At 39.4% G+C, this 112,104-nt stretch overlaps 5 protein-coding genes across 6 annotated transcripts; 1 reads left to right on the plus strand and 4 right to left on the minus strand.

Moving 5' to 3' along the window:
- Positions 1 to 1,535: 1,535 nt before the first annotated feature.
- mrpl11 (mitochondrial ribosomal protein L11) lies at positions 1,536 to 54,456 on the minus strand. The gene is made up of 7 exons (XM_042493193.1): positions 54,369 to 54,456; positions 53,044 to 53,143; positions 40,725 to 40,903; positions 15,080 to 15,175; positions 5,978 to 6,071; positions 5,438 to 5,597; positions 1,536 to 1,765 (listed from the first exon to the last, which is right to left on the minus strand). The coding sequence occupies exons 3-7, from the start codon at positions 40,845 to 40,847 to the stop codon at positions 1,651 to 1,653; spliced, it is 588 nt and encodes a 195-aa protein (XP_042349127.1). The 5' UTR covers positions 40,848 to 40,903; positions 53,044 to 53,143; positions 54,369 to 54,456; the 3' UTR covers positions 1,536 to 1,650.
- On the plus strand, positions 26,118 to 27,240 carry tmem265 (transmembrane protein 265). The gene has a single exon (XM_042493192.1). The coding sequence runs from the start codon at positions 26,118 to 26,120 to the stop codon at positions 27,180 to 27,182; it is 1,065 nt and encodes a 354-aa protein (XP_042349126.1). The 3' UTR covers positions 27,183 to 27,240.
- A 3,983-nt stretch (positions 54,457 to 58,439) lies between the features above and the next one.
- si:rp71-46j2.7 lies at positions 58,440 to 78,275 on the minus strand. 2 transcript variants are annotated; one of them, XM_042493583.1, is made up of 16 exons: positions 77,948 to 78,275; positions 77,357 to 77,465; positions 74,894 to 75,107; positions 74,478 to 74,620; positions 71,924 to 72,098; positions 71,722 to 71,777; positions 68,586 to 68,776; positions 68,375 to 68,485; positions 68,099 to 68,224; positions 64,705 to 64,803; positions 64,458 to 64,616; positions 62,202 to 62,838; positions 60,179 to 60,242; positions 59,043 to 59,221; positions 58,862 to 58,950; positions 58,440 to 58,759 (listed from the first exon to the last, which is right to left on the minus strand). In XM_042493583.1, the coding sequence occupies exons 1-16, from the start codon at positions 78,134 to 78,136 to the stop codon at positions 58,661 to 58,663; spliced, it is 2,640 nt and encodes an 879-aa protein (XP_042349517.1). In that variant the 5' UTR covers positions 78,137 to 78,275; the 3' UTR covers positions 58,440 to 58,660. The 2 variants fall into 2 exon arrangements, with proteins under 2 accessions (XP_042349517.1, XP_042349518.1); XM_042493584.1 differs by lacking the exons at positions 58,440 to 58,759; positions 58,862 to 58,950; positions 60,179 to 60,242 and having other exon boundaries at positions 59,098 to 59,221.
- A 5,975-nt stretch (positions 78,276 to 84,250) lies between these two features.
- Positions 84,251 to 86,716, minus strand: slc25a5 (solute carrier family 25 member 5). Its single transcript, XM_042493086.1, has 4 exons — positions 86,518 to 86,716; positions 84,983 to 85,469; positions 84,757 to 84,897; positions 84,251 to 84,666 (listed from the first exon to the last, which is right to left on the minus strand). The coding sequence occupies exons 1-4, from the start codon at positions 86,626 to 86,628 to the stop codon at positions 84,509 to 84,511; spliced, it is 897 nt and encodes a 298-aa protein (XP_042349020.1). The 5' UTR covers positions 86,629 to 86,716; the 3' UTR covers positions 84,251 to 84,508.
- Positions 86,717 to 88,063: 1,347 nt separating this feature from the next.
- Positions 88,064 to 97,304, minus strand: slc25a43 (solute carrier family 25 member 43). The gene is given in 6 exon segments (XM_042493939.1): positions 88,064 to 89,722; positions 91,357 to 91,491; positions 93,926 to 94,098; positions 94,261 to 94,502; positions 96,828 to 96,874; positions 96,876 to 97,304. Coding segments are annotated over 6 exon segments (1,035 nt in total). The 5' UTR covers positions 97,101 to 97,304; the 3' UTR covers positions 88,064 to 89,509.
- Between the last annotated feature and the right edge of the window lie 14,800 nt (positions 97,305 to 112,104).

The following is a 112,104-nucleotide window of genomic DNA, read 5'->3' on the forward strand; positions in this document are numbered from 1 at the left end:
CAGTGCTACGGGCAGACTTAACTCCGTTATAAAGCATTGTCAAGTGGTGTGCTGTTACCAATGAGGAGTAATTACAACAAAGGCAAGCACCACAGACAAGATAGACACTGCTATTGATGCTGTTCTAAATCTACATTTTTATTCAACATTGCACAAATCTTAAAAAAAACAAAAACAAAACACCACGTACCTGATATTTGGCCTTAGACTGAGGTGCTGGAACTGAATCGTTATCAACAGTGGAAAAAGCACATCCGAAAACTCAAATCTATGCAAAAATTGATGTTTATTATGTTACTTGTTTCCTGTTATGTGTTTTTTTTTTACATCAGTAGTATAAGGAGCTGGGAAAACATTGCTTGATTGGCCTTAATGCAGAACACTTGTGTCAATCACGGAGTCTTGAGTAGCAAGACATCAAGGGGATTGTAGTTCTTGGAAAGGTGAATACAACATTTTGTATTTTTGTTATTTTTGTGCATTGTCCTGCTTGGGGGCACTGCCGAAGGGGAGCGCTGTTGCCATGAATCGGTGTCTACAATAGTGTTTTGGTGGGTGGAGTGTGTCAAGCGACATCCACATTAATGGCACGACCCAAGATTTCCAGCAGAACATTGTACTGTAACGAGATGGTCAATATAATTTATTTAACCTATCAGTGGTTTTATTGAGGTGGCTGATCGTTGTACAAATGGGCATGTGACAATTATTTTAAGACAGATCAGAATAACTTTGAATAACAAATTTTTCTGATTCCAACATATTTCATGATTGAGCAAATTCTGAAAAAAATCACATATAAAATGATCTGATGTTCAGGCTGCCAGATGTGTTTCATTCAGGGCTGCAACTCATCATCTTTTTCAAATAAGCCAATTATTTTTTTGATTTATCAATAATTAAAAAAAAAAAAAATCATTTAAATGTCACAAAATAGTGAAAAATGCCACATTTCCAGACTGCTCGTTTTGTCTGACCAACAGTTCAGAACCAGGCTGTAATCAGTTAACATTTGGTATTTTTGGTGGATAAATGATTTAATTCCTTCTAAAAATGGTTGACATGTTAATTATTTTAGCATTGGTTTCTGTGTATATACATGATACAAAACTCCTGTGTGAAACAACACGTGTTTTTAATTATTTGGCTTTCTTGAAATCATCTAAGACAATCACCCTACTATAAGTCCATGTAATTTACTAATTTACATGATGATGCCTTTAGATCACAGATTGATGAGGTGTGTGAAATGTACCAGAAACCATCTGCACAACCTGACAAGAAGCCAAACCGCTTCGAGAAGTGTTAATAATAGATAATAACATCAAAGAGACTGAACGTACAAATCCTTCCAAGACAGAGCAATTACAGTTTCATTAGCTCGGCTCAGAGGAAATGAAACGCTCAGGGTCATAAATATTTTTGAAATTTAAGTGGATGATTTCTTTGCCAAAATGTAGCTGATGTTAAATCTTTTAGATAATTTCAAAATACTGAAACAAGACAATCTGCTGTAAGGAATTATCAGATTTGAATAAGGACACAGAGAACGACTGTTTATTCAGGTCTGACACACACTTAACATTGTTTCTGTATGAATAAAGCTTGTGCATAGAGTCAATACAAATAGGAAGAGAAGGTTGCAGGTCTTCATCTCCTTCTGCCCATCCCTGCATAAGCTGGGGCGGCTGCGGCTGCTAATGCATCAGCTTTCAACTTCTCTTCTCTCTGCTCCAAGAAGAGTTTATACTCATCGGCTGAGAGACTGAAGAGGAGGCAGGAGGGAAAAAAGAGGGGGAGAAAAAGAAAGAATACGGAAATTCAGTTACCCCAAAATCTGACTTACTGCTGCCGGGAAATCGAGCCTGATAAAAGGTTAAAAGACAAAACGTTAATTATGGCATTTGTTGCATTCCTACATCAATTTGTAGTAAAAAATTTTAATAAAACTGGACATACGTGGATGACGAACACCACAATCAACACTTTTCCACTGACGCTGGTGATATTTAATAGCAGACATTTCTACTTTTTATAGCTGAAAATCCTTCAGCGTTCTGCAACATTAACTTTAAACATAGTTTTTGTCCCCCAGATCAATGAGCAATGATCTTCTTTGTGAACTCACCACAGTGCTGCAGTGTTCAACAACCACCCAGGGAGAGATCCATTGTAAAAGAGGCAGAGATACCAATTTCTGCACTGACAATACTCTCAATAAATCATAATGCACTGCAGCCACAAGACATGTGGAGTTTTAAGTAAGGAGGAGAAAGGGATTCTGGGAAAAGTACAATACCATTAAGTGAAGTAGAAATGGACGCGGCAGGTCGAGGGAGAGAGACTGGGCAAGAATACTGAACTCAAACAGTTCATGCTGTGCACGTAACAAATGATAAATATCAGAAAGTTTGAAAGTAAACACAGGTGTATGTTAGGATGCAAAGCCCCTCATGGGTACACAAGTAAGTCTGGGGAGGGATGGAAGGAGATACATCTGTAAAATCTTAAGTAGTCTGATACAAAAGCAAGATGTGCAATATTTGTGCCGCTTGCAGCATTCAATCATCGTCCAAAGCCCATACAGTATATACCGTGTCTTGATACATTGCTTTATGTTAGAATATATAGAAAAGTCAACTTACTTCACAGTTTTATACTAACATGACATTATGCCACACCTGCAGCAATGCATGCCAATCACACTGTGATTTTTAAAATGTAAACCTGCTGAATCAACTTCAAAAAATGACACAAAAATAATTTTGCCTGATTTTAGAAGTTATTTTCATGAAGTTGTTTTACCATCAAACACAACTTATTTAATTTTTCTGTAGGTGTAAGCAGCTCGTCATTGCCTTTTATTGTTGTGTGAATTTCTTTATTTAACTGTTGAGTTTCTCGGCGTTGTAAATACTGTATATATTGTTTGTTTATGTCGTCCTCTGTGCTTATTTCCTTCATCTTCATCCTGCACGTTTTTGTACTTATTTATTAATATAGTTTATTTTGCACAGTTATCTTGCTATTTTGCTATCCCTTTGCTGCTGCAATGTTGGAAATTTCCCCACTGTGGGACTAATAAAGGATTATCTTATCTTATCTTATCTTATCTTATCTTATCTTATCTTAATTTCAATGTGGGAAAGTAATCTCCATCAGTAGTGCTCTATTTTCTAATTAAACATACAAAAAAATTGTACTTTACCAATGTGTTACTTTACCACTAAGCAAAACTAAATGAAACCTGCTCAGTGTATGGTTAATGCCTAACATACACTGGAAGCTTTTTAAAAGACTACAGTCTGACATCCTCGCACATCTAAAGAAAATGTGACATTTTAGTCGCACACTATAAGATTTTGACCGAGGATCTTGCAGGGTCACTATCTGCAAGGCTACAACTAGATTCCTTCATAGATTATTTGCCATCGTGCTCCTGGTGGAAAATATTAAACTAAACCCCCTTTGGGAAATATGACATCTTAACAATTCCTTATGTGTCAGCAAAAACATATAACTCACAAAACAAATGGTGCCATATGTCTACAGTATTATTCTTGATTCGGCATCAATATAATTCATAAAGATAAACTGTATTTGAAAACAAATTTAAACACTTTGGATTACGCAGCTTCACTTTAGCTGTGCTGTGGAAATAAGAGATGAACAATTTTAAAAAGTGATTTTTCTCTAAAAGCATCTAAAAAAGTGCTGGTTGGGGAATCAGATACACGCTGAAATTAAACATGGACTCTTGTTTACTCCAAAACTCCCATCCATGTTTACTGTCTACATGATTTGCTGCTTCCTGTTTGGTGCTAAAGAAAGCGCAGCTATTGGTTGTTGACAATGTTCACATAATTGAACTTCAGTGTTTGCATGTATTTGCATTGTTTTTGTGTAGTATGCATCTTAAACACTAACAAGAGCATTGTTGATTCACCTCTGTGGAAATTTTGGAGACTGGACTGCTTGTTATTGTCAAGTGCTCATGTGATTATTCACGTTATTTTGTATGAGGACAGTGGGGCTGCAAAACAATGAGTGCACTCTACAACACAGTATAATGTAATGTATTACTACTGCACCATAAAACCCTCAGCCACTGACAGACAGATTAATATTAAGTATCTTATTAAACCACGTGCCATCATTACAGCAGCAAGTTAAGAAGATACTGTATAATAATGATCAATAATGATGACGTATTAGTATGGAAACGTACTGCATCTGAACTGCAAAGATGAGTATAAAAATGAGCTGTGTAACGGATATATTCATGGACAAATTATGACACAATGGGTCCATAAATAGGCACCCCCCCATACCTCAAAACCTTTTCAACTCTGCTTCAGGGAAATTTCACCTGTAAAATGACCATTTGTAGATCAATTACTCATCACTTATAACTAAAATAAACCTAACTAAACATATTTTTAGTAAATAAACAACAGAAAAACTGTACCCAAACTTCTGTTTACAAACTCTCACACAACTTGTGCAGAATAAGTCTCATTTATCCGGTTGTATGTTCAGTGTTTCCCTAGTTTTGCTGTTGCTAAAAAAGGTGTTTGCTAACATCTACTCATGAAGAATTTCTGCCTTTTTTGGGTTTTCATTCACTGCGTAGGCATGTAAGAAAACCAAAGTTTTCCTTACAAATCCAAAGTAACACGGAACAAGTAAGTGATATATAAATGGCATATTTTGTGGATGAAATACTCCTTCAAGTTTGTTTTTTTTAACTTCAAGACTACTTCTGTTCTAAAATATTTTCTAATTTAATTGCTTACTGATGCCTGAATATGCACTGTAAACCTGTAATGTATAAGGAAAAAATATAAAGAAGATAACATTAATAGGACTCTATGGAATTAGAAGTTCTTCCCAGGGCTCACTCGGTTCCTCCTAAGGAGGTATGGTCCTGTTGTATTGCAGGAGGTCTGAGCTCGAATGGATCTGAGCTTTCCATAAAGACTCCTATAAAGGACTTAGAACAGGATTGGTAGCATAAACTGTGAAAACCTCTGACTGAGCCCTTTATTGTTGCTGCAGGGACATTTCACTGAACTGCGATTGATTACTGAAGCTACTGCAGGTGATCATGTTGTTGTGGCCACTTTAATCTTCTCTGACCTCTAGTGGCCATTAAGAGGAAAAGCAGCATCTACACACAGCACCACCTGCTGCTTCTATGCAACTCTGTAAGGATAAGTGTGAAGCCTAATTTTTCTGTGTTTACTTGTTTATTTAAAGAACTTGATATGAATAATAACCTACAGAATTGAAGAATAGAGAGTAGAATAGAGTAATAATCTACTTGGACCGACATATAAGCTCGGAAAAGGAGCAGCTGCTTTATTGTGTGTACACAGGTCAGGTTTAAGATGTATTTTAGGTGAAATGAAGTGCAGTGAACGCAGTCAGGACTTACTCATGGACAATCTTGATGCCCAGTGAACGAGCAGAGCCGACGATGCTTTTAACGATGTTCTCAAGAGAGGTGTTCCTTATTTTGAAGCACTCGTCCTTGGCTTTCACTTGGGCGATCTCATACACTGCCCTCACTGACACCATCCCCGCTGTCTCGTGGCCTGCACACACACACACAGACAAAATTTCAGAATGTGAATAAAGAAGAAAAATTAAATAAACATACATGAAAAACTTTGGCATAAAATAGTGTGCGTGTGTTAGGGACAGTGCAAGGGTGCTATTAGGAGTCAACAGCTGAAATGAGGTTGGAGAGAGCTTGGAGCATAAAAGGTGAAAATCTATAATTCTCTTTTCTTAACACAGCACCTTTACTACTTCCTTCCTCTGCTGCAGTTCCCCCGCATGTCATGAATATAACATCAATCACAGCGAAGCTCAACCCAGAGCCGAGGGAGAGACATGTGTCCGTTACAGGATGGGCTCAGTGGGCTAAGACTGGAGAGAGAGCAGATAACATCAGTGCAGCAGCACACCTCACCTGTCTTGGCAGCCCCTTTTGCGATGCCCGCTGCTTGCTTGAGGAAGTAAGACACTGTGGGCTGGCCGATCTTCAGGTCATAGGTCCTGTCAGGCTGGGGAGACAGAAGAATTAAAACTAAAGCGTGATCCAAGGTGGGACAGAAATAGGCAGGAGCCAGGATTCACAAGCCTATAAAATATGTTATTTTTTTTTCACGACATGGAAAATTGTTGTTTAAAACACCCACATAATCAATAAACACACAAAACCCCACAGAAGTTTTTGCAGTGTCTCAAAGAGGATGTTTTTTACATCACATTTTATAGCACTTTAGAGACAAAGAAAGTCAGAGTGTCTGCTAAAGGATAACGATTTTCATCCAATTATTCGTTTAATCTTCAGCCACTTTCTCCCACATTTATTGATTCATTATTTTATTCATTCAATTGACTGTTCACTTAGCCCCATCGCAGTAAGTTACTATAGATACACCTTCCAAACTTTCTGTTTTGCTCGGCATGTATGCTGTTTACAATGATGACAGTGGCTGATTTACCAATGAATAGTAATTTCCCGAACAATGGGTCCATGATTTCAGCCAGCAGTGGACAAAAACAGAATCCGACCAAACATCCCCTTCTATTCTTCAGTAATGGCATTGAATAATGGCCAAAAGGGTGTTTTAGAGAACAATATGATGTCACAGTTAAGATGACCTTTGACCTTTTGGATATAAAATTGAACTGCTTCATCATATTAGACATTTCTGTGAAATGTTGTCATAATTAGCAGTTGAATTCTTGAGTTATGGTCGAAAACAGGTTTTGTGAGGTCACAGTGACCTTGACCATAAACTTTCGACCACCAAAGACTAATCAGTTTATTTTGGAGTCCAAGTGGATGTTTGTGCCAAATTTGAGGAAACTCCCATAACTCCTTCTTAGGATAGAAAGTGACTATTGCAAGGCCATCGTGACCTTGACCTTTGAAAACCAAAATCTAATCAGTTCATTGCTAAATTCAAGTGCAATTTGAAGACATTTCCTCAGTGTGTTCTTAAGATGTCACGTTCACAAGAATTAGACAGATAAGGTCACAGTGACCTTGGCCATTGACTTATGACCACTAAAATCAAATCACTTCAAACTTGAGGCCAATTGGACATTTCTGCCAAATTTGATGAAATTCCCTGAAGGCATTCTTGAGAAACGACCACAGCTGTCGCCAGCGCAGAGGGATAAAGATGTAGGATCAAACTGTTATGTAATTTTTACATAACCCTGTTTTGCTGTAGCTTAAAGCAAATTTTGGGAAATGTAACACTGACCAGGGTTGTTACAATTACTAAAATACAATAATGATCAGGACAGAGCTGCTAAAGTTACCAAAAACTCTGATATCCAGGACTAACGTTCACTTTCACACAGTGAGAAAATATATCAGATGATCCTTACAGCTCTGCACTTATGTTCTTAATTTTGGAAAGATCAAAAAAAAAAAAAAAACAGAAAAGAAAACGCACAACCCTCCAAATTCTTTCGGTTATCGCTTTAACCAGCTTCATGCACACTGCAAGGCTGCTTTAAAGCAATACCCATACTGCCAGGAATATAACTCCTGTGGAGAAACTTCACATTCATCTGTTTTTAATTTTTTTAATTTAATGAACGTATTTCTTTGTGTTTTTGCCCATGAAGCCCAAAAAGTTAAATGTAAAAATCCTTCAAACCCACCATGTGTTCTGTGTAACTGTGGGATTTAAACTTCTCATACAGAGATTAATCCTCATTATTTCCAGAAACAATGCTGAGTCCTTGGTGTCCTAAATGGCAGCCACGACCCTGGACGAAGACACTCAGTCTCAGTTTATGACTCTTGATGATCACTTAATTTAATAAAACTGAGTAGAAACACAGACTTTGGTCGTTACGTTTTCCTGTGTTGCAGCTCTGTGTCTTATACTGGTTTCAAACATATTCTAATTGAAATATAATAACGGATGTATCAACATACCATGGCTTGGACCCACTATTCACGAGGATGGATTTTCCCAAAAAAAATTTAAAGCACATTGCTTTGTTGAACTGAAAAAAAGCCTTTATAACTGAGGCTACATGATTAAAGCTGAGACGAAATTGATAAAATAATGTAAGTGTGAGGCTTCTCTAGACTTTCCAAAGTGCATGGAATAATCTCTGATAGTGAACTGAGTCATTTCACGGTAGTTGTGTGACACTCAAAATAACTCATTCAACATTTTAACGTGGCATTCATAGACTGAAGCCGCAAGAAGGGAGAGGCTCGCAGTCACAGACACAACGGCAGCGAATCTGGTTAATTAAAAAAAAAACAACAACAACAAAAAAAAAAACATCCCACACAGATCATTCTGCTTTACTAAATACCAGAATTGGTGATTGCAGGCTTAAATTACTTCAGTGGGGAAAAGGCAAAGAAAGTCATAGGTTAGCTAAATGACCATAGTACAACTATCCAAATAGAAAAAAATGTTTAACAAGCAACCCCAATATATTCAGTTTTGTTCTCAACTGAGCCAGGGAGCATAAATAGAGATGGGAAAGGAGAATGATGCTGTAGTTCATTTTTTCTCAAAGCTAACAAAGATGAAGTGCAGCAATGAATTATGCACGCTTTGCTCATGATGTACTACTATTTTGAACAAAATACACATCTTGTTCTGACATCCTCTTCTTGTTGTGTTTACTTTGTTTTCAGTTTTTAAAATACAGAGTGAACAAAATTTTGAACATAATTTATAAAAATGCTGATCCCCTGTGCCATCACACTGAAGCCAACCATGCCAGTAAGTTCTGCCAGACATTGTGTCTTTTAAGGGATTTTTAAATGTTTACCACCAGGCCTGAAAAAATTCTAGGGGAAACACTGCAAGTATTTATCGGCACCAGCTCCAATTGCTCGTAATGGAAACACAAGTCAGTGAACGCGCTGATTTTAGACCCTTTACTGACAAGATGCAATTTTGGGCCGCCACTAAATTCTGTCCGTCTCCACCAAAGCAGCACTTAAACATCAACAGAAATTAATCTGTAACGAGTTTGAAAGAGACTGAATAGGTAGTAATCATCGTTTTTACAGGCTTCCGTCCATGCCTGTTTCTATTGTTTACTTCTGTTTTGGTTCCTCCGTGACATTGAAATGTTACACACCAAAAAAATTTCTCTACAGGCAATGGGAGTCTTTAGTCTTTAGTCTATACGTCTATAGTCGGAAGCACATGTAGATGCAGCAGCCAGTAGCTCTTCAAATGCTTGATACTTTTTTGCTATATTTTCCTTTTTTTACCCAAATTTTTCAACTCCATCGTCCCTTCTGCTGAAGCACGACTTTTCTTCGATAGAGAAGCACTTATCGGCATCGGGAAAAGTTGTGTGGAGTTTGGACTGAATGCAGCAGACCGCGAGAGGATCTCCACCAACGGCATACGCCAAGTGGCCAGTCAGACCAGAAAGGAGAAACGAAACCGAAAGCACCGGGCGAAGAGAGGGAGGAGAGCTGGTATCAGGGTATCACAAATAAATCTACCTTCTACCTTCTATTTTATGCTGGTTTTTGTTTGTTTTGGGTTTTTTTGTGGGTAACCTGGGTTTAAATAAATGTGTACAATCACTAATTTTGATAGACAAGGTATTTTACTGTCTATCTGCTGTTTCGTGTTGAGCAGGCACTGTACAGTGTGCATTTTAGAGCTTCTTTCCTGCTGCAGTTCCTGATGAGAAAAAAAGCAGTAAAAATTGTGTTGAATAAAACAAAACCAATTGCCTTTAAACAGCTGTAAAGCTCTGCAGAGCTGAGAAGAACTGCAGAGTTGGTTGATAATTCTGAAGATACGAAAAAGAAAAAAATATTATAAACTCTGATAATAAAGGACTTTAACATCGATGTGTCCTAACCTGTTTGCATGAGACATTTTGTCTACCCCTTGCGTGTTCAAATGTGTGCTGCTGCCCATCTGCTCTCCACCCTCTCCATCCTCCCCTCAGGACCAAAATAAAAATAATCTCTTCAGCCTCAATGAGTTATTCTGACCCTTTTCTTTTAATTCAGATTTACTTTCTGCGCAAAGACCTTTATTCACTAAAATCTGATAAACAGAACCAATCAATAAATCATCTGAGGAAAGTTTACTTTGGATCATCTGTTATCTGTCACATAAATAAATAAAAAACAAACATGGGGCAATAAACTGTGGGCTGAGCTGAGAAGATACCACAGAGCAGGTGATTTGTCATCAGAGTCGTGTTATCTAACTGTAGTGACCTTTCGACAAAGGGAACAGAATTTTTCTCTCTCGGTGGAAAAGCTTTTGGTTGCAAAGGTCCGGTGAACTGCTGTTGTTTCCTCCTCCTTTTCTAAAAAGATGAAACACAAACATTTACTGCAGTGGGCGCCTTCTGACAGGTGAAATTTAAAAAAAAATAAATCAAATCAGATAAATAAATAAAAAGATGGAGGAAAAAGGGGAGAGTAGGAATACACAGAAATGTTTAAGGTTAATGGCTCTTGAGTAAAAAATTTTGAACTTTCATATCTCTCTGTTTGATAAGACGCGATTAGCTTAGCATGGACATGTACCTAAAACGCAGATCTGATTTGTGTTTCCATTGCAGGCAGTAGACTGAAATGCACGCAGTGTTGTTAATGGATATTAATAGCCACGTCACTGCTCTGTCTAGCACTTGCAGCAGTATTTCTTGTTCCCTGGCAATTCAGAGAAACATGTGCACCACGCTGATCGATCACCGGGTTGCACACCATTTTCAGAACATAAAAGAGCAAGATGGAGGTTTAAAGTCTCCGTCGCAATCAGCGGGATATTAAAAAGTAGCAGGTTTGTACATTGAGTCCTTGTAGAGCAAGACTGACGATTCTCTCCAATCAATGAAGTGCAGTGTTACTAGTTCCACCTTTACGTATTAGATCAGTGTGCCTGGTACCTCAAATGTACAATGGACTGAACTGAACCAGACTTGTTGAAACAAGGCTTAAATCTGCCTTCCAGCACCTTTAAAACTCAGCTATTAACTGACTGTATTTTGGTTGCTTAAGCTATATACAAACAAATTGATACCTGGTAACCTGTGTGACAAGAGACACCACGATGCCACTGCACCAAGCATTTATTTGCCAAGAAACAGTTTCATATTGGTTGCTAATGTTAGCATTTAGTGACCAATTACAGTCTTGCATAGCTGCTAGCATGGCTGTAGCCACTTAGGACCTGATTCTGATGAAGTCTGTCCCAATCGGATAGTATTTTTTGCAGCTTGCTTTGTCGTATTTTAAAGGAGCAGTGTGTAAGATTTAGCATGATGAAGGGGCGTCTGGCAGTGAGGAGTGCAGATTTCAACCAGCTGAAACTTCTCCTGGTTATGATTCCTTCAGTGTTTATACAGGAGGTTTTTACAGGAGTCAAATTATCTTCAGAGCTTTCTTCCTCTCCAAAACAAAGGGGAAGAGGCTGATTAAAAACAATTTTAAAAAAAAACTGAATGAAGCAGTTTCATGATAAAAATCAGTGTTTCTCCAACCCTGTTCAGCTGTTCAAAGACGGGCCGTTAGCCCAGCACATGCTTATCTGTCCTCTCCTTTTTTCTCCCTTACAACTTAAGATCCAGAAGTTCAGGAGGTTTTTACTTGGAGCCAAATTAACCGCAGAGGTCTCTTCCTCTCCAAAATGCATGGACCAGGTAATTAAAACATGGTAAAAACATGGAATAAAAGTTTCATGTGAAAAAAAAGTGTTTTTCTGACGCTGCTTGTCACTTAGGGGCTGCTAGCTGTGGCAGCTGATGTGAGAACCTGTAACGCCCTCTCTAGAGCCAGTATTTGATTTGTCCGCTCTGGGCTACTGTAGAAACATTGCGGTGCAACAAGGCGATCACCGTGGATAAAGATACGGTCTGTAAGTACATATAAACGACTTATTATAAGGTAACAAAAAGACAATTCTAATTAAAGAAAACATTATTATTATAATATCAAATTCCATTGCTCTCAATATTTTCCTGTAAATCCTACATACTGGACCTTTAATTGTTGCTAGGCAACCACCAAATCAACTTTTCTTGGCTCAGCTATGCTGTGATGTTACCTCAGATTTCTATCTTAAAATCTGTATTAAAAACAGTGATGGTGAGAGGCTGGTCCCAAATACTACTTTAGGCACAGGCAAGCAGAGCGGGTACATGAAACCCTTAGAAAGAGGGGAAATCACCAGCTGGCCAAGGAACTTTGCCTGGATGATTATCTTTTCAAAGCTGATTTTAGGGTGAGTCAGGGACAGTTTGACAATCTGCTGTCAGTCGTTGGGCCTAATTACAGTTGTTAAAACATTGAGGGCACAATTTGTTCAGATATGTCTTGCAGCTTGCCTCTGGCGGTGTTGAAAGTGAGGTAACATCTTAACACAAACCATGAACTGTACGCTACCACTTGTTGTCATCGCCACCACAGAAGGCAATTCACCTGATTAAAAAAATGTTTAAAAAACAGCATTGAAGTTGGATGCTTTTCCTGTCTGAGCAGAAGTTTTTTAAACTTGGGGCTTTCAGTGTGCTTCATTAAAAAAGTGAAGCATGTAGAGAGGATAAATGCAAAAGCAGCAAGCAAAACGCTTCATCCTCATTTGAAACAACTACAAAATGTAGCCCCAGGCTGCTAAAACACACCCTGTCTAACTGAGATCTTAGCCCTGTTACTAGCAATGAAACAGCATAAAAATTATTAGGGGTCGACCGATATTGGTTTTTCAGGCCAGTTTTTCAGGGCCAATACTGATACCGATTATTAGTAGTTAATGAGACTAATATTTAGAGCCAATATGCAATTACAATAAAATGGTAAATCTTGGTAAACCATGCTGACAATTCATTTGTACTTCTTAATTAATTGTATGGATAATTCTTAAAATAAAATACAGATGTTGATAATTTAACATTATTGTAATTTTATTTTTAAAAATTATATCGTGATTATGGTAACAAAAATGATGACGTTATCAGTATTATCCCAGTATTGTTAAAATGTGCTAAAAAATCACAAATAATATTGGCAGCACTATGCACTTCTTTACATAAACATTAAAATAATGACTGTTGGATTTTGAATGATGGCTAATGTACTCCAGAGACCAGCATTTGTTTTTATTTATCTATGAAGAGCTTGTCAAAAAATTGCAATATTTGACACCAATTAATACACAATCACAGGAGACTGGTGAGTGCTGCAAGTTCCTAGAACGAACCCGAGTGCATTTTGATACTTCGCAGCGTACACATGGAACAAATTGCAGTGTAACCCTGAAGCTTGATACTTTTAATTTAATGGTTTTAATGGGTCTGTTCAGAAATCTACTCAAAATCCTGACTGATTTTAACTTGCTTTCATTATTGTATTATATTACTTTATCATTTCATAATGATTTAAAAAATATATATATATATATATACCAATATTTTATTTACTACAAGTGATATTGTGCATTTTGAATTGTTTCTTTTATCTCTTTATTTGTGTACTAAGGTCTCTCTTCAATTAGTTTTTTCAATGGTATTTATCTCAGGCGATCCTGGCCGGCTTTCCTGTCTTTAAGAGGCTGTACTGGGCTGAGTTTTAAAGCTGGAGTGATGATACTGGTGTCATATGAAGTTGGAGGACCTCAGGAATGGCACCAACCATGTCATGACAGCTTCTCTGAGCGGAGGCTTAATATTAATCCAAAATTGGCAAACTTCTGGCAAGGAAAAATGCTCATTTCATAGGGGTGCCTTGACCTCTGACCTCAAGTAATCTGAATGACGATAGGTTCGATGGGTACCTATGAGTCTCCCCTTTATAGACATACCCACTTTATGCTAGTCCTGTACAGCTTTGGGTAAAAACATGCAGGTTTTTGCCTGTAGTATAACTGTTATTTTCGCCCGTTGTATTTGAATATTTCTGCATACTGGGATCCCTAAACAGTCTTGAAATTGCTACCAGTTACGACCTGAGCACACAGGTACAGCTGTCTGCAGACACTTGACAGCATGCAAAACAACATTGACAAGCTAAACCCACATTGCATGCTGCATCTGCATCTGCGTCTGTGTCTGGGAGACTGTTGCTAACTCAGTTGATGCTCGACACTATGTACTGGAGTTTTTACCGTAAACCTGTCTCAGCAACTGTTACATGTTTGTGGATTAAATCAAATGAGATACATTGTGTTGATTAATGAGCTGCAGGTAGTTTGACCTTTTTTTTGACTTTGAGCAGAGCCAGACGGGCTGTTTCCGCTTGTTTCAAGTCTTTATGCTCCTTACTTTACACAGACATGAGAGTGGTGTCAATCTTCCTATCTCACTCTATGCAAAGAAATGAATAAGTGAATTTCCTCAAAATGTCAAACCTTTCCTTTAAAGTGGGATGAAAGGCACGGTGAGATGTGCTCAGAGCTTCTGACAGGCCTGAGGTGAAAGTTGAAAGCAGAGCGAAGAAACATTCATCTCAGAGGCTGAAACATGTTGCATGCGCACATTAAACATCACATGCAGTGCGGTGTGAACACAACAACCCCAAAAACTACCAGCAGATGGCACTGATGTTCAGCAGCGAGGCCGCTCATGTGATGGCAGAGCTGTTGCTGCATATTGCATGTCAAAATAAATTCACGGCTGTTAAAGGATTAGGCCTCCCCTCCTTCCATCACAAACCTCATTACTACACACATTCACTCAGCTGAGAGGACGCGCATTCCCAATCTGAAACAACACACAATGAGTTGGGAGGGGGGCGTGACGAGTTCAACAATACATGGTTGTGTAAAATAAAATCTACAAGCTCATAACACCTCTTTTCTGACTAATTCACGTTTCTTGTATGCACTTAATGCTTCTTGGCTCCGAGTTCCTCTGGGCATTTCTTCATTAATGAATGCAAATGGAAAGGCTTACTTCAGTGGTAGAGTATGAATAATGGAGGTGCTCTGGTAATGTTATGCAGCTAGTGGAATTAACCACAATCGTTGGAGGGAGGGGTGTTAAGTGTAAAGGGTCAAGGATGGGTTAGAGAGACCCACAACGAGCCTGGCAGACGCACCTTCACATTGATCTTGATTGGGAGAGGGATCCCCTCCTTCAGCTCCTTGGTTTGCTCATTGAAGTCCTTGCAGAACTGTCCGATGGGGATTCCTCTCTGGATGGGGAAAAGAGGGGAAATAAACATAGAAAAATGATACAGGGTTGCTTTAAAATGTATGAGAAGTCTGAGCGCGCAAACATTCAGCTGAACGTCACTGTGCTGCCAGAATACAGATGCCCGGGCTGCTGTCAGTCAATCAATCACAAAACTTCACAGACGTCTGAATGTTCGCACACATGAGCGGATCAGGGATTGGGCGTGTGACGGTTTATGTATATGACGAGCGGCGTAACATTTTGGTGGAGACATTTTCACACTTCATACTAGTTAAATTCACACTGAGATGCATCTGTGTGTGTGTGTGCAGCCCCTCTGTTGTTCCAGTGTTTGTGTGTCTGTCATTCGAGCTATGACTGAATGCATGTTGGTTCCCAGAGCCAGAGAAACCCAGTGATGAATGAGCCTCCCATTTTCCAGCTCCTGCAAGGCCAACCAGAGCGAGAGCAAAATGGATGGGTGACATTAAGTCAACACTCGGCCAACGCTCCTCCTTTGCACCATTCCTCTTTGGAGCTGAATTCAGAGGCAAAGACTAATAAAGAATCTAATTATTACTGCCGGAATTTATACTGACCTTCAGCCGCCATCCTTCCCAAAGGCAACACACTGATTGAAATGTTCATTTCAGAAATGAGGGGAAGGGAAAAAAAAAAAGCTTTTTTATTCAGTTTAATGGACTCGCGAGCTTCTATTGCTCCACGACAGAGCACAGCACAGCACAGCCTTCAGTTTCTAATAATGGATCTGATGAAAAGTCAGTCATCCTGAGACGTTCTCCAATGACAGCACGGGGAAGACATTTATTTGAACTTAACGGAGCAGAAAGTTCTCTGAACATCATCTCGACTAAAGGCTCCAAAGGCACCTGATGAATGCTAATCAGCTGCTTGATCTACGTGACCTCTGTCACTTCATTTGCGTCCAAAACTCTACTCATTACTCACCGGTGTTTCCATGCATCCGCTAACACAATAACAACAAAGTGATTGAAATTTCAACACATCACACAAGTTGCGGCAGGTTATTGTTTCAGAGCTGATGGGTGCTATTTGAATTACAATATGCTACTAATGAAATGAAACGCAGCTACGTCCCCAGAGCCCTCACTAGGCTCTACCTTCCCTCTCCTCCCATGCTTATTAATAGTAATCCCATGTCAACCTTCTATCCGTGCCCTTCCCTCCCTCTGTTTCCCATAAAACAACATAGCAGGCGTAAACAAATGAGGAGGCAACACTGAAGGAAAGTCTAATTAAATATGGATTAGTATAAAGGCTGTGATGTTGCTTATGAGTCAAAGCAAACCCTCGGGCTCTGCCTCACACATTCAGCTCCCATTCCCTCCCTTCTGTTCAGCCCGTGTCGGATAATGATCTCTCCCACCGACTCAGATGGCCCTTTTCATGGCACACAATGCCATGAAAGGGGCTCCCTGACCAGCCGGAGATAATGCCTGATACTTCTAAAATGTGCTTAAGCACGAACGGCGAGACATTATGCAGACAGAGGAGCTGTTCTAAAGATAGACAGAGGCAAAGACTTCACACGGCCTCCCTGACCAGATAGTCCTTCACTGCTGAAAAAGGGCTTAAACTAACATTTTTTAAAAAAACTAGAGAGTGGCAAATATGAGGACGTACCCACTTGGGGATAGCAGACAGTTTGCCCTGAGCTCAGCTCACAATAAAGTATGCACCAGAGACAGGTAATCATATTTTAATTAAGCTGTTCAATGAGAGTCCAAGCATCTCTTGCTCTGAAGATGGCAGGGTGAGGAAGTTTTATTTTGGCCTCGAGCTATTTAATAGTTTAACTGCAGTAATTACAGCGATTGAACCATGTTGGTAATTGCAACCACAGTCTTTAACTGTGGCAGAGGGCTGGTGTGCCATAAAAGCAAGGTTCAAGGTTGGCTCATCCAACTTCTCATGACATTTATCAGACAGAGAGAGCGAGAGAGCTGGAACAGTAACATTCACGCCCCGGCCAAATCTCTAACCCCGCTCACTGCATCTGAGCATCTAATCATCCTCGAGTCCGAGCTGCTGGATAAATCCTCTCTCCTCCACCATGACTGATTAGAGCCGGGCGCTCTCCAGTATAAAATGGCTGCAGCCCATCACCCGAGGCGAGGCCTTCCGCGGCGGCTGTGGGCGAGGACATTCAGCCGCACATCTTCAAAGCCTTCTGAGATCCTGGGCACCGGGATTAGACGCTAATCTACGAAGATATTTCTCGCCGTCAAATCCAGCGGCGACAGTGGTGAATAATTGCTATATGATCCATTCAAGATCAGCGCGGCCGAGTCTTATTACTCATAATTATGGGAGCAATTAGGCATTTGCAATTAAAATCTGGGAAGTGTCCATTTGATTTGACCCTTCCACCATATTCTCTGCAGTCTTTTTTGACACTCCTTCCGTGTTAATGTGATTGGCCTTTCAGCTTCACTAACTCTTTTTAACAAGATGTAGCACTGGTGTGGCAGGATGGTGTGCGTGTGTGTGTGTGTGTGTGTGTGTATGTGTGTGTGTGCGTGTGTGTGTAGAGGGGAGGGGAGGAGAGACAGGAATGGGAAAAGAGACGGCTGAGGTGTATTAAAGTTGTCAGAATGTGGCCAGTGATTGTCGTGGTCAATATTTGAACAATGAGAAGGGGTTTGTTTAACCGAGATGAACAAGGGGAAAGGAGACAAGTAAAGCGAAAAGGCTGCGGGAGGTCCTCATGAATATGGGTGAGTGTGTATGTTTATGTATGAATACTTCGGCCTCATTTTAATCTGACAAGACTATCAGTCGAAGAGTGGAGATGTGTGCATATTAAGCTGCGAGGGACTGCTGACGGCGAGGAAGTGTTCACTGTGTGTGGTCGCAGGTGTCTCTGCATCCGAGAGAAAAAAAGAAATGACGGAGAGGGAAGGGGAGTGCAGGAGGAGGAGATGAGAAAGAGAGGGTGAGTAGGTCAAGAGAAGTATTGTGCTTATGGAAGCGTGGCAAACATGGAGATAAAGGACACAGACGCAGAATAAGGCCTTGGGGCAGGAGGCAGGATTAATTGCCCCTGGCACACGAGGCCACCTGATAAATAGCCCCAGGGCGATCGACACGAGTGGAGGGCTGCGATACGGAGACGAAGGTGTTACAGTGGAGAGAGAGGCTGGTGGGAGGCGAGGTTAATTAAACTCTTCAGTGTGAAACACTCTCATTCATTACCTTCATTACCTTGTTCATTTAATCTGCTTCGCTGTTGGCATTTTATCACATTCAGCCCCATTGTAGCGTCATACAGCTGATTAGGTTTCATGTTGAACCCCTCAGCTGCAGAGAGGGTAACTGAGAGGCTGAACAGCAGGCCAGTTTAGGTCTAACACACACAGATGCACGCAGCAAAACAGCACAAAATAAATGGAGTTCACGCTGGACGTGCATTTTACTTGATTTTTCACCCTGGAATCACTGGATTAGTCTTAAAAGTGGAAAATGAAAACGATTTTCGCCCGCAGTCTCCAGTGAACTGTGCAGAGGCCAATATACAGACCTGCATAAAAAAGCTGGGGAGAGGCGCTCACATGAGTATGAGTGCAGAACTGACAGAGCACACCAAATTCAAAGAATCATCTTTATAACAGCCAAAACAAGCCAAAACTTCTTAGCAGTGCTTTTGCAGTCTGGATCTCAGCTTAAAATAGACGCAGCCTTTTACTTTTTTCACACCTGGCACTGGAAGAAGAATTTGCTGTTTGAGGGCATGGCGAAAGCACGAAAGCAAACAGGCGAGGTGTGGAACAAAATGGATTGCATCATGACAAAACATCCCATTTTCAACTCCATTAGGTCCCCCTCACAGTCTTGACAGTGTTGTGCCTTTTGCCACTTCACATGATTAATCACGTGTGGAGGCTGCAGCAGAAACACAGGAGCCTGAACTGCAGGCAGCAGCTGAGCCTCCACGCTGGAGATGTCTGAAAAATCACAATACACGCTGACAAGTGGAGGAGAGACACACAAAGGAAGAGTGTCAGGGGTTGGAATAGAGAAGAAACTACAACAACAACTGAAAGCAGCCGTTTGACAAAGCTCATGTTGTGTGTTTGTGAAGCACTCAGAGAGATAATAGTGAATTTTGCACACTAAAAGATGTTATTCAAAGGGGAACATCATTGATTTTACACATCAAAGTTTGTTTACGGGTCTCGAGGAGGACGACTGAATGTGTGAACAAGCTGTATAAAGCCTTTTGCGGCTCCAAAGAAGTGCCTCAAGTGATGTCACAGGCTAGCTGTTATTAGCATATCCCATCCATCTAACACTCAACTGTCTGGTTGAGTTGCATTGTGGGTAATGTAGGGGACAGGTGTTGACAATTTTACAAAAATGCATGGAATAAAACAGATGATATATCCTTCTCCTCCTTTTTCCACTGTGCATAATGAATGGGACAATGCTACAGGAGTGAATGTGGCACCTCGTACTACCACTTGGAAGAAAATGTGTATTTACCCAAAGGCAAAGAAACAAATATATAAAGTTTACAAAGCACAAACATCCAGACAATAAAGCCTAGGTGCTGGACAGGAGACTAGGCAAGAGAGGAAAACACAGAGTCAGCACACTAGACTATGTTCCCATAAATATTTAACTGAGTGACCACCAATGTGATGGTGTTTTATATATGATTTAAATATTTCCTCAGATACTGTCCCCTTCACTCATGTTTCAAAATACCATTTCCATTATATAATATTTACTACATCTTTGCAATGTTTTATATATTTATGTTTTGATTTCCAGCCTTTTTACACAATATGTGTTCTCACAAGCTGCTGTATCTTTTACTTGCGCAGCTAATTTTTAATTGATTAATACCCCCCCCCCATGTGAAAATATTCAGAGGCAGATATTACTGTCTTTAAGAGGCTGTGGCACACTCATTTTTTAAGCTAGTGGAAACTTGTTAAACAAGACCACCTAAGGCATCCACTGGTAGTAACCATGACAGCACAGTGTGTCGGAAAGGGAGCTAAATAACACTCCAAAATTGGAACAACTGATATGGCCATTTTCAAAGGAGTCCCTTAAGACTCCTAGATATATGAATGAAAATAAGTTCTAAGGATACCAACGAGTCTCCCCTAAACTTAAGAAGGCGTGTTCCCAGTAAATATTTTGTTCCTTAGAAATAATGTGACACTAAAGCTGTATATTTGTCATTTTAATGTAAAGGGCAAGCAGCAAATTTTGAGCCCTGTGGGGTAATGTTTTCCTAGTCCCGCTCCCACCCGCTCTCACTGAATTTCTGACAATTGCCACTCGCTACTGTAGAGTGCGTTATCTATTCCCACCCATTCCTGCAGGGTGTGTGTCGGCTCCCGCCCACAACATTCTGATCATACATGCCTTCACAATAAACCGATTTTCAATAGATTGAGTCTTCTTCCGTCCCGCAGGGAAACCATGTTACATATGACACAAAAATATGCACACCTATCAGTAACAGGTAGCAAAATGACATTCTTGTGCATAATTATATTCAGGATTACAGTTATCATGGTGTCTCTGGAATTCATTGTTATTATTATTATTATTATTAACAGTAACATTTCTGAGGAATTCCTTTCAAATGTCCAGCCTTGCCTTTCTTTTCATATGTATTGTAACATCCCGCTTTTATCTCTTTTTTCACTTTACACTTTACAACTCCATCCTTCATGTTTGTCTGCGGGACATGCACAGTTTTTTTGAATGTCCGCACCTGCCCGTGGCAAAGATAAAACGACACATTCCTGGGAGATTTGTGTTTGGTCCCATGGGACGTTCATGGAAACCAAATCCCAATGAAGTCCTCTACAGCCAATTTGAAAGAAAAATATCATTGATCTGCCTAAAATGAAACATGACACATTAAAACAACATTGTTGTGGAATTTAAGATGCTCACTGCACTGGTATTAGTATATGCATATCACATAACTAGGGAAATTTACTTTAAAAGAAGAAATCAAATAATATTAGAGTGTCATTTGCTAACTCTGCATATTGATAGTGTTCAGCTAGTCAATATATTTAAACAGAATATGCAAATTCCTTAAATTCAGTTGTGGCTTTTGGCTTTGGTGTACCACCCCAAGATTTTCAGTGGCGCCATCTGGCCACCCATATGAAACATTTGTGGAGGCTCCACTGAGGAGTGCAAAGCTAAATCATTACTCTTTCAGTTCATGCCTCACACGCTGAGATTATACTGTGAGGAAGAGCCATAAGAAAGAAGGTGAAGGGATTTGGTCCTCCATGTTTGCCATGTTTGTGGAGGTCAGCCTCGGGTCTGATGTGGAGCGTGAGTCAGTGTTGACGCCTTTAGCATTCTTGGACAGTCTGTAACCCCATGTGTCCTTCCAAACTTCCCCAATCATGTCTGAAGCAAAAAGTGATGACTGCACAGTGCTGTGGACAGCCTGCTGCCCGCCTGGCTGCCCCTCGCCCTCCTCTGCTATTCTCACTGTTTCCTTGCTGTCCTTTTCCCCGCCACACTCTTCCTCTCTCTCTCTCCTCCCTGAAAGTGAGCCAGTGTGCAGAATGACCTTCAACCACACCCACGGGGAACAAAAACAAAGAAGAGGGGATCGTAGCAGGATGGAGGAGAGGATGGGATAAACATGAGGAGAGGGGTGACAGTAAGGCAGCGAAGAGACAAAGATGGGTGGAGAAGAAAAAAAGAACACGCTGGAGTGAGGAAAATGGAAAATCTCTGTTCTCTTGGAAGCCAGCGGAGCGCAGAGCTGAATCTGACAAGAAAGATGACTCTCCATCCCCTTCCCCACCAGTCTGATTAAACCTCTCACTCTAAAATGAACCCGGCACCCTGAGAGCCACAGAAACGAGGGAGTTGAGGACTTGAGCCTTTGCTAAAGTGCAAACTGGAATGCCTTCAGACACACTTGAAGAAGCAGGACCTCGAGGAGGAGCTGGCGCCATGAAATTCCTTAAAATCGCATCTGACAAAGGAGCCAAAATTAAATTCTTAAACAAGGAAAGCAGCTCTTCTTTTTTAAAACAGTTTCATTTTGAAGCAGAAATTCCCAATCCCTCTGTTTAAGCGGCGGTAAGCCGACTGTAATGAGTTAATCTACAACAGAGGGATGATTTCCTTGTGTGACTAAGACAGTAAGTAGACAGAAGGAGGACTAATTAAAGTTGTAACATCTGCCTTCTGAGCTCTGAGTGTGTCTACAGGCTACAAGCATCTTTCGCTCCACTTCCTCCGCTCTAATTTCAGGCGAGGAAGGGTAAATAAGGTATCCGCCTGCTCCCAAACAATGCAACTAATCTTCTGCAAGTGGCATCATCATGATTACCATAAACCAATGAGTATACTGTAACCGGGTGCTCTCAAATATTCATAGCATCTTCCAGCCTAACTTCCACAGCTGCTGCTGCTGCTGGTGGAGCAGGAGAGGAGGAGAGACTGAGGAGGGTGGGAGGTCTGGAGCGGAGCACGTAACCTGCTTACAAATTAACACCACAACCAAAGTCGGACAGCGTGAGTGAGTTTCTCCTCGATCTGTCCTCCTCTCTTGTGAGCCATCTTCTCGGGATTGCGGGTTTACACTTTTACGATTCCGCCGCTGATGCTGCCGCTGCTGATGCTCCACTTCTGACCGACTTCCCCCCCCCCGGCTGCTCCGCACAGCCGGAGCCCGCCCGAGCGGCAGCAGCGAGCCCCTGCACGGCTCTCTGATCCCCGCTGCTGTGCGGAAAGATAAACCGACAACGGCACTGCAGGAGGTGACAGATCCAGATCGCGAGCCCTCTGCAATAACCGCGGAGACATCGGCCATGCCAGATCTGCACGGAGGGGGAGATCTTGATAAGTGTGAGCCGGTTTTTTTGTTGTGTGTTCAGACAAAGTCGCTTGGTGTGGCAGTGGCGATGACTTTCCCCCTCTAACAGCCTCCTTCTCCCGGTGCCTGGCTCTATTCAAACACTGTAAGAGGAAGACTTTATCACCGAGCCCGGCTCATCAGCGTCAATAAAAGAGACTTTATTGGTCACCGACTGCGCTTTCTACTTGGAAGAGAGCAAAACACGCTGCAAATCAAGCCAGAAAGGGATCGAGCCCAAGTGCAAGACGAATGGTTTGGGTAACTAAAGCTTCACTTTACTACCAGCGATGCACGCATAAACCCCACAGTACCTGCTGTTAATAGGGCAGTTATGAAACAGGTGTTGCAGAGAAGCGGTTTCATAGAGGTTGTTAAATTGCCAGAGGATGCAAGACGTCGCACTGCATGCTGGGGCAGCTAATGATATTTTCAAGAAATAAAACAAACTGTAAATAAAAACATGAATCCCCCCTCAGGGCAACACTTCCTCACAAATCAACAGATGTTTCAGTCATGTGGCTTTAAGTCTGGAGAGGGGATTATTCAGCAGTGCATTATCAGGGATTGCACACTGCCTGGCTCTCTATTAATTAATTAGTTTGCACATAATGGCAGAGATGTTGTCCCGATGCCCTTGGTGCTCCACCTGTGATAACTTGTGCAGCATCTAGTCTTTGGTGTGATCTGGATCTGTTTGTGCAGATAAACTGTGGGTGTAGACAAATTAATCTTTCTCTACATGATTTTCTGTCAACCTGGAAATCACCCAATATTAATAGAAAACAAATGCCAACCCCACCCCCTTTGCTTTATCTCTGTCAGTGCAAAGAATCTGGGAGCTTTTTTTGAGCGATTACGTAGACACATGGTGCAGATGGAGGGAAGTGCACTGGGGTCACACAAGCTTAGAGAAGTGGAGGAAAAAAATGGATTTCAGTACAAGAGAGAACGCAAAAATGAACAAATCTTTCACCTGCACACTATTACATGCCATTACTCATGCTTACAGCAAAATAGGTTGCCTCACCTTGTCAACAGCAGTGTCACTCCCCCAGACAGGAGAATGATGAATTTGGTCATTATTGATGAGCAGAGTGGACACACGGGCTGTCATCCCAGTCCCTCACTCTGAACTGAATAAATTACGTGCCGTTGACAGGGGAGTCAAAACACAAACACAGGCTGACAGGGAGATTTCCAGGGTGAAATTTAAAGCGCAGGTGGAATATCTTAAGAGGCACGACCTCCAGAAAAAGCCAGCTGCAACAGTAGCTGTGAAACTTCTCCATCCCCTCCCTCCCTTGTAGATTGGGTTTGCTCCCCGAGAAAGAAAAATTTAAATTTCAATATCCTCTCAATCTGCAGCTTGGTGAAATTCATTCAATTTTGGAGGGAATGGCAATCAAGTTGCAGTAAGCGGTGAGACAAAAGGCTTCACAGACAATCAGATATTACGAATGCTGGCATGATCCACGCCTGTCCTCCCACCATGCCTCCGAGCGGATTAATCAGCCGAGATAGTTCCTTTCCTCATCTCTTTGATTCATCTGTTTCAGAACAAACTCTAATGTCTGTGATATTTCAATAGCCGCGGTGATGAATACATTTGGATTCATCCAGGCCAAACTGGCGCATGAACTGCATGTCTTCATATTAAGTGGGTGGAAGTCACTTTCTATCTGCATTTGAGTCTTTTCCTCTTCATCACTTTCACCCCCTCTCCCCCTGAGCTTATTTATGAACTATTACCATCACGCAGTAACACTTTATTAGGCATGTAGACAGCCAAGAGGCCTATTAATCTTTCACTTGCAGTCGTATGCTCATTCTCCTCCACACACGCACACACACACACACACACACAGACAATTTCAAACCCTATTTTTTTTTACCCAGTGGAGTTCCTCATCCCTCTTCAATGATTCAGACAGCACCGAGGAGATGGCAGAGCTCCTGTTAGTCTTACAGTCAGGAAAGTGATGTGTCTTCCATCGGCAAGATATCAATACACACTTTTCACTGGCAGACTTTTCTCAGAGGCCGCAATCAAGCTGACAATCTCTCGCTCGATCACGCTGAACTGTTGCCATTACGGCACATCTGAGCTGGTAGTGATTTTATATTATAATGTCATCGATCCAGTTGAGGGGTTGACACCCCCGAGTGGTGCTGAGCAGATAAAAGACAGTCCACTGGTCTGTGCTGTGCTTTTCACCTAAATACGATAAAGAGACGTCGGTTCGATTACACTGTAAAGTCAATAATCATTTCTCAAGCTATGCCAATACTGAGGTTTATAATGTCCGCCACTGAGATATGAGCTGCAACAAAAGAAATGAACCCTTGTGTTCAGCCAAATTAGCATTGCCTGCATGCATTCACCAAGACATACACAGTGCGTACACAAAGACACCAGTCGAACGCATCTCCAAACAAATAGCAAGTTATCAATATTCATCTGAAACGAGAGGGGTATTTGTGATGATTAAAGACTGCAGCACAGTGTGAGGATAAACATGGCAGACTATAGAGGCAAAGAAAAGGCTTTGACAGGGCACCTAGCTGCGCTACAGCGCAATTAATTAATAATGAATACAACAAGTACAAAAAAAAGAACAGAGACAACAACAATTCACAGAAAAAAGTAATGGCAGAGAACTTGGGGAAAGTCTGAGAATCAAAAGGAAGCGATGTTAGGACCTTTATGGAAAATGAAGACTATTTAATTCAAAGAGCCGCAGTGTTAAAAAAAAAAAAAAAAAATACAATTTAACAGGCTTCTCAGCTTAGGCAGCCAGGGTAGATGTAGCTCTGGCCAAAGATGAAGGGCGCTCACTGCTTACTAGGCAGCCAATGTCTTTAACCATAGCAACAAGAATCGAACTATTTTACATTTGGTTTTGAATTAGAGCTGGGGAAAAACAAGCATGTTTTTATCCTGCAAATTTGTTGGTTTTACTGAGGACAGATGGCCGTGTGCGGAGCGATGTGAGCAGAGTTTAAATTCTGTCAATGTAACAGATTTAACTCTGTGCATGTGTGTTTGTCTCTTTCAGGCATGGTGCCCACGCCCCAGGTGTGCGTATCAACCCTGGTCACAGTGAGCACGATGGCAGTGGTCGACCTCTACCTGCTGGAGCAGAGCATGCTGGGAGCTCGTGGTCTTCCAGGGCCTGGCGTGTGGCAGTGTGCTGCAGTGTTGCTAGGTGATGTGGGCTTCCTGCTTGCACTGCGCTTCGTTTCAGCCGGCGTGGTTTCAGAGGCACGGTCGCCACGTCGTGGTTTTGCCAACGCCCTCTGGTTCCTGTTCCTGTCCCTGCTCCAGCTCAAGCTCTTCTTCGTCTGCCATAACTACAGGCAGGAGCGCCGGCCGCCTGACCCGCTGGCCAGGAAGACCCTGACGCTGCTGCTGTCCATCTGCCTGCCTTCCCTGTTTCTCATCCTGACGGGAGCCGACCACATGACGCCGCAGCGCAGGAAGCAGGAGGTGCGGGGCCGGCTCTTGTGGGTGGTGGTGGACCTGCTGGATGTGCTGGACCTGCAGGCGGGTCTGTGGGAGGCCCAAGGTGGAGCTGCAGCAGCGACTGCAGGAGTCGTTGAGCAGAAGTTGCCTATCTGGGCTGAGGGCCTGGTCTTCTTTTACTGCTACGCCCTCCTGCTGCTGCTACCCTGCGTGGCCCTCACAGAGCTAGGGGCCACTGGGCTGCCAGGACAGAGGGGGCCCCGTAAGGAGGCTTTGTACCCGTGGCTTAGCTTGGTCACTATCAATATCTTCACCCTGGCCCTGAGGGGCACAGGTATGCTGTGGTACAGGGACCCCCGTGTGTCCACCGTGTTCCTGGGGAAGAACCTGCTGGCTCTGGCTGTGAAGCTGAGCTCAGCCTGGGAGAGACACAAGCAGGAGCGCGCTGCTGCAGGAGCTGGGACTGTGGCTGGAGCAGAACCAGGAGACTCAACCCTGCCAAGCCAGAGCTCAGAGCAGGGAGAGGGCCAGGCCCAGGGGAAAGCTCCTCCCTCCCATTATCACACACTGTCCCGCTCCCAAAGCCACACTCTCTCCCACGTCAGCCTGGAGCCTTCAGAGACACCCTTGGGCCCCTCTTTCATCTCCCATGAACTCTAGAGAGTCACTTCGAACAAGCACGCATGCACAAAAACATGTGATAACACCCACACTTAAAAACTCGGACCAGTGGAGCCAGTATCACATCCAAACAGATAACTTGTATTGAATTTCAGTACAACAGTGATGGGTATAATGCAGAGCTGTGGAAATGCATTTGGCAAGCTTTGCTTTCTGCACATTTTGTTGTGCTAAGAATAACTCTAAATGCATTGCTGTGATTTGTGGGAGTGTATTTTTTTAAATTGAACACTGTGAACACATCTATCAGCCTGTAAAGAGTATTCACAAAATGTATGTTGAAGTCTAGTAGTGTTTATTCCCTCCTTTAATCTGGGCACAGCTTCCCAAACTGACACAGATTTGTTGAATTTGTTGCACTCAGACAGACACCTGTTTTAATTCTGATTTCTTGCTTCTCCATATACAGTATCTCAACTATGGTTTTATTTGTTAAACTTAAAGGTCCAGTATGCAGGATTTAGGGGACATATTGGCACAAATGGAATATAATATAAAAAGTATGTTTTCTCTAGTGCATAATTACCCGAAATAAGAATCATAGTGTTTTTGTTTCGCCGTATAAATGAACGCAGATGTGACAAACAAAACACTGGCTCTAGATAGGGGACTATCTATAGGGACTGCTTTACTCAATGTTTATGCCGGTTTAAATCAGTGACTGTCTGTTTTGGAGAGAAATAGACCTCCGTAGATAATTCATCTCCTGGTAAAAACCTCATGACTGTCTGGATCTTAAGTCATCAGACAATAAAGATGAGCACACATTAGCAGGTGCCAAATTATTGGCCCATCTCTGACATGCCACACAGCAGCAGGGAAACATGGATATTTAATGTGAAACTGCTTTATTCAGTATTTTTACCAGTTTTAATCATCTGGTCCGATGGTTTTGAAGAGGGAGAGACCTCTGTGGATAATAAGGCTTCTGGTAAAAACCTCATGAACAATAAACACTAAAGTGATTTCAACAAGAAGTTTCAACTGGCTGAAATATGCAATTCTCACTGCTAAATGCCACTAAGTCCCCCTAAAGGCTAATTTATGCTCAACGTTAGATATGTATACACATATGAAGCCTTCTGTCGGTACACTGTGTGCATTTTGTGTGTACTTGCGCACATTTTCTGAAAGTTTAAGGGTACTGACAAAACAGAGCAGTACCAAGGGAAGTGCGGGGGCAGTGTAGGGTCGCTTTAGCGAGATGCAGCCGTAGGAGATGACACCATTTAAAAATTGGCAATTCAAAATAGATCGATAGTATAATAATAGGAATTCTCTGTCCACGTGTCGCAATGTATTTAATGGCCTCACAGTCAAACGCCATCAATGTTAAAAGGTACATTATTGCAACCTGTCCACCGTTGCTTCATTTGTTATTGTCAGAAACACTGACTCCGCCCTCTAGTACCATCTATTGGCTGTATTTATTCCAACATGAAGGACGCATTGAATTTTGAGGGCAGTCATGTTTACATTTGAAACAGACATATCTATTTTTGTATGTCAAGGGAATATAATGACCCCTAAATCTTACACACTGGACCTTTAAGTTCAGGTCATTTGGTTTCAGAGAAAAATTACATCAACACTCCCCTACTATTAGATGCCAAAATACAGACTGTGACCTTTACTGTACCATTTTCCCCCTGTCACTTTACAGGGACCTTTCAAAGAGGGAAGTTTAATACAAGGAGGAGTGCTGATTTATTTTTTCCCGTCTGTACCACAGAGCCATGATTCAAAAGCCATCTGCCTGTAAAACTCACACTCTACACAGGGCTCCAGTATTTCAATGTGGAGTCAAACCCAGCAGATCCAAACAGTTTTGGCTTGTAGCCCTATAAATCAAAATCTATCCACGACCTCAAGTGATGTTCCCTTCTTGGATTTTTCTTATTTTGTAAGGATTTTAGAGGTCTGAAGAGATCAAATTACACTGTTTTTTTACCATTAAAAAGCAAAAGTTTGAGATGAAAATAAAATAATATGTGTAGGAGATGTTTTCTATCTTTTTATACTCTCATGGCCTCACAGATTTATCATGCAACTCAGTGGATCGTCCCTACGCCAACACAAGTGTCGTGGTTGCCAGATTTTCATTCAAACCAAAAGGGAAGACCGCCTGACATCACTTATTAGTTGTCTGGCAGGAAATATTAATCAGAGAAATCACTCACTGTGGTGTTTGGTTGGAGTGAAAACCTGCAGACTCATGGGGCTTATGGTCGACCATCCCTGCCAAACTGTGTTTTTGGTATAATGACATCTATTTGATTTAAACGCAGAATTTTAACCTCCGCTAGAAATGATTTTAGAGATGCATTCTGTGCCATCACGTTTATTTTAGGACCACTTCTGCTGTTAATGTTAAAACCACCCTGCAGCGATTTTAACACAACAAAATGTGCATAACTTAAGAATCCTACTACTTATGAAAGACAGTGTTTCCACAAATAAGATTTTTCCGAAGCAGGGCTTAACGATGGGCATTTTGCATCATCTTAATCCTGTTGCAGCTCAAACTACAGTACAGGTCTATTTTACTACATTGTTTACAAAAACAGGATACCAATGTAAGTAATCCCTTTACTGTTTTAGAACACATTTAAAATTCATGTTTTGCTGTTGTATGTACTCGTCTGTCCACCATTTTCAAAAAGAAGAAAAAAAAAAAAGTCCTGCTGCCTGTCCGGACCTCAGATCCCTTTTTTTTCACTTCAGATTAAAGAGTTAACTTTTTGATTTTCAGGATGAATTATGGATGGAGCCTTTCATTCACTGATGTGTTAACATGTGGATGTAGGAGTATTTAGGCATCGTGGGATTATTTGGGGTCAGAGCAGCAGGTGTAGAGGATGTTCAGTACAGTCAAGTGCCTTGTTTCCTCATGGAGCTCCGAGCCTCTGCGTCTTCTCGAGGCATCATGTGTACCGTGTGGAACTTGGACATATGCCATGTGTGTACTGTGAAGTTATTCCTCAGCTGTTGTCAACTACACCTCCAGGACAGAGTGCAAACTAATAAAGTGTTTCATACTCGCCGAGTGTTGACAGTTCATTGGCTATCATGTAGGAGCGCTATTGACAGCCTGTCACCCACATATAGGGGAAATACAGGAGGAGTCAGTCCAAATTATTCAAGTCCAAGAGGCCTGAGGGACAAATCACTACCTCATATTTTCAAAACCTTCACTGCAGGATTTTCCTCCCAAAAAAGGCCACTCCATGGACTCATACCGAGGTAATCCCTCTCAGTCATCACCGATGACCCGCTAGAAATGAGAGGCCGTGTATTTTTCTGCAGAGACTCTGCTCTGCTCTCTGCCTTTATTTTCTTCTCTGTCTTTGGGACATTTATGGGTGTGTACCCCCACAGCACTCAGGTGAGGTCAGGACTAAATAAAAAGGTAGCGACCATGTGCCAGACTGTTAGAAGCAGACATCCAAGAGACACAGTGCCATAAAAATGCAAATATAGTGAGAGGACACACCAAACAAGAGAAAATATGCAGCTGACTTTTGCTGGACAGTGTCTTAACAGCTACCTACCATCCAGCAGAGTAGAAATACTGCCAGTGTCTAGTCATAGTTACAACGTGTGCTCAGGGAGACAGTTCTTTCCACCGGCATTTAAATGCTGTTGTTATCCTCATACAAGATACATTATTATATTTGCTAAGGTTATGATTAAATAAAATTACCAAAATATTAGTCCGCTTTCTGCTGGCACTGGATATCAATATGACGATGATAGAAATCTGTTGGAGACTTATGTCAGACAGACATTAATTTGTGGTTGGGATGAAAATCGTGTTGACATTATTTTAAAGGTCTAATGATGTTAGAATTTTAAAGTGTGTGGATGTTAAAATTATGATATTTTGCATACGTTTGGTTTTTCTCCACACCTCAAGATTAAATGTCGTTTTTCTAACTTTACAACAAAACTTAAAACCAACCAAATATCAAAGTCATCTATTGTCAGTATCCTCCATGAAATTTGCAGTACTATTAGACATTGTCCTGAAATTTCATTTTGGTCACCCAACTTCACCAGCTAAATTCAACCAAATATAAATGTCTGACCATGTTGATGGCCAGCAGGGCCAGCAATTAACACTATGATGTAATGGACTATCATGTTTTCGTAAATTCCACGCACATTTCGCTACACTATGTCAGCGCAAACCTTATTCAACCCCATTAGCCTGCTTTGATGAAGTGCTACAACGTTATCACACATGGATTTGCAACCTGAAGAACTGCAGGTTCTTGGAGGCTAACAACTTTTTTTTCTTTTAAACAGCAGTTAAACAGTCTAACACTGTTTGGATAAACATTAGAACCTTTTTGTTTAGCCAGAAACAGTCCAGAAAGATAGATATATAGAGAGACTTTAGTATCCACCTCAGTGGAAATTTGTCTTTGGCTTCGCTCAAACACAGCAAAGTTACATACAAACGCATAAAACAAAACATCATTAAAAACACACAAATATACAAGATACAACAGTGCAAACAGGCAGGCAGGAGCAATAAATAATATAAATATCAATAAATAATAAAAGAGAGCACATCCTACAAAACAGTAGTTTCCCTGATACAGTTATTCTGTGTTGACTGCTTGAATGGCATGGGGAATAAAGGACTTCCTATAAACGTTACGACTGGCTTTTGGGACCCTAAAATCGACAGCCAGACAGCAGCAGCTCAAAATGTGAGTGTAATAGATATGAGGCATCTGCATTTCAGGGCTGTTTTTGATTAAACAAAAAGGGTTGTTTTCTTAAAAAAGGTATATATCTTTGCAGACACTTTCAATAATCTTGCCAGACACTTAAAATAATATTCTGAACCTGTCAGTGGCAAAAACAATCACTTAATTGACGGTGTTAACATGCCTTGAGTGGTTACATTGCAGCTCGGCTGCTGCTCTTGCTCAATGCTGGGCCAGATTTTAAAAACTGTTGTTTCTATTAGTCACATAAACACATAAAAGCATGTGACGTTTTGCGGGCATTCCCATAAATACCGACAGTATATTTTAAAGTCATCAGCTCACATTCTGCCCTCACAGAAAATTGCATGTTTTTATGTTTTCTCCTCATACTGGAACTGATGAAGTGAATGAATGCTCCCCCCCCTCAACACATTCAAGCGTGCTCTTTGCCTCATCTTGCGGCACGCTGACAAAAGGCCGTCATTTATCACAATTATGCTGGCGGCCCCATCAGCTTGGATCCTCTCACAGTAATCCTTGAATGTGCTGTCGTGGTGTCCGCCTTTAATGTTGAAAGAGAGATGGGGTGTGCCTGTCAAGAGTTGTAGTAAGTGTGTGTGATGTTTTCAGACTGAACTGGCTCTTTTCCTCACAGCGATTGTGAATGCGCCGGCTGGCCTCTCCTCTGAGCTTAAATGGACCTATTAATTGAAATTGAGGCTATTTGTCAAAATGCAAGCGCTCATTCTCAGTGCTTTATGCTTGATTTAGAGGCTATATTAACAGGATGTATTAAGACTAATGTACACACTCAGGCACACAAAGGAATTAATTCAAAGTTTCAGGGGAATTTCTCTCCGATTCAGACAGAACTGTTAAGGAAAAACCACAGAGGGATAACCAGAGTAGTAGACAGCATCCTGCTCTTGCCTACCCTCTTTCTTTCATCTCCTCCTGCCTCACTCACTCTACATTTCAAACATACGCATTCTGGATGCACTCCCTGTTGGGCAACTTCTCATATTTCTATTATAAAAGCAGCGACTGCATAGGCAGCAGCCTCGGCAAATGACTACCTCCTAGAATTTGTTACACCTGTTAAGCTCTAGATACAATGCTCAGCATTTTCCCTCAGCTCCCACCGACTCTCGTAGCCTGCACCTGAAGAAAAGTGCAATAGCCGCTCTCCTATTTTCTTTCTTCTTTTGCCGCCTTCTCCGCCGCTCTCCGTTCCTTTCCTCCATTCACCTGTGCTAATTTCACTCCAGCCTGTAATTATTCTCCTGTACCAAAGCTGTCAGTTTCCCTTTTTTGTCTCCCGTTTCTTCTTTTATTTCTCTCGTTTGTTTAAATTTGCCCTGCAGCCGACAGGCAGCCTACCTCTCTGCACTTCCCCTGTCAAGGGTGGTTAGTCAGAGCCGAAGAAAAAAAACAAGGAGGAGAGGCTGGCTAAGATTAAAGGGCCGGAGCCACTGCCTAAAGCACAGCGGCTGCCGACTGCTATTTATTTACCGTTACACACAGCGTGAGCCTGATGGAGCACGGGAGCCCAGAGAGACAAACGCACACAACACGCCGCCCCGACAACAATGACATCCCAAGCAGTCCAAAAGGAGGCACCTTTAGACAAACATATGGCTTTGTTTTGCTCCGCTGAGCACTTGGTTACAACCCATCTCACCTCATTACCTCTGACACGGCGACAGCTACAGTATGCCTACGAGCTCACACCCACCTCGTCTGGCAGAAAGAGCCACATTTAACAGACAGATGTCTAAATCATTCATCAGAGCACACACCATCAGCACCACAGCTTTCAGGGAGAACTTCAAAGTATATTCTACCAGAAAGAAATGATGCAAAAGAGTCTGAGACTCTTATGATATGCAACGCAATACTGGAGACAAACGCATACTAATACCGCTCTCAGGTGTTGGGGTTACATGAGGCTACAACAGGGAATAAGTACTGGTCAAATGAAATAAAAAACTAGGGTAAAAGAAATAAGCCTGGGACTACACATACAGATATTTTTGATGTATGTGTAGACCCACAGTGATTTTTTTCTCCACATTTTGGGCTCTAATCCACACACAGAGTTTGAAGTCGCTTAAATGATTTTTATTAAAACACCTTCTAAGGAGCACATTTATCAAAACCCCAGTTACTGTATCTGTGTGGACATGTAAAGCAGAGCGTTTGGAAAACAATGCCATCATCTCGTCATCACCATCTTCTTAATGCAATGAGCATACGCCAGAAACCCCAAAAATAGCTGACTACCAGTTTTTTCATGTTTTGTCAACACTACTTGGTCTGATGGCTACTTTACACTTAAACTGAGTATTTCTGCACCATTTCACGGATGAATGGAGGCGTCTGCTGCACCCAATGCTGTTTGCTCCACCCCAGCATCTGTGGTTTAAAGTCTGCCAAAAACGCAGTTTTAAATCAGACTCGATAAAAACAGCAGATCTTTAGAATCACAGTCAACAGTGATGAGATGAGATCTCAAGAAGGTGTTTTGACAGAGATTATATTAGCTCGTACACTTTACTCGCCATGTGTGACATTGGAAAACTGATGAAGATAGCCAACGCCAGCGAGTGTTCGAGGTTGTTTTTGCGTTCTATTGTGGGCGCAGATATGTTGTAAAACGAAGGTCATTTGGACAGTATTCTTCTTAACTAGTGGCGGTAAATATACATTTTTAAAAAAAACATCTTTCCATGTATAGAAAGGGCTCTAATCAATGAATCAGTCAGCTGGTCAACACAAAATCAATCACTAACTAATTTGAATGTGGCTTAATAGCTGAAAGTTATTTGTCAAACAGTTTCTGGTCCCAGCTGCTCAAATATGAGGGTACACTGGCTTTCAATAACTTATGTCTTTTTAAATAACAGGTGTTCAATAGATCTACGAACAAATCTTTAAACTTTTTAAACTAAACTGAGGAAAGTTAATCCCCATTGGCGCAGATCAAGTCAGTAGCTTTAAGCAGCGGAGCTCTATTTTCCAGTGCCTGAGAGCGCCACTGTCAGTTCTGCTGTGATTCACATTACTTCCTCTTTAAAAGTCTATTAAAAGACAGCGAAAGCCACGGAAACAATTATAAGCTGATAACTCTGCCGTTAATAATGGGCTGCTGAGCTATTAACCTTATGTACAGGCCTTGTACGAGCTAGTTTTGTACTGAACTGAACATGACAGCTTCAACTAGCAACATACTGAATGCATCGGCCATGTCAAAGGTGACGCTCTCACTTATTATGCGTTCCCGTACCCATGATGGTATCATTACAACACTGGAATTTCTAGCTGTGATGTTATACCATTAAAAAAAAAATATAAATATATATATTCTTATCATTTTTGGTACCACAGGGAAATTTTTTTAATGAAGACATAAAATACATATTTTTTTTAATTAAAAGATAAAACTCAGGGGAGTGTAACATGACAGTGACGAGTTTTCTTTTCTTGGTTATTTACAGAGAACAGCCGAATGAGTGTAGCAAACATTAACAATAAGAGAGAGCGAGAAAGTGAAGCTGGTATCAGAAGTATCAGTACTGCAGAAAAGTACTGAACCATTTCTAGTTTTCAGAATCTATATATATTGATAAATCTATATTTTGACAACACTGACCTACACAACTCTACTATTTAGTATGCAAGAAAAAGATTTTGTATGTCCCAATAATAGTATGTCAGATGCGGTACGTCCTTCTGCATCCCTTCTGCATACTGTGAAATGCATCACATTTCACAGTATGCAAGCCAGCACACTTTTATGGCTATTCTGGCCCACAATCCTCTGCACAACGATATGTCACATTGACTGAACAGACAGATAAAATCTCCCTGACACCTGACAGGAGCCACATGACTATAATCAATCAACCAATCAACCAATCAATCACAAATAATCCAGAATGTATGCTGTTAAAACTTAAAAGTTAAGACTACGACAAGGTAACAGCAGAGCTCTCCAGGTTGCCCACAATGTCTGGCGAGAGCAGCAAATGGCTTTTTGTTGCATCTCCAAGGTAACTAAGTAATAAAAGCTATATTCCAAATCTCAAACTCTTTCTTTTTACTTTAAATTCTGCACTACAGATTGCAAAGGATAAATGAACAAATAGGTCCAAGTTCAAGGCACAATGTTAAAATGAGGTAGGATGTCTCAATTGTGTACATTCTCCATGCCACAGAATGTACTTTGAAAGGGCAACTGCAGTATGCACTTCAATACACAGTATGTCATTTGTAACTCAGCCTTACTATAGTACATACTGAAGTTTGTTTGAACTGCGCTCTTTGACCCAAATTAAATAATTTGAATCAGCAAAGTGATTTACAAATATTTAGTGAATTAATAAAAGTAGTATTTCGATCTTTTACTTCAGTATAAAATATTATATCAGAGTAGAAATCATGAGTGGCTATTTTTTTAAATTTTCTGACAGTTCATAGTCTAAACTCAAAATACTAAAACTAACGGCCAGGGTGCTGGGGGGCTTGCTGACCATTTTCTCATTCATTATGTTAATAAACTGTTTCAAAATGGGTATTCTTTTTTGTATTTTAAATGTACATAAGGTATCAGAGTACACAGAAAAAGCATAAAATAGAGCTTGTTTAACATTAAAGTGTCAGAGGAGATTCCCTGAATGTCCTCAAACCTTTATAAACTGGCCCTGTGACCCCCGGGACAGGACATTAAGTATACCCGGCGGTTTAAACAATATATTGATCAATCCAAAACATAATCCATAGTGGTTAGCTGGAGTCCTAAACAGAGCCCCATTTGTCCTTAAAATGCACCTACAGTATGTCTAAGCTGAGTAAATGAAATTAAAAGCAAGAATGGGAAAAAACAAACTGTGCAGGTCAGTATTTCCCACAGAAATATAATCTATGTGTGGAGGTATCTGATGACTTATAGTACTTATGGTACACATGGTACTTTTGGAGAGAGTTATATTTTTATCTAAATTAATGAACAGTTAAGTTTCACTTTCACTGCACCTGCTGCTCCCACCCTGTGCCCAGAGTACGCTCTGCACTCCAGGAATATGGTGCTCGGAATAACCTCTGAATAACGGCATATATATATATATATATATATTCAAACAGCACTTCGAATGAACGATCCAGCTCCAAAAAAAGAAAATCAATGTGTGGCGGCAGATGCTGATATCATGGCACACAGCCACAAATAAATGAATGTGTGGGAGATCCCGGAGGCTAATCGAGAAAAAAATACAATAAAGTCGTTTCAAACAACAGCAAAATAAATCTAAATGTTGTTTAAAAGAAAAGTGAAAAACTTCAAGAGGGATTTTTTTTAACATGCTTCTAGCTGAAACAGAATATTGGACAGGGCTGTGAGGAACGGGTGTTGAAAGGTGAAATGGCCAAACAAACACAGGCAATAAAGATCACACTGAATACTTGTAGAAGTTGGTAAAGAAACCCCTGTTCCTGCTCTCGCCCGTTATCTCGAGCTGTCACATATTTCAGATTCTTCAAAATGATCAAATTCCAACCAGAGCATCTTTGGGAAAGGAAACTGTGTTTTCAGGAGAAAAACACCCAAAAATACCACAAACGCCCACTGAAGCTGACATATCAGCACTCATGTCACCGTGACAGGGTTTATATGATATGAGAGATACGGAGGATTGTTCAAAAATTTATGATCGCTATTGTTTGGAGTTTTATGTATGCCTGTTGGGAGCTGCCATTAAAAATATTCCCAACTGTCAAGCAATGCAATTCTGCTGTAATTTCTGCTATTTTGCACAGTGTTGCAGGTGTACAGCTCCTTTCTTTTATGCAAAATTAAGCAAAAAGGTAAAAAAGAAAAAGTAAATTTCTGGTGATATTTTTGAGCTCTGGAGTCAGGACGTGCTACAACTGAAAAACTCAATGACCTTTAGGGTTGAGTGCTGAGTGACAGTCAGAGCGAGTTTTTTAATTCTCAGATCAGGAGGATCAGAGGGAACTCAGAGGTCTCCAGTGTAGCTGAGGGGAAGGAAGATTTAGCTGAGCCTTAAATGTGATCAGTAAAAATCTTAAAATCAATTATACATCTAACTGGTAAACAGTGCAGAGACGGTAAAATTGGGTTATTACGCTCTCTTCACTTGGCAGCAGTTAAAATCCTGGCTGCTGTATTTTTCAGAAGGAATAAAAGATGGTAAAATGGGATGAGATTAAAGCGTAGATCCTCCTCTTTATTACTGGATAAAAAATGGATGTCTCCCAACTGTAGGAATCATTACTGTAACTGCTCACTGTATTATTGCTTTAAAAAAAAAAAAGCCAATATTAAACATCAGTCCAAAGATTGGGACCACTGTGTGTCTGCAAGACTCAGAGAACAAGATGTCTTTAACCTGTGTTAATACAAAAAAAAAAAACACTGAATTGATTTTTTGTTCTCTTGGGAGCAGTGGAAACAAGCTGTGAATGCAACACCTGACACATTATCACCTTTTAAGTTGATTAAGCAAACTTGAGAGTTTCCTGTTTAAACACCCTGCAGTTTAACAGCCACATTATCATTCATTTGGAGTCACTTGATGAATGTAAGCTCTGTATTCGCTCTGTTTAGTTCTTCACCAACTCCTGAGAAAAATATCTGACACTTTAGCCGCTAAATGCTGCACTACGCTAATCAGCTAGTCACTAACTCTGTCTGCTGTTTGGCGGTGAGAAAGTGGAACACAGTGGAGCATTTTTGCTTATATCAGCCACCCGTTGCAGCCAAATATTACTCTATGACAGTGGAGATACTGAGCCATGACAGTTGCAGGCCGGAAAAACCAAAACAATGAGTTTAATGCTGCAGAGCTGGGTGGCGGCTTTCTGTGAGTTTTTCACCACAAGTGACATCTTTCACATTCCACAGATAAGGGCTGCCCCTTGAAAGTTGGAGACTAAAAATATCAGTGGGAGACTGTCAGTCAACGGAGGTTGCTTCAAGACGATCAGTCTTTTTTTTCTGTGCAGTGTACTTGGTGTAAGAGTAGCCAAAAAAGCATGCTGGCTTACATGCTTCAAAATCCAATATAGTAGAACATCCTGGTATTTTTGGCATACTGCATCTAACATACTATGTTTTGGAACATACTAAATTTATTTTTTGCCATAGTATATAATATGTTAGTGTGGGTACTGGAAAGCACAGTAGCAGTACCTGCCATGTGACCGCAGTTCAAAAAGGCAGCAATGAGCTAGGCAGTGGGACGAACACATGCACTAACATACATGAGTGACTGAACCGGTTTACCACGACAAACCACAGAGAAGCTCAGATTACAACACACACAGAGGTTGTGTGACTTCATTCTCAGCTCAGGACGCCATTACTCCACTACATCTTTACATAGCAAATACTAGTTTGCTGCCATATTAATGCTCTGAATGTCACATACTGTACAGAACCTTGTTACAACTCTGCTGAAAGGCTACAACAAACATGGGAGACCAGACGAGTGTGCAAAAGTGGACAAGCATATTTACTACAGTATTTTCAACCACTATATCTGAGTCCCAGTCTGACAGTGAGTTTCAGTTCGAACAAAACCACAAAGTAATGACACTGTTACAGTCGACGTCAGATATGAGAACTTTTTTCCCATCGTGTAATTCCTTTCTGACATCTCAACATTTGCTTTTTCTCAACATTAATCACGTGTAGCTTTTGCTGCCAGTTTTGTCCACTTTTCCATTCTCCTCTCCGCTTGTCGTCATTAAGTCACAGAGATGGATTAACTGTGAGAATTGATCTGGTTTCGGAGCGTGCAACAGCATTCAGGGCTGATGAGCACTGTCCATTAAAGAGCTTCACTGGATCATTTGTATGTAGAGAATGAGCCATAGGGTTGCTTTCGCTCAATCTTGCAAAGGACAATCAAAGTTAAATAGCAGAATCACCATTAAAGCGGGAGCAGATTGCGATTTTATGGTGTAAAATAAAATATAACTTTTACTAGAAATGTTAAACCAATACACTTGTGTGATCAGAAACAAGCGTGAGGTTAATGAACAGAGCATCAGCACTGAGCAGACAAACAAGGATTATTTTATTTGTGGGCTGGAAAATAATTCACCCTCAGTTATTTTTATCCACTCACTCCAATCCATCTCCTTTCACTGCTCAATGCTTGAGGACTGCTGACTTATTTTATTATTGTACCAGCCAATACATAAATTCTTCTAGCAGGAATTGGCATCGGTGGTGAAAAAGTTGTCGTGGTGCATCCCTGAGCAATAAAAAACAAGACAACCTCAGCTGTCTCTCCGGAGCAATTGGAGCGGAGAGAAGTATACAAGAATTTAAGACAAAACCTTCACAGGTTCAATCCCATTTCATCGACTGGCTTGTAAAGAGTGAGGCTAATGTATATGGACAGCTGCTGTGGATGGAGGCGTTAGTGTCTTTGGCCTGGAAACTGTGAGAAAATAGTTGCAGACTGAAGCAGAGTGTGGCACCTACCTGCACAATGGAGCTGTGCGACCAGAATAAGAATGGGAATATGAATAGGGGCTATGAGAGAAGATGGAGGTGGTGGTGGGGATGTACGATGAGGTGACTGAGGAGAAAGAGACGACTATGTGATTGGCAAAGTGAAAATAGGAAAGGATCAGGCTGTCTCGCAGTTAATGAGAGCTGTGTGCCGAAGGTCAGCTGATAAAATGAAGCCCTGCTCCTGCAATTAAGTTAACACTCCTGATTACACGCAGCGAACAGATGGAACAAGAAGTGGTAAGTAAGTAATTTTACCTGTCCCAGGATGGGGCCTAGTGGGGGTCCAGGGGCTGCTTGTCCTGACCTCACTATAGCCCGGATTACAATGTTGGCATCCAGTTTCTTCACAGCCTTGGCTGCCTTTGAGATCTTTGACATCCTGGTTTGTCTCGAAAGCCTTAAATCTGCCTCCAAGTCAACTGAGAATCCATCCACTGAGAAGAGAGAAGAAAAACAAATTAGCCTTTCAAGAATACACAACTGCAACAAATCATTTACACGCTGAGCTCATTAAAACATCATACAGTCAAATCGATACTGATACCCACAGGCAAAACCTGCGCCTTTCCATTCTGCAGCGGGCGAGTAATTAAAAAAATCTTTGCCTTCGATCGGCTCAGCGAAAGCCACTTTCCTGGAGGTGTTCGCAGTGTGGATCAGCAGCCGGGCGCTCATGCTCACCACGTTGAAGAGCCTGAGAACTGGCAGGATTTACACTTCTCTCCAAAAAATCATGGGGTGCATGCCAAAATGGCTACATCACCTCACTTCTGCTTCAGATGTGTCACCACTAAAGTCCCTGCCCTGCAGCACAGCTCCCTCTGCATCAGTAGAGGTCAAGCATAGAGGGCAGAGGAGGGATAGTAACAATATTAATACACAGAGGAGGGGTGGAAGTGACATCCCTGCATGTGAACGCAAAGAGGGGTCGCCTTTTTCATCCCACCTTAAAATGCATTTGCCAAATTAGGAGTCAATTAGTGGAGTGGGGGAAATGGCCTGAACTCCCGGCCTTTCTCTGGGGAGGCGGAAACGCATAAAAGCGAGCCTGTAATCCTCTGTTGGAATAAAAGTGATACTGACACAGCTGTAAAAAAAAAAAAGAAAAAAAAAAAAAGAAAAAAAAGATCAATGACTGGAGCCAAGGGACAAATACGAGTTTTAAGGTTGAGCCTTGTGATTCAGGGGAACCCTGCATTCAATAAAAATAAGTACTTGAGGGGAGAGGAGAGGTCCAGCAATGATTCATTGTAGGCAACAGAGGGTATCCAATTAGATCAACAGAGGAGACAGTACCAAAAAGATATATGGGACCTCACGCTGCTTTAAAGCAACAAACGGGGAGAAAGTGCTCCAAAGAAAAGTTGTGATTCTATCTGGGTGGCTGATTAGCCAGCAGCCGTTAAAGTGCAACCACCATGAGGCAATATTTAGGGCATTAAGGCGCTACGCATACTGCAGAAAGACTCCCAAATAGAATCCATTTAGTTTGAATTCACTCAATAGCTGTCTTTACATCGTAAGTCTCATACACTGCTACATTTCAGAGGTCAATTTCACGCTACTCACCTAATGTGTGCAGGTACCTCATTGTAGAAAAAATCGTGTTGCAGCTCAGATCAATTTTGGAGCCGGTTAGAAAATGCAGAGACCAAGTGTGCATTAAATCTGAAGTGAGCAAACTCACTTCTGTTATCAAACAATGACAGAGAGACTCATAAATCCTTAACTGCCAAGCTGCAGAAAAATAACTAAACCAGCAGTTTGAGGGGGGCTACAATAAAAAAAAAAAAATCATCATCCAATAAAATGACACACTGTATGTCCGGAGAGACGAGGCTTAGCCAGAGTTTTGTGACTGGGAGAGAAAAAACAATTAGGGCCAGCATCAAATGTTGGGTTTAATTCCAATTTGGGGCAAAGGGAATAACGGTTGTGCGAGTGGGGAAATGACAACGTCATGCTTTAATGCACCGCAACTCCAATCTCTGTTGGAGTATGAATAATAAAACCGCAGTTCCCTCGCAAAATGAAATCACTCATCACAAGGCCAGGCAGTGAACGCTGGAGAAGAATTGACCTACATAAGGCAACACAACCGCATTGACAGTACGATTCACACAGCTGAATTTACATTAGATTCAAGGAATAAAGGAGTATTAACTGTGCGGCAGCAGCAAACATGGTTCAAGGCAGTACAATAAGCCTCAATCAGAGCCGGGTTAACGTTTTGCTGTGCATAATCAAATCAAAGCCGCAGTAATTTGAAAGGAACAGACACAATTTTGAGCTGCTCTTTAGGCTGAATATTACATTCCTACGGCAATTACTGGCAACGGCGTCGTCGATAACACAGAGTACACAGAAAGAGGCAATTTGTTTGGGCCGTGCAGAGTTGCGGTGAAAAAGCACTTTGTTAAAACATGCTTGATAAATGACGTGCCACAGAGCCAGCTTTTAAATTAACATCTAATAAAGGAGGGCGAGGTGAGCGATAATAGTGCGAAAAACATCACAAACGTTGCACCGTTCTCCAAATACTACAAATTGTTGTGGCACCCAGCAATGTCATTCCTGTTCCTGTCATTTCAAGTTTAATGTATTTCTTGTCCTTGCGATTATTCCATTAGGATCTGGCGTCAGCTCACGTTGTTTTGGTAAATAAATCACCACCAAAATCCAAGCTCTGAATCCGAGCTGTTTCTGCACCTATCAGTCTAGAAATCTCTCCTGCTGCCTGTCAGACAAACTGCCTGGGATGGAAACACAACGTCTTTGACAGAGGTAAACATGTCAATAAAACTGAGCACACAGGGGAGACGCCGGTGAAAAATCCCACCTGTCATTATTATGTGCATAAACCATTGAGAGAAGACTCCCCATGTAAAAAACTCATTACATCTTTTATCATCTATTCATTATAATGTCTCGGAAATTTCCTTGAGATTTTCACACAGCTGTAAACAGCAGCTACTGTGGTGTGTTTGAGCATAATTAAAACCAACTGCACTTCAAGGATAAAGCTGACTTTGATTAAAGAAATTAATCAGTTTGCTATTAAAAATGTGCCTTTAATTGCGCTGGTGGAGCCCACCGCTGTTTGTTGTTAAGGCTATTAGGCTCTCTTTAGTCTTCATTAACGAGACAAGCCACACAGTGACTGACATCAATGCAGCCTCTATATCTGCTATTTATTTACAGTTCAAGGTCACGGGTATTGATCTTCTGTAAAATGACAGTCTTGAGGAGTGGAAGAAAAGGTCTTTTGAAAAAATCTCTTTGGTGTTAAAGTCCCAGTCTGTCCTCTATATAAATTATACCGACACTGTATCAGCCTGGAGGAAATCATGTCTTCTTCTTCTCTTTATACCTTTCATATCTTTTATACTGCAGTCTGATGAAATAAAAGCTGAATACTAATTGATTTCTCAGCGGGATCGGGCTTTGTACCTGCAAACAACACGGAATCAAGTCCGGTTCAATAAGCACACACTTTATCTGTCTTCTCATCTTCGTACGTCTGCTAATTTAAAAGAGAATCAGTGAAGAAAACGAAGTCAAATATTTTCTAATAACACAGATGCTGCGCTGCCACATGAAAGAAAGAATCAAAGATTATTATCTTATCAAATTAACGCTCAGGCAAAGAATTATTTGAGCGTAAATGCAGCGTTAACCTGAAACTGAGTTCCGTAAAGGCTTTTTCACATTTTACTTCCATCTGAGCACCTTTATGTGGCTGGTTTATGTTTCCCTGCAGCTATTCTCTGTGTCCATCCTAAACCATCTTTGTAGGAGTGGGGGGACTCGTGCCCACCAGACTGGAGAGAGTACTGCTGACTTGTGCTTACCCAGGGTTTAATACCAACATGGGAACCTGTTACTTTTAATCATTTGGGGTCAGGATAAAAAAGGCACATTATGGGAATTTTGGATGTAAAGTTATCATGTATGTATAATTTTCACGCTTTTAGCACAGCTTACGGGACGGCGGCGCTGGTTAGTTGGTTCATTACTTCCGTCAAGACATGTTGTCAATATTTGAATGGATTCCCATAAACTCTAGTAGAGACATTCACTGTGCCAAAAGGATGAATCCTACTGACTTTGTGAATCCCCTGACTTTTCACACAGTGCCACCAATGACTGCATATAAAGATGCACGTCGTGTCTCTACTTCCTCTCACTGTAATAAACTGAAGCCAAAATTTCCTGCATATGGCAAGCTAAATGCCGGCTAAATACCTGCAGAGTTAATAACATAGTGGTAATTAGCAAATGTTAGTTTGCTAACATGCCTATCTATTGTGGTGGACATTACTGAAAACCTAAATATCAGCATTTTAGCCTTGTCAATGTGGCATGTTAGCATCATGACTGTCAACATGTTGAATGTCACAGAGATGCTGGTATGGCTGTAGACCTTTTGGTCTTATTTTAACTCTTTGACAGGGGAGAGCAAAATGACAATATATAAAATAAGATGATATGGTTACTGTCAGTAGGGCTGGTATCAGTACTCAATATCTTTAAAGTATTGACTAGGGGTTAACTGATATTGGTTTTTCAGAGCCGATACCAATTATTAGTACATAATAGGACCGATAATAGTAACTGATATGCATTTACCATAAAAATGAAATTTTTGTCAACATTTAGAATTTGGAATATAACAAACTCCAACACAAAACTTTGTTAAAATGCCTAAAACAGCAAGTCCCCAGCAACTTTTTTAAATTTTTTTTTTATAAAGTCAAGTAAAATTAAATACAAATAGCTCCTGGAGGTTTTACAAAGTAAAACCCATGCTGACACTTTCTTTGCACTTTTTATTTAATTAATTTTAGCAGCAATCATTCAAATAAAATGTTGATACAGATAATCTGCAATATGCCAAATATCAGCCCCAATAATCTGTAAACCCCTAGAATCGACCAAAGTAACCCAGTACCAAGTAGTCTCAAAATGCCTCCCGCTAAACAATACCTGCATATTTTTTTAAGTAGCGGTCTGATCTCAGACAGTTCTGACTCCCTGTTCTGTTGCTGACTCCTACGCTTCACCAGCAAATGGTCAGTTCAACATTTGCCTGGTTAGCACTTGTTAAAGCAGCAGCAGCAACTAACGTCCAACACTGAGCTGTTAAATTGCACCAATAAACTCATATCGACACTAAAATGGCTTGACTCTATCATTAAAAACCGTTAGCCCTGTGATGCAACAGTTAGCCCTGTGATGCTACAGTTAGCCCTGTGATGCAACGGTTAGCCCTGTGATGCAACAGTTAGCCCTGTGATGCAACGGTTAGCCCTGTAATGCAACGGTTAGCCCTGTGATGCTACAGTTAGCCCTGTCGCTGTGTGTGCAGGCAGATTCTCATCAACTGTCTCTGGCCCAGAGTTCACACTCCTGCTGCAGTGGCTACAACCCATAAAGTCTGTGGTGTGAGGTGAAGTCAAGCACTGAGTCTTGACAAACTGGCAGTTCAGTCTGTCGAGATGCTACTAAAACATTCAGAAGCATGGCTTTACCACACGTCTCTCCATTCACATTATGAGTAGCAAATGAAGTACTCTTTAGGTATCTGTATCACTTTAAGAGTACTGGTATCACACTTATTAACCATACCCAGCCCTAACCATATGGGATTTTGTCACTGTACTATTGTTCATTCATTTTTTTGGATGTATTAGGCCTTTGTGGGCAATGTTTCAAATTAAACATACAAATATAGACATTTTTTTTTTTAAATATATCTTATTATTTAGTAGTATTTCTGTCTTTATTTAAAGGTGGACAGTAACGAGATGACAGGAATTAAAGGGAGACAGAGTAGAAATGACACATCAAAAGTCCCTCTCCAAAACACTGCTGCAGTTGCAATATTCAGTATCTGTCCCAACCACAGCATGACGTGCTGTGATAGAAGATTTTATCCATATCACCCACGCCTATTTTTGAACTGGTGCAGCACTCATTTCTATTTTTTCAAATTTTATTTACCGCCTGCTGTGCCCCATGTGTTGCGATAACATTGTATTTACTGCTTTGCTGATAGTTCACAGCTCTAATTAGGATGATTTTTGATGATATATTAAAAAAATATACAAAACAAAGCTTCTATCCCAGGTCATGTTTAAAGAGTGTGATCCATTACTTGATATATATTTCTGGTCCTGAGGGTCTAATTTTGTGAAACTCTGATAAGAACTGAAGTATTCTTATTCTGGTCTCATCACTCAAAGGAGTCCATTCTGTTTCCATCTCTTTAAACATTTAAAACTTGTCGAAGCTCGTTTCCAAACAGAAACCATCATCAGGATTACAAGGAAATTACAAGGAAAAGGACAGAATTCATTCTTATCTTACCACGGCACTAAAACTCTTGACAACTGGTTTTATTCAACTCTTAGTGTGGCAGTCCTTCTAGTGATGGAAATCACCTTTACATATGATATAACTGGCATTTAGCCAAGAGATTAATTCACAATCAGACAGCAGCGCACCTTAGTCACGTGTGTGACTTCTGAGATGACCTATGTTATCACTACATGACCCTGCGGATAAAACACATTGTAGATAAACAGGAAAAAAGGCCCTGAAGACACGCTGAAGTCCCTGGATACTAATGGAAAAAAAAGCACAGGAATATTAAAATTATAATAGCAATTTCCTGTTTCTGCCCCTCTGTGCGGAAAAGTTTGAAAACCATTAGAGCTGCAATAAATGACTGGCGTCCTTGAATGCATAAGAGGACCAAATCTCTGTTAACAGCACAATAAACTCCGCAGGAAGGACCTTCGCTGGCAACAGGGGACTCTGGGATGCAGTATTTGTTTAGATGGCACCGTGTTATGAATTAGGAGCCGCAGATTAACTGTAATCGATGAGCCTAATGCAGTGACCAAACAGAACAAATGTACTGGGCTCTGATCGTTCAGCAAACCACATGGGACGCCCTCGATAAGATTAAGAGATAACGTCAGATATAAAGTTATAGAGAGCCAGTCATATGCCGATGCTGTTCCACCGCATTAGTATTCACCCCATCAAACTCCAGCCCTGGAGCTATTGATTGCTGAATGCCAAGTGCTAAAGGCCAGTCAAATAAAACGAAGAACTCAAGACGAGTCTGAATGATCCCACAAGACTGAAAAAGGGAACTTGCATGACCCGGTTTAACCGAGACCTGAACCTGCAGGTCCCGTCTCTCCAAGCTCTGCACTAATCCATTGCATTTCAGAAATAAACTACTCATCATTTCCACACTATCAGAAATAAACACATTTTACATCAAGTTGTCCAATGTAAAACCAGATTTAATTAGTTTCAAACTACAAAATAAGCAGTAAGTGGCAGGAACTGCTTTCCGTCAAATTCTCAGGGTGCAATTATCTTGGAAAAAAAAATATATTCTGATGGAGTTATTTCCAGTTTAAATTAATATGTTTTTTAGCCGATGGTCTTACTGTGCAGACAGACATTTAATTTGTGCCAAAATGTTAATCAAAACTGGAGGGTGAACATTTTCAGTGTTCAGCATGTTTTACCATCCAAAATATCATCGTACAATGCCGTGTTTCAATCTTCATATACTGGACACTCAGTTACCTTCTGTCTGCCATTTGGATGGTTTAATATAATGTAATATTTATAATATTCATATTTTTTGTCTGTGTTTTAAACATAAACATATAAACTAATAGAACTGTTGTAATACAATCTGTTAAATTTGCTCATGAAAGAATCGTGACCAAAATAGGGAAGGGGAATATCTTGATATTATGAGACTGATATTGTCTTAGATTCTGGATATCCTGATACATAAATTTACATGCACCTTATTATTATTATTATATTATTATTATACTTTATTCACCTATATACTGTATATACACAAATATTTAAATTATCTTTATTTTGATTTCTATTTTTTCTCTCCTTCTTACTTTCATCTTTACCTTATTGCTTGTCATGCTGCTCTGTGTGCCTTGAATTGCCCCCTGGGGACAAATAAAGTTTTTTGAATTGAATTGAATTGAATTAAATATCATAAAAATATAAATAAATCATGTGATTGTATTTTCCATCTTTGCTGAGCAACAGTTTTGTGATAAAGGAAATAAAAGCCCGTCCCATATAGACATCTGTTCCAAATATAAACCTCTTGAGTTCAGTGATTTCAAATAACACCCTGGGGTATTAACTGAAGTTTTGTAGTATTTTAACACTCTACGTCTACCAGAGAGGAAAAGATATTGACAAGTTCAGTATTGTCAACCTGTCTAAGTATCCCGGCGTGCTTAAATGATCCCACTGAACGTGAAACATTTTGATATTTACAACTATTTGATCAAATAACCAGCTAGATCATTATATAACCTCAAGCCAGGCTTTGCATAGCTAAATTATCTTTAACCTCCACAGTTTGTCTGGTCAAATTAGCAAATTGCTTGCCGAGTGTCAGGATCCCACAGTTTTCCCATTCTTCCTGCTGATGCCACATTTCTGTATCCACTTTTATCTTCTTAAAAACTCTGTTTTTTGGTCCAGCAGAAACTTAGTTTGAGGTTCGCCCTGTTGGTAGTTCCCATCACACTGCAGCTTTTAGGCACTTTTCTCTTATGTGCTAGCAGACAAAAATGACAAGGAGGCACCTTCCTGCAATACAAAGTTAATGGAGAGCGATAAATTGTTTTCCCCTCTGGTTGGGGTGAGATATAATTGGCTCAGTCTCTATAACAGCTTCAGTTGCTTCTGTGTCTTCTCATGCTTCAAAATTCGAGATGCCTCCACTTTTGTTTTCAACAGTGACTGACTTATCAATTATTTTGGGGATTCATAAATTAATTGTTTACTATAAAATGCTTGAGAAGACTGAAACATGCCTGTCACAATTTCACAGAGCCCAAGATGATGTCTTGAAATTTCTTTTTTGTTTTGTCTGTGAAACACTTGACAAACAAAAGATATTCAAATAGCTTTGAAGAAAAAAAACGAAAGCAGATTATTGATTTGAAGAAGCTGAAACCATCGAATGTTTGGCATTTTTTGCTTGGTAATTTATTTAAAGGTTCGGTGTGTAAATTTTGGGGGATATATTGAAAGAATTGGAATATAATATATTGAGTCTACTTTCCTAACTGTATAGTCACCTGTGAAAAAGAATAATTGTGTTTTAATTACCTTAGAATGAGCGGTTTATATGGGGAGTGAATCCTCATTTAAGAAGCTCACCATGTTTCTACAATAGCCCTGAACAGACAAAATTCTGACTTTAGAAAGGGTCATTTGCATTTTCGCAATTGTGGCCACCTAGCAATGGTGGGGTTACACTGATTTGTAACATGAATCCTTTCTATTCAGAGTTTTTACCCATTTAAATGACTGGGTCTGTTTGTTTTAGAGAGGAAAAGACCTCTGCGGATAATTCAGCCCCCGATAAAAACCTCCTGAACAATAAACACTTAAGGAATTCTAACTGGGTGAAGTTTCAGCTGGTTGCAATCTTCAATTCGCCACTAGACACCACCAAATCCCTCTAAATCTGACACACTTCACCTTTAAATAATTAAGTAGTGTTGGGAGATGTGTTTCCTGTACAGAGCTCTGACCCCATTCAGCACCTCTGGTATGAACCTGAGCAGTAACTTTCAGTCACATATGGGTGTAAAGTTCAGTGCGTCCACATACTTGTGGCCACTTAATGTGACACAATCAGCTCACTTGTCTTCCAGTTGTCAAGCTGTCATCGTGTAAGAAAAAGACAGTAAATGAGGACGGCCCTCCATCCTCTGCGCTGTTTTATTGCTGTGAAAAGTTGACTACTGAGGCGGCAGATTCCCATCACTGCAGCCTGGATTCAAACTGGGACCTTGTACTTGAATAGTGATGACTCTCAGTCTAAACTCCCTGCGTGTATTATCTCTGCATGCCTGTGATCAAATTCCAGAGAGGCCGTTTCCTTTACCGGCTCCCCTGAATTACATTTCCCTCTCCCCATCATGTTTGAATGGTGAGACAGAATGTGTTACAAACTGCCTGTACTTGGAATAAATCTCAAAAAGCAACAAACCACAACAATGACACATCAGCAGCAGAGATGGCACCTGAGAAATATGAAAAAGGGAAAACAGCACTCACTTCAGATCCTCTGCTGATATGTTTTGCAGACATGCTTTATATGTTGTGGCTGCATAGAATAGCTGTCAGATTTCTCAAGTATCTGAGCAAAAAGTGCATGAAAACCGCAGACTGGTGTGTCAAAAGCAGGCTAAAGTTAAATTAGAGGCTGAACTGTAACTTTTATCTCTGGATTCACAACAGGGTGTGTTAAATTTGAAGTCTGGATACATGATTTATAAAGCCTGGATGTACAAAAAAAAGAAGCAAAAACCCATTTTCACTGCTAACAACATCATTAGACTTCTTTATGTTGAGGCTTATATTCAGCAACAACACGTAAACAAGCACTGAGAGGAAGAGGAAGAAAAGCATCGCATAGATTTAGATGATTACACACACACACACACACACACAAACACAGAGAGTGAAAAGCATCGCAGCATCTCTAAGGCAACACGCGGATACACAAGGCTCTGACATTATAAAATCCAGCCTTCAGAACTACAGCTCAGAAACTGCAAGCCAAGTGTGACTGCAGCCAGAATGTGACAGTAAACCCTCTGAACTCTGCAGCCATCTGCCCCCCCGTGTCTGAGCTCCTGCTGCAGCTGGACCTCATATTCACAATACTGGGAAAGAATTATTATAACAGCGCGGGTGGGCGGTTTGTGAACTGAGATGGACACCAGAATTAAAAGAGGTCAAACATGAATCGCTCCAGCTACAAGTGTACAGCAAAAGTCTGAGCTCGACTTTGCAGCAAGAGATGTGCAGTTTGAAAATGACTCAGCTCTTTTAAACACGGTGAGCGGCAAATCTTTTATCACTATTGTCTGAAATATTTAAACTATTGAGATATAAAAAAATATAGACTGTTGGAGTCCAACCTGTGTAAGAGATTATAATTTTCTGACTGGTCTGCAATCTGTGAAACACTATTGAACAATCTGTAATGGGAAACTCACTCAACCACTGACCTACTCACAACCCATATACTTAGCACCCTGTGATGAAGAGTCACGATCAAAAACAAAGACCGCTGATGGATAATCCCAATTAAAGGAGCTCTATATGATATTCAGAGCAAAGATAAAGTGGAGTCATAAAGTACTAAGTAGGGGTCAACCGATACCGATACCCATTTTTAGTAATTAATGAGACTGATAACCAATATTTGGAACCAATATGCATTTACAAAAAAGTGAAAATCTTTCTGTCAATATTTACAATTTGGAATCTAAAAAACTCAACACAAAACTTTGTTTTAATGCCTTTAGCAAATGTTTAATCAAAAGTGAAACGTTCAACATCACATAAAGAAAGTTCCCAGCATTTTTTTTTTAAGTCAAGTGAAAATCTAAATAAAAAATTAATGAAAAAAATAGCTGCCTGATTTTGTTACTGCCCCGTCCACACTTTTGCTAGCTGCTCTGCAGCATGCTCGCTGCATATTAGCAGTTTTGTCAGTATCAATAGATATCACTGTCAACAGAAATCAACAAGTCTCCTTCCGTTGTGCAAAACAATAGACCGTCCTACAACACTTTGTCCATCTCGGCATAAAATAGATAATTTACAGAGCATTAGCGCACTGTCACCATAACAACAACCACATCCTCCGCTGATGATGTAGGGACCGCAGCTCACACATACATAGTGACAGGGATAACTGCAAGCATCACATGGCTAACATTTCCCTACAGTTATCAACAGGTTTAACGGCAGAGTCAAGTCGTTTCGGCGTCGATGTAAGATCAATGGGACGGTGTGTAATGTTATACACTGTGTTGGGTCTTAAGTGGCAAAATATGAAGAGTAAGGATGAGATCACTTTGTGCTGTGTTAGCGTGTGCTAACCGGACAGACAGAGACCGAGACGGCCCTTCTGCACTGCACTGTGTAGAGCGGACGCAAGAGCTGATTGTTGGAAATTAGCTGTTGCTACAGAGCCTCTACCTACATTTTAATATAGGCACATTAAAACACAAATTTAGATGTGCAAACAGAGAGTCACTGCAGGGAGCGCACAGAACTAACAGATATTTTGACTTGTCAAACTAATAACATGATTAATTACTGCACTGCATTGCAATAATTGCTGGAACAAAGCCATTGTTATAAATGGCATTAAAGTTATTAGTTCCACCTGTGCTTTTTCAGCTATGACAAGTCAAATGTCTCCTGTGGAAAATGAAAAATGTTTGTGAATCTGATTAATTTGGGAACAATTAAGAAACAACAGTGTTGCTAATAAATATGCTAATCAAACACATCTACAATATGGTGAGGAATTTTAATCTCTCGGGTTCATTGTCAGTATAGCATAAGAGCCTGAGGACTTCTTTATGGCATTCAAAATTCATGACAAAGTAAGTACAGTAAAAGTAAAAGTTTGTATCTGTCTACAGGGACAGTTTACCCCAAAATCAAAAACACATATTCCTCTTACCTGTAGTGTAATTTATCTCTCTCGATTGTTTTGGTGTCCGCTGCAGGGGTTTTGAGCTCTGTGTGCTCTGATCAGATTTGACTCACACTGGCCTGGGAAGCTGAAACATGAGCAAACAACCCAACAACAGTCATCAGATTTTGATAAAAATACAGCTAAATCTTGATTAGTGCATGCATGTAAACAAGATGTTTGCTTTTTCAAATAAGCCTCACCTAAGGACAAATACACAAATACAGAATGCCTCGAGAAATATTACCCAAACTGATAAAAAAAAATAAAAATATGTTTTTTCTTTTGGCTTAGGGGAGGGTCATACAAGTTTAAATGGCTGTATTTTGTATTTTTTTTAACCACCAATTTTTAAAAACTTGCTCTATTAAAAAAAATCGCCAAAACAACTCCATTTATCATATCCAGGAACTGTAAAAACAGATATTATCATTGGATTTTCACATTTCCAGTGGTCCTCAACACATCACGTACGACAAACGCTTCCGTCAGAAAAATTTAATTTTGTGAAAGTTTATCAAAATCACTTTATTCTACATCTCATTTAAATTTTCACCAAAAATTAACCATTTGCATAAACTAACCAGCAAGTAAGACAAGACTGGAACGCAGAGGTTTTTTCACCTCAGGGATTTTATCTTTAACTTTTTACTTTCATTTTTCAAAAATCTAACAAGTAATTTATAGTGGCTGATGCATTTTCTACCAGACACTCAGAGAAGCTCGAGCATGTCACACTACAGCCTTCCCCCTTCTCTGATAAATAAAGAACAGTCCCTAAGAAGATTTTTGAGACGACAAGTGTCCCGGGACAGCATTACTTTAAAATGATATAAAATAAAATGCTAATAATAAACGTAAACAGAAAGCATGGAATTCACGCCATGTCTATCATTTCCATGACAAACCAAAGTTGAAAGTAGAGCCTAAAATAAGTTTATCCACAATTTCCAGCTTCAGCACTGACTCTGCTTCAGGATGAACGATTTTTCTTTTCACTCTTTCATTTGGGGACCCGTTCACCAAACCACGTCGAAATAAAGTGGCGAAGAACAATTAAAAGACTGATACAGTGTTTGCACAACATAAACTCCTCTTTAAAATACTAATAAAACACACACACACTCGCTAAAAAAATAAACGTGACGCCACAGCTGTGTCCACAGTCACATTGAAACAGCAAGAAGCCGCAGACACGTTACCTGCACGAACACCTCGAGTGTCTCGATAAACCGCTTTAAAATGTTATGAACAGGTAAACGAGGAAAGCCTTAAACTATAAAAACACGACATAAACATCAGGGTTATCTTACCTGTCACTTGTCCTGTACCTTCACGCCGTTAGCAGCATCCTTCAGGGCGCAGACATGTTGGATTAGTGAACGCAGCGGACTGTTTGCTGCTGTTCATCACAAATCTGCCTCCTGCTGGAGCGGAGGAGCAACTGCAGCAACCAGGAGGCGCTGAGGAGGCGCTGAGGCGGTGAAGTCCTGCTCAAGGACACTCCAGCAGCGAGGGTGTTTTGCTCTGTTAACCCTCTGAAAGTCACAGCAACGTTTACCATTTGATTTAGCCTTAGGTTTAACTTCTAAAACCTATGATTTTTATTTCCACAGTGTGATAATATTCAATCACATAGTTGCAGTGGTGTAGTACAACTAATGTAGTCAGGTACTGAACTTTGAAACCTGGATTGACATTATTTTTTTTGTGCTGTGTTCAGACACCTTTCACAACCATAAAACCTTTAAAACCCGAGAAATTTTTTTTTGGTTTTTTTTTAAACATGGGGGGAGGTGATGAGCAAGAGAAGCCTCGCAAGGAAGTTTATTACCTAATTTTGAAAGAAACTTTGAAGGAAACAGTCACAAGATGAAAATGGCCTGAAAATTAGTTTAGGAGAGACAAAATTCTTTAAAAAAAAATATTTATTTTAAATTAGCAGGAAAATGTCCAGAAATGTGTTAGATTTTCTTTTAATTTCCTATTTATATTTTATTTTATTTTATTTTTTTTTTTTTTCTTTATTTCTTTTTTTTTTTTTTTTTTTAAATTTTCTGGTCATTTGTTTTCACTGGGTTTTTTTGTTTGTTTGTTTGTTTTCTACTTTGGGTTATTTTCAGGTCGTTTTCTTGTTTGTTTGTTTGTTTTTTTTATTTCGTATAAAGTTGCTAATTGCCTTCTCCCAGTGTTTCTGAAAGAAAGGTTTCAAATGGTTAAAAGAAGAAAATAAACAAGTTAGATCAAAACCAAAACCAAAAAAACAACAACAGATATTTGAAATGCTTTGCTCTTAAGCTAAAAACCTAATTATCCAACAACTTCTGCCAGGTTTCTATAACCTTTAATGGAAATGCTGTCCCTCGTGCTTATGCTGTTTTTTATTATGGAAGTGTAACAGAATTAATTATAGGATTATTTGGTCCTGGTCACAGGAGGGAGGTTATCAGGCAGCGTAACAACATGAATCTATTTTTTTATTTACAGAGGTTCCCGGAGCCAGGTAACAACATCACTGAACCAAACATTTTAATTTACAGACGGAAACTGGTTGAGCTTATCTGATCTTATTACCACCCTGAGGTGATAACTTGTTAACATTATTTCAAAATGACAAACTTTATAATGAAAATGTTAAAGTGCAGATGAGTATTTAGTCTGTTTTAAAAATGTCTGCCTCTACTTAATCATATATGTTGTCTAAAAATTGTTCAACCCCACTGATTTGAGGGTCAAAATTCAATCTTGACCTTATCAACAGCAGCTGAGAAAATGAGCCCACCACAATGTCTTTTAAATTTAAGAGCTTTCACTAACATTAAAAAAAGACCTCATCAGATGAGGGAGTCTGCTTATTTGCCATGGAAGTGCAGTTCCTTGGCTCCATGGCTGATGAAGATCATGTAATGTAATTGAGAGACCCAGAATGCCCACTTAATGGACTTGTTACTGCTAAAATCACAATAAGGGTTAAAAACAGCAGCTGGCAGTTTGATTTTTATGAGATGCTTTGTGAAAAAGTGAAAACATAATGTAAGTTATAGTGATTTCAACTCATAAAAAGATTAGAAAAGGTATATGTTTTAGCACAATAATAAGTAAACTGGATATAAATATACCCCTATGGTTGATAAAACATGATAAAGTGTCCTCTAGGGAGCCCTTCTAGTGGAGAAAATGTTATGAAGTGCCTTCTCGAGAAAACACTATGCAGCCGGTGACCTCTTTCTTTCTAGGGTTTTGTTTTTGCCCCTGCCCCTTAAATAGCCTTAGCCCGCCACAGCTACAGTTGGGAAACAAGTAATTTAAGTCAGGAGGAAGCTAGGTATAACCAGTGAAAAAAAATATTAAGCCCACACAGGAAGTACCAGGCAGTGATTAATGTAGAAAAAAATACACAAAAGTAAATTAGCCAAGAATGTGGTAACCTATTTGCAAGACCAACATTAATGCAAAAAAAAACGAAAAAGTCCAGCATTTGTTGTTGTGTCACGGATCTGACAGAAAGGTGGATTTAAGGTGTCAGTTTAACTACACCGAACGCTGCCAGTAAGGGTTGCTACTAGCAACAGAAGGTTCAATCGAAATCAACAGCCATGTTGATTGAATGTGTGGCTCAGTTCAAGAGTAAGTTAGTCTATCAAACAAGGGATGATTTTTTTCACAATCCTGAAGTACATCTTCAGGTGCCTGATCTTTAAATAGTACCTGCACCCAGACTGTAAATTATATTTGCACTGCCATGCTTTGTGCACACCCTGCACAGTACAGCCCTTTACAATGCAGTATTGTGCAGCGTAACATCCCGTCGAGTGCTGGAACACACCACAGCTGACTGTGATTTTGAGTGTGTTCAGAGGAGCGTGAACCTTGAAAAAGGCCAGAGTGTAATGCATTGCGTGGAGTTGATCTTAAAGGGCATTTGCATTTTTATGTCTTAATTTTGCAGTTTTACTTTTCATATTTTGATATTATTAACTGTTATCTTTATTTTAAAACACAGTCCATATTTTTAAATAATCATGTTGATGCAAAAATGTCCATTTTTTTGTCTTTTTTTAAACATGTATTTGTGCTTCCTGAGTGTTGCAGTACTTGCTTTTATCCTTTATTTTCTCTTCTCTGTTATGTGCCTAAAACCAAGGCCAAAATAGAAACATGGGTTTAAAGTTGGGGGAAACATCTAAATGGAAAGAATGAACATTTCCATGACAACTGGGCAACTCCATCTGCTAATGAATATGGTTTGACACCACTGAAAACTCCAGAGCAGCTATTGAATGGTGTGGTTACATCTTGTCAACTATGCAGTGGTAGAGAAAGTACTCAGATCCTTTACTTAAATCCTGCATTGAAAATGATACTTTTAAGTTTGTAAGTACAATCAGGAAAATTATAATATATATATATATATATATATATATATATATATATATATATATATATATATATATATATATATATTATTTATTTATTTATTTATTTTTTTTTTTTTTAAAAACAAGCAGGTCTTGATATTTGTGAAGCTGGAATTGTTAAATTTATTTGCATGAAAAATGGCTTAAACAATAATCAAAATAGTTACAATCAATTGACTAATAATCTAGTGTCAGCTGCACTTGTATTTAATGTGTAAAGTAACTCGCAACTAAAGTTATCAAATAATTGTGGAGCATTGTGTATTTCCCTCTGTAGTTTAGTGAAGTAGAAAGCAGTGTGAATGCGAAGCCGTATTTCAAGTACCTAAAATTTGTATCTAATTTATTTAATTGCAGATAATGTAGAAGAAACGTGAAAGTGCCTACACACATACTATAAAGACATTTATTTTTATTAAAGTAATTATTCACATACATCTCACACTTCACATTCAGGATTTCCCTCTTGTGGATGAACTTTTTTAGCTTGTCTCAAATATCTAACTCAAATATTGCTTCAGAGCAAATAAGCTGCTGGCATTAGGAGCCGGTTTACATTTTACATGAAGCAAGAAATATAACCAAAAAAGACCCCAAATGTTTTATTAAAATATTTTATTTGAAATAAATTCAGGTTATTTACAATGATGTTATTTCACGCTTTCTTTAATAGTGATACTGTCCTGACACAGGTGACTGGTATTGTGAAATATTCTATTAAAGAAAACTTAAGGCCAAAATGAAAATCAGAGAAGAAAACACTAACCATACAGAAGTGCTCAAAAGTGACACAAAATATTTTAGAAATTTTAAATTATTTTCCATCAAAACGTGGAGGGTGAAATACAAATCCTAAATACCAAATATTGTTTACTTTCTCCTCAGAGTTTTAAAATAAGAGTGCAATATGCACAGCCGGCTCCCATAAAGAATGTTCCCCGATTTCACTCACATTAAGGTCAGGGGTTAATCACATACAAAGTTTAATTTTACAAAATTTAAAAACAAAGGAAATAAACAAAGTGTTCACAGTAATTTTGAGGTAAAAACGTCAGCAAGGAATGTTTGACAGCGATACAGAAATGGTCGCAAATATTTTAAGGCATTTTAAGAAGTTCAATAAATAATCTGATAGTCTAAAAAATGTCCAAAAAGTACCACTAAAAACACAGTCAAGGATTCACATATCAGTTGGTTGAGTTGGTCACTTTCTGTAGAGCAGCGGCGCTCACGTTTAGGAAGTGCTCATTGGGAAAAAACTCCCTCAATAGGAATGAGAGGAGCATCTGTTATGAGGAATAAAATAAAATCAGAACAATGTTTGTTCATCGAATGGAATAAAACATGAAAACTGGATGGTGACAGAAAGTAAACACTGAAATACTCACATATACCAGTGTTTTGTTTTCTTCACTGTCCTGGAAAAGATTAAAAACAGACTCCATGTCTGTCTTCTTCAGGATAAGGTAGTTTGAATCTAAGGAGAAAACATAAAATTACATTTTAGATGGACTATCAAAAGCCAAAACAACTGGGTGTATCCTTCTGGTGCAGAGAGGCGTCCCCTACATCTGGCATTGATGAGGTCGTGCGCTCGGTCCCTGGTCTCGCTCTTCTCCTCGTCGGAGCGAGGAGGAGGAGGTTCTGCTGGCTGAAAACCAGGCCACTGTTTCTCACGCAGGGTGTCGATGTACGATGCCATCTGCACCTCTGACGGGTTCATCTTGTTGAGGAAAGAGTTGACTTTTCTGGAAAAGAATAGACAATGCGCTATAAAACTCTGTCAGCCAGAGACACTCAACTTGTTTTGCCCCAGAGGCCACTTTTGCAAAAAAAAGGAGGCCAGTTAATAAATAAACATTAATAGTTATCAGCATATATGTTTTTTAAATTACTTGTTTTCACCCTTTTGACATTTGCTGTCCTGCCTAGAGGCAAATCCAATCATTACAGCTTTTTTTTTTTAATTTTTTTTTTTTTAGAACTTCTTTTTTGAATTAATGCTGTGCTATGCACTCTGCCAACCAATTTACATCCTAGGTGCATAAAGCAAACTACCAGTGTGAATATTTTTTTTGTGAATTGTACTTCCTTTCCATCAGAATTAACTAGTATATTCTGTTTTTTAAACTCATGAAATCCTGCTAAAATAGGCTAACTCTAGGGTAACTCCTTAACCATTGACAGTACAGTAGACCAGTGTACAGAGCTCTGCAATAGACGAGTATGCCTTTCTGTGTTTTACTGGTGTGTCACGTTTAATGTCAAAGACAGGCTGGAGAACAGGTGAGTAAACAGTAGAAAGCAGCATGGAGGCCAGTGAAAATGTTTCGGTGGCAACTTATAAAAAAAGTATCTGCACTTATTTAGTCTCTCTTTTTAACATGGTGCAGACTAAATTCAGAACAATGTTTGAGTTCTGCTCGGGTGGAGACGGACGGTATTTTGTGGCGGTGTGTGCAGTGACATGCTGATCAGAGCCAGAGGCGATAAAAACACATGACCACTGGAGAGTTATTTGACTCAGGAGTGAATGCCGATTGTAACCTTTCCAATAACATACAAAAGCTAGATGTTAGAGACTGTTATTGGGGTTTTTTTGTGCAGTGGGAAAGGGGCTTTAGAGAATGTTTGGTCAGATCTGGCACCTGAGCTGTAAGTTGAGTATCGCCGACATAAAGCTTGGAAGTCAGCATCAAACTTACTTTTTCAAGATTGGCATAACAGGTTTCAACATGGCATCAAATATGTTCAGGAGGATGGAGTTCCCTGTTGAGACAGACAGAGAAAATTAGATTTTTCTTCAAGAAAACATCCTACAAAGAATCATATCAGTGTTTCTGCATGTTTTATCTTATTTGGCCAAGAGCCAGAAAGTAAATGTGCAAGCATAAAAATAAAGCTAAAAAGGCTGCAAATCTCTGCAGCTGCAGAGTTGGGGGTTAATGTGTTTTTCCTCATTCAAATCAAGGATGAAGGGTGTCTCCCTCTCTTGCCCTCTACATCTGAGGCATATTTATTGTCTATATAGATAAAATTGTGTTGACCTGTCTTGTAAATTTTCTGTAATTTTGGCACTATTAAAACAGAGTCATTTGATTCAATGTCAGCATTAAAATGTTGATTTATGCAGGTTTAACATGACTAACAATCTAAATGGCTTTAGAAAATCATTGGCAAGCACTTTCTTCTTACCTTTCAGTTAGCCACTGGTTTTTGCTTATTTTAATTTTTTAAATATCCTACAACCAGTATGATCAGGCATCTACGTAAGAGAAACAGTGCATCAAGTTATTAAATCAACCTTATTCTTAGCCGTTTGGCTGCCAGCTGTCAAAGGTGGATTCTTGTCACAAGCACATGAACGCACCACCCAAAAGACTTGTTATAACAATCCGTACTATCAACTCAAAACACCACATGGTGATTAAGAAAGCAGACTAAAGGTTCACTGCAAGGGATTAGCTTTGACAGGCGAGTGTCATGTCTCTACAGGTTGGTTTTCTCATAGTACTTAAATGTGCTAAAACAACTGGCTGTCTAGACTTTAGGAAAACGCATTAATCAATCTTAAAAGCTGCAGTATGCTTTAAAACAAAGGGCCACGACATAGAAAAACATTGACAGGATCCTGAAGCTTTTATAGAGTAACTTCAGTATTTTAAACCCGGACCCTATTTTCCTATTTTTTGTGTCTAAATGACTAATGGAGACAAAAAAAAGAAGTTAAAATTTGTTCAGTATTGCATGAGATCACTGCAGGCAGCAATGTAACCACTCTGGGCATGTTTGCACTGTCAATTCAAATCCGCTTAAAGTGCTTGTTTTTGCCGCTAACAGGCTACGGTTATTATTTAGGTGTCTGACAACATTATGGAGAGGATCCTACAGACCTTTTTATTGAAAAGTAAGATTTCATTAAACACATTTTATTTAACCGTTAATAGCCCTGGAGCGACCTCTTGCTCACTGGGTAGATTTCACACCTAATATAGGTTTAGTCTTTTTTCGGCCTGGGTTCAATTTTGACCAGCAGGCCTTTGCTGCATGTCCCACCTTTCCTATCGATCAAAACTGTACTATAAATAAAGGGACAAAAATGTCCAAAAATGAATCTTCAAAAAACCTGAGCCCAAAAATCACCATCACTATTTCAGCAGACTCCATAAAAATAAACACAAATTTTAACATAATAAACACAATAAAATAATTTTAAAAAGTTCTCAAATTACATTCAAAAATCCAAAGCAAAATAAAAATAAAACTAAAAAAAATACTGGTTCATCAGTCCACTGCTCCAACAATATACAATTCTGGTTTGGTTGAAATAAACCCTTAATTCACCCAAATGGCTTTAGCAATTTTGTGGATGTTTCCGTTTAAATAGAAGGGATCTTACTCTTTTACAAAGGTCTATTCTTATACGAATGCTCTCCAAAATGTTGTCAGACACTTGCAACAAGAATCTGAACCTGTCAGTGGCAAATATTAGCACTTTTTTTGTGTGTGTTTTGTGTTGTTTACATTGAGGGTGCATATTGCCCCAAGTAGTTACATTGCGGCCTGGTTTGCGGCCGCCAGCTGCAGCCCTCTCGCTCAATACTGGAACAATTCCAAAAATTGTTATTAGTCACTTTGACACAAAAACATGAGAAAACAGGGCCCAGGTTGAGGAATACAGAAGTTACCATTAAAATCTGTGAATGATAGTTTAAATGCTGAACAAACCAGAGATTTCTTTCAGCAGATCAAATATGGCTTTGGTCGCCTCCAGCTGCTCCCAGTTGACCTGGCTCCTCTGACACTGGGAGTCCTCCCCTCTTGGTGAAGTACCCTGGTCCTTGACTTTAGCTTTGTTCGCTCCAATTGACATCTTGAAACTTATTTTCTCCTTTTTATGTGACCTTGCACTGAAGTGAAGCCACGACGGGCCTTCTGAGCACTCCTCATGCACACCTCCATTTTGGCTGCAGTGTGGCGTAGAGTCTAAATCAGGCGGGTCTTCGTCACCGGTGGTTTTTGTAGACACCAGAGACTCCTGTGACCTGGATCGGGTCAATCCTTTGAGAATCATTTTAAAGTGAGAGGTTAAAGGATTTTCAGAGTCCTCCGTTTTCTCTTGGGAGCAGTTTTCATTTGAAGACTCAGAGTTAACAGCAGACTGCAGTTCCTTTTCTGTTTCTGCCTCCTCAGGCAGGTCTGAAGGGGTATCATATTGGGAGATAACAATAGTTGGGATTGTAGCACCAGAATCATCACTGCCCTTCTCAGTCGAGGCACCGGAGTTCTCTGAAGGCAGAGCTGTCGATTCTGGATGTTGAGATGCGATGATTTCTTTTGGGGCTTCAGTCTGAGGGCTCGAGCTCTGCAGAGAAAAACAAAGCAATCAGGCTGTGACAGCTGACCTTGAGGCGCTGGCCTTCATAGTAAGACTCTTTTTAACATAGCTCCCTAAAATAACAGGCACCACTGGTGATTTTCACATGACTTATTTTCAGGAACATGTCCGCCTTGTACCTTTTTAAACATGCCATGGCAATCCCAGAATAGATAGGACGAGGGAGAGGACGACGAAGAAGAGTTTATTTGTAGGCCAACAAGGGTGTTATCATCGCCAATGGGATTTTTCCATTGGAGTTTGGATCATTGCAGAAAATAAGCTCTGAGGTAAACAAACGTCTATGACACTAACAGGGTTTGTTCAGCGCGATAATATTGAACACCACTTTTATGATTTTTTGAGGCCTAAATGCAATAATCAGAAGTAAAAAGCTGTTAGGCTATTAACGAACTACACAACTGTCGCATGACTTCGACATCATCACCACAATGAGGCTGTAAAGTGAGTTCGATGTGATGATGTACTGCCTTTTTAAATTCTTCAAAATTCACTATCGGGGTATTTATTGTGAGGTTTTATGTCATAGAACAAAGATTTAAAGTCTCTTGAGCTTGCGTTAATCCCAGATTTATTTTAGGCATCTAATAAAAAAAAAAAAACATTCAAAAGACCCACTGACTTTAAGAGAAGGCAACCAGGCTGAAGTGCTGAACTCATTTCCAGGTTTTAGGACTCATTCCTGCACCACTCTATAGATGCAAACCCCAATTCAATTTTGTACACAGCAGAAGACATCTCTTAATATTTTTAGGAAAATGGTACGTGAGGAGCAATTTTTGTCTGGTACCACTATTTTTGTAATTTATATTTTTGCTGCCAGTCATTCTTGAAAAAATGAGCTTGTTTGGAAACAAAATTATCTGTATTGCTTTATTAAGTCACTTGTCAAAGCATTGGTGCAAATGAAAAACTGTGAACAAGATTAATAGGCTATAAATTATTAGCTGAGTCTTGGCTGACACGAAAACGTAAATGGCCCTCCGATGTTTGGTTTGTCTGTTCTGGGCTCATTCGAAGGTAATGAAACAACAATAATTCTTTCTAGGTGATTATACACCAAAGAAAACATACTCATTATATTCTTTTCCATTTCTGCCAATATATCCCCCTAAATCCTACACACTGGACCTTTAAGTCCAACTGTGCAAAAACACAAGCGGTCAGACCATCAGACAACAGTCATGCCAACAGTTTATTTTTATATAAGTTATTTAAACCACTTTGTTTAGAGTAAAAACCAAAAGTGAGTGATTTTAGTAATACTCCCTCACTGCACAGAAAACTGTGTACACAACCATGGGAAGTAGGTCAGTGCTGAACCAGAGTGTGTAAACTATGAAGGATGTTTACACTGGACAGTTTGAGTAATGATTTTACCATTCGTCTTTGTTCTTTCTCCTGGGAGTTTGATTAAACCCCCTCCGATCGTTCCACTGCGCTCTTGTTCCATCAGACAACAGATTTCAAAAACTACCTCAGAAATTACAGCCATAGAAAAGCCAAAAGCACAAAAGTAAGCCCCAGGTTGAAATGAACCACAATCATCTTTTAAGATGTCGACTTAAAGAAAAGCAGATTCCTACCTCCTCTTCCTCGTGACCTGGAGTCAGGAAGTAAGCCAGGCCGCTCAGGAGGCCCCACACGCCTCTGTAATGTTCCTCCTCATTCAGCAGTTTGTCAAGTGGGCAGAGGAACTGGAAAACCGGTTGAGTGTGGCCGATCAGATTATCAGAAACTAACTCCTAGAGAGGAAAATAAAACGCTGAGTCATGAGGATTGTGATAGAAGTGTATTTCTGTCAGCACATCGGATTTTTATTTTTTCTTTCACCTGCAGGAAGCGCTCCATTGATATTCTCGCTTCTTCTTGGACCTCGTCATTGATCTCTGACTCCTCCAGCACCAGGATCGGGGGCAGGCTGGTAGAGTCCTGAGAAAAAGTGAAAAATAATATGTGTTTGACAAGAAAGCTTCAAGAATTAAAAGCACTTGGTCGACCACAGTGTTTTCGACATCAAAAATTTTAAAACTGTATAACCACAAATTCAATAAGTTGAATTCCAGACTTGTGAAAAAATAGATGTGGTTTGTTTTCACAACAATGCTTCCCTCTGGCTCATGGTGAATGCTGACAGTTAGCAGTAAATAAAACTCTCATCTCTGAAGTCAAAAAGAAAAATTTCTTCTTACAGTCAACAAACGTCATGATGTCTATTTGTTGAAAATCATCTGTTAAATTGTGCTGTAGAGATTCCTAACATTGGACACCAAAAGTAAATTTGTCATTTTAAAGTGCTGTTCTCCCATCTCTCTCAACACTGACTGTTTAAAGTAGAGATTGCAATTTAAGATTTAATTTTAAGCAATTTAATTGCAATCCCTACTTTAGATTTTTTATATGTAACAGCAGCTGTTTGAATGCACATATGGGACATATTGAATATACTTAGACACTAAAAGCAAGGTGATATATTCTGATTTTTAAGATATAATTTTAAGAAACTGTCACAGTGAAAAGACCACACCACCATATCCATAACAAAAGGTTAATTTTTTTTACATACAATCAGAACAGTGAGATCTGCATTTGTAACTATTATACTCCTTGTAATATCCAACATCATAGAAATATTTTTTGTGTAGTCTGAGCAAAGGAATTAACATTTGCCTATATCGCAAATAAATAAATAAATAAATAAAAGTGCTTGCAGTAAACAAATTAAGAGGAGACTTTTTAAACACTTGAAAATTGATAGTGTTTTTGAGAATCGATAGTATCAAAAAACATACTCAAGTGAATCAATACTTTCTTTTTTTGGTTGTTTTTAAGACCATTTTTGCTTTTATTGAGAGGACAGGAGAGGGGGGATGACATACAGCAAAGGGCCACGGGTGAAAACTGCAGAGGCCTCAGCCTATTTGAGGTGCACAGGTGAGCTAGAGGTTTCTTTGAGATTAAAACTCTTCACTTTCCTTCTTTAATACCAACATGTCCAAATTGACACTAAAACTGTTTTTTTTTTACATTGTACCTCCAACACACTGACTTCTATTGAACTGTGTTTGCCCTGTCGTTGCTCTGATTATTGCCTTGATTACTTCTGTGCTTTCTGTCTGCTGGTTCAGATCTAAGAGAAGTAGGTTCGTGACAGAAAGTATGAAGCACTGATTCAAACATTAAATTGTTGGATGAAACTCCAGCTGGCACCCCAAAAACATATAGGCAATCTGCTGTAGCTGTAATTGTTGCTCCTGTTTATACCCGTCCTGAAAAGATTCCTTCCTAATGAGAGTCAATGTATGAGATAGAGGCGAAGCTCACAGACCTTGTTCTCTGTAAAAATAAATTCAGAAGCTCAGCTGGAGAAAATATGAGGCCTCGGCTGTCTCTTTTAGAAAAATCAAACGGGTGTCTTCCATACCTATTCTTTTTTTGTGCAAATGTTTTGTATTTGTGAGAGGATGTTATCTCTTTTTGGCCAGTACGGAGAGGAAGAATGATTAAAGCGACCGACACTGTTTCACTGTGAGTATTAATTTAAAATAAGTGAAAGCTATTCTTTATATAGACATTTGATCGGAGGACACACTTTGCCTGCTCATTCATTCCCACCCTCCCACACTCATCCTGACAAGTATTTGTCCAATCTGTTCTCCAGGCAGAGACACGCTGAAACAAGGACTGTATTTAGTCCCTAAAATGTTCTTAAATATTACTAATAGAATTTACAACTTTGTCATCATACAGGGATAATCTCCACTGCGTGTCATGATAGTTTCGTCACTAGTTTGCAACTCAAGCCAATGATTGAAATGTGTCCTATTCATTGAAATTATCAGTAGTCCTCTGCTTACTAATACAACTCAGTTTGGTCAAAGGCAGGTGATGCAAAGCCAATAACAACTGGGCATGATGTTGCTTTTTCCACTTTAAGAAATGTTTTTTAAACAAATATGAAAAAGTTGATCCACAGCTGAAAGCTTTGGTATGCAACAGGCCCTTCGTAATTAAGGCCTTTACTTCAGGGCTATTCTATTACAATTTACATAGAGGCTGGATTTTAAAATTGGAAATGTGGAAGGGCCAGACATTTTCAGTAGCCTATTAAAACCCCCTTTTTCTGATTTTAGTATGAAACATTTTAAATAAATACAAAGAAGTGCAGTAAAAAAAATAGCAATGTGTATCATTTCACTTTTCAAATAAAAATCTGTACCTGTGGAAGCATATCTGACGCAGGCACATCTCAAAGTACAGAAACAGAATAAAAAAAGGTATCAGTGCACAGAACCACAAACTTCATTTTGTTTTCTATAAAGGCAAAAAAACAGGGTTTGGTAAAAGACAAATGCAGCTTTTTTTCCCCCTGTTCAACACCAGGCCAGATGTTTTGAACTACTGTGTGCAGTGGTTGGGACTGGGTCACGTGAGGAAATGTTTTGTGAGTGACATGATTGGCAGTGTCACCGTACATCCTGCATGATCAGTACTGCACATGTGCAACTCAACAGAGATGAGAGAAGACGCAAGATGGCTCACTTTTTAACTATTTCCAGGCACTATGTGTTGTTTACATATTTTGTCACATTTTCCTATGCTGGGCCACTTGGAGGTTGCTTCTGGGCAGTATGTGGCTCACGGCTGCCGATTGAATAGACCTGCTTTACTTCATATTTCAACACAGCAAACTAGGTTTGCTTTTACTTACAGTTTGCAGACTTAACACTGAGTTGCCAGTTTATTAGGTACACTTAACTAGCATTCAAAAAGTACGCAGTTAAAACAATCAAAAAGTGAATCGAACAATAGCCAAGCATCAGGGAGAAGAAAACACTGAGTTTGTCAAACGTATGTATGACTGTTAAAAAAACAAACAAACACACAATACAGGCAGACGAAGAGTTCCCGATGCAATATTTAAAGGAAATGATCTGCTCAAATTCATCTAAATTACTTGTTTTACACAAATTTCTTATAGTTATTACATTTTCTTTTGGGGTTAATTGCAGTTTATAATTTCTTCTGTACTGTCCTTAATATGTATTAAATATAATATCAAAATCTATAAAATATGCCATTCGGTCAGGGGTTGTCAGTTTACACAATGTTAGAAAAGGGTTCCCTTAAGGAAAAAGGTTTGGAACCGATGAGTTAAAAGAAGCAAATGATACATATAATATTTTTTTTAAAACACACAAAACATGGTTTTCCATCTGCCTTTTACCTGCCATCTGTTGCGGAAGTATATAACGTCCATGTAGGACTTCCTGATGTCCCACTGCAGGTTTTCGGGGCTGCCCTTCTCCTCCAGGTGAATGGTGAAGATTAGCTCCCCATCCTGCCAGTTGGCCTAAAACACAGTCAACAGACAACACAGTCAACTCCTACTCAAATCTCCAGCTCAAACATTAACATACCGTCCAAGGACAAGCTTTTACAGAGCCTCGACAGACAGATAACAAGCCTCCAGGACACACTGTCACTGATATTTATAACTCACACGAGGGATGCTGACAGCCCAGCGGCCGACGCGCCACATCTCATACGACAGCTTGAATTCCATCATGTCCTCTTGGACGCTTGTCAAGTAGTTCTCCAGATCACTGTCCTCCTAATGGTGTTGAGCCAAAAAAAGCGACAATGAATCCGTCATGTTTCACAAATTGTCATCTTCAGTTGAAGACGTTTCATTATTTCTGCAGCCGACTCACCCTGTCAGAGTCCTGCTGGCTGTGAATGGAGCCCTCTCTGCTGCTGACATCGTCCTCGTTGGACACGTCTCCCTGGATTGCCATGATCCGCAGCACCAGCTCCTGCTCCATCTTTTTCATCTTCTTCTTCTTGGCCTTTTTAGACTTCACCTTGTCCATAAGTTTGGACCATCCCTCTTTTAACTTGTTAGCTGAAAATGACAACACATACAAAAGGTCAGAGAAAATCCCACAACTTGTGTCATCAGTTTTTTACTTTTTTTGCTTTACGGTCTTTTAGACCCATTTTCTTTGTTGTATACACCAAAGCGCTACTGCCTATTTCAGTGGCCCTGAGGGTCAAAACACTACAGCATTTTAAAAAAAACACTTCAACTTTTGTTTTGTTTTCTAAAATGTTGCTTTGTTTTGTGAAATGTCGGTTTGTTTTGTGAAATGCCGGTTTGTTTTCTGCAATGTTGCTTTGTTTTGTGAAGTTATTTTGTTTTCTGGCTCTCTGAAATGTTGTTTTTAAACATTGCTTTGTTTTGTAAAATGTTATTTTGTTTTCTGAAACGTTGTTTTTCGTTTTGTGAAATATTGTAGTGTTTGTGAAATGCTGTCCCTGTCTAGGAAAATGTAGTGTTTTGGGAAATGTTTTTTATTGGGAAATGTAGTGTTTCAAACCTCATGGCCACCGTAGAGTATTGTACATTGTGAGAATAGCAACGCATTCTTGACCTTCACCTTTTATAACAATGAATGAATTCTGTATGTTTTTCTGCACTGTTATGAAGTGTAGCCACGTTTGAGCACCACTATAGCTGGAAATAAAGTGAGAACTAAAATTACCACTGTGTGGTTGTATGCCTCCACCAACCAGAACAATTACCATTTACATCCATGTCTGCCCAGAATATGCAGCCACAACAGCAGACAATGCTTCAAATATTGATGTTGCTTCAAAGAAGCTACAACATGGATGTTTCACAAACAACTTCCCCCCGGCACCACAGAAGATCTAAAAAATCACCACTGTTTTAAGATGGACGCCCAAGATTAGCATCACCAATTATCTGATCAACGGTCTCCCCTTCTGTCCCTGAAGGACGACCAGAGTTGTCATAGTTTTTCATTTTTCAATAGTTTTTATTTTTATTTCATTTGTTAATTTTGGTATTTAGTTCAGTTTAGTTAAAGTTAGTGCACTAGAATAAACAAAGGGCTCTGGTTTAAACTGATTAGTTAGTTTCCATAGTGACTTTGCTAATTTCAGTTTAGTCGTTATTATATAAAAATGTTTAGTTTAGTTAGCTTTTATTAGTTTCAGCAGTAGTTTTCTTTTTAAAAAATATTATTACAATATGGGGGGCTTTTGTCAGGGGTAAGCTTTTAGAAGTTCAGAATAGCTATCACTACAATACAAACACTTTGTGAAGGCAGTTGACTCACAGTCATGCAGAAATCGCTGTGTCCTCCTCAGTCCCAAAAGATGCATCCTCACGCCTGTTGTGTTAACAAATTTGACCAAATTCACAAACACTAAACACATTTCCTGATATATATTTGAAATTTATATTAGTTTTGTAAGTGCACAATATCGTTTCAGTTAGGTTTTGTTTTTTCACTTTCTGTTAAATAATCTATTTTTTCACACCTAGTTTCAGTTTTTAGTTTAGTTTTAGTAAACTATTATAATCTTAGTTATGGCATTGAATAATGGCTAGGAAAGTGTTTTTGCAGAACATTATGATATCAAAGAAAAGTTGACCTTTGACCTTTGACCTTTTGGATATAAAATATCATTTTATTCTATTACACATTTGTTTGAAATTTGTTCACAATTACTGTATGAATTCTTCAGTTATGGCAAAAAAACATAGACTGTATAAAATACTGGGCGTAGCTACCATGAAGTCACCCACTGGTGCGTGGACTCCCGCTTTGATGCCTTGAGTTTGGCAATTCAGTCACTTCAACCTTTGTTTTTTGGAGCCAGAGGATGCTGTATTTGGACGAGAGGTTGGAGCTGTGGAGGAGCGAGCGAGCACCTCGCAGACAGCGGCTAACTCACGTGGCCTAACCCTTTATTATGCATAACTTTGAACCATAATAAAATGTAAATGGGTGACTTTGAAAAAAAATGTAACCACTGAGCAGATGTCATGAATGTTGAAATTAGCTATAAAGACCAAAAGTGTTGCTTGTACCAAGCTGTAAACATGTTTATTTCTGCTGTAAAGTTGGGCATTTTATCATGGGATGTTATGGGGATTTACTATGTTTTGAAGCCACCCTCAAATGGCCATTAGAGGAACTGTTTTCGCCACTTAGTTTTTCAGCCTCTGCGATTGCTGTTGCCAAACACGTTTTGTCAAGTCACAGCGACCTTTGACAACCAAAATCTAATCGGTTCATCCTTGAGGTCACGTTCACGAGGATGAGACTTAAGGACAGACGAACTAAAAACATAACTTGCGTCGTGTCGTCAGAGGCATAAAAAAATCACCAGATATAATCAACATTTCATTAGGCATGTAAGCAACGTAAGCATGATTAGTAATCAAAGTTACACTGTAATAATCAATGTGATGGCCTACTAATGAATAAACATCCCATCAGATTTAAACGATTCTTACCAACAGATTGTTGGGTTTTTTTTTCTCAGAATAATGATCATTACAGAAAATACACATATTTGTCACATCACAGGCTTCATTACCATGGCATCATCAATTCTTATTGAGTCGTTATTGTTAGATTGTTTGCAATACAAAGAGATAGAGGTTGCATGAAGACAACAGAAATTATTTGGCATTCAGCTTGCTGTTTGTGTAATTAGCTGTCTGGACCGACAAACAAAAGAAACAGGGGATTAATTATGCACTGGAAGGGAGGCTGGTAACGAAAATTATAATGTCACGTAGCTGACAACACATTGCTATTCATCAAACTGTTGTACGAGACATTATGCAAGCACAGGCCTCTATTCTCTAAACACCCACAAATGACTCCATCTGCGTTCCTCAAGTCTCCATTATCCTCATCTGAAATGTTTTCACACTCAAAGCTGAGAACCGGGTCAGAATCACGTCCTGCAGGTTAAAGAGTTTTGAATACCATAAGGCTTTAATTATAACAACAATTCAAAACACACCTTTTCTTTTGGCCTTGATCCTCTTTCTGGTCGAAATCTCTGCCTCCTCTGAGCTCCTAGAAATAAATAAAAAAAAACAGCCACCAAACAAAACCAGGTCAGCTCCAATTTCAAACACAGAAGGTGGCTCTTACAGCCGCTGCTTAGAGGCCAACTGTGACTAGGTCAGGCCAGCAGGGTGCAAAAGATGACAGCCACTCACACTTCACTGCCTTCGCCCTCGCCTTCGCCCTCCTGTGAAGCCAGAGAGGTTTGATCGAGGTCTGATCCACACAGCTCCTCCACAGAGCCTTTGGGGGTAACGCTGTCCAGCTGGCTCACCACCAGCTGGTTCAGGTTGTCGGGGTCCGACAGCCATGTCACCAACAGACCCAACCCTGAGGAAAACAGCCAACACACTCATTCTAAACTCTGTTTGTCAGGATAGAGACACACACTAAAATCAGGAGGCACAACATTCAAAGCTGACAATTTTATTGGATAATAACGAGTCATATATGAGTTCTCTTAATTTAGCTGCGCAGTCAGTTATAATAGCCTCCTCAATCAAACCTTAAAAGGAATAGTTTAACAATTTCCCAAATTTGCTTTCTTGACCCGAGTTAGCTGAGTTAGCATTGCATTGAATTATAGGGGACCCATAATGATCATTTTCAGATTCATATGTGCATGTTGGGTTTCTACTGGGATATATTTACATGTTTTAATGTTAAAACAAAAATTGAAAAACTTCATTTTTGCTGGAACACCTGCACTCATCATCTTGCTGATATGCTCCATTTTAGTGCCTGTCTTCTTAACCACCCTCCCAAAAAAGCCCAGCCTGCTCTGATTGGTCAGCGTTTCGGGGTTTTCTGCATCTCAGCATCTCTGTACCTTCACTTACACTAGACGTTATACTGTAGCCAGATTACCAAAAACATCAGAAACAGAGTATTCAGAGAGGTCTGAAGCCTGCGGGTATTTGCTCAAAGGGATTACTTTTACAAACGTTCATATGGCCCTAAAAATAAAATCTCTGAGTTTTTCACACCAAACTTCATTTACAATTTTAATCAATTTTCTTTCCCTCTTAAGAACAAACTACAAATGACAAAAGAAATTATGCAAAACAAGTTTTGCTTTTATTTCAGCGATATAAATTAGCAAAGGCAAACTGAAACATGTAGAGGGCTTCAAGTCAATATTGCATATTGTACCAATTTGCAGTTGAAACAGTAGAATATTGAAAATGACCAATTCTGAAATTATACAATTGTCATTCAACATTAGTTCCATGTTAACAAATAATGTTAATGGTTGTGTTAAAATCACTGGCCCACAGGTCTGTTGTAGGAATAAAACTCCTCCAGCTCTCTCGCCATCTTTCCACATGTACAGTTGTACAGATATGGCAGGGCAACTTTCGCGTAATACTTGCGGCTTGTAAAACATACATTGGGTCAATAGTTTTCATCATGTGGGTAAACCCTGGCTTTTCCACTGCATATATGGACACTGTATCTTTTGCAATATGCAGCACGACTGCATCAGTAACAGCTTTGCACCAGGTCATTTTAGCTGGTGTTTGTGGGTTGACGCGGTCTTTGCGACGTGGTGCACCTCAGAGTGAGACATATTTGTCCCACTTAGCTGCATGCCTCTGTTTGAGGTGTTGAAATGAATTGGTTGTGCTGCTACCGTTAGTTTCAACAATGGTTTGTTTGAGATCTGACGCTGCAAAACTGAACTAGTTCCGAACGAGCTTGTGCTTTTTGTGGGAACATAGTCTTCATTGTTATTAACCCTTACTGTCATGTTGTCGTGTGTGCGTATGCATATCTCTGGATGGGGAGCACGAGGGGAGGGCGCAGCCCACTGTGACCTACACATGACCAAAGGGAGTGGCCGAGGAGAAAAACTAGATCTGTATTTTGAAAAATTATCCTAAACCACAAATTCGAATTAATCGATAAAATCAATTTATCGCCCAGCCATACATCACTGCAACACTAAGAGCATGATAGGTCCCCTTTAAGACTGGAAACAGTTTGTCTCTGTCCAGAGGTAATAAAATGCACCTACCAGGACATCTAAAGCACAATAATTTACACATTGCATCTCGTCTGTTTAATAAAAGTTTTGTCTCTCTGTGCAGGAGAGCCAATACTTGTATTTCTTAAAATGTCATATTGCTACTCTAAATCAGCCCTCTTTAACATTTCTTTTGACTTTCATGTCATGTGTAGTTGAGAGTAAGCGGTAAAATTCATCAAAAATATTCGGCAAAATCAGAACTGCCATTTTCACTGTCAAAGCGAAGCCCTGTATAATTTGCCAACTCTTCCAAATCATTGCAAACACTCAATTATACATCTATGGACAAAACTATTTGGGCAGAAACGAGCCGTCTCTTGCTGCAAAGATGAAAACATGCAGATAATTTAACCGCAGCTGTAAAAATCACTTATTGTAAGTGAGATACATGCATAATTGCAAAAACCGAGCACACAGCAAGACTCCCTCGAGATAAGACTTTTTATCTGTTACTAAAAAAAAAAAAAAAAAAAAAAAAAGACAAAACCCTAAAGGGAGTTGGCAAATCATTACGGAAATGTGCCTTCCTTTTATGCAGCCCAAAATTCACGTCCTAAGCTCCACAATGCCACTGACAATAAGGGATTACATACAATTCACACTTGTAAAAGAAGTTCTGGGAGGCTTAGGCCTTATGTAAGAGTGTATTCCTGCAGAGAGAGAATTTAATGCTTTCTTACCCTTTAAGGCGACTATCTCATTTAAGGCACAGCGGTTGACTTCTTGGCCCCAGAGAGATTCAGGAAAAAGGTTACGTACCAGAGCATCAGAAAACTCTCTGAGAACCGCAATCTCCTCGGCTCTGGAACTAAACAAGAGCTCCCTGAAAGAGAAAGAAAGGTGATTATAACAGTACTGGATTATAGATGTTTATCATCACACATCTCTGATAAATCGCTTGATCTAAATCTTAATCTGATGTACTCCATTCAACATAAAAACAACCATTAGGATGTCACTGCAGGTATGATCCAATAAAAATGAGGTAAATTATTCATAGGTGATAAAGAATATGGAGGTATTTACAGAGTTCAGACACATTACTGAGTAACTGAGGCAGCATGAATTCTTAGAAAAAGTCGGTGTAAAGTCTCACCTGTCAGACTGCTTCGCATTATGCAAGTGCTGGGTTAAAATGCGAATGGAGCCCACAACCGCCTGGCAAACATCAAAGTCTTTGGCCCTCTCAATGATCCGGTCGATTACAAAGTCAAACTCCCTGCTGAGCACCTGGTGCAGAGGCTGGTGCTCGCGTACCTCGGGAACGCTGTACCAAGGCAGGACCAGCTGGGCGTAGGCGCACTCGAACACTGAGGAAAGCAGTCACAAAGGAAAATTCACAGTAACACTAAACTCCCACGCTCTCCTGCTGAACATCAAACTAGAACACTGCAGAGACTTTAAAGCTTGTTAAATTCAAGCTCTGTTTTTTTTGGGGGGGGGGTTTGCCTTACTCTTTGGTCCAGAGCTCCTGTCCAAACTATTCAATTTAAAACTCAGCACAAATATCCATGACAGGATTTCTCTCTGAACTTGATGAAGACGGGTCCCTCCGGAGAGCATGTTTTATTTACAGCAACATAACGTTATTTATATATCATATAGAGAAAAGCTGAGAAAACCAGCTAAAAGCGCTGATGCGAGGCTTTCACACAGTATCTTGTTTATGTCTGTAAACCATCGGAGTTGCTTTTTAAACGGTGAATTATTCATATTTTCATTGATTTACAGGCATACATAGACTTTCAATCAAAAAGGCACAAAAACGAGTTGAAAAAGAGATCCCTTTAGATTTAAATAGACATTATTATATATTTATGTGTTACATTTTTCAGTCATATTTGGGTTTAGAAATAGTGGAAACATATTTTTTACAACCTAAAACTGCTCTATAGTAATATATTGAGTTATTTGGAATAAAGATTTTCACATTTGGGTTCCTGGCAGCTTTATACATTGAGGGTAACTTCAGTATTTTCTTATGTCTTTGGGTCGAAGTAACTATTGGGAATAACAGTTTTTTAAATTGGTCCAGTACTGACTGAGACCGCTGCAGCTGGCAGTGGCGTACAGGTTACAATGCTATGTTTAGAGGCAATTGTGCATTGTCAGCATACGTCCAAGTGCGTGTCTTTGCCACTGACAGGCTCAGGCTGTTATAAGGGTCTGAGGACATTATGGAAAGGATCCCTGAAGAGACACGCTTTTTTATTAAAGAGTAAGATCCTTTTTGTGTAAACAGAGACAGCCCTGAAATTGCTATTGGAAAACCCACAAGACTACATTTCAATAAACAAGTATTTAATCATTGTAAAACACCCGTCATTCAAAAGAAACAAGATAAAATTCATAAAAACTGTCTTGCTTCATCTTTCCACTGTTGCAACTCTGGTTTGGTTGAAATTAACTCTTACTCAACCCAATGAGGAGTGAAAATCTATCGGTGCTTAAATCATTGTTTATTTGAATGGGGTTTTGTGGGATTGCTAATAGTGATGTTGAGGCTGTTTCTGGTTGAAAAAAAAAGGGATCCTCCTTTTTAGCACAAAGGTCTACCTCTTTAGGGATCCTTTCCATAATGTTGTCAGGCACATATTACTTTTTTGGCACTTTGATCACCACAAGCTGAGTGCCATCTAGTTTCATTATGTTCAAGAGGAAACAGACATCTCTACGGCTGATATCTAATGCTTGGCAACTCACACCAAAACAATCTAATAATTACGTACAGGTAAGAGAAAAATATGTATTTTTGATTTTTGGGTGAAGTGTCCCTTTAAACTGACAATATGAGAAGAAAGATTTTAGCTGAGTTTTTAGCTGAGAATGGCATGTATGTGGGGTATGAATAGTTTTAAAGATGCAAAAACACAAAGGAATGCATAGCAGGCAAAAATGAACCATAATCAACCTGGACTCCGGAGAGATAACAGCTCATTATTTTGAATATGCGTGCTATATTTAGCACTGAAAAAAACAATTCCTGTCAAGGCCAAATAATTGCAAAAAGCTTATTTCACCTTCTCAATTCCACGGTTTTTCAATGGATTTCAAGGTCTAACCTGAGCCATGAGAATTTGAATGTAGATAACATGATGAACATGTTTAAAGCAACTTTTTCTTACAAAGAAACTGAGCTCACAGTTCAGTCTTAAAGCCTAACACAAACCAATTAAAGTAACCACAATATACACAAAGTCAACAAAACTGATACTGAAACATGATATCGTATTTCCTGTTCAAAACATCACAGACTTTCGTGACCTATCCATTGAGATGGTATGTTTTTCACATTTTCTATCTTTCCTAAAAGCCCCTCCTCACTTCATGTAACATGAGCTCCAGCTGCAGCTGTGTCTATGCAAAACTGTCCTTTTCAACTGTTTCAAGTCAAAACAAACTTAAAATGTGCTGCCAAAACACCCTGAAGTCAAGAACAGAACCTTGATTTGTTTTATTTTTTTCTTTGACATTGGCTTATATCTCCACGCAAAGTGTTTCTGGACTGCAAAGTCAAAATGTGTACGTCACTTAAAAGTACATTTTCTACATGCCTCACCTTGTTGTAGAGAAGTCTTTACATGTGGATACTCAGACTCCAATGGCTCAGCCTGCTCTCTGCTCTCTGCATCTGTCAAGCCACCAAATAACTTTCCCTCGGCAGTTTCCTGGAACACACAAAAACTATAAGCAAACTATAAAACAATAAGATTGAGAGCAGAGTAAAAGCCTTTAACATCAGATGCTGAACTCTGGGTGACAGTGAGGGATGTGATGGGTAAAAACAAGTTCTCCAGGCCGCAGTACTAAAAAAAAATGCACCTCAGGCTATAAGTGCTAACACTTCAATATTTGACTTTTACAAACACTGGGGTATTTGTGTAACATGACCTGTTAATACAACAAACAAGTTAAATTGCTGACCTATTTTTAGGCATTATTACATTAACAATACTAATGTTAAATAGACTTATCTCGCTTATTAAGCCACAAAGCGCCTTTTAAAGAGGTTTCTCATAATGCATCTCAAGCGCACATGCTTAATATTTCACCAATTAAAACATGACTCGGTGCGATCATGCAACAGTGCTCGTAAAAACTCTTTCTGCAACAAAAGCCAAAGTAAAGGGATGCAATTTATGTTTAATACCTGGAGTGAATTTTCCTTTGTCTCTTCATCAGTTTGGGTGCTGCTCTCTCGCCCACTGTTCCCGAATAAAAGCGGAGTAGTAAAACAAAAGAGAAAGCACAAAACGTACTGTGTCACCGTGCGACCGCAGTCTGAAAAATACCACACCAAGCCGAGGGTTATGGCGATGGAGAGGCGCCATAGATACATCTTCTTTTCTTACAAGACGCTCGTCTCTCACACATTAAGCCGACGTGTGATGAACATATCCGGAGCTGGTTCGTTCACCCACATCTTTAGTTCACACCGAGAACAAGCGTCAAAGCTGTTTCCTCGAAAAACAAACTCAAACCGCGGAAAAAAGCAACTTTATTCAGCTGGTGAAAGCGGAGCTGTGATTGGCTGCGGGAAGTCCCCGCGTGCCTGTTGTTGATTGTAACAGGATGCCATCTACAGGTTACAGCTTTACCTGACAGGAGGAAGCAGGAGGAGGTCTATTTTAACTGTGACAGCAGTATTTTCATTGTCTGCTACTATTTACGTCTTCTCCACTACATATCAGAAGGAAACGATGTACTTTTTTACTCCAAAATGACACATATTGTTACTAGTTACTCTTTTTTTAAACATAAATATGATGTAGTAGGGGAGAGCGGGGTCAGCTGGGACCACAGACTGTATATAAAGATGGACAACACGACATTTTACCCAAGGTGCAACTTTTCTGAAGCTTTGACAATAAGTAATATATATAATAGCTACGTAAAAGCAAAAATATGTTTCCAGCTAAGTGTTATTGATGCTATTCGGGGAAATGTACATTCACCCTAAGTTTCATCGGCAATACAATATGTTCAGAATTAATTTTTGGTTATTAGCATTACTGCACATATTCTACTTTGAACTTTAGCACATTTCATCCCCTCTGTTTCAAACATTGCATATTTTTCTATCTTCAATTTATGACTCTAAACTTTTGTAGTACTCATTTTTTATCTATTTCCTCTTTCTATGTTTCTTATAATGCACCAAAATACCAAGACAGATTTCTTCTATGTGAAAACAACAGAGTGTATATAAAGATTATATTTAAGATCTTTATTTATCTATTTTCTATCTATTGTTATTTATCTATCTATCTATCTATCTATCTATCTATCTATCTATCTATCTATCTATCTATCTATTTCTAAGATCTTTGTATACAGTCCATGAAACTTGTCAGTCAACCTGAATCTGATTTAAGGCAGCAGTAAATAACACACCACAAGGTGGCACTAACAATGCTTTAAAACTAATGTAAATACAGAGCAGTGCTGAAGACCAGACAGCGCTAGATTTTTAAGACATGATGGTTTGATCCGAAAATCATCGATCTAACTCTATCAGTCAAATCACAGAAAGATAAGAAATACTCTGTTGGGCGTAAATTCAACAACATCCAGCACAGAAAAGCCAACTGCAGTCATCTGTGATAATGAATGGATATGATATGATGATTAATATACACACCAGGAATGACAGTAGATAAGCTCAACACTTACTGGATACGATATTGATGCCCGAGGCGAAACCCGCACACTATAGACAGCCTTTTAGTGGTATTAAAAGACTCATATGATGCTCTCAACATCATAAATAATAAAACTATTAAGCTAAATTGCTGATGCACAAATAAAGCTGTGACAAAATCAATCAGCACACACTCTCATAAGGGCCTCGTGGTAATACCCGATGTACAGAAATCCTGCTCTCTTTAAACTGCACGGATAAATAATCTGAGTGTTTTTTTCTTCATGAGTGGGAAAACACTGGGGTCACGCCTCCGGTGGATTTATGACGTCACTCAGTCCAACAGCTGAAATTACGCAACAGTCGTCCTGACAGAAGCTTTTAATGTGAAGGACTGAAGCTCCAGTGAGCCATAGACCTCCATATGGCCAAACACACACACACAATATCAAGCCCCAAATTAAGAGTGGTGCACTGTAATTAAGTACATTTTACTCAAGTAGCCTAGTCTACTCAAGTACAATATTTGAGGTACTATGTTACTTTACTTGAGTACCAGCCTACTTCATAATTCAAAGGGAACTGTTATTTTTTTACTTTACTAGCTTACGTTATTTTTTAAAGTTACTTAACAAATTAGGATGTTAGATTGAAAACATCGAGCTCATAAAATATGCTGCATTGTCTGTAGATTTGAGCCTAAAATAGCATAAAATAAATATTTTACATTTGTTAATACAAGTACATTATGCTAATAATACTAATGTACTTATACTTAGGTAATATTTTCAATACAAGACTTTCACTTCTACTTCCAGTTGGGAAGAGTAACTAAGTACATGTTGTCAAGGTCTATACATAAGGACAATTTTAAGATACTTGTACCTTACTTTGTAATCCTACTCTGCTACATTGCAGGAAATCTTGTACTTTTATGCATTTTCCTGACTTTAACTTTAAGTCACTTTTCAGATTACAAAATGTACATTAAAAAACCTGTGGGTCCAATGAGTTTCTACAGTTATACATAACTTAGATATAGTAGTTAAAATTAACTGTGCCTCCACCAGTTACAGCATTAGTAGTAGTGTTTTAGTAATTTGATAACATAGCCTATATGACACAGTAGCCATTTAAATAACATTCCACTGCCTAGTGAGTTTTTTGATACTTAAAGTACTTTTTATTGCTAATACATTTGAACTTTTATGTGAGTTAAAATGCTGCATTGATTGAGCAGGACTTTCACTTGTAACAGAGTATTTTTTTTTCACAGTGATATTGTTACTTATAAAATAAAGTAAAAATCAAAGTGAAGGATCTGAATACTTCTGTCAGCTTTTGAACCTCAGATACAAAGGTGTAGCTGCAGGTGCTTTTATTTACTCAGACATTTAATTTGGTGGAAATATTTGCAGCAGAAGGGCTAAAATGGTTACTAAATTTAATTTGAATGTTTTCACCATGTTGATTTGAAAAATAAACTCTCCCTGACCTCAATCTGTGAGGCGTGTGCCCTTTTCAGTCAGTGTGCTTAACTCTTTTTGGTTGGCTCAGCAAACATCTACAGAGATTTTCACTGGGAAATGCTGATTCATTTATACATGTTAAAATTATGAAGCCACAATCTGCAAAGATCTCACAGAGGCTCAAAACATTGTATAAAGAGATTTAAGGAGTTATTACCTCTAAATACTCAGAAATATTATTGAATTCAAGAGCACATTTAGGATCATTGCAGCCTGCAGGCAAAATAACTGCTTAGTGAATATGTGCAGACACTTGTGTGACTTGTTACCCTGACTTGACCTCCTGGAGGCGCGGCGTGTCTAAAGCTACACAGACAGACAGACAGTGTGTAAATGGCTGTGATCCCTGTTGCTTCTTCGCTAATCCTTGTTAAAGTTGTAATGGAGCAGCTGAATGGCGGATTAACTCTGTGCTACCTGCTGAGAGGGACTTTTGGGGATGAAGTGGTCAAAACTATATTAAAACTGATTTCCCCGGGGTCTGCGGCTACGTCTAAGGCTTTCTAAATCACTGAAAGGAGATTAGACAACACCCAGCTGAGTAAATCATGTAATCTGATAGTGTTGCTAAAATGAGGCTCCATCCTCCATTCAAGATCAGTCTGGGTTAAGTGTCCGAGACACACTTTGTCTCGCACACTACTTACAAACTTCTTCACAGGATGACAAATTAATATATCAACTTTAGACATGCACATTATCTGTAGCTTGTTATTTTTCTGGTGTTTTACTCTATTACTCTAATAAAAACACCCTAAACACAGCGAGAAACACATTGATTTGTGTTGTTCGTAAAACCCTCTGGACCTTTCTTTTGATCCAAAAGTGAAAAATAACGTGAGAAAAATACAAGACAAAGACATCTCCAGTGACAGGATTAAACTTTTGATGAACTGCAACAGTGAACAATGCTTTAAAAGTTGGACTAATATTTTAACTCATTCCCATTACTCTCAATAAGAGTAATTACCGCTGCAGTGACTGAACACTCATTTAGGATTTCTGTGATGTTAAAAGGCAGCAGACAACTTCACTGCACTGGCTCTTTTTTTCCTAGGCCTTAACTAATAACAATGCTGGACCACGTATGTCAAATAGCCTCATAACTGAAACAGCGTCTTCCTTTTTTTTAATCCTGAAATGGATAGATAATGTTCCCCAGGGGGGCCGCAACTCGTTAATTGGTCATTGAAAATAGCTGAAGACTGATCAAAGCTGCCAAGTGGCCCTGTAACCTCAGCATGCAGTTCATAATGCAAAGTTTATTACTAGAATATTACTCCAATTACGTTAAATGTGTGGCTCTGTAGACAAGCCTGTCTGCAGAACTCTCTGGTCCTCTGAAAAGGTCGAGTGATACCCCTTTCCCACAAAATTAGCTCTGGCTCTTGAACCTGTTCGTTCAGGACTCTTGGAACGTCTGTGGCGAAGCAGCACACGTTTCTACCAGTTTTAAGGGGATTCATTGCAATCAAGGCTGCATTATCAAGGGAGGATGTTGCACTATGTACAACGGAAGTAAACAGCAGTAGCAAGATGGTGGTTTGCATTGATTACCTGTGAGCTTTTGTTCTGCTATTAGGGATATTTCTTTTGTTTTTGCTTTCTAAATGCATGTACACACAATTAACAATGAGAAGACACAGAGGATTATTACATGCAAGACTTTCTTTTCAATCAGTTGAATAGTATTATATAACTTGACTACTGATGCCATTACGCCTGAAATTCAGGTCAAAGAAAAAACCTGCAATTTTTTTAGCTCCAATTCGAAACCAGATTTTCAGGTTCTTAACCAATTAATTTTTCTCTGAATGGTTCAAAATTAGGTGCACAAACCCATTCCATGTTGGTGGAAAAGGGGTATGAAAGAGTCTATTTTGGAGAGATGTTAAATTTTTGGTAGGAATGAAAATCAGGTGGACGATATTTTAAATGCCTAACGACGGTCATGTTGTGTGGATGTTTACATTATGACGTTTTGCAGAGGTTGGGACTACATGTCATTATTCTACACCAAAATGACGTTGGCATTAAACGTCTTGAAGATGTTTGATTTTGGTTACTTCATAACACAACTTTAAACCAACAAAGTATCAACACGATTTGTCATCAGTTTTCTGCATCAAAATGACGTTGGAAGTAGAAATTCCAAGCAATTAAAATCGTTGGCGGCCAACTGCGTTTTGTCATATCAACACGTGTGCATGGTTTTTGTTAAGAAAAATAAATCACATTGTTATGATTATTCAGGGCCTCCACTGGGCCTCAGAAAGCGTTCCCCTTTTTCCCCCCTTAGTAGGTGGCCCCGCCTGCTGACACTTCACATGTCAAATAGAGACAATTCTTGGAGCATGGCGTTGTTTTGATACTACTGTCCCATGTTTAGACAGGCAGCAACTGGACAAATATTACAATCTGCTAATATAGACTGACAAGTGCACACTCTGGAGACGCCAAGAAGTACACCACGTCCTGTGCTGTGTGGGCTACAATCATGTGCTTCTGTACAGCTGGCAAGATCATGTGTCAGGAGGAATTCAATTTATGGCACCCCTAAAATACACATCAACGCCAGCCTCAAACCCAGTGACCTTTGCTTCTTTGCTGTAATAAATAGCTAGAATTAAGTTTTTACACATTATAATTGATAAGACAGTTATAGATCACTTGGCCGTGGTAGCAAATAACTGGAGCAGGTGTGGTAAATGGTCAAACAGCTCAAGGTTAAAGTCCTCAGTCACACCAGTTGGAGTCAAAAGAGACTTGGCGGGAGATAAAAGTATATTTAGAAGGTTGGATTAATCCACCTCACGACTGGTAATCCTGGTTGCTTTTCTGCAAGAAGTCACTTGTGCAAAAGTTCAGCTCAATTATCATAACAGACCTTTTTAACTTGACATAAAACATGCAAAATTGGCTGCACTGCATTTCCTGTTGCAATGCTTGTTAGTGCAATAGCTGAATGAAAGTAAACTTTGGCTAAAGCTGTTATAGCAACAGACTAGCAATGATAAGATCTATCTAAAGCTTGTGACTTCCTGTGTATCTCTTTTCAGCAAGTATGCCTTCGTTGAAATATTATCAGCAGATCAGCTTCCTCAGCTGATTTTGGCTTGCCCCCAAACACAACCTTGGAGACCTCTGCAGCTTTAAGCTTACATTTCACACAGGACGCTGCCAAATGGCTTCCTGCAGCGACGCGATGGATGGCGTGAGCTGCCAGGACACTACCGTCTGTAATGTTCATACATGGCATTACGTTACAGAACCAGGCAGGAGATTCACTCAGTAGGTTGTGTTTATTTCTCTTTTTTTCTGCAAGGTTCCTGCGTTCAGGGAATGACATTCTGGTGAGAGGCAAAACAAAAAAAAAGGAGAAAAAAAACATGGGCCAAGAGAAGAGTGCATTCCCCCGTACAACTAGTAGAAAATACTAGTTGGTCCCTATAAATATAGCGTGGCATTTAAGTCCTTCCAAATGTACAAGATATGTTACAGTTAAACTTCACAACATGAACAGTGGACATACAAAAACAGCTTAGATGATTTTCTTAAGCTCGTCATATAACACGAGCACAAAGGCGCCACCCATGCCTCTGAGCACGTTAGACCAGGCTCCCTTGAAGAAGGCCTTGCCGCCCTCATCACGTGCGATCTTCCTCCAGCAGTCGAGCGTACCAGAGTACATGATGTCAGCTGAGGGGGAGAACAGACGGGCAATGTTACACCTTTATTTTAGCAGCACCCAAAACAGAAAGTTATACTTTGATATGTTGTGTTGTTTACCTCCTTTGCGTCCGGACTGCATCATCATACGACGCCGGACAGTGTCAAAGGGGTAGGACGTAAGACCAGCGACCGCAGTCACAGACTGAGCGATCATCCAGCTGACGAAGATGTGTGTGTTTTTGGGGTCTGGAAGCATGCCTGTCAGAGAAATGTCAATCATGAGGGTTAACTAGAGTCTCAAAGGCTCCATTGATGCAACATAAGTCAAGATTTGCAAACCCACCCTTTGCAGTGTCATAGACGCCAAAGTAAGCGGCTCTGTAGATGATGATGCCCTGCACGGACACGTTGAAGCCCTGGTACAGACCCCTGATGCCATCAGACTTGGAAATCTTCACCAAGCAGTCTCCCAGGCCTTTGAACTCGCGCTCCTTCCCGGCTTTGCCGACATCAGCGGCCAGACGTGTTCTGGCGAAGTCGAGGGGGTACACAAAACAGAGTGACGTGGCTCCGGCGGCACCGCCTGACGCCAGGTTACCCGCAAAGTATCTCCAGAACTGTGTGCGCTTGTCCACGCCGTCAAGGAAAATCTTCTTGTACTTATCCTTGAAAGCAAAGTTGAGGGCCTGAGTGGGGAAGTATCGGATGACGTTGGCCAGATTCCCTCTCCAGAACGAGAGGAAGCCCTGCTCTTTGGGGATACGGACTACACAGTCGATGATGCCCTTGTACTGCTTGTCAGCAGTAATCTGTTTGCTGGCATGTTGGACCTGTAATTAAAGCAGAGGTGCAGCAGTGCATAAGGGATTATTTTTCTATTTCTATTCCTTGTAGAAATAGAAATTCCTTTCTATTTCTGGCTTGAATTTAGTGTGAGACTTGCCTTATTGCTTTTATTTTGTTTTATCTATTTAAATTGGTTTCTGTGCTTTTATTCATTTAAAAAAAAAAGTTTTTAAGTAACATGCCTTTGGCCTGTCCCACATAAGATCATGAAACATCATCTTTTTTTTTCTTTTTTTTTATAGGAGCCATCCTTCAGTCCACTCCTTGCATGTACAAAACAAAACTTATTTTTTGGATCAGTTGTTTTTTAACTGCACAGTACTTTTGTCAACTCTACTTTGTTTGACACTGCATATTTCATCATCAGCGTGCGTGAATGAGCATCTACCTTTGACATTTTAACCCTCTATCTTGTCTAATCGTTAGTCCCATGACAAATTTGCATCTATGTGCCAGAGTACAACTCTGATGGCCCCCATTCAACAATTCACAGCCCCTCCTCCTCCTCCTCCTCCTCCTCGTCGTGCTGCTGCTGCTGAGCCCAGGCCCAATGCAGCAGTGGAGTGCCATGGCGCAAACCTTCCTGTGACCTTGGCTGCTTGCTGTCAAGCTAAACTAAAGACCTGTCCTGGGACATGAGCACGTCTGAGCACGTAGTCACAGTAGATGGTCATGTCTGGCTTTGAGAATAAACTGTATTTATGCTTTGGTGAGACTGCAGCTTGCTGGCCGGCGCATTACGTAACAAGTCTGATGCGCCTGACTGTGCTCATCTGTGCTGTGCGCCTGCAGCAATCCCTGACAGAGCTGCTCCTATTCACTATGTTTAGACTCCAGATCCTACTCTTAACCATGCAGCACTTTCACATTATGCCTTCACCACAATGTCCCATCGTTTCTTATTAAACTCGCCCTCCATTTCTTAGAAATTACTGCAAGAAAATGCTGCAAATCACTAGTTTTGTGCAGCAGGCACGACACATCAGCATCTGTTTCTGAGGTGCTATGAGGAATAAGGATGTTTCCTCTCACCTGCAGGAGAAGCTTGACTCTCTCGATGGGGGCTACAGCTGTTTTGGAGATGGCAGCGGCAATACCACCAGCCAGGAAATCCTTAGCGAAGGAAATAGCTGTCTCACTCATCTTCAGATGTTATCAGACACCGTCCCGCTACTTTTGTCGGTGTGGTTTGCCGGTGGAGTTGAAATGGCCGACTCCTATCTGGCAGAGAGGGGATTTAAGAAGACTGAACGCGAGAGAAACCGTGAACTTCGACTCTGGCCTCTGATTGGCTGTCTGTGGGGGGAGGTGGGCGGGGCCAATAGATGTCCTTTGATTCAGATTTGGTGTTTTCTCTCATCACTCAAGCTAACATGACTAAAAAAGTTTATCTTGGACTTTAAATTGTCTATATATTCTGATTGGATCATAAAAGAACTGATAAATTGTTAAATTAAGATTTTGGGTCAGATTTGGCTCAGTGTCAGATGTCAGATTGAAGCAGCTGAGGCCTGAAGGCTGAGTAAAGGTCATCCCATCTGTTAATGTCCTTTGACTGTCACTCAGTTTGCCACAGTATGGAGGCAGACATGATTGAATCAGCTGACCCTGTGTTAGCAGACTGATCAGCCATTTTCACCTCAAATACCAAGTAAGCTTTATTTACACCTTATTTAGGAATGTTTCCTGTTATCAAAAATGATCACTAAACACACAAACAGGCCAATTCATTAGAAACAAATTGCAATATGAGACATTTAAGGGTGGGTGATACCATAAAAGTTGATTTCAATCCGACACCAGATAATACAGAGCCAGAATCTCTGATATCAATAACAACTCACTGAGAAATAGATGTCATTTAAACATCTCCGTCTCCCAGCTTTAGCCCTGTTATAGACAAGGATTTAGCAGTGACATATAGCCAATCTTAGACCATATTTTAAAATAATCGTTAAATATTTTAAAAATACATAAAAACCTGTATATAATTCATAAAAGTGCTGTATACCCCCACATTAACATTATAGATGTTTATTTTTTTGCCATATAGATAGATTCTGTTTACTCTTTCATCTAGGCTATGACTACGTCTTCTTAACTTTCACTTTTAAACCCTGAATAACTGAACTCCAAATGTCTAGACAAATAAATCTAAATGTCTAAAGATGAACAGACGTATAATAGACTTGCATTTAATGTTTTTTCAGCGTTAAATTGCTCAGTGGGAACACTTTTTATTATTTAAAGAGACTTATGTACTTTTGAAGAGGAGATCAGTGTCATGATTTATAAAGTGAACAGTCTGCTAAAATAACAGCTGATAATGCCCAATTATATTTTGAAAATGACTACAAAATTAAGCCAAAACACAGGTGCCAAAAACCGCAGTACCTCCAATGGCCACGTGAGGCTGGCTCCAGAAGTGAGTCAATCCCCAAAGATCCCCATGTTAAAATGCCCAAATATACAGCAGAAATAACAAGCATACAATGCATCAAATTAAAATTTGGCAATGCGACAAAATAAAACTGTGTGCAGTATGAAAAAGTGAAAAAGACCACCTTCGCAATGAAAATTGTGTCAATAAAATTTTAATGTAAGCACATTTCTTTGATCACAGTCCATGTTAGCACATTTACATGATTGATCATAAGCTACTGCTATGACGCATCAAAAATTTACATTCATTGTACGTTAAAAATAACACAAGTAGGGTGAAAGCGGATTTGCAGCCTACTTGAAAAAAATACGGTATGGCACTATCAGATGTCAATACCTTAAATAAGCCTGAAATAAATAGTTAACACTTAAGGCACAAAATATTTGGTTAGAAACACACATGGAAAGTCATGAAGGCTGAGAGAACAATTCATAAACGAATAATACTATCAGATAAAATAACAATAGGCGTTTTCAGACTAAACTGTTCTGGGGAATCCCTGATAGGAACTGGCCGCTGGGAGCTCCCCGGAGAGCTATACACCTTCAAGGGCTTTTTTTTTTCTATATGATATTCACACAACCAATGCGAACCGGCGGCTAATATAGCACAGGCCCCCAGGAATTGTGCTACACTTTGAAGCCAATTTTTGTAATGGCCAAACAGTGTAATTACAATTGTCATGTGATGTAGCCCCAAAAGAGTTATTCCCACAGACTTTCATGGTGACATTTGTAAATCAGTGGATACATTTTTTTCTTAGCATCACAACCCCTGCAAAATCACTCATTTTGCTTTCAAGATTTGATCCTTTCGGTCCAATAACATTTGGAAAATCTAGTAGAGCCACACATTTAAACCATTTTATCACTATTCAAGTTAGCGGAGCGCTAAACTGGTGGTAGCCGCAGGTCTCTAGTGCACCTGCTCTATGGGCCACACAGTGTAGAGGCAGTGCCGATCATCCAGGTAAATTTATACACTGCAGATGAATTTTTTTGTGATTCATGTGGCAGGAAGCAACTTTCATAGGATTAACCTCCAACACTGTATGCAGTTCTCTAAGTCACTTTTACTTTACTAGTCAAAATTGTGTTTTCTTTCCACCTTTGCATATATGCCCAGTAAAGCCTGAACTTCACTGTCAGTCCATTTCTCCATCTTTTCTTCAATTTGTTTCCATTACAAGCTCTTGGTTGTAACTGATCAACATACACTCACATCTCGACCAATGACTGTATACTTATGTCACTCATAGTTTCTCTTGTGCTTAGGCAGTTCCTCAAAACAGTGCTCTAACTATGATTGTTTCTGGTTCCTGCACTGAAGAAACAACAAAAAAAGGGGTCATACAGTCATGAAATAGTTCCTACAGTCCAAAAACGCCTCATGTTTCTGCAAGAGGTAGACTGTTGATGCTGACAAGACATAACATAAATGCGTGGTAACACCTTTTATGGAGACGTGAAACCTGAAATGGTTTGTAATACAGATACAACAAGCCTCTGGAGTATTTCATTTTGCTGGTCAAGTGTGGTCAGCAGTCAGTGTTTTTCACAAGACATCTTCTCATGTGAAGTTTCACCAGCGGTTACCAAAAGATGAACCCCCTGACCCAAAGTTCCTGTTTCTCAAGTAGCGCTTCAGTTCTTCCAGTTCAGATGGCACAAGGCTCTGGTCCACCCCCGGTGTAAGTTTGTAACTGAGGGGTGAGACGATGTAACCGTTACGGTAAAGGCAGACCTGCTTACACATCTCGAAGCAGGTAAAAAGAAGGCCGAAGTAGGGAACAATCTGTGAGGGAAGGACAAGAGGTTGGAAGATGAGTGTCGATCAGAGTGATGCCAACACTTCATGTGATTAAAGTGAACATAAACAAACACAGAGAGGAGTTTGGTTTGGTTTGGGTATAATGTTGTGTACGCTTAAAGGGATAGTTAAAATGTTTTGAAATTGGGCTGTAAGAGGTATACCTCTACAAAGTCAGTGCATTAAATACAGTTAATGTCAGTCGACACGCCCCAAGTTTAGATAGGCAGGCTGGAGCACCACCACAGACGCTAAGCATAGACGGGGGTCAGCAACAAAACGTGTTTTAACCGCCTAAAAGAAGTTCTACCTAAAACATCAATATCAGTTTAAGTGTACGCTATACTGAAAATAATTTCTGTCAAAAATTATATTCTGATGGTGAAGCCATTGAGTGTTCAGTTCCATCTCTGCTCTCGTCCATTTAGACTCCATTGACAAAAACAGTAATTTTTCCTCACTGAACATGGAAGCTGCATCAATAAGTTAGTTGTGGTGATCGCAACAATTAATACAAATCCCCATGAATTCTGTGCGACCTTGTGATTTTGTCCAGTCTCCTCAACTTTACTGCAAATTTGACCATTCAACAGGGAAAAGTCTCATTTCAATGTAAATCTCTGTGCAGCATATTGATTCACACAGCCTCTCTTAACCATCACACAACTAACTTATACAATGGTTATTTATAGGTTTAAGGATAATCGTTTTGCTGTCTGTGTGCAGCCTGTAAACACTGCAACATGCAGCGCAATTTTTTAGAAAAGTTGCTTTGAAATCAGACATTTTAGGCCATAACAATCACAAAAACAGCCCCCGAAATTCTGGAAGGACTGAAAAACAAACAAACTGATCTAGGCAGCAGTAGACCAGCAGCGCCTGTGTTCTGTGAGGTAAAATTAATGTTTTTATCAAAGGAGTCTGGTGGCTTTGAACAGAGCAATACAACGGCTTAATTTCCCTGTGGAACAGGCTGTCTGACAGCAAGACAAAGAGGCAAAAACATCCTAAATATAGTGTACACTTTTTATTGATTGTTTTATGTGGCTAAAATACATTTTGCTGCTGCCCCGTCTACAGCAGTACATTAGTTAGCTTCTGCGTCGATACTTCTGCCTGCTTCTCCAAGCCGGGTGGCATGCCGACTGACATCTACTGAATGAACACTGACTATGAATAATTACCTCATAAAAACCCACTTCAAAAAATCCAAACTATCCCTTTAAAGTCTCTACAACTTATTTTTCATTCATGTTGACATTTTGGTAAAATAAGGTGCTCATAACAGGACCTTACATTTGAACAACCTCCAACTATCATGACATTTGCAGTTTGAAATAAGAGAGCGGAGCATGCTGTTCCAGACTTTGCTCACCTTGCTCGTGATATTCATACTATGAATTACACACTGGACATTGCTTTCCATGCCCCTCCCCACTCTCCCTTTTGCGTAGGTCTGAATACTGTCAGCGTCATAAAGTCACTCATGCTCCTGAGCACGTGAAGTTATTTCAGTTCCAAACACAAGATAAAGCACACCAGCGCTCGATCCATATGACTGACAGAGAGCGCAATGTGGCTGAGATATAAATAATAATAATATATAAATGAAATAGTACCTTTATTGTGTTGGCAGTGAGGCCGTTCCACAGTGAGAGGACGCCCTTGTTTTTTACAACCTGTACGAAACAGTTAATCATCCCGCTGAAATGGACGTCGACGCCACCAAAATGGGGAAGACGGGCACTCTGCGCCTGAGAGGAGAATGAAAGTGAAAATGAACAGCAGTGAATCAGTAAAATGTCATTATACGTCAGTAAAGTAATGTTCAGAAAGGTCAAGTGAAGCATGACGAGACAGACAGAACCTGTTGCAGTTTGGTGGAAAATTTAATGAAGTTATATACATGTGTATCAGCAGTTGCGTAGTGAAGGAAGGTTGAGACTTCTACTTAATTTAGGATTGTTCTATGATTAATTCTTATACCTCTCACTTTGTGTGTGTGTGTGTGTGTGTGTGTGTGTGTGTGTGTGTGTGTGCACCTGCACAAATTGGATAATATCAAACTCATTCAAAGGTCCAGTGTGTCAGATTGAGGGACATTAATTATCAGAAATCGAATATAATATTGATTAATATGTTTTCTTTAGTGTAAAATCACCTGAAACACAGAAGTGTTGTATTTTCACTACCATAGAATGAGCTGATTATATCTACATAGGGAGTCGGTCCTCTTCCATGGAGTTCGCCATGTTGTTTCTACAGTAGCTCAGAATGGACAAACTAAACACTCGCTCTAAAGTTTTATCATTGGTCACAGCAGTCGTACTACACGCCTGGCACACTGAAGAAGTGTCTGTTGTTTGCAAACTGCAACCTCACTGCTAGATGCCACTAAAAAAGAACTGAAATTAGTAATAGCTACCATGAAAAACAAATTCTTTTCATGTTTTTGTTTGCGCAATGGTTGACACATTTCCTTCCTGCCATAAATCAAATCTTCATTTCGCTGTTAGATCGTACCCGTCTGCAGATAGAATTTCAGAGTTTTGTTTAGTTTAATTCACATTAGCATTAGAATCGCACATTTATGCATAATAACCAAATGTGCTACGTTTAATGTTTGTGGCAAATTGCTAATTTGAAACACTTTTCCACAAGCGGCTTTTTTTAAAATAAACATTTTAAAAAGAAAAGAAATGCATCTTCAAATACATACACAAAAAATACCATCTGCAGATGCATACACAAATAACATCTACAAATACCAAGCATACATCCACAACAGCCACAAATAAACCCATAAAATACATCCCCAAATCCATACACAGAAATACAAACACACAAAATACCAGCATGTCTACTGTGGTATTAATTGTGAGAAGTAAGCCAAGTGAAAGCAAAGCTTAGAAAAACAATCTTAAAAAACAGATGGTGTTTATTCTGTAGCCATTATGTTGTGCAGTCAACATTTACGTCATGATGAGTTAAAGCTAAACGTGTCTAATTCAACTTTAACCACACAGACAACTTTACAGGCTGACGGTCATGTGACAGGGAAATGTATCTTTAGTAGTTTCAAGGTTCAGACACGCAGCCATGAGGGTGTTAGACTGTTCAAACAGTTTGATTTGAGGAGGAAACATTAAGCTCACCATCGAGTTAAACAACACTTAGCTACCCTAAGCTCCTGCAAACATCCTCAGCTGTTTTCCCACCATCCATCCTCTGCCTGACTTTTAATGTTTAACTTCAACACAGACGAGAGCTGAGGTTAAATGATTATGTAACATTGTTCTTTATAGTGAGGCCGCATGGCTGTGATGGTTTAGTGAGCTGGACATACACAACTCTCACCTTGCCTTCTGTCTGATAGTGACCGGCTTATCTTTGGAGAACTTATCTATAGCTTCAGCAGACCCGGGACACATCCACATTCCCAGCTGCTGTTGAACCTTGTGGTAGCTAATAATAGATAAAACCGGATGTAGTATTCTGTCCTTTGCAGCGCCATTGTTACCCCATGTGACCTCCCCAACGTGCAGAACGCATCTCAGACATGATTTCAGGGGAAAGTGGTGCAGACCACTGTGTCCTACAGTGAATAATGTGGTTTTATAAACATACACAATACATGTCCTGACTCTACAAATACCCCGAGATCAAATTATTTTTGAACAAAAACTACTTAGACTATTTTGATTTAAGAATGTAAACTTTCCACTGAGTGACCAAAACCGGCTGAACTTATTTTAGATGCATGTCCACTGCCCCCTTGTGGACTAAAGCTGGTAATACAGCCACATGACCTGCTACACTGTGTTGTGTTTTTAGTTATTTCCAAAATACTGTAGGTAAGAATAATGCAAAACGCTTTATAGAGAATAAAGTCACCTAAATAGATCTCTAGTAATCTTGAAATTTAACACTTTAAAATAATGTGAAAAAAAGAAATGAAGAATTAACTTCGCTCATAATTATGGTAATTAAGTAATAACACTTTTAAATTCCTTTTAAATATTGAAAAAATTGCTGGACCAATTCTACCAATCCTATTTTTTTTTTTAATTTCTGACATTCTTTTTATTTATGTAGATGTTTAGATTTTGTTTTTGAAATCAACTGTTTCAGTTCTCCTGAAAAACATACCCTACATTGGGGAAGTGAAATGTTCTGCTGTTAAATTACCTGCATCTTCCGTTTTACAGTTTCAAAAGGGTAGGAGAGGGTCTGCGCCACGCCTGCTGCCAGACAGCCGTTAATGAAGTTCTGCAGAGGAGTGAAGCGAAAAGGAGGCTCCTGCCAGAGTTTGTCCAAGTTCATGTAGACTGCGTAGCATCCGAGAGAAAAGGGAAAAGCACCTGTAGACAAATGAAATACTATAAGTTAAAGTATCATTATTGAAATGTGTGCAGGAAACAATGGGGAAACTGTAAATGCAAACTCAGGAGGAAAGAAATGCTTTTAATAAAAGGAGTGGTTAATTAATATTTTGCATGGATGCTGGGAATACGTGAACACACCCAGTAAAGTGAGGGAGAAGCCTCTGTAGAGAGCAAGCAGCCCTTCATTCCTGTAGATCTTTGACAGAGTGTGAGCTACGCCGATGTATGTGGGCTGTCTGCAGTTCTGAGCGATGAGCCGGGTTTCTGCCACCTCCAGAGGGTACGTGGTCAGAGCAGCAGCAACGCCCGCCAGTCCACCCGCAAATATGGCTCTCCACTGAGAGATGAAGCCCACTTCATCCATGTGAAGGTGGACGATCCTGGAGACAGAGGAGGGAAATGTTAATGACACTCAACTGTACAGATCGCATCGATCAGAGAGCGAATGGATCTGTTTTTTGTGTCATAATTTGTTGATATTTGATGCTGCATTTGTGCTTTTTGGTTTCGATTGTTCTACAACTTCTTTTGAGGAGGGTTTAATGTGTATGCATGTGTGTTTGTGTGGGCGTGTGTGTGTGTGTGTGTGTGTTGAGACAATTTGATCATTTCCTGATTGCCAATGTGAGAATTTGCAGTGTTAACCTGTTTGATATGTATTTGAATTTGGGCTGAAATAAACGGTTACTTTCATTATTTCTTGAGCTATTGATGATGTTTGCCATTTATTGATTAGTTAATCTATACATCTAAGAAATGTAAAGAAAAAAAAGCTCTTCACAAGATTTCAGAAGGCGAGATGACATCAAATTGTTTTATCTGAACAACAGTCCAAAAACTCATTGTTAATTGATTATTTTTTTATGCCCTAAACTGAATATATTTTGGTTTGGCACTGTTGGTTGGACAGATCAAAATAATATATGTTCATCAGGACATTTTGTCAAATAAATGAGTAATCAAATATCCATATATTTGAATCAAATATCTAAATATTTGATATCTATCCATAAAATCAAAATAAGTATTTGCAGTCCATATAGATTAACGTTTTTTGTTTTTCATTTATTTATTTCCAATTTAAGTTACCTGCATCATGTTCAAGTTCTCACCTTTGTGTTGTAATTCATGTGCAAATAAAACATTAACCTTATCAGGACACTGATGACGTCAGGGTCCTATTGTAATAACTCAGCTCGTGTGTGTGTGTGTGTGTGTGTGTGTGTGTGTGTGTATGACTATAACAGGACAGGGCTTTCCTGGAACACGATGTTCTGCAGCTGTACACGGTGGTTTGCCGGATGGATGAGGTGTTAACACGCACACGTGTCCTGAAGCGTGAGAGGTACCCACTGACTGCAGCAGCTTCACTACTCTCAGTAAATATTTATGACTGCACGCTGGATCGATGCTGACACGCTGAGGCTCCTCGCGGCCCTGTATGTTTATGTATCAGACATGTCGCTGCACGTTTTGTCCGTTAGTAACCTGAGAGAAACATAATGTGTGTTTTAGCCCTGAGTGCAGTCTCGCAGGCAGCGCTTCCTCTAACGACAAGCACTGTTGTCCTCTTCCCAGCACTGTCAAACCTCAGTAATCAAATATACATAATCTATGCATGAACATATGTGCATATAGTTGGGTCTACAACTAACACAAATATTATTCATTAATTCAACTATATTTTTTATTGTTTAATTGATAAAGCATTTGTTTGACAAAATGTCAGATGACACGTTTATTATTAGATAATTTCTCATTTCCACTGCTGCATACATTTCTTACAAAAAAAACCCAAAACGTTATAAAGAAAGAAATTAAAAAAAAAACTGCTTGAAAACTTGCTCATCAGGATTTATTTTACTTGTGTATTTATTTATTTATGTATTTTGGTTTTCTTACTCTGTAGAGTGGCCCTAGGTACCCTGAAAAGCGCGCTATATAAATTCAGGTTGCTATTATTATATTATTGTTATTATTGTTGTTGTTGTTGTTGTTGTTGTTATCATTATTATTATTATTATTATTATTATTATTGTATTTTAATTCTTATTTCAATGTGTTGTTGTCTGGCCTTCGAGAATTATTCACAATTTTCTTGAATTTTAAAGCCCAAATTATTAATTGATTGATCAAAGAATAAGCAGACTGATCAACAACACTTTTTTGCTTGAACTAAAATAGCTATTACTTATTTTTTTTACATACTTTGCTACATACGTTTTTTCCTGTTTAATTAAATTAATCCACTACTTGTTCCAAAAATAAAGTTGACATTATTGAGGGTAAACGTGAAAACAGAATGCCTGTGAGACAAAGCTGAGGGCACGTACACACCATGACATCTTTAAATATCGACTGAGCGGGATGCAGCCCTCTGATTGGCTCAAAATAGCCTCGTACGGTAAAACAGGAAGTACATCTTATGCTGAACTGATGAAAGTAAACAGACTATTTAAACGAACATCTTTAGGTCATTTATTATGACAAATATTTTGAAAAATAAAGTGACGGTCACTTATTCTTCTACTGAAATAAAAATGTGCTTTCTACTCTTTATTTCACACTGTGCGTTACAAACTTGCTACGTCAGCTGACCAAGCTGGCTAACAAGCTAATTCAGAACAAAACAGAGAAAAACATCCGGAAAATAGATGTTTTAAAGTCAAAATAACGCGAGAAAAAAAACATTTTAGATTACTCACTTTTTGTATGTTGTTAGATGAACAGCGCTGTAAGGAAACAGCCGGAGAACAAGAGGCGAGGTTTCCTTTCCAAAATGCTCCAAGTCCTTCATTCTGGTAGATGAGGAGGAAACTTTGCCAGAAACCTCTCTTACTGTGAAAAGTTCCCACCTGGCTTTTAATTTTAACCACCTCCAGCGGCGACGTGACGGTTTTACTGAAAACACCAGCGAAACCGACGCACATGAAGCTCTGAGAGCTGGTCAGTCTGTTGTCTTTTTTCACCGAGGCCATCCCTGTTTGGCCCTCCGCTCAAGTTTCTGCTCCCGGTGCTGGTTTTAGTCTCGTCTGGGGGACAGGACACGATCTGTTTATGCAGGTTAGACATCTAACTGTACAGAGACAGATGAGGTATTTGTCTCCTGCTCCCACCAGCGGTGTTATGTGACAGAAACACGTCACTCTGATGACTCGTGCAGGAGGTGAGCTGCAGTCTCGAGACAGTAACACCAGAGGACGCCCTTTGACCACACGGGGCCTCCGTAGAGCCAGCAGGGGGGCCAACTTTTTTAGCAACTTTTTTGAATGGGCAGATGAGATCATGTAAAACAAGACTAGGTTAAGACCCAGTGTGTATACACTTCTGTAGATAGTTTTTAGAAGCAGCTCAAGACTCATTTCTATGCTCTTGCTTTTACCTAATCTCTTTATCTAACTAATTTAATCAAATATTATGGTTTCAATTTCTAAAAAATGTGTTTTATGCTTTTTATGCGATTTTATAAACCTGTTCTGCAACTTACTGCCAGAGCTGAGCTATGGTATACATGTGTTGTAAAATTATTTTATTCTATTTTAACTAATTTTATTTGTGTATATGTGGTTGTTTGTATGTATATATACAAATATATTTGTGTGTTTGTATGTATGAGATTATATATGTATTTATACACACGTTTCTCACACATTGTTAGGTTTTAAATCTAGGCACTCTTGTATGTAAAGCACTTTGAGCTGCATTTAATGTATGAAAGGTGCTATATAAATAAAGATTATTATTATTATTATTATTATTATTATTATTATTGTTATTGTTATTATTATTATTATTGTTATTATTATATGGCTGGACTGTATACATTGGTTGCCAAACTCTTTCCTCCAGGGACTTCTATACTATCATTGAGTAAACTGATGAGATATTTTATATTATAGCCTATGAAATTCATAACAATAACAGTAGAGAACAACTGATAAACTGATTCAAACACATTCTTTGAAGGCTTATTTTTAGAGAAGTTCTTTTTGCTTGACTGTCTTTTCTATAACAGGACAAGACTCTTGAGCAGAGCGTGAAGACTCTGTGAATACAGCTTGTGTTCAGGTCCTCACTGTGCCATCTGAGGTTTTTTTAAATAAAGAAAAAAAGTATATCCTGAACATTAAAACTTAAAAAACAGCAATTGCATTTAGTTATTAACTTAATTAAATGTTAAACAAGTTGCATCCATTATTTCTTGAGGCTCGCAGTTTTGTATTTTGACAAGTTTTTTCTGTGCATTCATTCATTAGTAACCTCTGACAAATCTGACCCCATGCACAGGAGCAATATAATCTGAAAAGTATCGTTATTGGGTCACAGAAGAATTTGGCATTTTATTTTTCCGGTTTCTAGACAGACACTTTTTATAGCTGCATCTGACTGAAATATTTCTATTAATTTAATTTTATAACAATGCTGCATTTAGTGTGTCCATTTTGTGAGGCTTATTAATGCAATTTCAAGGAAAATTTGTTTACTTTACTCCAAAATATTGATATTGATGTTGATATAGGCAGCACTTTATGGACTTGTTAGGCCAGAAACACAATTCAAAGTTGTCTTGAAGGTCATATTTGCATAAATGTGTTGTGGGTGATAAGAGTGGAGGAAATGAAACTTCAGGTCTGTGCAGTTTTATCTTTTTGTAACAGACACTTTCAGTGAAAAAGAAACAGTGAAGAAGTTCAAACAGCTGAATATAACATTCCTCATATTTTCTGGCGATCTCTTGGATAATGCCCTTAAGGACCATTTTGATAACCACATATTTTAAGGATTGGTGGGGCGACTTTCTCTCTGTAGGTGGCGCAACAGTTCAACTTTTTGATTTGTCAGCTGGGGGATGAAATAACTATCAGCATATCCTACTCAAGCAAAGGCAAAACCACTTTTCTTGTGCTGTATTGTTGTTATCATTAATTAATTTCTATGTTTTTTGTTGCTCATTTTTAGGTAATTTACCTGCCTTTTTTTTCTTGGCCAAGTTTGAGGTTTTGACTTCTTAAGTTGCTCATTGTCTTTTTCCCATCTTAAGAAAAAAAAAATTAATCAGACAGTTTGCTTAGGTCTTAAAGGGTTATGGTTATGAACTGCTCAAACAAAAATACATAAATACATATTTCTGGCTATTCTAAGCAATAATGTCAGTTTTTTGTCTTTTTGACTTTTTTGGGTGGGGGGTGGAGGGGCATTGAGATTAAATAAGATTACCTTAGAGATACCTTTTTTTCTTTTTCATGAGAGTTCTGGCCAAAATAGCAAGACATTATTATATTCATTTAAAAAAAACTACTCCAACCAGCAGCCTGTTCAGTGATGCTCTGAGTGAAAGAGAGGTGAAGTTTGGGGTTACCGTTGGAGGTTTGGTTCAAAGTAAACATAGCTGTTATATTCTTATTTTTTCATCTGTGGTTACAACAGATGTCAACATGCTTCTGCACCAGCCAGGTAAATTTGTTATTTTATTTATTGCACCGAGCAGATGAATCAGATCTGACAAACTGTCTAACTGTATTAATCAGCAGGGATTTGTTGTCACTGTCTTTTTTCAGCGTTTGTTTTCCTCCTTGTCTTGGCCTGCCGGGAGCGCCTCCCTCCCCTGCCGGGCTGACAACCTCAGATGCATGCGAGGAGCCCACCTTCTGTCTGCGGCTGGACCACTTGGCTCCTTCACACAGGCTCTCTGGAACAACAGAGCCGACCAGAGGAAATGACAGCCTGATCACAAGGCCTCGCTCCCCCTCTAGCTGCCTACTGGGGGAGTCTGTGTGTGTGAATGGCACACCGGCTTTCACCTCTGAAAACCAAAAAAACTAATTTGATGATGTAGAAGCATGGGTGGATTATGAGACAATGGGTCCCTGGGCACAGATACACAAAAGGCCCCACCACCTCTTCTACATAGCAGCAAGGCATACAGTTGTTATGGGATTTTGCTTGTTTGTGATTTTGTGCCTCCTTGTGGTTGTTTTGTGTGTTTTTTGTACTGTTTTTGGTCTCTACTTGGTCTCTGCCTTTGTGTGTGTGTGTGTGTGTGTGTGTGTGTGTGTGTGTGTGTGTGTGTGTGTGTCTGTCTCTATTCAGTCATTTTGTGTCTTTTGTGGTTATTTGTGTCTCTCTTTTGGTTATTTTGCATCTTTTGTAGTTGTTTTGTAGTGTTTTGTGTCTCCTTGTAGTTATTTTGTGTCTTTTTTGTGGTTGTTTTATGTTTTTTAGGTTATTTTGTGTCTCTTAAAGGTGTTTTTGTCCTCGTTGAAATTATTTTGTGTCTTTTTTGTTGTTATTTTTGTCTCTGAGATAATTTTGTGTCTTTTTTGGTTGTTTCTTGCCTCCTTGTTATTGTTTTGTGTCTCTTTGTTTTGGTTGTATTGTATTGTTTTGTCTTTGAGGTAATGTTGCTGGGTTTTTTTGTTGTTTTGTCTCTCGTTATGTTTATTTTGTGTCTCATATGGTCATTTTGTGTCTCCTGCTTTGTAGTTTGTCTCTGAGATAATTTTGTGTCTTTTTTTGGTTGTTTTGTGCCTCCTTGTTATTGTTTGGTGTCGCTTTGCTGCTCTGTGTGTCTCATGAAGTCATTTTGTTTCTCCTTGTAGTTATTTTGTGTATATCTTTGTAGTGTTTTATTTGTCTCTTTGAGGTAATTTTGTATCTTTTCAGTTGTTGTTGTTGTTGTTGATGGTTTTTTGTTGTTGTTTTCTTTGAAGTAATTTTATGTCTTCTTGTGGTCTTTTTGTGTCTCTTTGTGGTCACTTTTTCCCCAGTCAGAATGTACGAGTGACATTTTGCAGGTGAAGGCAAGTGGGGACCCTGACACTTTGGGCCCCTGGACCTGTGCCTGATAGTCCCGTTCAGTAATCCATCCATAAGTGGAGGTAAATGCAGTTCAGAAACAAATGCAGACGGTGTCTCTACCCTGAGATGTGCTGACACTGAAGTTAGAGTTCATATTAACTAACTCACGCAACTGCTATTACTAATTTTAGGTTCAGGGGTATTTGAATCGTTTTACAAATAAATCAATACAATTTTAGGAGCCAGGATGATTGGCTGGTCCAAGGAACTGCAGTAATTTATATCCTAACTGTGCTCCCACAGAGGACTGTCAAGAGGGAATACAGTTTTTGCAGCCAAGAGCAATAAAAGTCTACTTTCAAATGCTTTGAAAATTCTTTGATCTCACTGTCATATGTGTGTGTTTTGTGATACACGAGATAAAGGGACTTCTGTCTTTCCAGATAAGTGTTGTGATGTTGTATCTTATCAATTAATGCTTCAGCAATCAAACAGGACACCATCAAGGATCTGCTGCCACTCTGTCTCCTCTGCTGTCCTTCCTCTCATTGCCCTCACCCTGCAGTATTCATAGAGAGCACACATACAGCACTGCCCTCTTCCTGTATGTATACCCCCCCCCCTCCTGAATGAGAACTTCCTCCATGCAGCGGAGAAGTGCGGGAGCAGCCTGCATGCCTTTGTGTCTCTGGGACTGGCACGTAGCAGTAGGTGTAGGCTGGCTGAGGCATTGTCATTCTCTGGGTGTCATGCGCAAGTCAGCCATTGATCTCCCACTTTGAAGTGCATCGCTGGAGGAGAGCAGTCTGTGAGTCTGCAGTCAGCAGAGGGCGCTCGATACCAGGGAGGCTGAGTCGCTGTCATGCTCTCACAGACTGCTGCAATAAAATTCTCACCTCATTATCTGAGACAGTCACATCACAGGCCTGTGTTGGCAGGGGAGGGGAAAGGGAAGAAAAAGGGTGTGTGACACCAGAGTCTGTCTGTATGTGAGTGTGTCTTTTTTTTAAGGGTGGGGGTGTGTGGGTGAGAAAAATCAAGCATAAGTACAATTCACTGTGGCAGCGTGTTGACACCTCCACCAACAAGGCTCAGGCCAAACTGCCCGGCTCACTTAACAGCACTGAGAGACTTGTTATGCATAAGAGGCTAATTTTGAATAATGGTTTCTGTGATGGGTTGAACTGTGAAAGGTTGTCAGGGTTTGTTAGGAATAATAAATGCAGTTTTGCACCTCATTACTGGCAACAGTGTTTATTACAACAACATTACTGAAACTCCTGTTATCTCAGCCCTGCAGACAGTAAAGGTGCTGAGATACAGTCTATAAAGTGTCACATCTGCTGTAAATGTGTAGCTTTAAGGAGTTAATTTGTGTAATGATGGTTTCAAATTCTGATCTATAAGCTATTTCACTAATGAGCAGTTTTGGGGAAGCTTATTTTAAGCTTTGCAAGCTACCAATTACTTCACACTGGAAAAAAACGCCAAAGCTGCTCTCAGGAGAAATCGAGTTTGGTTAACTAAAGCTACTTATATTAGGAAAAAGTAGTTCAAACTACTTTGATCAAATTGGCATGCATGTAACATGAAATTAAAGTTGCACTCTAGCAAAAACCGCATTTAACTGAGTTTCTTGCAAGAAGTTCCCACTTGTTCACAAGTCATTAAAAAATATCTAATTTAATTAAATCTAATGATTTTTTTGTAGTATGGGATATAAATACTCAACACCAAACTCCCCAACTATGACAAACAAACCATACAACAAAACAATACCACAATTTACATGTTTAAAACAAGAAAAAATAAAATAAAATACCTATACACTATTAATTCGAAAGTCTAAGAATGTCAACTTTGGTTTATATACAATGTCCATCAGTTAGCACCTGCCTTCAGAAACTTGAGTCCAGGTGGGGATATTACACCGAGCAGTGTAATATCTCCACCTTATATTTCCCACACTTTGTAGATAAACTTAACTATATACATTGGAACTAAGGAAGCTTACATTTCTATCAATCCTACTGAAAAGGAGAGAGGAAGACGAAACAGCAGTCTGCTCATAATGGGGTTAGAATTTGATCCATTCGTTCCAAATTTGATAGAATTTGTTCTTTTGAATTCTAAAAAATACAGTCAATTTTTTCCATTTTAAATATTTTAAAAATTATTCTGTATCAATAATTTTTCAGAGTAGATGGACTCGGTTTAGTGGTGGTGTTTTAAAGTAAAAATTTAAAATAACATTTAAAAAAACAGCTGCAAGGATGTAACCTTGTGTGTGAGCATGGCAGGGAAAATTGGTAATTTTTAACAGTTTTTAAAAAAATCAGAAATCTGATTCCAATTATAAAAAAATCGTATTTATGCAAAGCTGTCATGTTGTTTTGTGTGTGATTTCTATTTGCCATGTAAAAACCTAACAAGGAATGACGCATCACTTATTTAGCCAGGATGTAGATGACCAGGAGGCCCATTGTCTGTGAGGATACAGAGGAGAACTTCTGGCAGCTGGTGCCCCCTTATTTTCCCATGTACAGCCAATAAATCAATATCAAATCTAAGGAACAGGAAGCCAGATGGCCTTCCCACAACCCACTTTAGGCCGGGGTGCTCTCAGGGTCTCCTTGGCTACTGTACCGCCGGTGCATGCTGCAGCCCTTTGAAGACATACACATTCAACAAGCAGCTCAATGAATGACTAAAGGGAACAAATAAGCTGTTACTACTCTGCTCAAATCAGTGTTTGTGTTTCCATCCACATCAAAGGCCTCGGTGTGTTTGATATGCGGCCCCCACACCTTGATCCGAGCCACAGACAGGTAGAGGGGAGGAGCAGTCCATTGAGAAGCGAGAGGGTCATGTGGCTGCTCCCCTCAGCCCCGGCTCGAGGGTGGTTGACCCAGACGAAGGGTCTGGTGGTGTCTCTTGTTCCCCAGGGTGCTATTGCCCCTTACACCCATCACTAGACACATTATTTATTGGGTGGCCTATTGATTACATGCTTTTAAGGAATATTCACAGGAATTTGGAGCAGTAATCACAAAATGGGAAACATTTTTAAGTATTAGGACAACTGAAGTAAAGGCAGAGTCGCGTTGTATCTGATGGCCTTCTCGCAGAAAAACGCCGGAGAGGTCAGTTACCTAAAAACATCCCGCCAGACTCATCTTGATTTCTGTGTAGGCCAGGGGTCAGGTTAAACAGTAGTTTGATTGAATGGCTGTTCACAGGCCAGTGTGAAATGCCAGCTCTATTGCAATGTGGGAGTGGGAAGGAGGGGGTTTCTCTGGCCTTTGTGTGGCCTGCAGTCTTAGAGCACGGACCCATTGTTAGAGGCTGACCAGCCAGCCCCTCAGACTCTCCTTTGCCCTGCTTTGTCTCGAGCAGCGTGACCATTTCCTTCATCCAGGTCAGGGCAGGGTCGTGACTTTGGACACAGGTCCTCCCTGTCTGTCTGCTCAGCCTGCATAAATTCGTACAGCGCTGAGACAGATGCACGGCAGCCACGCGCGAGTGTTTAAAATGTAGCTGCATCAGAGCAGGTTTGAGAAAAGATTGACTGCAAATATATTAGGTGTCCTGTGTGTCAAATTCACAGAACCAAGACACCAAAATTATGCCTACAACCAGTGGATTTCCTTGTTCAAATGTTCAGTGATGACGCCTATGCCCTTGCGTAATATATTGTTAAAACAAAAAGTCATTGGGAAGCATCTTTTTACTAAAATGCTCCACGTTTGTCCATGTTTGTATAACAGCCTGTCTGAAGACCTGAGGGCAGCGAGGGGGTTGATATTTTTAAAAGCAAACTCAAGACCTTTTTAGTTTGGCTTTTAACTTAATTCATCTATTGACTATTTAAATATATATTTGATTGTTTCACAGTTTTACTACTTTCTATATCATATTTATTATTTTACTTTGTGCTGTTATCATTTCATGCCTCTTATTTACAGTTCAGTACGTTACTTATTAATTTCTTATTTATTAATTTATTATTTATTATTATTTTTTATTATTTATTTTTATCATTTCTATTATCACTTTATAAATGTATTTATTTGTTTGTTTATTTACTTATTATTTATTTTTATCTTACTATATATTTTATCTTTTTAAAGGTTTTATTCTGCGTCTGGTGTCTGGTGTAAGGAGTATTGTTTTTGATGTTTGTTTGTGTGTTTGTGTGTGTGTGTGTGTGTGTGTGTGTGTGTGTTTTGGGGTGGGGGATGAGGGTATTGTATGAAGCGCTTTGTGTTACAGTTCAAAAGTGCTATACAAATAAAGTCTGACTGATTGATTGAAAATAAATTACTAAAATGAAACTGACTGACCTACCACATGTAAAGGTCCAGTGTGTACTTGAACTATGTTTATGTTTGTTTAAAGGCACCTGCTATAACAATGGTTACGTTACTGTGGGGCTTATTTATGCTCAACGTTTGCCATGTATACGGACACTGAAGGAGCCTCCTAACTCTGCATTCACTTAGTTTGTTTTCTGAAACCTTACAGATATGTATGAAATGGAGCAGTAACATCAGAAATCGTGGGGTTAGTGTAGAGTAGTTTAAGCTACATATGACCGTGAAAGACTAAGACATTTTAAAAACGGCGGAACAGAAGTAATGGGTATTATACTAAAAATAATTCTCCATCCACATGTTGCTGGTTGTTGTGTGAAAATTTTGGCTTCACCTACTAGTGTCATCTATTGGCTGTATCTAAATCAACATAAATGAGGCACTGAAGTGTGAGGGCAGTGATGTTTGCAGCGTTTAAAAAGGACAGATATATTTTATAAATATATATATATCATCAGGGTCCCTTGGCTTTGGAACGACCTGCTGGCTTGTAGAATCAGTGACTTCCTTTAAATAACTTATTTTTGTTATTTATTTTGATCTATTTTACCTTTTTAATTTATGTTTTATCTCCTTTATTTGTATTTGTGTTTTATTGCTTTTATTTTTTCTGATGTTGTTATTTTTGGTCTATTTCTTTGTAGTATTTTATTTAGATATTATACGTCCTGCATCTTGCATCGTTTGTCCTCTGCTTTTAATTTTATTCAAATACTGTTTCTTCTCGCTTGTGTTCAATAGGACACAAGTGAGCCAGTTACTTTGTAAACTCTGTTTTTAAATGTGCTATAAAAATAGTTATTTATTATATTATTATTATCATCGACATAAAAAGCACAGAGTCTGCCATGTAGCCCAGAACAGACAAACCAATCTCTGCCTCTAGATAGAGACATTCACGTTTTCAGTGCTGGAACCTCTCCACTAGATGCCACTAAAAGCTTCACACTAAACCTTTAAATTGATCTCCAATTAGTCAGAACATATTTATGATCTATAAAATTTGCATGGTGAGAGATGTCTCACTTGTGCCTATTTTACAAGTGTGTAAAACCCAGTACCACATGCACAGAGCTGAGATAACCTCTTCACTGCTCTTAAGTGTCTGAGTTATGCAACTGTGAGGTTTTAGAAGAGTGGACGGTACCCTCCTTCTGTCCCGAGGCTGGACCTGCCTTATCATGGCCTGGTCATCACGGTGATAAGAAGAGGAAAGGCCAAAGGGCCATAAGGGACAGTGTGCGTGGTTCAGGTCAACAGTGTGAGGAGGCTGCAGTCAAAGGGGAGGGAAGGCGGACAAGAATATTATCTGATAAGAATCACTCAGGTCTTTGATCTCAGAGGGGCTGATCCTGCGCTACAGGGTGTCATGCTGGGCGGACGAGCAAAATAACACGGCAGGTACAAACAAGCGAGGCCTTGAAGATCATCTGGGGCTAAGCATATTTACACAGGGAAGACTGGGAAGACTGGGAGGACTCTGCTGATACACACACAAACAACACAGGCTTGTTGTCCTTGCTGAATTAGCATTCTTTACCTTTTTGGCTTTGGATTTTAGTTTTCTGATTTAAGTGTCAGAAACTGTAGCTACAACTGATTGTCAGCCCTCTGTTTGAATGTCACAGAGTGGTCCGCCGTGGTTTCGTCTCATAAGTCACTGATTAAAAGCCGCCATGTGGAGGCCAGACAGGACCTGGGGCTGCAGTGCAAGCTGTGGCCCGAACCAAATGCCTCGCTGTCTTGCCCAGGGTGAAGGGAGAAGGGATTTTTTTTTAGCCTTGAGTGGCCAGAGGGGAGGTTAGCAAGCTGCTGCAGAGTTAACGTGTCCTTGGTTTCCCCTTAGCAACAGTTAAAAAAAAAAGAGCAGACATACGTATCTAAAACCTCCCTCTCTTTTACTAAACAAAGCACGGTGAGGTGTTGGAAGTTAAAGGTAAGTGTGATTACATTCTATATTTTGTATATTGTCAACAAATCTAATAAAAAATACCAAAACAAAAAGTCTTGTCTGTGCAGCTGAACCCTGCTATCTTATTCTTTTGTGCCATAGAGCGCTCCAGGAGGAGGTCATAAAACACAGAAATTACTAAGCATTTCAGCAGCCCCTGTACCTTCGTCTCAAAGTCAATTTTTTTTTTTTTTTATGGGTTTTTGGTAAGAAGCCTGAAATAAGGTCTGTGTTTTTAACACAAGCTTAAGAGAGTTTAATGTTTTGTTCTTCAACATAAAAATTCTTCACTTGTGAATTTTGAATATTTTATGTGTCTCAAAAAACATGGCTGCCAATAAGTGGCTAAATGAGACTACAGAACGTCATTTGCTGAACTGCGCCTAAGTCAACATTACAGCCTTGTTATGGTGGCCACATTGAAGTCATGCGACCGTAATGTAGTTTGTTTATAGCCTAACATTAGCTTTTTACCTCTGGCATTGCCTTTAGGCTTCAAAAATAGTAAAACGTGAAAGTATCATAAATGTTTGTTTACCACAGAACTCATTTTCTGCAGTAATCCAAAATCAAATGGGATAATCCCACAGGCTTTTTGATTCTCTAAAGAACTATTTAACAAACGCTGTTGAACTGACAGTCATGTATCTTCATCACAATGATTGTGAGTACTGCAGTCTATTTTGAGTCAATTCCTGCTGCAGTAAACACTAATCAGAGCATGAAATTTGTATTAATCCGCAGCTGAAAATAGTCCCCAACAAATGCACTACTTATTCCATTTTGAGTAAAGTTTGCTGTAATCTACAGTGCCTTGCTGTTAAAGGAAATTATTTAGCCCTTTAAAAATAAAGTATATATGAGTGACCAGTTTAAAGGTGCTGTATGTATCTCGAGAGAAAGTTAATTGTCGAGTGTCAATCCCAGGTCATCAAATATCGAAACTTGGGGTCGATGGTTCGGTCTGACCACCAACCTAAAGTGTTATTTGACAACCTGAGTCACATACTGCACATTTAAAAATGTATATCTCCAGTAGGAACGAATGGGCCTGAGACAGAGAGTACTGATAGATGGATTAATTTACTGTTGGTTTTGGTCTTTCCACGGGATTTATTGACATTAACTAACATCAAGAATATATAACTGGGTCGTTTTTAGATAACACCAAAGCCAGGGAGCTATTTAAGACTGAGGTATCATTCCTTATTTAGATAAATCACACAAAGTACATCTTCGAAACTTGAATATTAAGATGTTTTATCTTAATTTTGTCTTTAGTTTGCATCAATCTAAAGACAAGGACAGTAAAGTATCAGTAACCTGTTACATCCACGCTCCAATTAAAAGAATTAAGATGTAAGAGGCCTTCATTATCAGCTCTCTCTGAAGGACATCAAAGGCCGCGGTGGAGTGAGAGTGCAGCTGCCCTGACGGTGTGAGTTTCTCCTCTCTCACTCCAGAGGAACTTGTTTGTGTTGAGGATGTTTACTGATCCCAGGAAAGACAAACAGCGCCTTTCCTCTTTGTTGGTACCGCAGCTCAAACAAAATGTGTGTGTGCGTGTGTGTGTGTGTGCGTGCGAGAGAGAGTGAGACAGAGCTTCAGGATGTATTGTATTGTTACGTCAGTGTTTATCTTGTCTCTGTGTTTCACCCCACTTTCAAGTTTCCAAGCAGAAGATGACCTAATTCAACGCTCTGAAGCACAATTTGACAAGAAAATGCAGCCGAGGCAAACAAAACGCCACCTACATACCTCGAAATTTTAACCGAGATTTGGAAATTCCATGTTTTGCTTTTCAGGATCAACTAATCCATTTTACTTTTGTGCCAATTTGTCAAAGCAACACTAGACTGGATCACCCTCATCCACAAACCTTTTAAGATCACCAAATCCAGATGCGGCCAGTGCATTAAATAAGACTTTTTATCCCAATAAAGGCAGTCTGCCAATACAGCCGCTGCAGTTACCACTTATCACTACAGGTGCCGCCAAAGACAACAAAACAAATCTTTCAGATTGTAACATTAAACAATTCGGTCTTGACAGTTATTTGAAGGATTATTTATGGGGACAAAATACATCTTTTTTTGTTTTTATTTTTGTTTTTTAAAATGTTGCGATACTGAAAGGCTTACTATGCAGCCCAATATTTAATTTACCTACCTTATTATAGTAACTGTTAAACAAATCAAGCTTAAAATATAAATAAAATGTGTATATATATATTGACAAATCTAAAAGTTCTTAATTTTTTTTTTTTTTTACCATAATACATTCCAAATCCAGCCTTCTGCTGGAATCAGGATAATGCTTTTTTTTTTTTTTTTTAATTGTATCTTAATCCTAGAAAAATATGATTTTTTTTTCATGAATATGAATCTTCAAACAACACACACTGACGGATTGATCCATATCAAAACCAAAACTGGAATGCATGATCTAATCCAATGTCAGAACACTTTTTCATTTTCATGAATTGATCCAGTCTAATAGCTAAAATCTAATCAGATTACTTCTAAACAAATAGGCACCAAGGTCTACATGTCATTAGTCATCACAATTTCTGATGATATTATGATATGTGATGGCTCTGCTTCAGTCTGATTACTATAATCAACTGACATTAAATTGCCTTCAGAGTCTTACATTTTCAAGCAATTTTAAGCAACTCAGTTATGATACCTAATCCAAACACACGGTGTCACTCTTTCTCATTTATTCTGACTGAAGCCCTCAAACCCAGTCCACATTTATCAGATACCATCATGTTGTCAGGATGTTGTGAACAATGCTTTTGAGACAATTCGTCTCACTCTGACAGCCAAACGTGACACCATGAAATAAAAGCACTTCATGTGATTTGTTAGAGTAGTAGTATAGTTTTTATCTGCATTTCTCATTATCATCTATTTTCTTTCTGATCTCTGGTTTAGTGATAAATTAGTTCTTGTCCTACTTCAGCATTAAAGTCTGGCTCCAATTGTAATATTGCCTTTATTTGTCTGTTTTGAAAGGTAGCATATGAATAAAGTTATTATAATTGTTAATAATAATAATAATAATTGATTACTTTTATTGTTATTAAAATGTACTGTTATTGAGAGGAATTGACTTACCAAACATGTGACAAAAGACTGCCATACTTTATAGAATCTGTTTTAGAGCCACAAACAGCAAATTTCATCTTCTCAAAGTTCAAAAACTTCAAAGGCTCTCCCTAATCTAGAAGATGTATAGTTTTTGATATAACGTGGTGTAAAATGGTGGCAAATATGTGATTTTAGGCTATCAAAATAAAACTATAAATAGTACCTGTTTTAAATCTTGTCATGGCACTAACATTCAAATGTCTCCTGTAGTAAAAAAAAAACAAAACAAAAAAAACCCCATACTTAGCTCATTTTAGCTAATTATTTGATTTATGATGGCCAATGAATATATTTGGTATATTACTATTTAATTTCAGCATGAGATAAGAAAAGAAAGTGTGTAAGGTATCTGTTTAATAGAAATTATGCAACTTCCCATTAATCCAGAAATTTGGCGAGAACTGTAGCTAAATTTCCTGACTGTCTCATGAAATACAGACCAGTTGACATCTGTATTGCCACAATGGAGTGTCTCGTTCTTTGAGCTTGTATCAGCAAATGTCACTTTGTGTTGAGGTTTCCTACCACAGCTATAAATCGTGGGGGAAACAGGCTTTCACAGAGAAGTTTTATGGCACAGAGACTTCCCTTCCATTCTGCAGGGGGTATGCTGCTTTACACCGTGTGTCCGTGTGTCGCAGCCCTTTCAACTGGCAACGTCCCAAATACTATTTTTTCTGTTCAGCATCATTCAGGCGTTCACTCGCAGATGTTTTGATAAGAAAAAGTTTGGAGTGTAGGCTCATATTACTCATATTGTTTTTTTTAACGTTTTCATGTAGTTTAAATGCAGTGGTGGAAGAAGTATTCAGATCTTTTTAACTGGTTGCAAAACTAGAGTGAAAAAATTCAATGAGATTTGCATTCAAAGTCTTATCAAGTAAAAGTACAATAGTATTGGCATAAAAAATGTACTTAAACCATTAAAAGTAAAAGTATTGATAATGCAGAGTTCATTTCAGAATCATGCATATTGTATTATTGGATTCTAATTATTGATGCATTAATGCGCACATGTTGTAGCGAGTAAATGTGGGGCTAATTTTAATTACTTTGTATACTGCTGGGTAACTTAACCTACATTAATAGTAATCATTTACTAGATGATCTCTATTAATAATCTAAAAATTCTAAAAAGTATCTAGTGACTAAAACTTGTCACTCAAACTTGTACTTAAATACACTAAAGTGCATGAGCCAGATGCAGACCCCTAAAATCTGCATGTCATGCCAATTTGCAAAGACCAATTTTTCATAGTTTTTCAAATGTTTATGTCTCTAGTGTTGGAAAATACATTATAGCATTACAGGAATGGTAGCTTTCTATTTGCCATCACTCCTTTTTTTTCATCCCTACCCTACATCATTAATTTTTTTCATGTATTTTCTTTTTTCTGTTTTTTTTTTTTTTACATTTAACACATAAAACCACTGTAATAGAGGGTAATCTTCACAGAATATCATCAAGACATATGTAGTTTAGTAGAAATAAAATAGTTCCTACCTGAAATTCCTCACCTCAAGGTCTGTGGATTATCTTGAACCGCAGTTCGTGATTTCTGCAAAGAGACATTGCTGTTTAGTTTTTCAAATCTAGATATATATTTTGGCACTTTTAGCACCACAAGGCGAGTGCCATCTAGTTCCATTATATTGGAGAGGAGGCAGACGTCTCCGCAGCTGATGTCTTCAGCATTTGGCAACT

This window comes from Plectropomus leopardus, chromosome 9 (assembly GCF_008729295.1).
Source record: "Plectropomus leopardus isolate mb chromosome 9, YSFRI_Pleo_2.0, whole genome shotgun sequence".
In the NCBI taxonomy this organism is placed as follows: Eukaryota; Metazoa; Chordata; class Actinopteri; order Perciformes; family Serranidae; genus Plectropomus; species Plectropomus leopardus.

Coding starts and splice junctions, on each gene's coding strand:
- tmem265 (XM_042493192.1), top strand. CDS start 26,118: ATGGTGCCCACGCCCCAGGTGTGCGTATCAACCCTGGTCACAGTGAGC.
- mrpl11 (XM_042493193.1), bottom strand. CDS start 40,847: ATGTCAAAGATCTCAAAGGCAGCCAAGGCTGTGAAGAAACTGGATGCC. Junction 15,176..40,724: donor TAGGCCCCATCCTGGGACAG/GTAAAATTACTT, acceptor TTCCCCATCCAG/AGAGGAATCCCCATCGGACA. Junction 1,766..5,437: donor GGCATCAAGATTGTCCATGA/GTAAGTCCTGAC, acceptor CCTCCTCTTCAG/TCTCTCAGCCGATGAGTATA.
- slc25a5 (XM_042493086.1), bottom strand. CDS start 86,628: ATGAGTGAGACAGCTATTTCCTTCGCTAAGGATTTCCTGGCTGGTGGT. Junction 85,470..86,517: donor GAGTCAAGCTTCTCCTGCAG/GTGAGAGGAAAC, acceptor CTTTAATTACAG/GTCCAACATGCCAGCAAACA. Junction 84,667..84,756: donor GCAGTCCGGACGCAAAGGAG/GTAAACAACACA, acceptor TCTCCCCCTCAG/CTGACATCATGTACTCTGGT.
- si:rp71-46j2.7 (XM_042493583.1), bottom strand. CDS start 78,136: ATGTATCTATGGCGCCTCTCCATCGCCATAACCCTCGGCTTGGTGTGG. Junction 72,099..74,477: donor TGAGATAGTCGCCTTAAAGG/GTAAGAAAGCAT, acceptor TGTTTTCCTCAG/GGTTGGGTCTGTTGGTGACA. Junction 58,760..58,861: donor AAAACAAAACACTGGTATAT/GTGAGTATTTCA, acceptor TCCTCATAACAG/ATGCTCCTCTCATTCCTATT.